Genomic DNA, 144,179 nt, shown 5'->3' with positions numbered 1-144,179 from the left:
GAGAGGAGAGAGGGAATGTAGGATAGAATGAGAGGAGAGAGGAAACGTGGCATAGAATGAGAGGAGAGAGAGAACTTGGGATAGAATGAGAGGAGAGAGGGAACGTGGGATAGAATGAGAGGAGAGAGGGAACGTGGGATAGAATGAGAGGAGAGAGGGAACGTGGGATAGAATGAGAGGAGAGAGAGAACGTGGGATAGAATGAGAGGAGAGACGGAACGTGGGATAGAATGAGAGGAGAGAGGGAACGTGGGATAGAATGAGAGGAGAGAGGGAACGTGGGATAGAATGAGAGGACAGAGGGAACGTGGGATAGAATGAGAGGAGAGAGGGAACGTGGGATAGAATGAGCGGAGAGAGGGATCGTGGGATAGAATTAGAGGAGAGAGGGAACTTGGGATAGAATGAGAGGAGAGAGGGACCGTGGGATAGAATGAGAGGAGAGGGGGAATGTGTGATAGAATGAGAGGAGAGAGGGAATGTGGGATAGAATGAGAGGAGAGCAGGAACATGGGAAAGAATGAGAGGAGAGAGGGAATGTGGGATAGAATTTGAGGAGAGAGGGAACGTGGGATAGAATGAGAGGAGTGAGGGAATGTGGAAACGAATGAGAGGGGAGAGGCAACGTAGATAGAATGAGAGCAGAGAGGGAATGTGGGAAAGAATGAAAGGAGAGGGAAACGTAGGATAGAATGAGAGGAGAGAGGGAACGTGGAATAGAATGACAGGAGAGAATGAACGTGGGATAGAATGAGAGGAGAGGATGAACGTGGGAAAGAATGAGAGGAGAGAGGGAACGTGGGATAGAATAAGAGGAGAGAGGGAACGTGGGATAGAATGAGAGGTGAGAGGGAAAGTGGGATAGAATGAGAGGAGAGAGCGAATGTGGGATAGAATGAGTGGAGAGAGGGAATGTGGAATAGAATGAGAGGAGAGAGTGAACGTGGGATAGAATGAGAGGAGAGGAGGAACGTGGGATAGAATGAGAGGAGAGGAGGAACGTGGGATAGAATGAGAGGAGAGAGGGAACGTGGGATAGAATGAGAGGAGAGAGTGAACGTGGGATAGAATGAGCGGAGAGAGGGAACGTGAGATAGAATGAGAGGAGAGAGGGAACGTGGGATAGAATGAGAGGAGAGAGGGAACGTGGGATAGAATGAGAAGAGAGATGGAACGTGGGATAGAATGAGAGGAGAGAGCGAACGTGGGATAGAATGAGTGGAGAGAGGGAACGTGGGATAGAATGAGAGGAGAGAGGGAACGTGGGATAGAATGAGAGGAGCAAGGGAACGTGGGATAGAATGAGAGGAGAGAGGGAACGTGGGATAGAATGAGAGGAGAGAGGGAACGTGGGATAGAATGAGAGGAGAGGGAACGTGGGATAGAATGAGAGGAGAGAGGGAACGTAGGATAGAATGAGAGGAGAGAGGGAACATGGGATAGAACGAGAGGAGAGAGGGAACGTGGGATAGAATGAGAGGAGAGAGGGGAATGTGGGATAGAATGAGTGGAGAGGGGGAATGTGGGATAGAATGAGAGGAGAGAGTGAACGTGGGATAGAATGAGAGGAGAGAGGGAACGTAGGATAGAATGAGAGGAGAGAGGGAACGTGGGATAGAATGGGAGGGGAGAGGAAACGTGGGATAGAATGAGAGGAGAGAGGGGACGTAGGATAGAATGAGGAGAGAGGGAACGTGGGATAGAATGAGAGGAGAGAGGGAACCTGGGATAGAATGAGAGGAGAGGAGGAACGTGGGATAGAATGAGAGGAGAGAGGGTACGTGGGATAGAATGAGAGGAGAGAGGGAACGTAGGATAGAACGAGGAGAGAGGGAACGTAGGATAGAATCAGAGGAGAGAGGGAACGTGGGATAGAATGAGATGAGAGAGTGAACGTGGGATAGAATGAGAGGAGTGAGGGAACGTTGGATAGAATGAGAGGAGAGAGGGAACGTGGGATAGAATGAGAGGAGAGAGGGAACGTGGGATAGAATGGGAGGAGAGAGTGAACGTGGGATAGATTGAGAGGAGAGCGGGAATGTGGGATAGAATGAGAGGAGCGAGGGAATGTGGGATAGAATGAGAGGAGAGAGGGAACGTGGGATAGAATGAGAGGAGAGAGGGAACGTGGGATACAATGAGGGGAGAGAGGGAATGTGGGGTAGAATGAGAGGAGAGAGGGGACGTGGGATCGAATGAGAGGAGAGAGGGAATGTAGGATAGAATGAGAGGAGAGAGGGAACGTGGGATAGAATGAGCGGAGAGAGGGATCGTGGGATAGAATTAGAGGAGAGAGGGAACTTGGGATAGAATGAGAGGAGAGAGGGACCGTGGGATAGAATGAGAGGAGAGAGGGAATGTGTGATAGAATGAGAGGAGAGAGGGAACGTGGGGTAGAATGAGAGGAGAGAGGGGACGTGGGATAGAATGAGAGGAGAGAGGGAACGTGGGATAGAATGAGCGGAGAGAGGGGACGTAGGATAGAATGAGGAGAGAGGGAACGTGGGATAGAATGAGAGGAGAGAGGGAACCTGGGATAGAATGAGAGGAGAGGAGGAACGTGGGATAGAATGAGAGGAGAGAGGGTACGTGGGATAGAATGAGAGGAGAGAGGGAACGTAGGATAGAACGAGGAGAGAGGGAACGTAGGATAGAATCAGAGGAGAGAGGGAACGTGGGATAGAATGAGATGAGAGAGTGAACGTGGGATAGAATGAGAGGAGTGAGGGAACGTTGGATAGAATGAGAGGAGAGAGGGAACGTGGGATAGAATGAGAGGAGAGAGGGAACGTGGGATAGAATGGGAGGAGAGAGTGAACGTGGGATAGATTGAGAGGAGAGCGGGAATGTGGGATAGAATGAGAGGAGCGAGGGAATGTGGGATAGAATGAGAGGAGAGAGGGAACGTGGGATAGAATGAGAGGAGAGAGGGAACGTGGGATACAATGAGGGGAGAGAGGGAATGTGGGGTAGAATGAGAGGAGAGAGGGGACGTGGGATCGAATGAGAGGAGAGAGGGAATGTAGGATAGAATGAGAGGAGAGAGGGAACGTGGGATAGAATGAGCGGAGAGAGGGATCGTGGGATAGAATTAGAGGAGAGAGGGAACTTGGGATAGAATGAGAGGAGAGAGGGACCGTGGGATAGAATGAGAGGGGAGAGGGAATGTGTGATAGAATGAGAGGAGAGAGGGAATGTGGGGTAGAATGAGAGGAGAGAGGGGACGTGGGATCGAATGAGAGGAGAGAGGGAATGTAGGATAGAATGAGAGGAGAGAGGGAACGTGGGATAGAATGAGCGGAGAGAGGGATCGTGGGATAGAATTAGAGGAGAGAGGGAACTTGGGATAGAATGAGAGGAGAGAGGGAACGTGGGATAGAATGAGAGGAGAGAGGGAACGTGGGATAGAATGAGATGAGTGAGGGAACGTGGGATAGAATGAGAGGAGAGGAGGAATGCGGGATGGAATTTGAGGAGAGAGGGAATGTGGGATAGAATGAGAGGAGAGAGGAAACGTGGGATAGAATGAGAGGAGAGAGGGAACGTGGGATAGAATGAGAGGATAGAGGGAATGTGGGATATAATGAGGTGAGAGAGGGAACGTGGGATAGAATGAGAGGAGAGAGGGAACGTGGGATAGAATGAGAGGAGAGAGGGAATGTGGGATAGAATGAGAGGAGAGAGAGGGAATATAGGATACAATGAGAGGAGAGCGAACGTAGGATAGAATGAGAGGAGAGAGGGAACGTGGGACAGAATGAGAGGAGAGAGGGAACGTGGGATAGAATGAGAGGAGCTGGAACGTGGGACAGAATGAGAGGAGAGAGGGAACGTGGGATAGAATGAGAGGAGAGAGGGAACGTGGGATAGAATGAGAGGAGAGAGGGAACGTGGGATAGAATGAGAGGAGAGAGGGAACGTGGGATAGAATGAGAGGAAAAAGGGAACGTGGGATAGAATGAGTGGAGAGAGGGAACGTGGGATAGAATGAGAGGCGAGAGGGAATGTGGGATAGAATGAGAGGAGAGAGGGAAAGTGGGATAGAATGAGAGGAGAGAGGGAATGTGGGATAGAATGAGTGGAGAGAGGGAACGTGGGATAGAATGAGAGGCGAGAGGGAACGTGGGATAGAATGAGAGGAGAGAGGGAAAGTGGGATAGAATGAGAGGAGAGAGGGAATGTGTGACAGAAGGAGAGGAGAGACTGAATGTGGGATAGAATGAGAGGAGAGAAGGAACGTGGGATAGAATTAGAGGAGAGAGGGAACGTGGGATAAAATGAGAGGAGGGGGGAACATAGGATAGAATGAGAGGAGAGAGGGAATGTAGGATAGAATGAGAGGAGAGAGGGAACGTGGGATAGAATGAGAGGAGAGAGGGAACGTGGGATAGAATGAGAGGAGAAAGGGAACGTGGGATAGAATGAGTGGAGAGAGGGAACGTGGGATAGAATGAGACGCGAGCGGGAACGTGAGATAGAATGAGAGGAGAGAGCGAAAGTGGGATTGAATGAGAGGAGAGAGGGAAAGTGGGATAGAATGAGAGGAGAGAGGGAATGTGTGACAGAAGGAGAGGAGAGAGGAAATGTGGGATAGAATGAGAGGAGAGAAGGAACATGGGATAGAATTAGAGGTGAGAGGGAATGTGTGATAGAATGAGAGGAGAGAGGGAACGTGGGATAAAATGAGAGGAGGGGGGAACATAGGATAGAATGAGAGGAGAGAGGGAACGTAGGATAGAATGAGAGGAGAGAGGGAACGTAGGATAGAATGAGAGGAGAGAGGGAACGTGGGATAGAATGAGAGGAGAGAGGGAACGTGGGATAGAATGTGAGGAGAGAGGGAACGTGGGATAGAATGAGAGGAGAGAGGGAACGTGGGATAGAATGAGAGGAGAAAGGGAACGTGGGGTAGAATGAGTGGAGAGAGGGAACGTGGGATAGAATGAGAGGTGAGAGGGAACGTGGGATAGAATGAGAGGAGAGAGGGAAAGTGGGATAGAATGAGAGGAGAGAGGGAAAGTGGGATAGAATGAGATGAGAGAGGGAATGTGTGACAGAAGGAGAGGAGAGAGGGAATGTGGGATAGAATGAGAGGAGAGAAGGAACGTGGGATAGAATTAGAGGAGAGAGAGAAAGTGGGATAGAATGAGAGGAGAGAGGGAATGTGTGATAGAATGAGAGGAGAGAGGGAACGTGGGATAAAATGAGAGGAGGGGGGAACATAGGATAGAATGAGAGGAGAGAGGGAACGTAGGATAGAATGAGAGGAGAGAGGGAACGTGGGATAGAATGAGAGGAGAGAGGGAACGTGGGATAGAATGAGAGGAGAGAGGGAACGTGGGATAGAATGTGACGAGAGAGGGAACGTGGGATAGAATGAGAGGAGAAAGGGAACGTGGGATAGAATGAGTGGAGACAGGGAACGTGGGATAGAATGAGAGGCGAGAGGGAACGTGGGATAGAATGAGAGGAGAGAGGGAAAGTGGGATAGAATGAGAGGAGAGAGGGAATGTGGGATAGAATGAGTGGAGAGAGGGAACGTGGGATAGAATGAGAGGCGAGCGGGAATGTGGGATAGAATGAGAGGAGAGAGGGAAAGTGGGATTGAATGAGAGGAGAGAGGGAAAGTGGGATAGAATGAGAGGAGAGAGGGAATGTGTGACAGAAGGAGAGGAGAGAGGGAAAGTGGGATAGAATGAGAGCAGAGAGGGAATGTGGGAAAGAATGAAAGGAGAGGGAAACGGAGGATAGAATGAGAGGAGAGAGGGAACGTGGAATAGAATGACAGGAGAGAATGAACGTGGGATAGAATGAGAGGAGAGGATGAACGTGGGAAAGAATGAGAGGAGAGAGGGAACGTGGGATAGAATAAGAGAGAGGGAACGTGGGATAGAATGAGAGGAGAGGAGGAATGCGGGATGGAATTTGCGGAGAGAGGGAATGTGGGATAGAATGAGAGGAGAGAGGAGACGTGGGATAGAATGAGAGGAGAGAGGGAACGTGGGATAGAATGAGAGGATAGAGGGAATGTGGGATATAATGAGGTGAGAGAGGGAACGTGGGATAGAATGAGAGGAGAGAGGGAACGTGGGATAGAATGAGAGGAGAGAGCGAATGTGGGATAGAATGAGAGGAGAGAGGGAATATAGGATAAAATGAGAGGAGAGAGCGAACGTAGGATAGAATGAGAGGAGGGAACGTGGGACAGAATGAGAGGAGAGAGGGAACGTGGGATAGAATGAGAGGAGCTGGAACGTGGGACAGAATGAGAGGAGAGAGGGAACGTGGGATAGAATGAGAGGAGAGAGGGAACGTGGGATAGAATGAGAGGAGAGAGGGAACGTGGGATAGAATGAGAGGAGAGAGGGAACGTGGGATAGAATGAGAGGAAAAAGGAAACGTGGGATAGAATGAGTGGAGAGAGGGAACGTGGGATAGAATGAGAGGCGAGAGGGAACGTGGGATAGAATGAGAGGAGAGAGGGAAAGTGGGATAGAATGAGAGGAGATCGGAACGTGGGATAGAATGAGAGGAGAGAGGGAACGTACGATAGAATGAGAGGAGAGAGGGAGCGTAGGATAAAATGAGAGGAGAGAGGGAACATGGGATAGAATGAGAGGAGAGAGGGGACGTGGGATAGAATGACAGGAGAGAGGGAAGGTAGGATAGAATGAGAGGAGAGAGGGAACGTGGGATAGAATGAGAGGAGAGTGGGAACGTGGGATAGAATGAGAGGAGATAGGGAAAGTGGGATAGAATGAGAGGAGAGAGGGAACGTAGGATAGAATGAGAGGAGAGAGGGAATGTGGGGTAGAATGAGAGGAGAGAGGGAACGTGGGATAGAATGATAGGAGGAAGGGAACGTGTGATAGAATGAGAGGAGAGGGAACGTGGGATAGAATGAGAGGAGAGAGGGAACGTAGGATAGAATGAGAGGAGAGAGGGAACATGGGATAGAATGAGAGGAGAGAGGGAACGTGGGATAGAATGAGAGGAGAAAGGGGAATGTGGGATAGAATGAGTGGAGAGAGGGAACGTGGGATAGAATGAGAGGAGAGGAGGAACGTGGGATAGAATGAGAGGAGAGAGGGAACGTGGGATAGAATGAGAGGAGAGAGGGAAAGTGGGATAGAATGAGAAGAGAGAGGGAACGTGGGATAGAATGAGAGGAGAGAGCGAACGTGGGATAGAATGAGTGGAGCGAGGGAACGTGGGATAGAATGAGAGGAGAGAGGGAACGTGGGATAGAATGAGAGGAGAGGAGGAATGCGGGATGGAATTTGCGGAGAGAGGGAATGTGGGATAGAATGAGAGGAGAGAGGAGACGTGGGATAGAATGAGAGGAGAGAGGGAACGTGGGATAGAATGAGAGGATAGAGGGAATGTGGGATATAATGAGGTGAGAGAGGGAACGTGGGATAGAATGAGAGGAGAGAGGGAACGTGGGATAGAATGAGAGGAGAGAGCGAATGTGGGATAGAATGAGAGGAGAGAGGGAATATAGGATAAAATGAGAGGAGAGAGCGAACGTAGGATAGAATGAGAGGAGAGAGGGAACGTGGGACAGAATGAGAGGAGAGAGGGAACGTGGGATAGAATGAGAGGAGCTGGAACGTGGGACAGAATGAGAGGAGAGAGGGAACGTGGGATAGAATGAGAGGAGAGAGGGAACGTGGGATAGATTGAGAGGAGAGAGGGAACATGGGATAGAATGAGAGGAGAGAGGGAACGTGGGATAGAATGAGAGGAGAGAGGGAACGTGGGATATAATGAGAGGAGCAAGGGAACGTGGGATAGAATGAGAGGAGAGAGGGAACGTGGGATAGAATGAGAGAAGAGAGGGAACGTGGGATAGAATGAGAGGAGCGGGAACGTGGGATAGAATGAGAGGAGAGAGGGAAGGTAGGATAGAATGAGAGGAGAGAGGGAACGTGGGATAGAATGAAAGGAGAGAGGGAACGTGGGATAGAATGAGAGGAGGGAAAGTGGGATAGAATGAGAGGAGAGAGGGAATGTGGGATAGAATGAGTGGAGAGAGGGAATGTGGAATAGAATGAGAGGAGAGAGTGAACGTGGGATAAAATGAGAGGAGAGAGGGAACGTAGGATAGAATGAGAGGAGAGAGGGAACGTGCGATAGAATGGGAGGAGTGAAGAAACGTGGGATAGAATGAGAGGAGCGAGGGGACGTAGGATAGAATGAGGAGAGAGGGAACGTGGGATAGAATGAGAGGAGAGAGGGAACGTGGGATAGAATGAGAGGAGAGGAGTAACATGGGATAGAATGAGAGGAGAGAGGGAACGTGGGATAGAATGAGAGGAGAGAGTGAACGTGGGATAGAATGAGCGGAGAGTGGGAACGTGGGATAGAATGAGAGGAGAGAGGGAACGTGGGATGGAATGAGAGGAGAGCGGGAATGTGGGATTGAATGAGAAGAGAGAGGGAACGTGGGATAGAATGAGAGGTGAGAGCGAACGTGGGATAGAATGAGTGGAGAGTGGGAACTTGGGATAGAATGAGAGGAGAGAGGGAACGTGGGATAGATTGAGAGGAGAGAGGGAACGTGGGATAGAATGAGAGGAGAGAGGGAACGTGGGATACAATGAGAGGAGAGAGGGAACGTACGATAGAATGAGAGGGGAGGGAACGTAGGATAGAATGAGAGGAGAGAGGGAACGTGGGATAGAATGAGAGGAGAGAGGGGACGTGGGATAGAATGAGAGGAGAGAGGGAATGTAGGATAGAATGAGAGGAGAGAGGGAACGTGGGATAGAATGAGAGGAGAGTGGGAACGTGGGATAGAATGAGAGGAGATAGGGAAAGTGGGATAGAATGAGAGGAGAGAGGGAACGTGGGATAGAATGAGGAGAGGAGGAACTTGGGATAGAATGAGAGGAGAAAGGGAACGTGGGGTAGGATGAGAGGTGAGGAGGAACATGGGAAAGAATGAGAGGAGAGAGGGAACGTGGGATAGAATGAGAGGAGAGAGGGAACGTGGGATCGAATGAGAGGAGAGAGGAAACGTAGGATAGAATGAGAGGAGAGAGGGAACGTGGGATAGAATGAGAGGAGAGAGGGAACGTGGGATAGAATGAGAGGCGAGAGGGAACGTGGGATAGAATGAGAGGAGAGTGGGAACGTAGGATAGAATGAGAGGAGAGAGGGAAAGTGGGATAGAATGAGAGTAGAGAGGGAACGTGGGATAGAATGAGAGGAGAGAGGGAACCTGGGATAGAATGAGAGGAGAGTGGGAACGTGGGATAGAATGAGAGGAGATAGGGAACGTGGGATAGAATGAGAGGAGAGAGGGAACGTAGGATAGAATGAGAGGAGAGAGGGAACGTGGGATAGAATGAGAGGAGAGAGGGAACGTGGGATAGAATGAGAGGAGCAAGGGAACTTGGGATAGAATGAGAGGAGAGAGGGAACGTGGGATAGAATGAGAGGAGAGAGGGAACGTGGGATAGAATGAGAGGAGAGGGAACGTGGGATAGAATAAGAGGAGAGAGGGAACGTGGGATAGAATGAGAGGAGAGAGGGAACGTAGGATAGAATGAGAGGAGAGAGGGAACGTGGGATAGAATGAGAGGAGAGAGGGAACGTGGGATAGAATGAGAGGTGAGAGGGAAAGTGGGATAGAATGAGAGGAGAGAGCGAATGTGGGATAGAATGAGTGGAGAGAGGGAATGTGGAATAGAATGAGAGGAGAGAGTGAACGTGGGATAGAATGAGAGGAGAGAGTGAACGTAGGATAGAATGAGAGGAGAGAGGGAACGTGGGATAGAATGGGAGGAGAGAGGAAACGCGGGATAGAATGAGAGGAGGGATGGGACGTAGGATAGAATGAGGAGAGAGGGAACGTGGATAGAATGAGAGGAGAGGAGGAACGTGGGATAGAATGAGAGGAGAGAGGGAACGTGGGATAGAATGAGAGGAGAGAGTGAACGTGGGATAGAATGAGCGGAGAGAGGGAACGTGAGATAGAATGAGAGGAGAGAGGGAACGTGGGATAGAATGAGAGGAGAGAGGGAACGTGGGGTAGAATGAGAAGAGAGATGGAACGTGGGATAGAATGAGAGGAGAGAGCGAACGTGGGATAGAATGAGTGGAGAGAGGGAACGTGGGATAGAATGAGAGGAGAGAGGGAATGTGGGATAGAATGAGAGGAGCAAGGGAACGTGGGATAGAATGAGAGGAGAGAGGGAACGTGGGATAGAATGAGAGGAGAGAGGGAACGTGGGATAGAATGAGAGGAGAGGGAACGTAGGATAGAATGAGAGGAGAGAGGGAACATGGGATAGAATGAGAGGAGAGAGGGAACGTGGGATAGAATGAGAGGAGAGAGGGGAATGTGGGATAGAATGAGTGGAGAGAGGGAATGTGGGATAGAATGAGAGGAGAGAGTGAACGTGGGATAGAATGAGAGGAGAGAGGGAACGTAGGATAGAATGAGAGGAGAGAGGGAACGTGGGATAGAATGGGAGGGGAGAGGAAACGTGGGATAGAATGAGAGGAGAGAGGGGACGTAGGATAGAATGAGGAGAGAGGGAACGTGGGATAGAATGAGAGGAGAGAGGGAACCTGGGATAGAATGAGAGGAGAGGAGGAACGTGGGATAGAATGAGAGGAGAGAGGGTACGTGGGATAGAATGAGAGGAGAGAGGGAACGTGGGATAGAATGAGAGGAGAGAGGGAACGTAGGATAGAACGAGAGGAGAGAGGGAACGTAGGATAGAATCAGAGGAGAGAGGGAACGTAGGATAGAATCAGAGGAGAGAGGGAACGTGGGATAGAATGAGATGAGAGAGGGAACGTGGGATAGAATGAGAGGAGTGAGGGAACGTTGGATAGAATGAGAGGAGGGAACGAGGGATAGAATGAGAGGAGAGAGGGAACGTGGGATAGAATGGGAGGAGAGAGTGAACGTGGGATAGATTGAGAGGAGAGCGGGAATGTGGGATAGAATGAGAGGAGCGAGGGAATGTGGGATAGAATGAGAGGAGAGAGGGAACGTGTGATAGAATGAGAGGAGAGAGGGAACGTGGGATAGAATGAGAGGAGAGAGGGAACGTGGGATACAATGAGGGGAGAAAGGGAATGTGGGGTAGAATGAGAGGAGAGAGGGGACGTGGGATAGAATGAGAGGAGAGAGGGAATGTAGGATAGAATGAGAGGAGAGAGGAAACGTGGCATAGAATGAGAGGAGAGAGGGAACTTGGGATAGAATGAGAGGAGAGAGGGAACGTGGGATAGAATGAGAGGAGAGAGGGAACGTGGGATAGAATGAGAGGAGAGAGGGAACGTGGGATAGAATGAGAGGAGAGAGAGAACGTGGGATAGAATGAGAGGAGAGACGGAACGTGGGATAGAATGAGAGGAGAGAGGGAACGTGGGATAGAATGAGAGGAGAGAGGGAACGTGGGATAGAATGAGAGGACAGAGGGAACGTGGGATAGAATGAGAGGAGAGAGGGAACGTGGGATAGAATGAGCGGAGAGAGGGATCGTGGGATAGAATTAGAGGAGAGAGGGAACTTGGGATAGAATGAGAGGAGAGAGGGACCGTGGGATAGAATGAGAGGAGGGACCGTGGGATAGAATGAGAGGAGAGAGGAAATGTGTGATAGAATGAGAGGAGTGAGGGAATGTGGAAACGAATGAGAGGGGAGAGGCAACGTAGATAGAATGAGAACAGAGAGGGAATGTGGGAAAGAATGAAAGGAGAGGGAAACGTAGGATAGAATGAGAGGAGAGAGGGAACGTGGAATAGAATGACAGGAGAGAATGAACGTGGGATAGAATGAGAGGAGAGGATGAACGTGGGAAAGAATGAGGAGAGAGGGAACGTGGGATAGAATAAGAGGAGAGAGGGAACGTGGGATAGAATGAGAGGAGAGGAGGAATGCGGGATGGAATTTGAGGAGAGGGGGAATGTGGGATAGAATGAGAGGAGAGAGGAAACGTGGGATAGAATGAGAGGAGAGAGGGAACGTGGGATAGAATGAGAGGATAGAGGGAATGTGGGATATAATGAGGTGAGAGAGGGAACGTGGGATAGAATGAGAGGAGAGAGGGAACGTGGGATAGAATGAGAGGAGAGAGGGAATGTGGGATAGAATGAGAGGAGAGAGGGAATATAGGATACAATGAGAGGAGAGAGCGAACGTAGGATAGAATGAGAGGAGAGAGGGAACGTGGGACAGAATGAGAGGAGAGAGGGAACGTGGGATAGAATGAGAGGAGCTGGAACGTGGGACAGAATGAGAGGAGAGAGGGAACGTGGGATAGAATGAGAGGAGAGAGGGAACGTGGGATAGAATGAGAGGAGAGAGGGAACGTGGGATAGAATGAGAGGAGAGAGGGAACGTGGGATAGAATGAGAGGAAAAAGGGAACGTGGGATAGAATGAGTGGAGAGAGGGAACGTGGGATAGAATGAGAGGCGAGAGGGAATGTGGGATAGAATGAGAGGAGAGAGGGAAAGTGGGATAGAATGAGAGGAGAGAGGGAATGTGGGATAGAATGAGTGGAGAGAGGGAACGTGGGATAGAATGAGAGGTGAGAGGGAACGTGGGATAGAATGAGAGGAGAAAGGGAACGTGGGGTAGAATGAGTGGAGAGAGGGAACGTGGGATAGAATGAGAGGTGAGAGGGAACGTGGGATAGAATGAGAGGAGAGAGGGAAAGTGGGATAGAATGAGAGGAGAGAGGGAAAGTGGGATAGAATGAGATGAGAGAGGGAATGTGTGACAGAAGGAGAGGAGAGGGGGAATGTGGGATAGAATGAGAGGAGAGAAGGAACGTGGGATAGAATTAGAGGAGAGAGAGAAAGTGGGATAGAATGAGAGGAGAGAGGGAATGTGTGATAGAATGAGAGGAGAGAGGGAACGTGGGATAAAATGAGAGGAGGGGGGAACATAGGATAGAATGAGAGGAGAGAGGGAACGTGGGATAGAATGAGAGGAGAGAGGGAACGTGGGATAGAATGTGACGAGAGAGGGAACGTGGGATAGAATGAGAGGAGAAAGGGAACGTGGGATAGAATGAGTGGAGACAGGGAACGTGGGATAGAATGAGAGGCGAGAGGGAACGTGGGATAGAATGAGAGGAGAGAGGGAAAGTGGGATAGAATGAGAGGAGAGAGGGAATGTGGGATAGAATGAGTGGAGAGAGGGAACGTGGGATAGAATGAGAGGCGAGAGGGAATGTGGGATAGAATGAGAGGAGAGAGGGAAAGTGGGATAGAATGAGAGGAGAGAGGGAATGTGTGACAGAAGGAGAGGAGAGACTGAATGTGGGATAGAATGAGAGGAGAGAAGGAACGTGGGATAGAATTAGAGGAGAGAGGGAAAGTGGGATAGAATGAGAGGAGAGAGGGAATGTGTGATAGAATGAGAGGAGAGAGGGAACGTGGGATAAAATGAGAGGAGAGGGGAACATAGGATAGAATGAGAGGAGAGAGGGAACGTGGGATAGAATGAGAGGAGAGAGGGAACGTGGGATAGAATGAGAGGAGAGAGGGAACGTGGGATAGAATGAGAGGAGAGAGGGAACGTGGGATAGAATGAGAGGAGAAAGGGAACGTGGGATAGAATGAGAGGAGAAAGGGAACGTGGGATAGAATGAGAGGCGAGCGGGAATGTGGGATAGAATGAGAGGAGAGAGGGAAAGTGGGATTGAATGAGAGGAGAGAGGGAAAGTGGGATAGAATGAGAGGAGAGAGGGAATGTGTGACAGAAGGAGAGGAGAGAGGGAATGTGGGATAGAATGAGAGGAGAGAAGGAACGTGGGATAGAATTAGAGGAGAGAGGGAAAGTGGGATAGAATGAGAGCAGAGAGGGAATGTGGGAAAGAATGAAAGGAGAGGGAAACGTAGGATAGAATGAGAGGAGAGAGGGAACGTGGAATAGAATGACAGGAGAGAATGAAGGTGGGATAGAATGAGAGGAGAAGATGAACGTGGGAAAGAATGAGAGGAGAGAGGGAACGTGGGATAGAATAAGAGGAGAGAGGGAACGTGGGATAGAATGAGAGGAGAGGAGGAATGCGGGATGGAATTTGAGGAGAGAGGGAATGTGGGATAGAATGAGGTGAGAGAGGGAACGTGGGATAGAATGAGAGGAGAGAGGGAACGTGGGATAGAATGAGAGGAGAGAGGGAACGTGGGATAGAATGAGAGGAGAGAGGGAATGTGGGATAGAATGAGAGGAGAGAGGGAATATAGGATAAAATGAGAGGAGAGAGCGAACGTAGGATAGAATGAGAGGAGAGAGGGAACGTGGGACAGAATGAGAGGAGAGAGGGAACGTGGGATAGAATGAGAGGAGCTGGAACGTGGGACAGAATGAGAGGAGAGAGGGAACGTGGGATAGAATGAGAGGAGAGAGGGAACGTGGGATAGAATGAGAGGAGAGAGGGAACGTGGGATAGAATGAGAGGAAAAAGGGAACGTGGGATAGAATGAGTGGAGAGAGGGAACGTGGGATAGAATGAGAGGCGAGAGGGAACGTGGGATAGAATGAGAGGAGAGAGGGAATGTGGGATAGAATGAGTGGAGAGAGGGAACGTGGGATAGAATGAGAGGAGAGAGGGAACGTGGGATAGAATGAGAGGAGAGAGGGAAAGTGGGATAGAATGAGAGGAGAGAGGGAATGTGTGACAGAAGGAGAGGAGAGACTGAATGTGGGATAGAATGAGAGGAGAGAAGGAACGTGGGATAGAATTAGAGGAGAGAGGGAAAGTGGGATAGAATGAGAGGAGAAAGGGAATGTGTGATAGAATGAGAGGAGAGAGGGAACGTGGGATAAAATGAGAGGAGGGGGGAACATAGGATAGAATGAGAGGAGAGAGGGAACGTAGGATAGAATGAGAGGAGAGACGGAACGTGGGATAGAATGAGAGGAGAGAGGGAAATTGGGATAGAATGAGAGGAGAGAGGGAACGTGGGATAGAATGAGAGGAGAGAGGGAATGTGGGATAGAATGAGAGGAGAAAGGGAACGTGGGATAGAATGAGTGGAGAGAGGGAACGTGGGATAGAATGAGACGCGAGCGGGAACGTGGGATAGAATGAGAGGAGAGAGCGGAAGTGGGATTGAATGAGAGGAGAAAGGGAACGTGGGATAGAATGTGAGGAGAGAGGGAACGTGGGATAGAATGAGAGGAGAAAGGGAACGTGGGATAGAATGTGAGGAGAGAGGGAACGTGGGATAGAATGAGAGGAGAGAGGGAACGTGGGATAGAATGAGAGGAGAGAGGGAACGTGGGATAGAATGAGAGGAGAAAGGGAACGTGGGATAGAATGTGAGGAGAGAGGGAACGTGGGATAGAATGAGAGGAGAGAGGGAACGTGGGATAGAATGAGAGGAGAAAGGGAACGTGGGGTAGAATGAGTGGAGAGAGGGAACGTGGGATAGAATGAGAGGTGAGAGGGAACGTGGGATAGAATGAGAGGAGAGAGGAAAAGTGGGATAGAATGAGAGGAGAGAGGGAAAGTGGGATAGAATGAGATGAGAGAGGGAATGTGTGACAGAAGGAGAGGAGAGAGGGAATGTGGGATAGAATGAGAGGAGAGAAGGAACGTGGGATAGAATTAGAGGAGAGAGAGAAAGTGGGATAGAATGAGAGGAGAGAGGGAATGTGTGATAGAATGAGAGGAGAGAGGGAACGTGGGATAAAATGAGAGGAGGGGGGAACATAGGATAGAATGAGAGGAGAGAGGGAACGTAGGATAGAATGAGAGGAGAGAGGGAACGTGGGATAGAATGAGAGGAGAGAGGGAACGTGGGATAGAATGAGAGGAGAGAGGGAACGTGGGATAGAATGTGACAAGAGAGGGAACGTGGGATAGAATGAGAGGAGAAAGGGAATGTGGGATAGAATGAGTGGAGAGAGGGAACGTGGGATAGAATGAGAGGCGAGAGGGAACGTGGGATAGAATGAGAGGAGAGAGGGAAAGTGGGATAGAATGAGGGAGGAGGGGTAGCATTGCTAGTAAAAGAGGGGATAAATGCAATTGAAAGGAAGGATATTAACTCAGTTAATACAGAATCTATATGGGTGGAGCTAAGAAATAGCGAGGGGCGAAAAACATTAATAGGAGTGGTATATAGGCCTCCAAATAGTAAAATAGAGGTTAGGGAGGGCATCACGAGGGAAATTAGAGAAGCGTGCAATAAGAGCACAGCTGTCATCATAGGTGACTTTAACTTACATATAGATTGGACTAGCCTAATCAGTAAAAATAATGAGGAGGAGGAATTCCTTGAGTGTTTAAGGGATGGTTATCTGGATCAATATGTCGAGGAACCAACTCGGGAACAGGCTATATTGGACTGGGTACTGTGCAATGAGAAGGGACTAATCAGTAATCTTGTTGTACGGGGACCCTTGGGTCAGAGCGATCATAACATGATCGATTTCTCACTCGAAATGGAGAGCGAAGAAATTGACTCAGAGACTAAGGTCCTGAATTTAAACAAGGGGAATTATGATGCCATGAGACGGGAACTGAGTAGGTCTGATTGGACAACGTTCCTGAGAGGACTGGAGGTAGATAAACAATGGCAAACATTTAAAGATAGAATGACAAAATTGCAAAAATTGTTTATACCAATCTGGCATAAAAGGAAATCTAAAAAGGTGACTCAACCGTGGATAACAGGGGAAATTAGAGACAGCATAAAATCCAAAGATAGGGCGTATAAAATAGCCAAAAAAAGCGCCAGAGCGGAAGATTGGGAACAGTTTAAGATAGAGCAAAGGAGGGCAAAGGGCATGATCAAGAGGGGCAAAATAGCTTACGAAAACAAGCTGGCGGAAAATATAAAAACTAACTCCAAAAGCTTTTATAAATATATCAAAAGGAAAAGACTGGTGAAAACCAAAGTTGGTCCATTGCAGTCAGATACGGGGGAATATATAATGGGAAATAAGGAAATGGCAGATCAACTAAATGCATACTTTGGGTCAGTCTTTACGAAGGAAGACACAAAAAACCTCCCTGGGATATCGGGAAAAATAGGGACATTGGCAAAGGAGGAACTGACGCAAATCAATATCTCTAAGGATATGGTGTTAAGGAAGCTAAAGGGATTTAAGGTGGACAAATCCCCAGGGCCTGATAACATGCATCCTAGGGTACTGAAGGAGGTGGCCCTAGAGATAGCGGATGCACTAAGGATGATTTTTCAGAATTCATTAGACTCGGGAACAGTGCCGATGGATTGGAGGGTAGCTAACGTTACCCCACTATTCAAAAAGGGGGGTAGGGAAAAAGCAGGTAATTACAGACCTGTAAGCCTTACATCAGTTGTGGGCAAAATGCTGGAGTCCATCATTAAGGATGAAATAGCGGAGCACTTAGCAAATGGGGACAGGATAGGACAGAGTCAACATGGATTTACAAAGGGTAAATCGTGCTTGACTAATCTATTGGAATTTTTTGAGGGAGTAACTGGTAGAATAGATGGGGGAGAGCCAGTAGATGTGGTGTACCTGGACTTCCAAAAGGCCTTCGATAAGGTCCCACATAAAAGATTAGCATGGAAAATTGAGGCTCATGGGATAAAGGGGAAAGTTTTGGCGTGGATAGGGAACTGGCTGTCAGATAGAAAACAGAGAGTTGGAATAAACGGCTCATTTTCTGAATGGCAGGCAGTAACAAGTGGGGTACCACAGGGATCTGTCCTGGGCCCCCAGCTGTTCACAATTTACATTAATGACCTGGATCAGGGAGTCGGATGCAGCATTTCCAAATTTGCAGACGACACTAAACTAGGAGGTGGGGTGGGCTCAGAGGAAGAGACCAGGAAGCTCCAGAGCGATTTGGACAGACTGGGCGATTGGGCGGATAAATGGCAGATGCACTATAATGTGGACAAGTGCGAAGTTATCCACCTTGGGTGCAGGAACGGGAGGGCAAATTATTATTTAAATGGCAATAGATTGGGAGAGGGGGAAGTACAGATAGACCTGGGTGTTCTTGTACACCAGTCACTGAAGGCGAGCATGCAGGTGCAACAGGCGGTCAAGAAGGCAAACGGTATGCTGGCCTTCATAGCAAAAGGGTTAGAATACAGGAACAGGGATACCTTGCTGCAGCTGTACAGGGCACTGGTGAGACCACACCTCGAGTACTGTGTACAGTTTTGGTCGCCTCATCTGAGGAAGGATGTTCTTGCCATGGAGGGGGTGCAGCGGCGATTCACCAGGCTGATACCAGGAATGGCGGGAATGACCTATGAGGAGAGACTATGTAGTTTAGGGATGTACACACTGGAGTTTAGAAGATTGAGAGGGGACCTCATAGAAGTGTATAAAATTCTGACAGGTCTAGACAGACTGGATGCAGAAGGAATGTTTCCCTTGGCGGGTGAGAACAGAACTAGAGGACATAATTTAAGGATAAGGGCTAAACCATTTAGGACAGAGATGAGGGGGAATTTCTTCACTCAGAGAGTGGTGAACCTGTGGAACTCATTGCCACAGAGGGCAGTGTACGCCAGCTCATTAAATATATTTAAGAGGGAATTAGATATATTTCTACGGGCAAAAGGGGTTAAGGGTTACGGAGAGAAGGCGGGGACGGGATACTGAATTAAAGGATCAGCCATGATCTCATTAAATGGCGGAGCAGGCACGAAGGGCCGAATGGCCTACTCCTGCTCCTATCTTCTATGTATCTATGTATGAGAGGAGAGAGGGAATGTGGGATAGAATGAGTGGAGAGAGGGAACGTGGGATAGAATGAGAGGCGAGAGGGAATGTGGGATAGAATGAGAGGAGAGAGGGAAAGTGGGATAGAATGAGAGGAGAGAGGGAATGTGTGACAGAAGGAGAGGAGAGACTGAATGTGGGATAGAATGAGAGGAGAGAAGGAATGTGGGATAGAATGAGAGGAGAGAGGGAACGTGGGATAGAATGAGAGGAGAAAGGGAACGTGGGATAGAATGAGTGAGAGAGAGGGAATGTGGGATAGAATGAGAGGAGAGAGGGAAAGTGGGATTGAATGAGAGGAGAGAGGGAAAGTGGGATAGAATGAGAGGAGAGAGGGAAAGTGGGATTGAATGAGAGGAGAGAGGGAAAGTGGGATAGAATGAGAGGTGAGAGGGAATGTGTGACAGAAGGAGAGGAGAGAGGGAAAGTGGGATAGAATGAGAGGAGAGAAGGAACGTGGGATAGATTTAGAGGAGAGAGGGAAAGTGGGATAGAAAGAGAGGAGAGAGGGAATGTGTGATAGAATGAGAGGAGAGAGGGAACGTGGGATAAAATGAGAGGAGGGGGGAACATAGGATAGAATGAGAGGAGAGAGGGAACGTAGGATAGAATGAGAGGAGAGAGGGAATGTGGGATACAATGAGAGGAGAGAGGGAACGTGGGATAGAATGTGAGGAGAGAGGGAACGTGGGATAGAATGAGAGGAGAGAGGGAACGTGGGATAGAATGAGAGGAGAAAGGGAACGTGGGGTAGAATGAGTGGAGAGAGGGAACGTGGGATAGAATGAGAGGAGAGAGGGAACGTGGGATAGAATGAGAGGAGAGAGGGAAAGTGGGATAGAATGAGAGGAGAGAGGGAAAGTGGGATAGAATGAGAGGAGAGAGGGAATGTGTGACAGAAGGAGAGGAGAGAGGGAATGTGGGATAGAATGAGAGGAGAGAAGGAACGTGGGATAGAATTAGAGGAGAGAGGGAAAGTGGGATAGAATGAGAGGAGAAAGGGAACGTGGGATAGAATGAGTGGAGAGAGGGAACGTGGGATAGAATGAGAGGCGAGCGGGAACGTGGGATAGAATGAGAGGAGAGAGGGAAAGTGGGATTGAATGAGAGGAGAGAGGGAAAGTGGGATAGAATGAGAGGAGAGAGGGAATGTGTGACAGAATGAGAGGAGAGAGGGAATGTGGGATGGAATGAGAGGAGAGAAGGAACGTGGGATAGAATTAGAGGAGAGAGGGAAAGTGGGATAGAATGAGAGGAGAGAGGGAATGTGTGATAGAATGAGGAGAGGGGGAACGTGGGATAAAATGAGGAGGGGGGAACGTAGGATAGAATGAGAGGAGAGAGGGAACGTGGGATAGAATGAGAGGAGAGAGGGAACGTGGGATAGAATGAGAGGAGAAAGGGAACGTGGGGTAGAATGAGTGGAGAGAGGGAACGTGGGATATAATGAGAGGTGAGAGGGAACGTGGGATAGAATGAGAGGAGAGAGGGAAAGTGGGATAGAATGAGAGGAGAGAGGGAAAGTGGGATAGAATGAGATGAGAGAGGGAATGTGTGACAGAAGGAGAGGAGAGAGGGAATGTGTGATAGAATGAGAGGAGAGAGGGAACGTGGGATAAAATGAGAGGAGGGGGGAACATAGGATAGAATGAGAGGAGAGAGGGAACGTGGGATAGAATGAGAGGAGAGAGGGAACGTGGGATAGAATGAGAGGAGAGAGGGAACGTGGGATAGAATGTGACGAGAGAGGGAACGTGGGATAGAATGAGAGGAGAAAGGGAACGTGGGATAGAATGAGTGGAGAGAGGGAACGTGGGATAGAATGAGAGGCGAGAGGGAACGTGGGATAGAATGAGAGGAGAGAGGGAAAGTGGGATAGAATGAGAGGAGAGAGGGAATGTGGGATAGAATGAGTGGAGAGAAGGAACGTGGGATAGAATGAGAGGCGAGAGGGAACGTGGGATAGAATGAGAGGAGAGAGGGAAAGTGGGATAGAATGAGAGGAGAGAGGGAATGTGTGACAGAAGGAGAGGAGAGACTGAACGTGGGATAGAATGAGAGGAGAGAAGGAACGTGGGATAGAATGAGAGGAGAGAGGGAACGTGGGATAGAATGAGAGGAGAAAGGGAACGTGGGATAGAATGAGTGGAGAGAGGGAACGTGGGATAGAATGAGAGGAGAGAGGGAAAGTGGGATTGAATGAGAGGAGAGAGGGAAAGTGGGATTGAATGAGAGGAGAGAGGGAAAGTGGGATAGAATGAGAGGAGAGAGGGAATGTGTGACAGAAGGAGAGGAGAGAGGGAAAGTGGGATAGAATGAGAGGGGAGAAGGAACGTGGGATAGATTTAGAGGAGAGAGGGAAAGTGGGATAGAATGAGAGGAGAGAGGGAACGTGTGATAGAATGAGAGGAGAGAGGGAACGTGGGATAAAATGAGAGGAGAGAGGGAACGTGGGATAGAATGAGAGGAGAAAGGGAACGTGGGGTAGAATGAGTGGAGAGAGGGAACGTGGGATAGAATGAGAGGTGAGAGGGAACGTGGGATAGAATGAGAGGAGAGAGGGAAAGTGGGATAGAATGAGAGGAGAGAGGGAAAGTGGGATAGAATGAGAGGAGAGAGGGAATGTGTGACAGAAGGAGAGGAGAGAGGGAATGTGGGATAGAATGAGAGGAGAGAAGGAACGTGGGATAGAATTAGAGGAGAGAGGGAAAGTGGGATAGAATGAGAGGAGAAAGGGAACGTGGGATAGAATGAGTGGAGAGAGGGAACGTGGGATAGAATGAGAGGCGAGCGGGAACGTGGGATAGAATGAGAGGAGAGAGGGAAAGTGGGATTGAATGAGAGGAGAGAGGGAAAGTGGGATAGAATGAGAGGAGAGAGGGAATGTGTGACAGAAGGAGAGGAGAGAGGGAATGTGGGATAGAATGAGAGGAGAGAAGGAACGTGGGATAGAATTAGAGGAGAGAGGGAAAGTGAGATAGAATGAGAGGAGAGAGGGAATGTGTGATAGAATGAGAGGAGAGAGGGAACGTGGGATAGAATGTGAGGAGAGAGGGAACGTGGGATAGAATGAGGGGAGAGAGGGAACGTGGGATAGAATGAGAGGAGAAAGGGAATGTGGGGTAGAATGAGTGGAGAGAGGGAATGTGGGATAGAATGAGAGGTGAGAGGGAACGTGGGATAGAATGAGAGGAGAGAGGGAATGTGGGATAGAATGAGAGGAGAGAGGGAAAGTGGGATAGAATGAGAGGAGAGAGGGAATGTGTGACAGAAGGAGAGGAGAGAGGGAATGTGGGATAGAATGAGAGGAGAGAAGGAACGTGGGATAGAATTAGAGGAGAGAGGGAAAGTGGGATAGAATGAGAGGAGAGAGGGAAAGTGGGATAGAATGAGAGGAGAGAGGGAACGCAGGATAGAATGAGAGGAGAGAGGGAACGTGGGATAGAATGTGAGGAGAGAGGGAACGTGGGATAGAATGAGAGGAGAAAGGGAACGTGGGATAGAATGAGTGGAGAGAGGGAACGTGGGATAGAATGAGAGGCGAGAGGGAACGTGGGATAGAATGAGAGGAGAGAGGGAAAGTGGGATAGAATGAGAGGAGAGAAGGAACGTGTGATACAATGAGAGGAGAGAGGGAACGTGGGATAGAATGAGAGGAGAGAGGGAATGTGGGATAGAATGAGGGGAGAGAGGGAATGTGGGATAGAATGAGAGGAGAGAGGGAATGTAGGATAGAATGAGAGGAGACAGGAAATGTGGCATAGAATGAGAGGAGAGAGAGAATGTGGGATAGAATGAGAGGAGAGAGGGAACGAGGGATAGAATGAGAGGAGAGATGGAATGTGGGATAGAATGAGAGGAGAGAGGGAACGTGGGATAGAATGAGAGGAGAGGGGGAACGTGGGATAGAATGAGAGGAGAGAGAGAACGTGGGATAGAATGAGAGGAGAGACGGAACGTGGGATAGAATGAGAGGAGACAGGGAACGTGGGATAGAATGAGAGGAGGGAAAGTGGGATATAATGAGAGGAGAGAGGGAACGTGGGATAGAATGAGAGGAGAGAAGGAACGTGGGATAGAATTAGAGGAGAGAGGGAAAGTGGGATAGAATGAGAGGAGAGAGGGAATGTGTGATAGAATGAGAGGAGAGAGGGAACGTGGGCTAGAATGAGAGGAGTGGGGAACATAGGATAGAATGAGAGGAGAGAGCGAACGTGTGATAGAATGAGAGGAGAGAGGGAACGTGGGATAGAATGAGAGGAGAGAGGGAACGTAGGATAGAATGAGAGGAGAGAGGGAACGTGGGATAGAATGAGAGGAGAAAGGGAACGTGGGATAGAATGAGTGGAGAGAGGCAATGTGTGATAGAATGAGAGGAGAGAGGGAATGTGGGATAGAATGAGAGGAGAGAAGGAATGTGGGATAGAATTAGAGGAGAGAGGGAACGTGGGATAGAATGAGAGGAGAGAGGGAACGTGGGATAGCATTTGTGGAGAGAGGGAACGTGGGATAGAATGAGAGGAGAGAGGGAACGTGGGATAGAATGAGAGGAGTGAGGGAATGTGGAAACGAATGAGAGGAGAGAGGCAACGTAGATAGAATGAGAGGAGAGAGGGAACGTGGAATAGAATGAGAGGAGAGAATGAACGTGGTATAGAATGAGAGGAGAGGATGAACGTGGGAAAAAATGAGAGGAGAGAGGGAACATGGGATAGAATGAGAGGAGAGAGGGAACGTGGGATAGAATGAGAGGAGAGGAGGAACGCGGGATAGAATGAGAGGAGAGAGGGAACGTGGGATAGAATGAGAGGAGAGAGAGAACGTGGGATAGAATAAGCGGAGAGAGGGAACGTGGGATAGAATGAGAGGAGAGCGGGAACGTGGGATAGAATGAGAAGAGAGAGGGAACGTGGGATTGAATCAGAGGAGAGAGGGAACGTGGGATAGAATGAGAGGATAGAGGGAATGTGGGATATAATGAGGTGAGAGAGGGAACATGGGATAGAATGAGAGGAGAGAGGGAACGTGGGATAGAATGAGAGGAGAGAGGGAATGTGGGATAGAATGAGAGGAGAGAGGGAACATAGGATACAATGAGAGGAGAGAGGGAACGTGGGATAGAATGAGAGGAGAGAGGGAACGTGGGATAGAATGAGAGGAGAGAGGGAACGTAGGATAGAATGAGAGGAGAGAGGGAACGTAGGATAGAATGAGAGGAGAGAGGGAATGTGGGATATAATGAGAGGAGAGTGGGAACGTGGGATAGAATGAGAGGAGAGAGGGAACGTAGGATAGAAGCAGAGGAGAGAGGGAACGTGGGATAGAATGAGAGGAGAGAGGGAACGTGGGATAGAATGAAAGGAGAGAGGGAACGTGGGATAGAATGAGAGGAGAGAGGGAAGGTGGGACAGAATGAGAGGAGAGAGGGAACGTTGCGTAGAATGAGAGAAGAGCGGGAACGTGGGATAGAATGAGAGGAGAGAGGGAACGTGGGATAGAATGAGAGGAGAGGGGGAATGTGGGATAGAATGAGAGGAGCGAGGGAACGTGGGATAGAATGAGAAGAGAGAGGGAACATGGGATAGAATGTGTGGAGAGAGGGAACGTGGGATAGAATGAGAGGAGAGAGGGAACGTGGGATGGAATGAGAGGAGAGAGGGAAGGTAGGATAGAATGAGAGGAGAGAGGGAACGTGGGATCGAATGAGAGGAGAGAGGGAACGTGGGATAGAATGAGAGGAGAGAGGGAACGTGGGATAGAATGAGAGGAGAGAGGGAACGTGGGATAGAATGAGAGGAGAGACGGAACGTGGTATAGAATGAGAGGAGAGAGGGAACGTGGGATAGAATGAGAGGAGAGAGGGAACGTGGGATAGAATGAGAGGAGAGAGGGAACGTGGAAAGAAATGAGAGGAGAGAGGGAACGTGGGAAAGAATGAGAGGAGAGTTGGAACGTGCAATAGAATGAGAGGAGAGAGGGTACGTGGGATAGAATGAGAGGAGAGAGGGAACGTAGGATAGAATGAGAGGAGAGAGGGAACGCGGGATAGAATGAGAGGAAAGAGGGAACGTGGGATAGAATGAGAGGAGCGAGAGAACGTGGGATAGAATGAGAGGAGAGAGGGAACGTGGGATAGAATGAGAGGAGAGAGGGAACGTGGGATAGAATGAGAGGAGAGAGGGAACGTGGAAAGAAATGAGAGGAGAGAGGGAACGTGGGAAAGAATGAGAGGAGTGGGGGAACGTGGGATAGAATGAGAGGAGGAACGTAGGATTGAAGGAGAGGAGAGAGGGAACGTGGGATAGAATGAGAGGAGAGAGGGAATGTGGGATAGAATGAGAGGAGAAAGGTAACGTGGGATAGGATGAGAGGTGAGGAGGAACATGGGAAAGAAAGAGGAGAGAGGGAACGTGGGATAGAATGAGAGGAGAGAGGGAACGTGGGATAGAATGAGAGGAGAGAGGGAACGTGGGACAGAATGAGAGGAGAGAGGGAACGTTGGGTAGAATGAGAGGAGAGAGGGAACGTGGGATAGAATGAGAGGAGAGAGGGAACGTGGGATAGAATGAGAGAGAGGGAACGTGGGATAGAATGAGAGAAGAGCGGGAACTTGGGATAGAATGAGAGGAGAGAGGGAATGTGCGATTGAATGAGAGGAGAGAGGGAACGTAGGATAGAATGAGAGGAGAGAGGGAACGTGGGTTAGAATGAGAGGAGAGAGGGAACGTGGGATATAATGAGAGGAGAGAGGGAACGTGACATATTCTGAGTGGAGAGAGGGAACGTGAGATAAAATGAGGAGAGGAGGAACTTGGGATAGAATGAGAGGAGAAAGGTAACGTGGAATAGGATGAGAGGTGAGGAGGAACATGGGAAAGAAAGAGGAGAGAGGGAACGTGGGATAGAATGGGAGGAGAGGGAACGTGGGATAGAATGAGAGGAGAGAGGGAACGTGGGACAGAATGAGAGGAGAGAGGGAACGTTGGGTAGAATGAGAGGAGAGAGGGAACGTGGGACAGAATGAGAGGAGAGAGGGAACGTGGGATAGAATGAGAGGAGAGAGGGAACGTGGGATAGAATGAGAGAAGAGCGGGAACGTGGGATAGAATGAGGAGAGAGGGAACGTGGGATAGAATGAGAGGAGAGAGGGAACGTAGGATAGAATGAGAGGAGAGAGGGAACGTGGGATAGAATGAGAGGAGAGAGGGAACGTGGGATAGAATGAGAGGAGAGAGGGAACGTGGGATAGAATGAGAGGAGAGAGGGAACGTGGGATAGAATGAGAGGAGAGAGGGCACGTGGGAAAGAATGAGAGGAGAGGGGAACGTAGGATAGAATGAGAGGAGAGATGGAACGTGGAAAGGAATGAGAGGAGAGAGGGAACGTGGAAAGGAATGAGAGGAGAGAGGGAACGTGGGATAGAATGAGAGGTTAGTTGGAACGTGGAATAGAATGAGAGGAGAGAGGGAACGTGGGATAGAATGAGAGGAGAGAGGGAACGTGGGATAGAATGAGAGGAGTGGGGGAACGTGGGATAGAATGAGAGGAGAGAGGAACGTAGGATTGAAGGAGAGGAGAGAGGGAATGTGGGATAGAATGAGAGGAGAGAGGGACGTGGGATAGGATGACAGGAGAGGAGGAACATGGGAAAGAATGAGAGGAGAGAGGGAACGTGGGATAGAATAAGAGGCGAGAGGGAAGTTTGGAAAGAATGAGAGCAGAGAGGGAACGTGGGATAGGATGAGAGGAGAGAGGGAACGAGGGATAGAATGAGAGGAGAGAGGGGAACGTAGAATAGAATGAGAGGAGAGAGGGAACGTGGGATAGAATGAGAGGAGAGAGGGAACGTGGGATAGAATGAGAGGAGAGAGGGAACGTGGGATAGAATGAGAGGAGAGAGGGAAATTTGGATAGAATGAGAGGAGATAGGGAATGTGGGATAGAATGAGAGGAGAGAGGGAACGTGGGATAGAATGAGAGGAGCGAGGGAATGTGGGATAGAATGAGAGGAGAGAGGGAACGTGGGAAAGAATGAGAGGAGAGGGGAACGTAGGATAGAATGAGAGGAGAGAGGGAACGTGGAAAGGAATGAGAGGAGAGGTGGAACGTGGAATAGAATGAGAGGAGAGAGGGTACGTGGGATAGAATGAGAGGAGAGAGGGAACGTGGGATAGAATGAGAGGAGTGGGGGAACGTGGGATAGAATGAGAGGAGAGAGGAACGTAGGATAGAAGGAGAGGAGAGAGGGAAAGTGGGATAAAATAAGAGGAGAGAGGGAAGGTTGGAAATAATGAGAGGAGAGAGGATACGTGGGATAGGATGAGAGGAGAGAGGGAATGTGGGATAGAATGAGATGAGAGAGGGAACTTGGGATAGAATGAGAGGAGAGAGGGAATGTGCGATTGAATGAGAGGAGAGAGGGAACGTAGGATAGAATGAGAGGAGAGAGGGAACGTGGGTTAGAATGAGAGGAGAGAGGGAACGTGGGATAGAATGAGAGGAGAGAGGGAACGTGGGATAGAATGAGAGGAGTGGGGAAACGTGGGATAGAATGAGAGGAGAGAGGAACGTAGGATAGAAGGAGAGGAGAGAGGGAACGTGGGATAGAATGAGAGGAGAGAGGGAATGTGGGATAGAATGAGAGGAGATAGGGACGTGGGATAGGATGAGAGGAGAGGAGGAACATGGGAAAGAATGAGAGGCGAGAGGGAACGTGGGATAGAATAAGAGGAGAGAGGGAAGGTTGGAAAGAATGAGAGGAGAGAGGATACGTGGGATAGCATGAGAGGAGAGAGGGAACGTGGGATAGAATGAGAGGAGAGAGGGAACGTAGAATAGAATGAGGGGAGAGAGGGAACATGGGATAGAATGAGAGGAGAGAGGGAACGTGGGATAGAATGAGAGGAGAGAGGGAACGTGGGATAGAATGAGAGGAGAGAGGGAACTTGGGATAGAATGAGAGGAGAGAGGGAACATGCGATAGAATGAGAGGAGAGAGGGAACGTAGGATAGAATGAGAGGAGAGAGGGAACGTGGGATAGAATGAGAGGAGTGGGGGAACGTGGGATAGAATCAGAGGAGAGAGGAACGTAGGGTTGAAGGAGAGGAGAGAGGGAACGTGGGATAGAATGAGAGGAGAGAGGGAATGTGGGATAGAATGAGAGGAGATAGGGACGTGGGATAGGATGAGAGGAGAGGAGGAACATGGGAAAGAATGAGAGGCGAGAGGGAACGTGGGATAGAATAAGAGGAGAGAGGGAAGGTTGGAAAGAATGAGAGGAGAGAGGATACGTGGGATAGCATGAGAGGAGAGAGGGAACGTGGGATAGAATGAGAGGAGAGAGGGAACGTAGAATAGAATGAGGGGAGAGAGGGAACATGGGATAGAATGAGAGGAGAGAGGGAACGTGGGATAGAATGAGAGGAGAGAGGGAACGTGGGATAGAATGAGAGGAGAGAGGGAACTTGGGATAGAATGGGAGGAGAGCGGGGACGTGGGATAGAATGAGAGGAGTGGGGAACATAGGATAGAATGAGAGGAGAGAGGGAATGTGGGATAGAATGAGAGGAGAGAGGGAACGTGGGATAGAATGAGAGGAGAGAGGGAACGTGGGATAGAATGAGAGGAGTGGGGAAACGTGGGATAGAATGAGAGGAGAGAGGAACGTAGGATAGAAGGAGAGGAGAGAGGGAACGTGGGATAGAATGAGAGGAGAGAGGGAATGTGGGATAGAATGAGAGGAGATAGGGACGTGGGATAGGATGAGAGGAGAGGAGGAACATGGGAAAGAATGAGAGGCGAGAGGGAACGTGGGATAGAATAAGAGGAGAGAGGGAAGGTTGGAAAGAATGAGAGGAGAGAGGATACGTGGGATAGCATGAGAGGAGAGAGGGAACGTGGGATAGAATGAGAGGAGAGAGGGAACGTAGAATAGAATGAGGGGAGAGATGGAACATGGGATAGAATGAGAGGAGAGAGGGAACGTGGGATAGAATGAGAGGAGAGAGGGAACGTGGGATAGAATGAGAGGAGAGAGGGAACTTGGGATAGAATGAGAGGAGAGAGGGAACATGCGATAGAATGAGAGGAGAGAGGGAACGTAGGATGGAATGAGAGGAGAGAGGGAACGTGGGATAGAATGAGAGGAGTGGGGGAACGTGGGATAGAATCAGAGGAGAGAGGAACGTAGGGTTGAAGGAGAGGAGAGAGGGAACGTGGGATAGAATGAGAGGAGAGAGGGAGTGTGGGATAGAATGAGAGGAGAGAGGGACGTGGGATAGAATGAGAGGAGAGAGGGACGTGGGATAGAATGAGAGGAGAGGAGGAACATGGGAAAGAATGAGAGGAGAGAGGGAACGTGGGATAGAATAAGAGGAGAGAGGGAAGGTTGGAAAGAATGAGATGAGAGAGGGAACGTGGGATAGAATGAGAGGAGAGGGAACGTGGGATAGAATGAGAGGAGAGAGGGAACGTGGGATAGAATGAGAGGAGAGAGGGAACTTTGGATAGAATGAGAGGAGATAGGGAACGTGGGATAGAATGAGAGGAGAGGGGGAATGTGGGATAGAATGAGAGGAGAGAGGGAACGTGGGAAGGAATGAGAGGAGAGGGGAATGTAGGATAGAATGAGAGGAGAGAGGGAACGTGGACTGGAATGAGAGGAGAGAGGGAACGTGGAAAGGAGTGAGAGGAGAGAGGGAACGTGGGATAGAATGAGAGGAGAGGAGGAACGCGGGATAGAATGAGAGGAGAGAGGGAACGTGGGATAGAATGAGAGGAGAGAGAGAACATGGGAGAGAATGAGCAGAGTGAGGGAACGTGGGATAGAATGAGAGGAGAGAGGGAACGTGGGATAGAATGAGAGGAGATAGGGAAAGTGGGACAGAATGAGAGGAGAGATGGAATGTGGGATAGAATGAGAGGAGAGAGGGAATGTGGGATAGAATGAGAGGAGAGAGGGAACGTGGGATAGAATGAGAGGAGAGAGGGAACGTGGGATAGAATGAGAGGAGTGGGGAAACGTGGGATAGAATGAGAGGAGAGAGGGAACGTAGAATAGAATGAGGGGAGAGAGGGAACGTGGGATAGAATGAGAGGAGAGAGGGAATGTGGGATAGAATGAGAGGAGAGAGGGAACGTGGGATAGAATGAGAGGAGAGAGGGAACTTGGGATAGAATGGGAGGAGAGCGGGGACGTGGGATAGAATGAGAGGAGTGGGGAACATAGGATAGAATGAGAGGAGAGAGGGAACGTGGGATAGAATGAGAGGAGAGAGGGAACGTGGGATAGAATGAGAGGAGAGAGGGAATGTGGGATAGAATGAGAGGAGATAGGGACGTGGGATAGGATGAGAGGAGAGAGGGAAGGTTGGAAAGAATGAGAGGAGAGAGGATACGTGGGATAGCATGAGAGGAGAGAGGGAACGTGGGATAGAATGAGAGGAGAGAGGGAACGTAGAATAGAATGAGGGGAGAGAGGGAACATGGGATAGAATGAGAGGAGAGAGGGAACGTGGGATAGAATGAGAGGAGAGAGGGAACGTGGGATAGAATGAGAGGAGAGAGGGAACTTGGGATAGAATGAGAGGAGAGAGGGAACATGCGATAGAATGAGAGGAGAGAGGGAACGTAGGATAGAATGAGAGGAGAGAGGGAACGTGGGATAGAATGAGAGGAGTGGGGGAACGTGGGATAGAATCAGAGGAGAGAGGAACGTAGGGTTGAAGGAGAGGAGAGAGGGAACGTGGGATAGAATGAGAGGAGAGAAGGAGTGTGGGATAGAATGAGAGGAGAGAGGGACGTGGGATAGGATGAGAGGAGAGGAGGAACATGGGAAAGAATGAGAGGAGAGAGGGAACGTGGGATAGAATAAGAGGAGAGAGGGAAGGTTGGAAAGAATGAGATGAGAGAGGGAACGTGGGATAGGATGAGAGGAGAGAGGGAATGTGGGATAGAATGAGAGGAGAGAGGGAACGTAGAATAGAATGAGAGGAGAGAGGGAACGTGGGATAGAATGAGAGGAGAGAGGGAACGTGGGATAGAATGAGAGGAGAGAGGGAACGTGGGATAGAATGAGAGGAGAGAGGGAACTTTGGATAGAATGAGAGGAGATAGGGAACGTGGGATAGAATGAGAGGAGAGAGGGAATGTGGGATAGAATGAGAGGAGAGAGGGAACGTGGGAAGGAATGAGAGGAGAGGGGAATGTAGGATAGAATGAGAGGAGAGAGGGAACGTGGACTGGAATGAGAGGAGAGAGGGAACGTGGACTGGAATGAGAGGAGAGAGGGAACGTGGAAAGGAATGAGAGGAGAGAGGGAACATGGGATAGAATGAGAGGAGAGGAGGAACGCGGGATAGAATGAGAGGAGAGAGGGAACGTGGGATAGAATGAGAGGAGAGAGAGAACATGGGAGAGAATGAGCAGAGTGAGGGAACGTGGGATAGAATGAGAGGAGAGCGGGAACGTGGGATAGAATGAGAAGAGAGAGGGAACGTGGGATAGAATGAGAGGAGAGAGGGAACGTGGGATAGAATGAGCGGAGAGAGGGAACGTGGGATAGAATGAGAGGAGGGAACGTGGGATAGAATGGGAGGATAGAGGGAATGTGGGCTATAATGAGGTGAGAGAGGGAACGTGGGATAGAATGAGAGGAGAGAGGGAACTTGGGATAGAATGAGAGGAGAGAGGGAACTTGGGATAGAATGAGAGGAGAGAGGGAACGTGGGATAGAATGAGAGGAGAGAGGGAACGTGGGATAGAATGGGAGGAGAGCGGGGACGTGGGATAGAATGAGAGGAGTGGGGAACATAGGATAGAATGAGAGGAGAGAGGGAATGTGGGATAGAATGAGAGGAGAGAGGGAACGTGGGATAGAATGAGAGGAGAGAGGGAACGTGGGATAGAATGAGAGGAGTGGGGAAACGTGGGATAGAATGAGAGGAGAGAGGAACGTAGGATAGAAGGAGAGGAGAGAGGGAACGTGGGATAGAATGAGAGGAGAGAGGGAATGTGGGATAGAATGAGAGGAGATAGGGACGTGGGATAGAATGAGAGGAGAGGAGGAACATGGGAAAGAATGAGAGGCGAGAGGGAACGTGGGATAGAATAAGAGGAGAGAGGGAAGGTTGGAAAGAATGAGAGGAGAGAGGATACGTGGGATAGCATGAGAGGAGAGAGGGAACGTGGGATAGAATGAGAGGAGAGAGGGAACGTAGAATAGAATGAGGGGAGAGAGGGAACATGGGATAGAATGAGAGGAGAGAGGGAACGTGGGATAGAATGAGAGGAGAGAGGGAACGTGGGATAGAATGAGAGGAGAGAGGGAACTTGGGATAGAATGAGAGGAGAGAGGGAACATGCGATAGAATGAGAGGAGAGAGGGAACGTAGGATAGAATGAGAGGAGAGAGGGAACGTGGGTTAGAATGAGGGGAGAGAGGGAACCTGGGATAGAATGAGAGGAGAGAGGGAATGTGACATATTCTGAGTGGTGGGAGGGGACGTGAGATAAAATGAGGAGAGGAGAAACTTGGGATAGTATGAGAGGAGAAAGGTAACGTGGGACAGGATGAGAGGTGAGGAGGAACATGGTAAAGAAAGAGGAGAGAGGGAACGTGGGATAGAATGAGAGGAGAGAGGGAATGTAGGATAGAATGAGAGGAGAGAGGGAATGTGGGATAGAATGAGAGGAGAGAGGGAACGTGGGATAGAATGAGAGGAGAGAGGGAATGTGTGATAGAATGAGAGGGGAGAGGGAATGTGGGATAGAATGAGAGGAGAGAAGGAACTTGGGAGAGAATTAGAGGAGAGAGGGAACGTGGGACAGAATGAGAGGAGAGAGGGAAAGTGGGATAGAATGAGAGGAGAGCAGGAACATGGGAAAGAATGAGAGGAGAGAGGGAATGTGGGATAGAATTTGAGGAGAGAGGGAACGTGGGATAGAATGAGAGGAGAGAGGGAACGTGGGATAGAATGAGAGGAGTGAGGGAATGTGGAAACGAATGAGAGTAGAGAGGCAACGTAGATAGAATGAGAGGAAAGAGGGAATGTGGGAAAGAATGAAAGGAGAGGGAAACGTTGGATAGAATGAGAGGAGAGAGGGAACGTGGAATAGAATGAGAGGAGAGAATGAACGTGGGATAGAATGAGAGGAGAGGATGAACGTGGGAAAGAATGAGAGGAGGGAGGGAACATGGAATAGAATGAGAGGAGAGAGGGAACTTGGGATAGAATGAGAGGAGAGAGGGAACGTGGGATAGAATGAGAGGAGGGAACGTGACATATTCTGAGTGGTGGGAGGGAACGTGAGATAAAATGAGGATGGAAGGAACTTGGGATAGTATGAGAGGAGAAAGATAACGTGGGATAGGATGAGAGGTGAGGAGGAACATGGTAAAGAAAGAGGAGAGAGGGAACGTGGGATAGAATGAGAGGAGAGAGGGAATGTGTGATAGAATGAGAGGAGAGAGGGAATGTGGGATAGAATGAGAGGAGAGAAGGAACGTGGGATTGAATGAGAGGAGAGAGGGAATGTGGGATAGCATGAGAGGGGAGGGAACGTGGGATAGAATGAGAGGAGAGGGGGAACGTGGGATAGAATGAGAGGAGAGAGGGAACATGGGATAGAATGAGAGGAGAGAGGGAACGTAGGATATAATGAGAGGAGAGAGGGAACGTGGCATAGAATGAGAGGAGAGAGGGAACGTGGGATAGAATGAGAGGAGATAGGGAAAGTGGGACAGAATGAGAGGAGAGATGGAATGTGGGATAGAATGAGAGGAGAGAGGGAATGTGGGATAGAATGAGAGGAGAGAGGGAACGTGGGATAGAATGAGAGGAGAGAGGGAACGTGGGATAGAATGAGAGGAGTGGGGAAACGTGGGATAGAATGAGAGGAGAGAGGAACGTAGGATAGAAGGAGAGGAGAGAGGGAACGTGGGATAGAATGAGAGGAGAGAGGGAATGTGGGATAGAATGAGAGGAGATAGGGACGTGGGATAGGATGAGAGGAGAGGAGGAACATGGGAAAGAATGAGAGGCGAGAGGGAACGTGGGATAGAATAAGAGGAGAGAGGGAAGGTTGGAAAGAATGAGAGGAGAGAGGAAACGTGGGATAGAATGAGAGGAGAGAGGGAACGTAGAATAGAATGAGGGGAGAGAGGGAACATGGGATAGAATGAGAGGAGAGAGGGAACGTGGGATAGAATGAGAGGAGAGAGGGAACGTGGGATAGAATGAGAGGAGAGAGGGAACTTGGGATAGAATGAGAGGAGAGAGGGAACATGCGATAGAATGAGAGGAGAGAGGGAACGTAGGATAGAATGAGAGGAGAGAGGGAACGTGGGATAGAATGAGAGGAGTGGGGGAACGTGGGATAGAATCAGAGGAGAGAGGAACGTAGGGTTGAAGGAGAGGAGAGAGGGAACGTGGGATAGAATGAGAGGAGAGAGGGAATGTGGGATAGAATGAGAGGAGATAGGGACGTGGGATAGGATGAGAGGAGAGGAGGAACATGGGAAAGAATGAGAGGCGAGAGGGAACGTGGGATAGAATAAGAGGAGAGAGGGAAGGTTGGAAAGAATGAGAGGAGAGAGGATACGTGGGATAGCATGAGAGGAGAGAGGGAACGTGGGATAGAATGAGAGGAGAGAGGGAACGTAGAATAGAATGAGAGGAGAGAGGGAACGTGGGATAGAATGAGAGGAGAGGGGGAACTTGGGATAGAATGGGAGGAGAGCGGGGACGTGGGATAGAATGAGAGGAGTGGGGAACATAGGATAGAATGAGAGGAGAGAGGGAATGTGGGATAGAATGAGAGGAGGGAGGGAACGTGGGATAGAATGAGAGGAGTGGGGAAACGTGGGATAGAATGAGAGGAGAGAGGAACGTAGGATAGAAGGAGAGGAGAGAGGGAACGTGGGATAGAATGAGAGGAGAGAGGGAATGTGGGATAGAATGAGAGGAGATAGGGACGTGGGATAGGATGAGAGGAGAGAGGGAAGGTTGGAAAGAATGAGAGGAGAGAGGATACGTGGGATAGCATGAGAGGAGAGAGGGAACGTGGGATAGAATGAGAGGAGAGAGGGAACGTGGGATAGAATGAGGGGAGAGAGGGAACATGGGATAGAATGAGAGGAGAGGGAACGTGGGATAGAATGAGAGGAGAGAGGGAACGTGGGATAGAATGAGAGGAGAGAGGGAACTTGGGATAGAATGAGAGGAGAGAGGGAACATGCGATAGAATGAGAGGAGAGAGGGAACGTAGGATAGAATGAGAGGAGAGAGGGAACGTGGGATAGAATGAGAGGAGTGGGGGAACGTGGGATAGAATCAGAGGAGAGAGGAACGTAGGGTTGAAGGAGAGGAGAGAGGGAACGTGGGATAGAATGAGAGGAGAGAGGGAGTGTGGGATAGAATGAGAGGAGAGAGGGACGTGGGATAGGATGAGAGGAGAGGAGGAACATGGGAAAGAATGAGAGGAGAGAGGGAACGTGGGATAGAATAAGAGGAGAGAGGGAAGGTTGGAAAGAATGAGATGAGAGAGGGAACGTGGGATAGGATGAGAGGAGAGAGGGAATGTGGGATAGAATGAGAGGAGAGAGGGAACGTAGAATAGAATGAGAGGAGAGAGGGAACGTGGGATAGAATGAGAGGAGAGAGGGAACGTGGGATAGAATGAGAGGAGAGAGGGAACGTGGGATAGAATGAGAGGAGAGAGGGAACTTTGGATAGAATGAGAGGAGATAGGGAACGTGGGATAGAATGAGAGGAGAGAGGGAATGTGGGATAGAATGAGAGGAGAGAGGGAACGTGGGAAGGAATGAGAGGAGAGGGGAATGTAGGATAGAATGAGAGGAGAGAGGGAACGTGGACTGGAATGAGAGGAGAGAGGGAACGTGGACTGGAATGAGAGGAGAGAGGGAACGTGGAAAGGAATGAGAGGAGAGAGGGAACATGGGATAGAATGAGAGGAGAGGAGGAACGCGGGATAGAATGAGAGGAGAGAGGGAACGTGGGATAGAATGAGAGGAGAGAGAGAACATGGGAGAGAATGAGCAGAGTGAGGGAACGTGGGATAGAATGAGAGGAGAGCGGGAACGTGGGATAGAATGAGAAGAGAGAGGGAACGTGGGATAGAATGAGAGGAGAGAGGGAACGTGGGATAGAATGAGCGGAGAGAGGGAACGTGGGATAGAATGAGAGGAGGGAACGTGGGATAGAATGGGAGGATAGAGGGAATGTGGGCTATAATGAGGTGAGAGAGGGAACTTGGGATAGAATGAGAGGAGAGAGGGAACTTGGGATAGAATGAGAGGAGAGAGGGAACGTGGGATAGAATGAGAGGAGATAGGGAAAGTGGGACAGAATGAGAGGAGAGATGGAATGTGGGATAGAATGAGAGGAGAGCGGGGACGTGGGATAGAATGAGAGGAGTGGGGAACATCGGATAGAATGAGAGGAGAGAGGGAATGTGGGATAGAATGAGAGGAGAGAGGGAACGTGGGATAGAATGAGAGGAGAGAGGGAACGTGGGATAGAATGAGAGGAGAGAGGGAACGTGGGATAGAATGAGAGGAGTGGGGAAACGTGGGATAGAATGAGAGGAGAGAGGAACGTAGGATAGAAGGAGAGGAGAGAGGGAACGTGGGATAGAATGAGAGGAGAGAGGGAATGTGGGATAGAATGAGAGGAGATAGGGACGTGGGATAGAATGAGAGGAGAGGAGGAACATGGGAAAGAATGAGAGGCGAGAGGGAACGTGGGATAGAATAAGAGGAGAGAGGGAAGGTTGGAAAGAATGAGAGGAGAGAGGATACGTGGGATAGCATGAGAGGAGAGAGGGAACGTGGGATAGAATGAGAGGAGAGAGGGAACGTAGAATAGAATGAGGGGAGAGAGGGAACATGGGATAGAATGAGAGGAGAGAGGGAACGTGGGATAGAATGAGAGGAGAGAGGGAACGTGGGATAGAATGAGAGGAGAGAGGGAACTTGGGATAGAATGAGAGGAGAGAGGGAACATGCGATAGAATGAGAGGAGAGAGGGAACGTAGGATAGAATGAGAGGAGAGAGGGAACGTGGGTTAGAATGAGGGGAGAGAGGGAACCTGGGATAGAATGAGAGGAGAGAGGGAATGTGACATATTCTGAGTGGTGGGAGGGGACGTGAGATAAAATGAGGAGAGGAGAAACTTGGGATAGTATGAGAGGAGAAAGGTAACGTGGGACAGGATGAGAGGTGAGGAGGAACATGGTAAAGAAAGAGGAGAGAGGGAACGTGGGATAGAATGAGAGGAGAGAGGGAATGTAGGATAGAATGAGAGGAGAGAGGGAATGTGGGATAGAATGAGAGGAGAGAGGGAACGTGGGATAGAATGAGAGGAGAGAGGGAATGTGTGATAGAATGAGAGGGGAGAGGGAATGTGGGATAGAATGAGAGGAGAGAAGGAACTTGGGAGAGAATTAGAGGAGAGAGGGAACGTGGGACAGAATGAGAGGAGAGAGGGAAAGTGGGATAGAATGAGAGGAGAGCAGGAACATGGGAAAGAATGAGAGGAGAGAGGGAATGTGGGATAGAATTTGAGGAGAGAGGGAACGTGGGATAGAATGAGAGGAGAGAGGGAACGTGGGATAGAATGAGAGGAGTGAGGGAATGTGGAAACGAATGAGAGTAGAGAGGCAACGTAGATAGAATGAGAGGAAAGAGGGAATGTGGGAAAGAATGAAAGGAGAGGGAAACGTTGGATAGAATGAGAGGAGAGAGGGAACGTGGAATAGAATGAGAGGAGAGAGGGAACTTGGGATAGAATGAGAGGAGAGAATGAACGTGGGATAGAATGAGAGGAGAGGATGAACGTGGGAAAGAATGAGAGGAGGGAGGGAACATGGAATAGAATGAGAGGAGAGAGGGAACTTGGGATAGAATGAGAGGAGAGAGGGAACGTGGGATAGAATGAGAGGAGGGAACGTGACATATTCTGAGTGGTGGGAGGGAACGTGAGATAAAATGAGGAGAGAAGGAACTTGGGATAGTATGAGAGGAGAAAGATAACGTGGGATAGGATGAGAGGTGAGGAGGAACATGGTAAAGAAAGAGGAGAGAGGGAACGTGGGATAGAATGAGAGGAGAGAGGGAATGTGTGATAGAATGAGAGGAGAGAGGGAATGTGGGATAGAATGAGAGGAGAGAAGGAACGTGGGATTGAATGAGAGGAGAGAGGGAATGTGGGATAGCATGAGAGGGGAGGGAACGTGGGATAGAATGAGAGGAGAGGGGGAACGTGGGATAGAATGAGAGGAGAGAGGGAACATGGGATAGAATGAGAGGAGAGAGGGAACGTAGGATATAATGAGAGGAGAGAGGGAACGTGGCATAGAATGAGAGGAGAGATGGAACGTGGTATAGAATGAGAGGAGAGAGGGAACATAGGATAGAATGAGAGGAGAGAGTGAACGTGGGATAGAATGAGAGGAAAGAGGGAACGTGGGATAGGATGAGAGGTGAGGAGGAACATGGTAAAGAATGAGAGGAGAGAGGGAACGTGGGATAGAATAAGAGGAGAGAGGGAAGGTTAGAAAGAATGAGATGAGAGAGGGAACGTGGGATAGGATGAGAGGAGAGAGGGAATGTGGGATAGAATGAGAGGAGAGAGGGAACATGGGATAGAATGAGAGGAGAGAGGGAACGTAGGATATAATGAGAGGAGAGAGGGAACGTGGCATAGAATGAGAGGAGAGATGGAACGTGGTATAGAATGAGAGGAGAGAGGGAACATAGGATAGAATGAGAGGAGAGAGTGAACGTGGGATAGAATGAGAGGAAAGAGGGAACGTGGGATAGAATGAGAGGAGCGAGGGAACGTGGGATAGAATGAGAGGAGAGAGGGAATGTGGGATAGAATGAGAGGAGAGAGGGAACGTGGGATAGAATGAGAGGAGAGGGGAACGTAGGATAGAATGAGAGGAGAGATGGAACGTGGAAAGGAATGAGAGGAGAGAGGGAACGTGGAAAGGAATGAGAGGAGAGAGGGAACGTGGGAAAGCATGAGAGGAGAGTTGTAACGTGGAATAGAATGAGAGGAGAGAGGGTACGTGGGATAGAATGAGAGGAGAGAGGGAACGTTGGATAGAATGAGAGAGAGGGAACGCGGGATAGAATGAGAGGAGTGGGGGAACGTGGGATAGAATGAGAGGAGAGAGGAACGTAGGGTTGAAGGAGAGGAGAGAGGGAACGTGGGATAGAATGAGAGGAGAGAGGGAATGTGGGATAGAATGAGAGGAGAGAGGGACGTGGGATAGGATGAGAGGAGAGGAGGAACATGGGAAAGAATGAGAGGAGAGAGGGAACGTGGGATAGAATGAGAGGAGAGAGGGAACGTGGGATAGAATGAGAGGAGAGAGGGAATGTGGGATAGAATGAGAGGAGAGAGGGAACGTGGGAAGGAATGAGAGGAGAGGGGAATGTAGGATAGAATGAGAGGAGAGAGGGAACGTGGAAAGGAATGAGAGGAGAGAGGGAACGTGGAAAGGAATGAGAGGAGAGAGGGAACGTGGGATAGAATGAGAGAGGAGGAACGCGGGATAGAATGAGAGGAGAGAGGGAACGTGGGATAGAATGAGAGGAGAGAGAGAACATGGGAGAGAATAAGCAGAGTGAGGGGACGTGGGATAGAATGAGAGGAGAGAGGAAACCTGGGGTAGAATGAGAGGAGAGAGGGAATGTGGGATAGAAATAGAGGAGAGAGGGAACGTGGGATAGAATGAGAGGAGAGAGGGAACGTGGGATTGAATGAGAGGAGAGAGGGAACGTGGGATAGAATTAGAGGAGAGAGGGAATGTGGGATAGAATGAGAGGAGAGAGGGAACGTGGGAAAGAATGAGAGGAGATAGGAAACGTGGGATAGAATGAGAGGAGAGAGTGAACGTGGGATTGAATGAGAGCAGAGAGGGAACGTGGGATAGAATGAGATGAGAGAGGAAACGTGGGATAGAATGAGAGGAGAGAGGGAACGTGGGATAGAATGAGAGGAGAGAGGGTACGTGGGATAGAATGAGAGGAGAGAGGGAACGTGGGATAGAATGAGAGGAGAGAGAATAACGTGGGATAGAATGAGAGGAGAGAGGGAACATAGGATAGAATGAGAGGAGAGAGGGACCGTGGGATAGAATGAGAGGAGAGGAGGAACGCGGGATAGAATGAGAGGAGAGAGGGAACGTGGAATAGAATGAGAGGAGAGAATGAACGTGGGATAGAATGAGAGGAGAGGATGAACGTGGGAAAGAATGAGAGGAGAGAGGAAACATGGGATAGAATGAGAGGAGAGAGGGAACGTGGGATAGAATGAGAGGAGAGGAGGAACGCAGGTTAGAATGAAAGGAGAGAGGAAACGTGGGATAGAATGAGAGGAGAGAGAGAACGTGGGATATAATAAGCGGAGAGAGGGAACGTGGGATAGAATGAGTGGAGAGCGGGAACGTGGGATAGAATGAGAAGAGAGAGAATGTGGGATAGAATGAGAGGAGAGAGGGAATGTGGGATATAATGAGTGGAGTGAGGGAACGTTAGATAGAATGAGAGGAGAGAGGGAAGGTGGGATAGAATGAGAGGAGAGAGGGAACGTAGAATAGAATGAGAGGAGAGAGTGAACGAGGGATAGAATGAGAGGAGAGAGGGAACGTGGGATAGAATGAGAGGAGAGAGGGAATGTGGGATAGATTGAGAGGAGAGAGAATAACGTGGGATAGAATCAGAGGAGAGAGGGAACGTGGGATAGAATGAGAGGAGAGAGGGAACGTGGGATAGAATGAGAGGAGAGAGGGAACGTGGGATAGAATGAGAGGAGAGAGGGAACGTGGGATAGAATGAGAGGAGAGAGGGAACGTGTTATAGAATGAGAGGAGAGAGGGAACGTGGGATAGAATGAGAGGAGAGAGGGAACATGGGATAGAATGAGAGGAGAGAGGAAACGTGGGATAGAATGAGAGGAGAGAGTGAACGCGGAATTGAATGAGAGGAGAGAGGGAACGTGGGATAGAATGAGAGGAGAGAGGAAACGTGGGATAGAATGAGAGGAGAGATTGAACGTGGGATTGAATGAGAGGAGAGAGGGAACGTGGGATAGAATGAGAGGAGAGAGGGAACATGGGATAGAATGAGAGGAGAGAGAATAACGTGGGATAGAATGAGAGGAGAGAGGGAATGTGGGATAGAATGAGAGGAGAGAGAGAACGTGGGATAGAATGAGAGGAGAGAGGGAACGTGGGATAGAATGAGAGGAGAGAGGGAACGTGGGATAGAATGAGAGGAGCGAGGGAACCTGGGATAGAATGAGAGGAGAGAGGGAATGTGGGATAGAATTAGAGGAGAGAGGGAACGTGGGATAGAATGAGAGGAGAGAGGGAACGTGGGATAGAATGAGAGGAGAGCAGGATCGTTTGAAAGAATGAGAGGAGAGAGGGAACGTGGGATAGAATTAGAGGAGAGGGAACGTGGGATAGAATGAGTGGAGAGAGGGAACGTGGGATAGAATGAGAGGAGAGAGTGAACGTAGAATAGAATGAGAGGAGAGAGTGAACGAGGGATAGAATGAGAGGAGAGAGGGAACGTGGGATAGAATGAGAGGAGAGAGGGAATGTGGGATAGATTGAGAGGAGAGAGAATAACGTGGGATAGAATCAGAGGAGAGAGGGAACGTGGGATAGAATGAGAGGAGAGAGGGAACGTGGGATAGAATGAGAGGAGAGAGGGAACGTGGGATAGAATGAGAGGAGAGAGGGAACGTGTTATAGAATGAGAGGAGAGAGGGAACGTGGGATAGAATGAGAGGAGAGAGGGAACGTGGGATAGAATGAGAGGAGAGAGGAAATGTGGGATAGAATGAGAGGAGAGAGTGAACGCGGGATTGAATGAGAGGAGAGAGGGAACGTGGGATAGAATGAGAGGAGAGAGGGAACATGGGATAGAATGAGAGGAGAGAGAATAACGTGGGATAGAATGAGAGGAGAGAGGGAATGTGGGATAGAATGAGAGGAGAGAGGGAACGTGGGATAGAATGAGAGGAGAGAGGGAACGTGGGATAGAATGAGAGGAGCGAGGGAACCTGGGATAGAATGAGAGGAGAGAGGGAATGTGGGATAGAATGAGAGGAGAGAGGGAAGGTGGGATAGAATGAGATGAGAGAGGTAACGTAGGATAGAATGAGAGGAGAGTGGGAACGTGGGATAGAATGAGAGGAGAGAGGGAACGTGAGATAGAATGAGAGGAGAGATGGAACGTGGGATAGAATGAGAGGAGAGAGGTAACGTGGGATAGAATGAGAGGAGAGAGGGAACGTGGGATAGAATGAGTGGAGAGAGGGAATGTGGGATAGAATGAGAGGAGAGAAGGAACGTGGGATAGAATTTGAGGAGAGAGGGAACATGGGATAGAATGAGAGGAGAGAGGGAACGTGGGATAGAATGAGAGGAGAGAATGAACGTGGGATAGAATGAGAGGAGAGGATGAACATGGGAAAGAATGAGAGGATAGAGGGAACATGGGATAGAATGAGAGGAGAGAGGGAACGTGGGATAGAATGAGAGGAGAGGAGGAACGCGGGATAGAATGAGAGGAGAGAGGGAACGTGGGATAGAATGAGAGGAGAGAGAGAACGTGGGATAGAATAAGCGGAGAGAGGGAACGTGGGATAGAATGAGAGGAGAGCGGGAACGTGGGATATAATGAGAAGAGAGAGAGAACGTGGGATAGAATGAGAGGAGAGAGGAAACGTGGGATAGAATGAGCGGAGAGAGGGAACGTGGGATAGAATGAGAGGATAGAGGGAAAGTGGGATATAATGAGGTGAGAGAGGGAACGTGGGATAGAATGAGAGGAGAGAGGGAACGTGGGATAGAATGAGAGGAGAGAGGGAATGTGGGATAGAACGAGAGGAGAGAGGGAACGTGTGATAGAATGAGAGGAGAGAGGGTACGTAGGATAAAATGAGAGGAGAGAGGGAACGTGGGATATAATGAGTGAAGTGAGGGAACGATAGATAGAATGAGAGGAGAGAGGAAACTTGGGATAGAATGAGAGGAGAGAGTGAACGTGGGATAGAATGAAAGGAGAGAGGGAACGTGGGATAGAATGAGAGGAGAGAGGGAACGTGGGATAGAATGAGAGGAGAGAGGGAACTTGGGATAGAATGAGAGGGGAGAGGAAACCTGGGATAGAATGAGAGGAGAGAGGGAATGTGGGATAGAGTTAGAGGAGAGAGGGAACGTGGGATAGAATGAGTGGAGAGAGGGAACGTGGGATAGAATGAGATGAGAGCAGGATCGTTTGAAAGAATGAGAGGAGAGAGGGAACGTGGGATAGAATGATTGGAGAGAGGGAACGTGGGATAGAATGAGAGGAGAGAGAGAACGTGGGATAGAATAAGCGGAGAGAGGGAACGTGGGATAGAATGAGAGGAGAGCGGGAACGTGGGATATAATGAGAAGAGAGAGAGAACGTGGGATAGAATGAGAGGAGAGAGGAAACGTGGGATAGAATGAGCGGAGAGAGTGAACGTAGGATAGAATGAGAGGAGAGAGGGAACGTGGGATAGAATGAGAGGAGAGAGGAAACGTGGGATAGAATGAGAGGAGAGAGTGAACGTGGGATAGAATGAAAGGAGAGAGGGAACGTGGGATAGAATGAGAGGAGAGAGGGAATGTGGGATAGAATGAGAGGAGAGAGAATAACGTGGGATAGAAAGAGAGGAGAGAGGGAACGTGGGATAGAATGAGAGGAGAGAGGGAACGTGGGATAGAATGAGAGGAGAGAGGGAACTTGGGATAGAATGAGAGGGGAGAGGAAACCTGGGATAGAATGAGAGGAGAGAGGGAATGTGGGATAGAGTTAAAGGAGAGAGGGAACGTGGGATAGAATGAGTGGAGAGAGGGAACGTGGGATAGAATGAGATGAGAGCAGGATCGTTTGAAAGAATGAGAGGAGAGAGGGAACGTGGGATAGAATGATTGGAGAGAGGGAACGTGGGATAGAATGAGAGGAGAGAGAGAACGTGGGATAGAATAAGCGGAGAGAGGGAACGTGGGATAGAATGAGAGGAGAGCGGGAACGTGGGATATAATGAGAAGAGAGAGAGAACGTGGGATAGAATGAGAGGAGAGAGGAAACGTGGGATAGAATGAGCGGAGAGAGTGAACGTGGGATAGAATGAGAGGAGAGAGGGAACGTGGGATAGAATGAGAGGATAGAGGGAAAGTGGGATATAATGAGGTGAGAGAGGGAACGTGGGATAGAATGAGAGGAGAGAGGGAACGTGGGATAGAATGAGAGGAGAGAGGGAATGTGGGATAGAGCGAGAGGAGAGAGGGAACGTGTGATAGAATGAGAGGAGAGAGGGTACGTAGGATAAAATGAGAGGAGAGAGGGAACGTGGGATATAATGAGTGGAGTGAGGGAACGTTAGATAGAATGAGAGGAGAGAGGGAAGGTGGGATAGAATGAGAGGAGAGAGGGAATGTAGGATAGAATGAGAGGAGAGAGGGAACGTGGGATAGAATGAGAGGAGAGAGGAAACGTGGGATAGAATGAGAGGAGAGTGTGAACGTGGGATAGAATGAAAGGAGAGAGGGAACGTGGGATAGAATGAGAGGAGAGAGGGAATGTGGGATAGAATGAGGAGAGAGAATAACGTGGGATAGAAAGAGAGGAGAGAGGGAACGTGGGATAGAATGAGAGGAGAGAGGGAACGTGGGATAGAATGAGAGGAGAGAGGGAACGTGGGATAGAATGAGAGGAGAGAGGGAACTTGGGATAGAATGAGAGGGGAGAGGAAACCTGGGATAGAATGAGAGGAGAGAGGGAATGTGGGATAGAGTTAGAGGAGAGAGGGAACGTGGGATAGAATGAGTGGAGGGAACGTGGGATAGAATGAGTGGAGGGAACGTGGGATAGAATGAGATGAGAGCAGGATCGTTTGAAAGAATGAGAGGAGAGAGGGAACGTGGGATAGAATGAGTGGAGAGAGGGAACGTGGGATAGAATGAGAGGAGAGAGGGAACGTGGGATAGAATGAGAGGAGAGAGGGAACGTGGGATAGAATGAGAGGAGAGGAGAAACATTGGAAATGTCAAATCGATTGACACCTACAGAATGTTGGAAAACTGTACCTTTTTGCTATGTAAGCTTTGGCAATATGGTTCTCTGTAAACTTTCATGCCAATAAAGCATTTTAATTGGAATAATTGGAATTGGAAAGAATGAGAGGAGAGAGGGAATGTTGGATAGAATGAGAGGAGAGAGGGAACTTGGGATAAAATGAGAGGAGATGGAATGTGGAATAGAATGAGAGGAGAGGAGGAACGTGGAATAGAATGAGAGGAGAGAAGGAACGTGGAATAGAATGAGAGGAGAGGAGGAACTTTGGATAGAATGAGAGGAGAGAGGGAACGTGGGATAGCATGAGAGGAGAGAGGGAATGTGTGATAGAATGAGAGGAGAGAGTGAATGTGGGAAAGAAAGAGAGCAGAGATGGAACCCGGGATAGAATGAGAGGAGAGGAGGAACATGGGATTGAATGAGAGGAGAGAGGGAACGTAGAATGGAATGAGAGGAGAGGGAATGTGAGACAGAATAAGAGGAGAGAGCGAATGTGGGAAAGGAAGAGAGGAGAGATGGATCGCGGGATAGAATGAGAGGAGAGGAGGAACGTGGGATTGAATGAGAGGAGATAGGGAACGTGGAATAGAATTAGAGGAGAGGAGGGACGTGGGATAGAATGAGAGGAGATAGGGAATGTGGGAAAGAATGAGAGGAGAGAGGGAACATTGGATAGAATGAGAGGAGAGGAGGAACGTGGGATAGAATGAGAGGAGAGAGGGAACGGTGGATAGAATGAGAGGAGGAATGTGGGATAGAATGAGAGGAGAGAGGGAACGTTGGGAAGAATGAGAGGGGAGAGGGAAGGTGGGATAGAATGAGAGGAGAGAGGGAACGGTGAATAGAATGAGAGGAGAGAGGGAACATTGGAAAGAATGAGAGGAGAGAGGGAACATGACATATAATGAGAGGAGAGAGAGAATGTGGGCTCAAATGAGAGGAGAGGAGGAATGTGGGATAGAATGAGAGGAGTGTGGGAACGTGGGATAGAATGAGAGGAGAGAGGGAACGTGGAATAGAATGAGAGGAGAGAGGGAACATGACATATAATGAGAGGAGAGAGGGAACGTGGCAAGAATGAGAGGAGAGATGGAACGTGAGAAAGAATGAGAGGAGAGGGAACGGAACGTGGGATAAAATGAGAGGAGAGAGGGAATGTGGGAAAAAATGAGAGGAGAGAGGGAATGTGGGAACGAATAAGAGGAGAGAGGGATCGTGGGATTGAAAGAGAGGAGATAGGGGAAGTGTGATAGAATGAGAGGAGAGAGGGAACGTGGGATTAATTGGGAGGAGAGGAGGAACGTGGGATAGAATGAGAGGAGAGAGGGAACGTTGGGAAGAATGAGAGGAGAGAGGGAACGTTGGGAAGAATGAGAGGAGAGAGGGAACGTGGGATAGAATGAGAGGAGAGAGGGAACGTTGAATAGAATAAGAGGAGAGGGGGAACATTGGAAAGAATGAGAGGAGAGATTGAACGTGGTATAGAATGAGAGGAGAGAGGGAATGTGGGCTCGAATGAGAGGAGAGGAGGAATGTGGGATAGAATGAGAGGAGAGAGAGAACGTGGGATAGAATGAGTGGAGAGAGGGAACGTGAGATAGAATGAGAGGAGAGAGGGAACGTGGAATAGAATGAGAGGAGAGGAGGAACCTGGGATTGAATGAGAGGAGAGTGCGAACGTGGTTTAGAATGAGAGGAGAGAGGGAACATGTAATAGAATGAGAGTAGAGGAGCAAGGTGGGATAGAATGAGAGGAGAGGAGGAATGTGGGAATGAATGAGAGGCGAGGAGGAACGTGGGATAGAATGAGAGGAGAGAGGAAATGTTCGGTCGAATGAGAGGAAAGAGGGAACGTGGTAAACAATGAGAGGAGAGGAGGTACTTGGGATATAATGAGGGGAAAGAGACATAGTCTGAGAGGAGAGAGGGAATGTGATATAGAATAAGGAGAGGATGAACGTGCAAAAGAATGGGAGGAGAGAGGAAATGTTGGGAAGAAGGAGTGGAGAGAGATGGAACGTGGCATAGAATCAGAGGAGAGAGGTTACGTGGAATCGAATGAGAGGAGAGGGAACATGGAATAGAATGCGAGCAGAGAGGGAACGTGGGATGGAATGAGTGGAGAGAGGGAACGTGAGACAGAATAAGAGGAGAAAGGGAACGTGGGATAGAATGAGAGGAGAGAGGGAATGTAGGATAGAATGAGAGGAGAGAGGGAACGTGGGATAAAATGAGAGGAGGGAACATGGGAAAGAATGAGAGGAGAGAGGGAACGTGGAATAGAATTAGAGGAGAGGCGGAACGTGGGATCGAATGAGAGGAGATAGGGAACGTGGGAAAGAATGAGAGGAGAGAGGAAACGTTGGATAGAATGAGAGGAGAGGAGGAACGTTGGATAGAATGAGAGGGGAGGAGGAACGTGGGATAGAATGAGAGGAGAGAGGGAACGTTGGGAAGAATGAGAGGAGAGAGGGAATGTGGTATAGAATGAGAGGAGAGGAGGAACTTGGGGAAGAATTAGAGGAGAGAGGGAACGTTGAATAGAATGAGAGGAGGGAGGGAAAGTTGAATCGAATGAGATGAGAGAGGGAACATTGGAAAGAATGAGAGGAGAGAGGGAATGTGGTATATAATGAGAGGAGAGGAGGAATGTGGGATAGAATGAGAGGAGAGTGGGAACGTGGGATTGAATAAGTGGAGAGAGGGAACGTGGTATAGAATGAGAGGATAGAGGGAACGTGGAATAGAATTAGTGTAGAGTAGAGGAAGAAGGCGGGATAGAATGAGAGGAGAGGAGGAACGTGAGATAGAATGAGAGGAGAGAGGGAACGTGGGAAAGAATGAGAGGAGAGAGGGATCGTGGGATAGAATGAGAGGAGAGAGGGAACATGAAATAGAATGAGAGGAGAGGGAACGTGGGATAAAATGAGAGGAGAGAGGGAACGTGGGAAAGAATGAGAGGAGACAGGGAACGTCGGAACGATTAAGAGGAGAGTGGGGATGTGAAGTAGAATTCAGAAGAGAGGGAACGTGGGAAAGAATCAGAGGAAAGGAGGATCGTGGGATTGAATGAGAGGAGAGAGGGGAAGTGGGATAGAATGAGAGGAGAGAGGGAACGTGGGATAGAATGAGAGGAGCGAGGGAATGTGGGATAGAATGAGAGGAGAGAGGGAATGTGAGATAGAATGAGAGGAGAGAGGGAACATGGGTTAGAATGAGAGGAGTGAGGGAATGTGGGATAGAATGGGAGGAGAGGAGGAATGTGGGATAGAATGAAGAGTGAGAGCCAAAGTGGGATAGAATGAGAGGAGAGATGGAACGTGAGATAGAATGAGCGGGGAGAGGGAACGTGAGATAGAATGAGAGAGGAGAGGGAACGTGGGTTAGAATGAGAGGAGTGAGGGAATGTGGGATAGAATGGGAGGAGAGGAGGAATGTGGGATAGAATGAAGAGAGAGAGCAAAAGTGGGATAGATTGAGAGGAGAGGAGGAACGTAGATAGAATGAGCGGAGAGAGGGAACATAGGAAAGAATGAGAGGAGAGATCGAACGTGGGTTAGAATGAGAGGAGAGAGGTAACATGTAATAGAATGAGAGTGGAGGAGGAAGGTGGGATAGAATGAGAGGAGAGGTGGAATGTGGGAAAGAATGAGGGGAGAGAGGGGACGTGAGATAGAAGACAGAAGAGAGGGAATGTGGGAAAGAATGAGAGGCGAGGAGGAACGTGGGATAGAATGAGAGGAGAGAGGGAACATGGAAAGGAATGAGGAGAGAGGGAACGTAGATAGAATGTGAGGAGAGAGGGAACGTAGGAAACAATGAGAGGAGAGAGCGATCGTGGGTTAGAATGAGAGGAGAGAGGGAATGTTAGATAGAATGAGAGGAGACAGGGAACGTGGGAAAGAATGAGAGGAGAGGAGGTACTTGGGATATAATGAGCGGAAAAAGACATAGTTTGAGAGGAGAGAGGGAACGTGATATAGAATGAGGGGAGCATGAACGTGGGAAAGAATGGGAGGAGAGAGGAAACGTTGGGAAGAATGAGAGGAGAGAGGGAACGTGGCATAAAATTAGAGGAGAGAGGGTACGTGGTATAGAATGAGAGGGGAGGAGGAACGTGGGATTGAATGAGAGGAGAAAGGGAACGTGGAATCGAATGAGAGGAGAGGGAACATGGAATAGAATGTGAGGAGAGAGGGAACGTGGGATGGGATGAGTGGAGAGAGGGAACGTGAGACAGAATAATAGGAGAAAGGGAACGTGGGGTAGAATGAGAGGAATGAGGGAATGTGAGATAGAATGAGTGGAGAGAGGGAATGTGAAATAGAATGAGAGGAGAGAGGAACGTGGGATAAATTGAGTGGAGAGAGGGGACACGAGAGAGAATGAGAGGAGAGAAGGAACATGGGATAGATTGAGTGGAGAGAGGGGACATGAGCGAGAATGAGAGGAGAGGAGGAACGTGGGAAAGAATGAGAGGAGAGAGGGAACGTGGAATAGAATGAGAGGAGATGAGGAACGTGGGATTTAATAAGAGAGGCGGAAAGTGGAATAGAATGAGAGGAGAGAGGGAACGTGGGATAGAATGAGAGGAGAGCAGGAACATGGGAAAGAATGAGAGTAGAGAAGGAACGTGCAAAAGAATGAGAGGAGGGGAGGAACGTGGGAAAGAATGAGGATAGGAAGAACGTGGGATAGAATGAGAGGAGAGACGTGAGATAGAATGAGAGGAGAGAGGGAACGTGGGAAAGAATGAGAGGAGAGAGGGATCGTGGGATAGAATGAGAGGAGAGAGGGAACATGAAATAGAATGAGAGGAGAGGGAACGTGGGATAAAATGAGAGGAGAGAGGGAACGTGGGAAAGAATGAGAGGAGACAGGGAACGTGGGAAAGAATGAGAGGAGACAGGGAACGTCGGAACGAATAAGAGGAGAGTGGGGATGTGAAGTAGAATTCAGAAGAGAGGGAACGTGGGAAAGAATCAGAGGAAAGGAGGATCGTGGGATTGAATGAGAGGAGAGAGGGGAAGTGGGATAGAATGAGAGGAGAGAGGGAACGTGGGATAGAATGAGAGGAGCGAGGGAATGTGGGATAGAATGAGAGGAGAGAGGGAATGTGAGATAGAATGAGAGGAGAGAGGGAACATGGGTTAGAATGAGAGGAGCGAGGGAATGTGGGATAGAATGGGAGGAGAGGAGGAATGTGGGATAGAATGAAGAGTGAGAGCGAAAGTGGGATAGAATGAGAGGAGAGATGGAACGTGAGATAGAATGAGAGGGGAGAGGGAACGTGAGATAGCATGAGGGGAAAGGGAACGTGGGTTAGAATGAGAGGAGTGAGGGAATGTGGGATAGAATGGGAGGAGAGGAGGAATGTGGGATAGAATGAAGAGAGAGAGCAAAAGTGGGATAGATTGAGAGGAGAGGAGGAACGTAGATAGAATGAGCGGAGAGAGGGAACATAGGAAAGAATGAGAGGAGAGAGCGAACGTGGGTTAGAATGAGAGGAGAGAGGGAACATGTAATAGAATGAGAGGAGAGGTGGAATGTGGGAAAGAATGAGGGGAGAGAGGGGACGTGAGATAGAAGACAGAAGAGAGGGAATGTGGGAAAGAATGAGAGGCGAGGAGGAACGTGGGATAGAATGAGAGGAGAGAGGGAACATGGAAAGGAATGTGGAGAGAGGAAACGTAGATAGAATGTGAGGAGAGAGGGAACGTAGGAAACAATGAGAGGAGAGAGCGATCGTGGGTTAGAATGAGAGGAGAGAGGGAATGTCAGATAGAATGAGAGGAGACAGGGAACGTGGGAAAGAATGAGAGGAGAGGAGGTACTTGGGATATAATGAGCGGAAAGAGACATAGTTTGAGAGGAGAGAGGGAACGTGATATAGAATGAGGGGAGCATGAACGTGGGAAAGAATGGGAGGAGAGAAGAAACGTTGGGAAGAATGAGAGGAGAGAGGGAACGTGGCATAAAATTAGAGGAGAGAGGGTACGTGGTATAGAATGAGAGGGGAGGAGGAACGTGGGATTGAATGAGAGGAGAAAGGGAACGTGGAATCGAATGAGAGGAGAGGGAACATGGAATAGATTGTGAGGAGAGAGGGAACGTGGGATGGAATGAGTGGAGAGAGGGAACGTGAGACAGAATAAGAGGAGAAAGGGAACGTGGGGTAGAATGAGAGGAGAGAGGGAATGTGAGATAGAATGAGTGGAGAGAGGGAATGTGAAATAGAATGAGAGGCGAGAGGAACGTGGGATAAATTGAGTGGAGAGAGGGGACATGAGCGAGAATGAGAGGAGAGGAGGAACATGGGAAAGAATGAGAGGAGAGAGGGACGTGGAATAGAATGAGAGGAGATGAGGAACATGAGATAGAATGAGTGGAGAGAGGGAATGTGGGAAAGAATGAGAGGATAGGAGGAACGTGGGATTTAATGAGAAGAGAGGCGGAAAGTGGAATAGAATGAGAGGAGAGAGGGAACGTGGGATAGAATGAGAGGAGAGCAGGAACATGGGAAAGAATGAGAGGAGAGAAGGAACGTGCAAAAGAATGAGAGGAGGGGAGGAACGTGGGAAAGAATGAGGATAGGAAGAACGTGGGATAGAATGAGAGGTGAGGAGGAACGTGGGATAGAATGAGAGGAGAGAGCATACGTGGGATAGAATGAGAGGAGAGCGGGAACGTGGGATAGAATGAGAGGAGAGCGGGAACGTGGGATAGAATGAGAGGTGAGGAGGAACGTGGGATAGAATGAGAGGAGAGCGGGAACGTGGGATAGAATGAGAGGAGAGCGGGAACGTGGGATAGAATGAGAGGAGAGCGGGAACGTGGGATAGAATGAGAGGAGAGCGGGAACGTGTGTATTGAATGTAATTCAACATTTTCTGCATTAATCAAAGGATGTTTTTTAATGGCAAATTTTTAATGATGCTAAAGTGGAATTAAAACAAATAATGGTGATTACAAAGTAAGCGTTTTAAACGCAAGGTGAACGATGTAGACAGCTTGTGCGAGTTTGCGGTTAGAGTGAGTGAGCAGAGTTTTATTTGAATGTTTACATGTTATTTCAGTCAGGACTGTAACACGAGCCTGGTGCGAGCCTGCTGGAATGAGCTGTTCACCCTGGCCCTGGCACAGTGTTCTCAGGTCATGAACCTCTCCACGATCCTCACTGCTATCGTAAACCACCTACAGAGCAGCCTGCAGCAAGGTGAGTGAGGGCTGTCAGACACCAGGAGTGTTTGCAGGTAGTGTCCTTTCCCATGCTACAGCAGCTGGGCAGCAATTCCCAAGAGCACTTTCCTGAGTTCAGTCTGTTAAATCAAGGCTTGTATTGATCATGCTGCATTCTGACCTGTTGCATTGTAGCTGAGAGTTGTGTTGAGCCCTGATTTGAAGCTCGGGTGGTGTGGCTTGCACACTATGCTGGCCTCACTCGGGGAAGATGGTGTGAAGTGGATCCAGGGCCAGGAGAAGCCCAGATACATGGAAACTTTTATTAAAGATGTCCTTCCAGAGCAGGAGTGCTCCTCTGGGCAGCGGGTTCCCTCTCCCGACCATGATCCACCCTGTCCCACCATCAACACTTCCCCGGCGATCGAGGACCATTCCCGCAGCTCCCTGGCCACAGCTTCCTGTTGCACCCACCCGACTCCCTCGGGCAGGTGTCTGGCCTGTTTTATGTTATTGGGGTCCAGGCCTCAGGTCCCAGACCTACCACTCACCCTGTTGCTCCCACACTCGCCTCTCATCCCAGCTTAAAATCAGGACTTTGATCTCCATAAAACAGTACATGTTCATTCACTTTAAAACCCTCTCTGCTTTTCCTCAGATGTCATTGGTGTATCTGGTGTTATTGTTGTTATCTGTTTAGACTCAGTAGCTGCACCACATCCTCTCGTCACCTTTTGTGCCAACTTTTCCCATGACAAATTCCTATCTGCACATTTTTACTGGAAAATACCTGTAATGTATGTACCTTTAAGGGGAGAACTACTTTTTACAGCTCCTGTATACTGTAGTACCGGCAGTGACCACACCTGTATATAAACACTGAGTAGGGATCTGAACGGTTAGTTTTGGAGTAACCCTCATCCAGTAAACACCTGTTGATTGTTCCCTGCAGTCTCTTGTCTAATTATTGAAGGACACACAACATCAAGATACACGGATCTAACATTGGCGACGAGAAGATTCAAACCTACCTGCAACTCTGCATCACCTCCCAGGGATTAGCTCATGGAGAACAGTGAAAGAAGAAGGCCAAGTCCAGAAGCACGGGCGTCGACCATCCAGCGGAGACTTGAGCATCGCAGGGGAGGCTGTTGAGAACTGGGCTTGGTTCTCCAGTCCCGGTGGTCCAGCGAAACGGGCTGGCAACAGGTACGGCGCAGACCCTTCCCGGACAGCGGCGGCTTGAGCCGACTGATGGCACAGTAAAAGGCCGAGCAGCGTCGATGGGAGAGGAGAGAGGGTAGAGCGCACAGGGCGCAGCCGGTGTTCAGGACCGAGCGGTGCCAACGAGAGAGAGCAGAGCGCAGCCGGTGTTCAAGGGCTGAGCAGCATCAATGATTGAGAGAGGCACGCAGGAAAACGCGCAGAGTGCAGCCGGTGTTCAAGGGCCGAGCAGCGTCAGCGGGGAAGAAAGGAAAGCGCGGGAGACGCCATTTTGAGCTGCAGCAGAGAAGAAGGGAGAGCGCGGGAGACGCCATTTTGAGCCAGTCTAACCACACCCAGGGATGCCGAAGAGTGGCAGTGTCACAGCGTTCGAAAATGAAGTCGAAGATTGGACGAAATATGTTGAATGCATAGAAGTGTACTGCAAGGCGAATGAAGTGCCAAATGACAGGAAAGCGCTGGTATTGTTGAATTCAATGGGTGCAAAAACGTATGGCTTACTGCAAAACCTAGTAACCCCAGAGAAGCCAGTGGAAAAGGATTTTGAAAACATAGTGTCAATCCTACAGGACCACTTAAACCCCACACCGCTGCTGATAGCAGAAAGATTTAAGTTTCACAAAAGGAACCAGCATAAAGATGAAAGTAATGCTGAGTATTTAACGGAACTGCGCAAGCTATCGAAACACTGCCAACTTGAAACGGGACTAGCAGATACTTTAAGGGACAAGCTTGTGTGTGGGCTTCAAAGTGAAGGAACCCAGAAACGGCTTCTATCAGAAAAGGATCTTACGCTGGACAAGGCTTTCAGCATGGCAGTATCACATGAAGCAGCAGCACGGGGCGTGGCAGAGATACAATGGAGACCGCAAGAATATGGCACAAATCAAATGTCATACGGAACAGTGAAGTGTTATCGCTGCCGCAGAACAGCACACGACCATAAGGATTGCTGGTTCAAGGACCAAGTGTGCAGACAGTGTGGAAAAGTAGGACACAAAGCAACAGTCTGCAGGTCGGAAAAGAAAACCAGCAGCAAGAAATCTCCACAGGAGAAGTACAAGAAGGTACATAAGGTGACGGAGATTAGTTCAGACGAACAGAAAAGTGATACAGACTCCGGAAGCAAGGAGCTGGGTTGTCTGAAGCTACATAATGTGATCAAAATGGAGGATCACCAAACTATCTGGGTCACGCTCAAGATAGCTGGAGTCCAAGTGAAAATGGAATTGGACACAGGATCAGCCTTAACAGTCATAAACCGAAGGGACTACAAGCGGCTATTCTCACATATACCCTTGAGAGATACAGTGATCGTCTTGAAGATGTACACGGGGCAAAAAGTCTACCCCAAAGGAAAAATAAGGGTGAACGTTATATATAACGGCAAGGAAACACCAAAAATGGACCTATATATATTGCCAGAGGGAGGACCACCACTACTAGGACGTGAATGGATCTGGAAGATACAGCTAGATTGGCATTGCATACAAGCACTGACTGTAGATGCCAAAAAGGATGACGACGTCACACCTGGACGACTGTCAAAAATGCCAACTGACGCACAAGAAGTGTTCCAGGAGGGACTCGGAACACTAAAAGGCATAACAGCGACGATCAAAATAGAGGAAAATGCAAGCCCAAAGTATTTTAAGGCCTTATGCGATCCGCCCAGCCGTCGAAGCAGAGCTGGAAGGTTTGGAACGTTCAGGAGTACTGTCCAAAGTGGACTGGAGTGAGTGGGCTACACCCATCGTTCCTGTAATGAAGAGGTCGTTGAGTAATACGCCTGGGGAACCAAAGAAGGTTCGCATCTGTGGGGCTTTTAAGGTGACAGTGAACCCAGTCCTTCACACGGTACAATATCCGCTTCCGCGGATTGAAGATATTTTCGCCTCGCTATCTGGAGGGAAATGCTTCACTAAGATTGAACTGGCCCAGGCGTACCTGCAAATGGAGGTAGAAGAAGCCTCAAAACAGTACCTCACGATCAACACTCATAAAGGTCTCTACCAATACAACCGGCTGGTGTTCGGGGTAGCATCAGCTCCGGCTATTTGGCAAAGGGCAATGGATCAAGTCCTGCAAGGGATTCCAACGACCCAGTGTTATTTGGACGACATCCTGGTCACGGGCGAAAATGACAGTGATCACCTCACCAACCTGGAGCAGGTGCTCACTAGATTGAAGGAATATGAGCTCCGAGCTAATTGCCACAAGTGCGAGTTTTTCCAGAAGTAGATCTCGTATTGTGGCCACGTTATTGATAAAGAGGGGTTACATAAGTCCCCTGAAAAGATTGAGGCAGTAGTCAAGGCTCCAGCACCGGAAAATGTGTCACAACTGAGGTCGTTCCTCGGGCTGGTGAACTACTAACATAAGTTCTTGCCGAATTTGTCTGCCGTACTACACCCACTGAACATTCTACTGCAAATGGGGGTACCATGGAAGTGGAATGATGAATGTAAACGAGCTTTCCAGAAGAGCAAAGAATTGATCACATCAAAAGAGGTGTTGGCTGATTTCAACCCAGCACTACCAATTCGGTTGGCGTGTGATGCATCACCCTATGGCATTGGAGCGGTGCTGTCGCACAAATTCTCGGATGGCTCAGAGAGGCCAATAGCCTTTGCGTCACGATCACTAGCCTCAGCCGAGCGTAACTACGCCCTGATTGACAGGGAGGCCCTCAGCCTAGTGTGGGGAGTGAAAAAGTTCAATCACTATCTGCACGGGCACAAGTTCACCTTGCTGACTGACCACCAACCACTTGTCTCCATTTTTAATCGAAAGAAGGGCGTTCTGGTGATGACTGCGCAACGGCTACAAAGATGGTCCCTTTTTCTAGGAGCGAACCAATATGAAATCGAGTATAAGGGCACGAAACAGCATGGAAACGCTGATGGGCTATCACGCCTGCCACTGCCTACTGTGGAGGAAACACCAGCAGTGGACCCTGTCGAAATATTTCATTTGACTATAATTGAACGCTTGCCAGTAACTAACGCTGATATAGAGAAGGAGACCCGAAATGACCCAACACTGTCTCGGGTACATGACTTGACGGTGAAGAGATGGCCAACACATGGTGACTCACTGTTGCCAGCATTCTCATCCAGAAGAGAACAGCTGTCAGTATGCCAGGGGACCTTGATGTGTGGACCCCGAGTGGTAATTCCACCCAAGTTAAGGGAGAGAGTGCTCAATGAGCTTCACGAAGGCCATCTGGGAGGGGTGAAAATGAAAAGCCTTGCTAGGGCTTATGTGTTCTGGCCGGGGATCAATCAGCTAATCTAGGACCTGACAAAGAGCTGCTCAGGATGCCAGAAGGTCCAAAATGCACCACCACATGCCCCTCTACACGCATGGGAGTGGCCCTCATCTCCATGGCAACGGGTGCATATTGATTTTGCTGCTCCATTCATGGACTCAATGTTCTTAATAGCCATGGATGCGCACTCGAAATGGCCTGAGGTGATCAAAATGTCCTCCACCACCACGGAGAAAACTATTGCAGTCCTACGGACCATATTTGCCAGGAACGGCTTGCCAGAGCAGATTTGCTCTGATAACGGACCACAGTTTGTGTCCGAAGAGTTTCGAAGATTTATGAAAAGGAATGGGGTAAAGCATTACACATCTGCCCCGTATCATCCAGCCACAAATGGATTGGCTGAGAGGTTCTTGGAAACCTTTAAAAAAGCAGTAAGGGCCATATGCGATGACGACGTTCCACTGCAGCATAAGGTGGACAATTTCCTGTTAGCCTACAGAAATGCGACACATGCAGTCACCAACCAGACCCCGGCCATGATGTTCTTAACCGAAGGTTGAGATCTCGTATGGATTTGCTCAGACCAAATGTACGAAGAGATGTTGAGAATAAGCAATTCCAGCACATCAATGAGAAGCCGACAAGGAGCTTCAATGTAGGGCAACCAGTCTTGGCCCGCGACTACCGAACAGAGAAATGGCAACCAGGAACGATATGCACACGGCAGGGGCCACTAATGTACGCAGTGGATGTTGGGGAGAACGTTGTGAGACGCCATGTTGACCAGATCCTAGAGTCACAGGAACGAGTCAACCCCATGTCTCGCCCATACGTACCTGGTGATGAACCCGACATACAGGTAGCATTTACCCCAGAAACAGTAGCATCGGAAGCTGATGAACCAACCGACGACAGGGGGCCAGAATCACCTCCGCACCAAGAGCAAGACACTCGGGAAAGGCGCTATCCAGAAAGGATCAGGAAGCCTCCCCAAAGACTGAATTTATAAACAGACTATTTTCAGTTAAGCTTGCATGTTAAAAGTGTTAATTGTAATTAGTTGATATTTAATTGTTAAATGAATGTTATGGTACTGTTAATCTAAAAGGGGAGGAATTGTAATTTATGTACCTTTAAGGGGAGAACTACTTTTTACAGCTCCTGTATACTGTAGTACTGGCAGTGACCACACCTGTATATAAACCCTGAGTAGGGATCTGTACAATTAGTTTTAGAGTAACCCTCATCCAGTAAACACCTGTTGATTGTTCCCTGCAGTCTCTTGTCTAATTATTGAAGGACACACAACATCAAGATACACGGATCTAACAATACCGAGGTAAACTGGTCAGTGATTGCACAGTCTAGCCACTGGATTTCTTCAGTTTTGTCAACTAGGGATTTATTGGGGTCATGAGGAGAGAGATAGAGAGACAGGAAGCAGAGAGAGAGAGATGGTTGGAATGAGATGGGTTGGGGAGGAGAGAGAGATAGGAGTTGGGGAGGAGAGATTAAGAGAGAGAGACGGTTGGAGAGTAGAGAGAGATAGGAGATGGGGAGGAGAGATGAAGAGAGAGAAACAGTTGGAGAGGAGAGAGAGATAGGAGTTGGGGAGGAGAGATGAAGAGAGAGAAATGGTTGGAGAGGAGAGAGAGATAGGAGTTGGGGAGGAGAGAGAGACAGGAGTTGGGGAGGAGAGATGAAGAGAGAGAGACAGTTGGAGAGGAGAGAGAGATAGGAGTTGGGAAGGAGAGATGAAGAGAGAGAGAGACAGTTGGAGAAGAGAGAGCGATAGGAGTTGGAGAGGAGAGAGAGATAGGAGTTGGGGAGGAAAGATGAAAGAAATGGTTGGAGAGGAGAGAGAGATAGGAGTTGGGGAGGAGAGATGAAGAGAGAGAGACAGTCGGAGAGGAGAGTGAGATAGGAGTTGGGGAAGAGAGAGAGATAGGAGTTGGGGAGGAGAGATGAAGAAAGAGAGAGACAGTTGGAGAAGAGAGAGAGATAGGAGTTGAGGAGGAAAGATGAAAGAAATGGTTGGAGAGGAGAGAGAGATAGGAGTTGGGGAGGAGAGAGAGATAGGAGTTGGGGAGGAGAGAGAGATAGGAGTTGGGGAGGAGAGATGAAGAGAGAGAGATGGTTGGAGAGGAGAGAGAGATAGGAGTTGGGGAGGAGAGAGAGATAGGAGTTGGGGAGGGGAGATGAAGAGAGAGAGAGACAGTTGGAGAAGAGAGAGAGATAGGAGTTGAGGAGGAGAGAGAGATAGGAGTTGGGGAGGAGAGATGAAGAGAGAGAGACAGTTGGAGAGGAGAGAGAGATAGGAGTTGGGGAGGAGAGATGAAGAGAGAGAGACAGTCGGAGAGGAGAGTGAGATAGGAGTTGGGGAGGAGAGAGAGATAGGAGTTGGGGAGGAGAGATGAAGAAAGAGAGAGACAGTTGGAGAAGAGAGAGAGATAGAAGTTGGGGAGGAGAGGTGAAGAGAGAGAGACAGTTGGAGAGGAGAGAGAGATAGGAGTTGGGGAGGAGAGATGAAGAGAGAGAGAAAGTTGGAGAGGAGAGAGAGATAGGAGTTGGGGAGGAGAGAGAGATAGGAGTTAGGGAGGAGAGATGAAAGAAATGGTTGGAGAGGAGAGAGAGATAGGAGTTGGGGAGGAGAGAGAGATAGGAGTTGGGGAGGAGAGATGAAGAGAGAGAGACGGTTGGAGAGGAGAGAGAGATAGGAGTTGGGGAGGAGAGAGAGATAGGAGTTGGGGAGGGGAGATGAAGAGAGAGAGAGACAGTTGGAGAAGAGAGAGATAGGAGTTGAGGAGGAGAGAGAGATAGGAGTTGGGGAGGAGAGATGAAGAGAGAGAGACAGTTGGAGAGGAGAGAGAGAGAGGAGTTGGGGAGGAGAGAGAGATAGGAGTTGGGGAGGAGAGATGAAGAGAGAGAGACGGTTGGAGCAGAGAGAGAGATAGGAGTTGAGGAGGAGAGAGTGATTGGAGTTGGGGAGGAGAGATGAAGAGAGAGAGACAGTTGGAGAGGAGAGAGAGATAGGAGTTGGGGAGGAGAGATGAAGAGAGAGAGACGGTTGGAGAGGAGAGAGAGATAGGAGTTGGGGAGGAGAGATGAAGAGAGAGAGACGGTTGGAGAGGAGAGAGAGATAGGAGTTGGGGAGGAGAGATGAAAAGAGAGAGATGGTTGGAGAGGAGAGAGAGATAGGAGTTGGGGAGGAGAGATGAAGAGAGAGAGACGGTTGGAGAGGAGAGATGGTTGGGGAGAGAGAGACTGCGGTTGTGGAGGAAAGAGAGAGAGAGAAGGTCATGGAGAAGGATTGGGTCATGGGAGGAGAGAGGGTGAGATGATGACCCGCAATTTGCCTTCGGTGGCGAAGCAAAGGTGTTCGCCGCTGGCTGCGAAGAAAGCTGCCCAGAAAGGTCTTGCAATCTCTGTGGCGAGAAGTTTGCCTTTCTCGATGCAGTCAGGTCAGTGTAGATTAGTGAGGAACTTTTAGTGCGAGCTGCTGTGACGCCAACATACTGTCTAAGCAGCCAATCATGAAGCAGAATTCTCACAGACAGGGAAGCAGGAAGTGAAGAAGTTGCTTTTATCCAGACTTTTAAAAAATGTTGCAGAGAGCATAACAAAGATTGGGACTCTGACATGGGGAAAGCATGAACAAACTTTAATGAAAATAATGGAGAAATTTGACACTCCACAAAATTAAAATTAGTTTTTCAGGGCCATAACGTTTGTTTAACAGTCAACATGCTGTTAAAACCCCAGTTACACCTGATCCAACAAGGCCTAACTTTTAATGGGCCCATGTTTTCATCAGTTTCCCTGATTGCCGGCTATGGGGGGGGAGGGGGGCCACATTGCAGTTAGTGTCAGAGTAGTGAATGACTGTCCGCAACTTCAGGATTTCTGCGTTAACATGCACATGCGCTACATCCCCAAGTTGCGGTCAGTTTCAAAGGGGTAATGACAGAAATTCCGGGCCGATATTTCCATGTGCAGATGCTGCAGAAGATCAACAAATAATTTACCAAATTCCATTGTCCACATTTAGTGTAAACTTGTAGAGCTCTAATTAACCTCCACCCAGTGGAGAAGCTGCAGCGTGACGTATTTACATAGCCATTTGCCATTATAAACGTGTAATTACAGCGTGATGCGTTTACATAGCCAATGACCATTATAAATCTGTAATTACAGTGTGATACGTTTACATAGCCATTGACCATTATAAATCTGTAATTACAGCATGACTTGTTTACATAGCCATTTACCATTATAAACGTGCACATACATTTTCATAAAGGAAATGTAGGACTTTAAAATGGGAGAAAAATTTGTATGCACCCCACTCGAACCTCAATTCACCTGCGGCTACACTTAGTCCAGATTTCCCACAAACATTACCACTAGAGATCAACTAATAAATCTACTAATTGTTTTACGGTATATATGCTTGCATAAATATATATTGCTGCCAGTCTGACACTGACCTCAAAACCTCCTGCCCAATGTGCCAATTCCATCGTATATTTCAGTCATATTTCCATTTTTGTCAGTTAGCTGATTCACTTTAATACAGTGCTGATTCAGGCCTCCTTGCATCACCTTCCAACTAGGGGCTGTGTCGCAGTTCTGTAAACTTTTGGCATGATGGGAGGTCAGACAAATGGCACAATCCCGGTGAGGAGATGGCCGCAGTTTGGGTTGAAACCAGATCTTCAAAGTTTATGCCCCTTACCAGCTGTTTACTGTGCTTTCTCTTCAGCCTGACCCAGACCTCTGGTACCTTCTGTCAGCATGGCACTCACTTGAGTTTTTATGAAAGAGAATCCACGTGGCAGTGGGTATGGCTCCTATTTAGCAGAGCCCCTCCCCTGCCTGCCATCGACTGGTCCCTCCCCGGTGACTCCGCCCCGATGGGTGGTCCCTCCCCGGTGACTCCGCCCCCGATGGGTGGTCCCTCCCCGGTGACTCCGCCCCGATGGGTGGTCCCTCCCCGGTGACTCCGCCCCCGATGGGTGGTCCCTCCCCGGTGACTCCGCCCCGACGGGTGGTCCCTCCCCGGTGACTCCGCCCCGACGGGTGGCCCCCAGTGACTCCGCCCCGACGGGTTGTCCCTCCCTGACGAGTGATACCTGCCCGTGGCTCGGCAGTGGGTCCGGTTCAGTGGTGTCTGTTTGAGGGAGGCAGTTTGGAGGAGCATTTCCCAGTGTCACGATAAGGTAGCATGAGCTGGGTCTGGGGGCAAGGAGTCGTGGGGAGCAACCAGTGAGGGCCAGCCCTCATAGTGCCTGTTCCGCCTGGTATTCAATGACGATCCTCCTGATCCTTTTCATAGCAGGGGATAGGGGTGGGTGGTGGGCTAAGGAAGACCCCACAGGTACTCAAGGCCCAAAGTCAGTGATAATCCCCAGACAAAAGACTTCCACCTCCATAATATCAACAACAACTTGCATTTATATAACACCGTTAATGTAGTATAGCACCCCAAGGCACTTCACAGGAGCGATTATCAAACAAAATTTGACACCAGACCACGTCTGGAGATATTAGGACGGGCGACCAAAAGCTTGGTCAAAGAGGTAGGTTTTCAGGGGTGTCTTAAAGGAGCAGAGAAGTAGAGGGGAGGAGAGGATTCGGGAGTGAATTCCAGAGCTTAGTGCCCAGGCGACTGAAGGCATGGCCACCAATGGTGGAGCGATTATAATCGGGGATGAGCAAGAGGCCAGAATTGGAGGAGTGCAGAAATCTCGGAGGACTTTGGGGCTGGAGGAGATTACAGAGATAGGGAGGGGGTGAGGCCATGGAGGGATTTGAAAACAAGGATGAGAATTTTAAAATTGAGGCGTTGCCGGATCGGGAGCCAATGTAGATCAACGAGCAGAGGGGTGATAGGTGAATGGTGTGAGATAGGATACGGGCAGCAGAGTTTCAGATGACCTCAAATTTACAGAAGGTGGAAGATGGGAGGCTGGCCAGGAGTGCGTTGGAGTAGTCAAGTCTGGAGATAAGAAAGGCATGGATGAGGGTTTCATCAGCAGATGAGCTGAGGCAGGGCAGAGACAGAGACGTCCTTCCCCTAGCCCCCTCCACCTCTCTTTCCTCTTTGAAGACGCGCCCGAAAACTTCTTTGACCAAGCCTTTGTCCTAATATCTCCTTCTTTAGCTCGTTGTCCATTTTTGTCTGATTGCGCACCTCTGTAGCGCGTTGGGGCATTTTACCCTGTTAAAGGTGCTGTACGATGCAATGATGTTGTTCAAAAAAAGTGCAGCTGCTCCTCTGCTCCTGATGCTCTCAGCACCGAGCACCTCAGCCCTCTTTGAAATGGGCTTTGTTATCCATCGGCAGGCCTCAGGCGATAAGGGGGAAATGGGATGGAGCAGCCCCATCTGCTGGCATTTCCATGGGGCAGTGCCAGTATTGCAGTCCTGTCCAAAGGGGGCAGAGGAAAATTGCACAGGTGGTTTCTGTGGGGCGGAAACGGCTTGTGCTGTTTCTGCCTGTGGGAAAATCTAGCCCGGTGCTCCTGATCTCCCAGCCTGTCCCGTAATCTGTGCTCCCGTCAACTTTAGCCATGTATTTGAAGCTGGTATCCTGTTGTTTCAGCTGACTGTGATTTTGTACTAACTGCAGGTTACCCAAGTGCACAGCCGAGTTCTCCAGATGGAGTTGTGGCCTCGTTGGAAGAGCCCAATGAGAGGAAGCAGCAGGAGGGACGGTCAGGGGCTGCTACAGGTACCTGACATTCAGTGAAGCCTCTCATACTCCACTCCCATTTACAGACATGGCAAGCTCAGTTCAATCTTCACCAATTTGTCTTTATTTTTTGATTTCACTCATTTATTAAAAGAGCTAATGTAGGGCCTGCTTGCTATGAGACACTGCTTGACGTAAGAAAACTACTAGGCACTTGGTCTAAGCATTAAACAAAGCTTTAATCAACTGTTTTACAATATGGAGGTCCAGTTGTGTCCTTCACTAGTTCCTGTTAAAAATGTGCTGCGCAAGCTGGGCCCGTGCCCGTACTCTCTCTGGACAGCGCCATCCATAGGCCGCTCATATTTCATAAGTCTTTCTTGCATGAATGACTGATTCATGTCAATCTTCCCGCCTGAAGGATTGGTAGTCCAGCGACTTCCTTCTATTGGATTAATCGGACTATGAATAGCTGCAGTCGTTTGGATCTCCGTTTGTGGCTGGAAGGCACGTCTCCTCGGACAGTGTCTGGGTCCCTGGGTTGCTTGGTTCGTACCAGCGGGCTGGCAGAGCCCGTGTCACCTTGATCGACCTGAGGGGGACTGGGGAGATCGTGACTCCAGGTGTGGGCCCCCACAGGCGCAGAGCTGGCTTCATCCTGCTCCGTAGTCGGTGATTGACCGACGTCCTGGCTTCGGGTGGTCATCCCGTGGGGAGCGCTCTGTTCCCCGGGTTGATCCAATGGAGTAGCTGGCAGATCCCTTGACGTCCCAGGTAGGGCATCATCCTTGGAGGAGCGCAGAGTATCGGCGTCGTTAATATGGATCCCTCTATTGATTGGGTCCGTGGGACCGGTTGGGCAGTGATCCAGATCCTGAAGTGAAACTGTAGACTCCCGGCCATCAGGGTACCATCGCACGTACGCATATGTAGGATTGACATCCGTTAGTTCCACTTTGTCGATGAGGGGATCACTCTTGAAGGATCGGACAAATCTTCGGAGCAGCATGGGGCCAGGAGCTGCCAACTATGATGGTAGAGACATCCCATGAGTGGAGTGACGCTGGAACCCGAAGAATCGTTCATGAGGAGTAACATTGGTGGATGTAGAAAGGAGAGACCTGATGGAATGCAACGCTTCAGGGAGCATAGTTTCCCACTGCTGGTCTGGTAGGTTGTGTGACCTTAGTGCAAGACGAACAGCATTCCAAATCACAGAATCACAGAATCACAGAAGCCCCACAGTGCAGATAGAGGCCATTTCGGCCCATCGAGCCTGCACCGACACATATCCCACCCTATCCCCGTAACCCCACGTATTTAATCCCCCTAACACTAAGGGTCAATTTATCATAGCCAATTAACCTAACCCGCACATCTTTGGACTGTGGGAGGAAACCGGAGCACCCGGAGGAAACCCACGCAAACACGGGGAGAATGTGCAAACTCCACACAGACAGTCACCCGAGGCCGGATTCGAACCCGGGTCCCTGGCGCTGTGAGGCAACAGTGCTAACCACTATGCCACCGTGCTGCTGTGTGTGTTGTGATAGTGTTGTGTTGTGATAGTGTTGTATCTCTCAACCTGTCTGTCGTGATCAATAACATGTCATTCTGTGGTGGACACTAGGTGGAGCAGTAGAGCTGTATATAGCCGTATGTATAAGACTACACTACCCAGCTATACATTATATTGAGACTACATTACCCATGAGGCTAGGCTACCCACAAGGCAGCAGTAAAGATGGAAGCCTCTACAAGATGCTGTACAAGTCCACATGTGCTCAATAAAAGTAACTAGCAAAAGCTAGCTGTGTTCATAATAAGAATGTCTAGTTATTAATGAACATAACATGGTACCAGGGTGGTGAAGATCTGCTGAAAATTGTGAAAAGCGACATGGAGAATTTGAAGCCACCAGAGCGTTTGAATCTCACAGAAAAAATCGACTACAATTGGCAGACTTTTAAACAGCAATTCAAACTCTACTTTGCAGCCATCGGATTCGGTACGAAGCCAGACGCAAGAAAAATAGCGTTGCTGCTTACGGTTGCAGGCCCACAGGTGATAGAGGTATTTAATACATTTGTATTTAATCCAGTGGAGAACAGAGAAAAATTAGAAGATGTGCTAAAAAAATTTGATGCACATTGCTCTCCCAAAAAGAATGAGACCTATGAAAGATACATCTTCTGTTCTCGGACACAGCAGCAAAATGAGACTTTTGATAGCTTTATAACTGATCTGAAACTGAAAGCACAGACATGTAATTTCTCTGAGCTCAAAGCATCCATGATTCGTGACCAGATTGTGTTTGGTATTCATGATAAAAAAGACAGGGAACGTCTGTTGAGAGAAACCGAACTAACATTGGAAAATGCTGTGACAATATGCAAAGCCAGCGAGCTAGCTCAACAGCATGCGAAGACTTTCAGTGAAATCAATAATGGTGCGATTGTAGTAAGTGCTGCTGTCGGTGCTGTGTCCTATAAGGGGAAGAAACATGGGCAGAACAGAAATGAAAAGCAATCGGAGGATGAAATTTTTAATTGTAAACGCTGTGGTTACAAACACCAGTTAAGACAATGCCCAGCGTTTGGAAAAATGTGCACAAAGTGTAATGGAAAGAATCACTTTGCCAAACAATGCTTTTCAAAAGTAAAAACGACGAAAGGGCAACGAGTTAATGTGATTGAGGACACTGATTTAAGTGAGACATTTTTTGTAGGAATGGTGTCATGTGACGATATCAAAAAAGATACAGAAAATGTGCAGCCCTCAGAAATAGACAATGCTGAACATAAAGTCAATGCAGTAAAAGTGGACAAATGGATGATCCCACTGCAGATAAATGGAGCATTAGTTACATTGAAACTGGACACTGGGGCAAAAGCAAACTTAATCAGTATGAGTGACATAAAAAATATGAAAGAAAAGCCCAAAATATAGAAAAAGTCAGTACTACTGAAGGACTATAATGGACATAAAATAGATAGCTTAGGTGTATGCAGACTTAAAGTGACAGTCAAAGACAAAGTGCATCATCTCATGTTTTCTGTTGTGGCTGAAAGACTTGATTCGATACTAGGTGACAAAGCTTGTGAAGACTTAGAACTGGTCAAGAGAGTCTACCGTATAAACTGTGCCATAAGCAGACCAGATGACTCAGGTGATGAAGCAGAGAGCCCATCAAGGATGAAAAGGCCAAAGGGTATCCATGTCTGCAAAAAGCCTAGTTTCTCCAAGAAGAAAGAAAAAGACTTTAAGGTCAAAGAGAAGCCAAAGGAAGAAAAGCACAAAGAGGAAAAACACAAGGAGAAAAAGGCCAAAGATATAACCGCAGCAGATGTTGTTAAGCAGTGGAAAGAGAAAAAGAAAAAGAAGAAGCCTGCACCAGAGCAGGAAGCAGTTCCGGTGGATACTCCTTCTTCCCTCAGGCCAATCTTTGGTGTTCAATTAGCCGAGGCTGCTGAGAGGACTATGCTGTATGATGGGATCTAGCTGCCAGCAGTTTTTCGAGAGTGCATTGACTACATTGAGAGTTATGGCATGAAGAGTGAAGGAAACACGGAAACCCTCTCCAAGCAAAGATCACAAGGAGACCTCGATCTATACAAGAGCAGATTGATGACAATGCCGCAATGGCATCTTGTCATTCACCGCCAGAACAATCTCATGAAGACACATCAGACTTACCCGTGTTGAGAAGATCCACACGTGAAGTAAAAGAGCCTGATAGACTTAATCTTTGAGTACAATGTAAAGCTAGCTATGTTCATAATAAGAATGTCTAGTTATTAATGAACATAACACTGTCCATTTCCAGTAGGATGATACGGTGTCATTTTACTTGTGGCGATTCCCCGTTGGGAAAGATAACTTTTGAGTTCGCTTGACATGAAGGAGGGATCCCGATCAGAGTAGATGAAATTGGCCATACCGCAAAGGGAAAAGACCTGATCGAGGCATTTGATCACTGCGGAAGTAAGCATATTGGGACAGGGGAAAGCAAAGGGAAAGCGTGAATATTCATCCACCATAGTAAGCAAGTAGGTGTTTCACGTTGAAGAAGGCAGTGGCCCTTTAAAGTCAATGCTGAGTCGCTGCATAGACTGTGTAGCGTGTATGAGCGAACCATCCGACAGATGGAAGAATTGCTTCTTGAATGCTATGAGGGTTCCTGCCTCTACCACCCTTTCAGGCAGTGAGTTCCAGATTCCAACCACCCTCTGGGTGAAAAAGTTCCTCCTCAAATCCCCTCCAAACCTCCTGCCCCTTACCCTGAATCTATGCCCCCTTGTTATTGACCCCCCTACTAAGGGGAAAAGTTCCTCTTTGTCAACCCTATCTATGCCCCTCATCATTTTGTACACCTCAATCAGGTCCCCCCTCAGCCTTCTTTGCTCCAAGGAAAACAACCCCAGCCTGTTTAGTCTTTCTTCATAGCTGAGGCGCTCCATCCCAGGTAATATCCTGGTGAATCTTCTCTGCACCCTCTCCAAAGCAATCACATCCTTCCTATAGTGAGGCGACCAGAACTGCACACAGTACTCCAGCTGTGGCCTCAGCAGCGTTTTGTACAGCTCCATCATAACCTCCCTGCTCTTATATTCTATGCCTTGGCTAATGAAGGCAAGTATCCCATATGCCTTTTTAACCACCTTATCTACCTGTTCCGCTGCCTTCAGGGATCTATGTACATGTACACCAAGGTCCCTCTGACCCTCTGTACATCCTAGGGTCCTACCACTCATTGTGTATTCCCTTGCCTTATTTTCCCATCCAAAATGCATCACCTCGCACTTTTCAGGGTTAAATTCCATTTGCCACTTTTCCGCCCATCTGACCAACCCATTTATATCGTCCTGTAGCCTGAGGCTTTCCTCCTCACAATTTACCACCCCACCAATTTTTGTGTCTTCTGCAAACTTACTGATCATACCTTTTACATTCTCATCCAAATCATTTATGTAGATCACAAACAGCAAGGGTCCCAGCACCGATCCCTGAGGTACCCCACTGGACACAGGCTTCCAGTCACAAAAGCAACCTTCGACCATCACCCTCTGCCTCCTGCCGCTCAGCCAGTTTAGGATCCAACGTGCCAAGGCACCCTGGATCCCATGGGCTCTTACCTTCTTGACCAGTCTCCTATGCGGGACTTTGTCAAAAGCTTTACTGAAATCCATGTAAACCACATCCACAGCATCTACCTCATCCACACACCTAGTCACCCCCTCGAAAAATTCAATCAGATTGGTCAGACATGATTTACCCTTGACAAAGCCATGCTGACTATCCCCGATTAATCCTTGCCTCTCCAAGTGGAGACTAATTTTGTCCCTCAGAATTTTTTCCAATAATTTCCCTACCACAGATGTTAGGCTCACTGGCCTGTAATTCCCTGGTTTATACTTGCTACCCTTCTTGTATAATGGTAATACGTTAGCTGTTCTCCAGTCCTCTGGTACATCCCCTGTGGCCAGAGAGGTTCTGAAAATTTGTGTCAGAGCCCCTGCAATCTCCTCCTTTGCCTCACACAACAGCCTGGGATACATCTCATCCGGGCCTGGGGATTTATTCACTTTTTGGCCTGCTAAAACTGCTAGTACCTCCTCCCTCTCGATGCTAATATGTTCAAGTATGTCACAGTCCCCTTGCCCGATTTTTATGTCTACATCGTCTTTCTCCATAGTGAACACCGATGCAAAAAATTCATTTAAAACCCCGCCTACATCATCTGGCTCTACACACAGATTGCCACTTTGGTCCCTAATGGACCCTACCCTTTCCCTGGTTATCCTCTTGCCCTTAATATACTTATAAAACATCTTAGGATTTTCCTTTATTTTGCTCGCCAGTGTTATTTCATGGCCCCTTCTCGCCCTCTTAATTTCTTTTTTAAGTATGCCCCTGCACATTTTATACTCCTCTAGGGCTTCCTCCGTCTTTAGTCTTTTGTAACTGCCAAAAGCCCCCCTTTTTCTCCTAATGCATTTTTGTATATCCCTTGTCATCCAAGGTTCTCTTTGCTTGTTGGTACCACCCTTGACCTTTACAGGAACATGTTGGCGTTGTACTCTCTCTATTTCCCTTCTGAAAGTCTCCCACTGCTTTGATGTGGATTTTCCTATAAGTAGCTGCTCCCAGTCCACTTTGGCCAGATCCTGCCTTATCATATTAAAATCGGCCTTTCCCCAATTTAGAACCCTTATTTCCGGGCCGTCTTTGTCTTTTTCCATGACCACCTTAAATCTCACCGAATTATGGTCACTGTCGCCAAAATGCTCTCCTACTGACACTTCCACCACTTGCCCGGCTACATTCCCTAGAATTAGGTCCAGTACCACTCCCTCTCTTGTAGGACTTTCTACATGTTGGCTCAAAAAGCTCTCCTGGATGCACTTTAAGAATTCTGCACCCTCTAAGCCTTTCACACTCTGACTATCCGAATTAATATTGGGGAAGTTGAAATCCCCCACTATTATTACCCTATTATTTTCGCACTTCTCTGAGATTTGCCTACATATCTGTTCCTCTATCTCCCCCTGACTGTTCGGGGGCCTATAGTACACTCCCAGCAAAGTGCTTACCCCCTTTTTGTTTTTAAGTTCTACCCATATGGCCTCATTAGAGGAACCCGCTAATATATCATCCCTCCTTACAGCAGTAATTGATTCCTTAATTAATATTGCAACACCCTCTCCCCTTTTACACCCCCCTCTGTCTTGCCTGAAGATGCTATACCCCGGAATATTGAGCTGCCAGTCCTGACCCTCCCTCAACCATGTCTCCGTGATAGCAACAATATTGTACTCCCATGTGTTCAGCAACAACTTCAGTTCATCCACCTTATTTGCAAGACTCCTTGCATTAAAATAAATGCCTTCCAGCCTTGCCATATTCCCTTTTGCCTCCACATATTTGCTCTGCCTTCCCAGCTGACTTGTTTTTTCCTCCGTATTTGGCTGTAAATCACCCCCTACTATAGTTCCACTCTGTATCCCATCCCCCTGCCAAGTTCGTTTAAACCCCCCCCCAGCAGTGCTAGCAAACCTCCCCGCAAGGATATTGGTCCCCCTTTGGTTCAGGTGTAAACCGTCCGACTTGTACAAGTCCCACCTTTCCCAGAAGCAGACCCAGTGATCCAGGAAACTAAAGCCCTCCCTCCTGCACCATCCCTTTAGCCACGCATTCATCTGTTCTATCTTCCTATTCCTATACTCACTAGCACGTGGCACCGGGAGTAATCCAGAGATTACAACCTTTGAGGTCCTGCTCTTTAATCTTCCACCTAGCTCCTTAAATTCTTGCTGCAGGACCTCATCCCTCTTTTTACCTATGTCATTGGTACCAATGTGGACCACGACCTCTGGCTGTTCACCCTCCCCCTCCAGAATGCCCTGCAGCCGCTCAGTGACATCCTTGACCCTGGCACCAGGGAGGCAACAAACCATCCTGGATTCATGTCTACGGCCACAGAAACGCCTATCTGTTCCCCTTACTATAGAATCCCCTACCACTATTGCTCTCCCACTCTTTTTCCTCCCTTCCTGGGCAGCAGGAGCACCCCCAGTGCCAGGAAGTTGGCTGCTGCTGCCTTCCCCTGGTGAGTCATCCCCCTCAACAGTATCCAAAGCGGTATACCTGTTTGAGAGGGGAATGGTCACAGGGGTCTCCTGCACTACCTGCCTGCTTCTATTGCTCCGCCTGGTGGTCACCCATTTCCAATCTTCCTCATTTAAGGTTAAGTTGCGGAGAACGTCAAGAAATTTCTGGAGGTTATCATCGTGCTCCTTCTAGTCATGACCAGCCATGGTGATATTATCCAGATATGGAAAAGTGTCCATTAAGTTCTCCTGTTTGACTAGGCTATCCATTGCCCATTAAAAGATGGCCACCCCATTGGTGACCCCAAATGGAAGGCGACAAAACTGGTAAAGCTGACCGTTGGCCTCAAAGGCCATATACTTCTTGTCAGTGTCCTTTAACGGTACTTGATGATATGCGCTCTTTAAGTCAGAAGTTGAAAATACCCTGTAGTTGGCAAGATTATTGACCATGTCATCGATGCGTGGTAGTGGGTAGGCATCCAGGTCAGTATACTGGTTAATAGTTTGTGAGTAATCGATGCAAAGATGTTTCTTCTGTTGCTTCAGAGGATTTTTAACAACGACGACTTGAGCCAGCCAGGAAGATGAACATGGCTCAATGATACCGTCTGCTGGAAGGCGAGAGATTTCTGCCTTGATAAGGGATAGATCATCTTGACTGAAATGCCGTGATTTAGTGACTATGGGCTTACATCAGGGGGAAAGATTGGCGAACAAGGAGGGCTTGTCAAGCAAAGCCGCCGAAAGCGCACAAAACGGTACTTTGGAAATAGTAAGTTCCGGCTTTGACCCTCCAAACCCGAAAGTGAGTCTTTTGTGTTGCTTCTGGAAATCCTGTCCCAGGAGCACATCACTGCATAGGTTTTTGAGCACCCCAAGCCGGGTGGAAAAATAAGTGCGGCCATTGAGAATAAGGTCGACAAGACAAAAGCCGGAAGAGTTGGTGGTCAGTGTCGTCAGAACCATTGCAATTTCCCTGTCCAAGGGGTAAATACGCAGTTTTAACTTACTGACAGCCTGCTCACTGATGAAGCTGTCAGAGCTACATGAGTCAATTAGTGCACTCAAAATGTGTCCATTTACCGAAACCTTCGTGGCTGCATGGGACAGGCTCTGGGGAAAAACAGCTGTGATGGGAGGAGGGGCAGTTTTATACTTGACAGCTGTAACATTAGTAGTGGCTCTTGGGGGAGGAGCAGTTTTATAGATGACAGCTGTAACATTAGTAGTGGCTCTTGTGGCAGGAGCAGTTTTATAGATAGCAGCTGTAACCCTTGACTGACATACTTTAGAAAAGTGACCTTTCTTACTGCAATGATTGCAGGTGGCATTATGAGCAGGACAACATTTCCTATAGTGAAATGTACCTCCACAGAAGAAACACTTCCTTTTAGATTGCCAAGATGCCGCTAGGGTAGGGTCGTCATCAGCTAGGATAGAGTCGTCATCAGTGAGAGCTTCCGCCTGAGGCTTATTGGAGGAGTCGCTAAAAGTGATAGCAGCAGTCCATGCACGTGGCAATAGATAGGCATTTGCATTTTTTTTTGCTAAGTCCAGAGAATATGCCTGGTCATAGGCAGCTTGTAACTCAAGGGTTTTATTCTCCAACAGATGCTGGCGTATGAAGGGAGACGCAATTTCATTAATAAAAGACTCTCGAATTAATTCTTCCTGGTACTGCTCAGCTGAGACAGCTTTGAGATTACAGTCTTTGCTGAGCCTGCGAAGCTTTTGAAGGAATTCGTCAAGTGATACCCCGGGTTGTTGTTGAGTTGTGGCCAGTAAGTGACGAGCAAAAATTTTGTTTGGGGCCTTAACATATAGTTGCTGCAGTATTTGGATAGCGGAGTCATAGTCTACACAGTCTTCAATATAGTCAAACGTATGAGGAAATACATAATTGGCAAGCATTTGTAACTCATCAGGAACATTCTCACCACAAGCCCCGAGGAAGTTGCTGAAGGTACGATACCAGTGTTACCTTAGCAGTTGTAGGTGAATTCGGGTCCAGGTCAAGATGGGCAGATCTGAGTAGTTTCTCCATGATGGATTGCTTACTACATCTGGTTCCCTTCTACCGTTTGAGTCATAGCCGTCTGTTCCCAAAATCACTCAGAGCGTGGAGCAAGTTTCAGCTGATTAAATTGAGTAGGAAAACTACTAGGCACTTGGTCTAAGCGTTAAACAAAGCTTTAATCAACTGTTTTACAACATGGAGGTCTAGTTGTGTCCTTCACTAGTTCCTGTTAAGAATGTCCTGCGCAAGCTGGGCCCATGCCCGATTATTTATACTCTCCCTGGACAGCACCACCCATAGGCCACTCTATTACTTCATAAGTCTTTCTTTCATGAATGACTGATTCATGTAACTTCTCATTCACTTCAGGAAACCCTGCAGACACAGAACAGGAGCGGAGTAAAAACAGAATGCCGAGATAAAACCTAAATTTTCATTATCTGTGTTAACAGCCTTATCAACCTGAGGTGCTGCCTATAATGACCTGTGACCCTATCCCCCCAAATTCCTCTGCTCTTCCCCAGCCCCGAGCCCAGTCCCTTTCACAGTAACCTGTCTCCTCAAATCCCTCTGCTCTTCCCCAGCCCTGAGCCCAGTCCCGTTCAGAGTAACCTGTCTCCTCAAATCCCTCTGCTCTTCCCCAGCCCCGAGCCCAGTCCCGTTCACAGTAACCTGTCTCCTCAAATCCCTCTGCTCTTCCCCAGCCCTGAGCCCAGTCCCGTTCACAGTAACCTGTCTCCTCAAATCCCTCTGCTCTTCCCCAGCCCCGAGCCCAGTCCCATTCACAGTACCCTGTCTCCTCAAATCCCTCTGCTCTTCCCCAGCCCCGAGCCCAGTCCCGTTCACACTAACCTGTCTCCCCAAATCTCTCTGCTCTTCCCCAGCCCCGAGCCCAGTCCCAGTCACAGTATAATTACTACTGTTATTTTTAACAAAATATATCACCTCACACTTACTGGCATTGAATTTCACCTGTCCCGTTTTAGCCCATTCCACCAGTTTAGCAATATCCCTTTGCAGATTCCTTTGCTCTTCCAAAGAATTAACTATTTCTTGTACTTTGGTATCGCCTGCAAATTTCTAACTCTTTTCTCTTTATCTCGATACATGGTCATTTCATCCTTAATCAAAGACTCTAAAACTTTCCCTCCCACAGATGTTGAGCTAACTGGCCTGGAATGAGCTTAGTCTCCATATTTATAAACAGGTCTTACATAGGCCCCTCTCAGTCCTCTGACACATCCACTCTCGATGGAGCCCTGAGACATCTGTGGCCACGGTTAGCTCCTTCCTCCCCTCGCCTCCCTCCTTTGCAGCTTCTTTTGCTCTTCTAAAGAATTAACTATTTCTCATACTTGGTATCGCCTGCAAATTTCAGCACTGACCCTCTAACCCTATATCCAAATTATGTGAACCTAGGCATGGCTTCCTTTCTGTACTGCTTGAACAAAGGAAAAATTATATTTATCCACTATTCTCTTTATCAAACTGGAAGTAGCCTTGCTTTATTTGGTAGTCTCTGGTCAAAAGCACCATCCTTCAGCCGATGCACACAAGTCTGCATTTCTCATACATCAACATTCTGTAGTTTACATTCAATGTACCGTCCTTCAACAGACTTGTACTTCAGCATCCTCTTGCAAAGATTGCAATGGTGTGTGGTGGGATGTTTACAGTCTGGCAATACTATAAACATCCCAAGGCCCTACTTCAATCGTGAACACTGGCTGTTGCTGAGTAAAATCTGTGTCTCTCTCTCTCTCTCTCTCTAATGATGCCAACCACCTTTTTTCCCATATTGAATGAACTAAACATGAACACCTTTTGGAAGCTGAATTAACCGAGTTCCATATGCCCACACCATGCTGGCTTCCGTTCTTTGCTAGGAAGGGGAGTGCCAATACCAGTGGAATAGTGTTTATGCCCTCAAACCCTATTCCGTGAGGCCAACAAGGCCATCCCTGTTTGGCATACTGTATCATAATCAATACTTTCATTCTCATCAAACCATTTTCTTACTTGCTGCTCTTGGATAAAGTTGGGGATGTGGTGATCCTCGCTATCATCCAGTCGTTTTTGGATTATATTCATTATGAATGCTGTGGACAAGCTGCACGTGATGCCTCTAGTAAGATTTTGGCTCTGGTTGGCTTCATTGAACATAAGAAATAGCAGCAGGAGTAGGCCATACGGCCCCTCGAGCCTGCTCCGCCATTCAATAAGATCATGGCTGATCTTCAACCTCAACTCCACTTTCCCGCCCAATCTCCATATCCCTTGATTCCCCTAGAGTCCAAAAATCTATCGATCTCAGCCTTGAATATACTCAAAGACTGAGCATTCACAACCCTCTGAATGAAGAAATTCCCCCTCATCTCGGTCTTAAATGGCCTACCCCTTATCCTGAGACTATACCCCCTAGTTCTAGACACTCCAACCAGGGGAAACAACCTCTCAGCATCTACCCTGTCAATCCCCTTCAGAATCTTGTATGTTTCAACGAGATCAGCTCTCATTCTTCTAAACTCCAGAGAGTATCGGCTCATTCTACACAATCTCTCATCATAAGACAGCTTTCTCATCCCAGGAATCTAGTGAACCTTCGTTGCACTGCCTCCAAGGCAAGTATATCCTTCCTTAGATAAGGAAACCAAAACTGTGCACAGTACTCCAGGTGTGGTCTCACCAAGGCCCTGTACAATTGTAGCAAGACTCCCTTACTCTTATACTCCAACCCCCTTGCAATAAAGGCCAACATGCCATTTGCCTTCCTTATTGCTTGCTGTACCTGCATGCTAGCTTTCTGTGTTTCTTGCATGAGGACACCCAACTCTCTCTGAACACCAACATTTCATATAGTTTCTCACCATTTAAAAAAGTATTCCATTTTTCTATTCTTCCTATCAAAGTGAATAACCTCACATTTCCCTACATTATACTCCATTTGCCACCTTTGCAGACTCTTTGTGTTCTCCTCAGAGCTTACTGTCCCACCTAGCTTTGTATCATCAGCAAACTTGGATACATTACACTCGGTCCCTTCATCTAGGTTATTAATTTAGATTGTAAATACCTCAGGCCCCAACACTGATCCTTGCGGCACCCCACTAGTTACAGCCTGCCAACCTGAAAAAGATCCATTTATCCCTACTCTCTATTTTCTGTCCGTTAACCAATCCTCTATCCATGCTACTATATTACCCCCAACCCCATGAGCCCTAATCTTGTGTAATAACCTTTTATGTGGCACCTTATCAAATGCCTTTTGGAAATCCAAATATACTCCATCCACTGGTTCCCCTTTATCTAACCTGCTAGTTACATCCTCAAAAAACTCTATTAAATTTGTCAAACTATCAAATTGTTCAGCCCTATTACTTCATTTATCGTATCTTGAACACTCCCAAGATTTTTTACTAATTCCTCAGGGAACAATACCGTGTTTTGATGCTCCCTCAAGTTGTCACCCTCTTGATGGTTCATTTGTCCCAATAATCCTTTTAATTGCCACCTCATTACTTCCTTGTGCTCCCACATGCTTTCTATATCCATCCTGTTTATTCCTACCATCCCTGCCGTAACTCCTATTCCTAACCATTCTCTCAACCCTCACTTTCTTCGTGATTTAAATTGATTTTCTTTCCATTCCCCATTCTCCTCAGCCCTTGATTCCTGTTTTCTACTCTTTACCAACAATTCCTTTACTAATTCTCCTACCATTCTATCTAGTAATTGTGAATAATTCCCTTTGCATAATTCAGTTGACAAATTCAAGCTCATGTTTAACACAACTGGTACAATTTCAAAATGCACATCATTATATAATACATTTCCCGATTCAATTACTTCTAATCCATTAACATTTGTTTTTTTTTTGTTGAGTTGGACAGGTAAAGTTTATTCCTTGGTTTAATGATTAATTTTATTCGGCAGGCAAGATCATGCCATCAGTCCCTCCCCCATCATCACAATGTATGTTCCCCCTTCCCCTTTATATATGTCTCTGCCATATCCGTCGCCAATTGAGTGTTTGGGTCAGAGTATGTCCTATCCCTTCTGGTCCAGAGGAGTCTTCCTGATCTCCCACATACGGGACTCCCAAGTCTCCCAGGGAGCCTCTCCCAACGCCATCTCAGTGTCTGATTTGTCTGAGTAACATTTGTACAAACACATTTCAACTGTATCCCAAACCCTTCCCCACCTCCACTACATCATTCTTTTCCTGCCCAATGTGGCATTCGCCTTTCTTTCATTCTCTAGTTTTACACCAAATATTCTTCCAATAACCTCCTGCAGGCAAAAATTTAGAGCAACAAATTTATTTCCACTTTGATATGATTCTTTATCGATGCCTTCCTTCATCAACACATATTCAATTGTCACACCTATCTTCCCATCTGGTACTTCCCAGAATCCGACTCTAGTGTCGGGGCAAGTGCATTTGAGGCACACCCTCTGTTCCTGTCCAACTAGGTGGGTGTGTCGCATTACCCGTGTGCATTGATATTGTGGTAATAAGCCCAAAATGCCATTGGTCATCCAATTATACAGGCCGTCGATTTCGATCAACCCATCTACAATAATGGTACAACCATCCCGGGGTATTCCTTTAATCTTCATTCCATATGGCCAATTTAATGTTGTTTTCTCCCAATTTGTCCATGATTTCATACGAGCCTTCCCAGTTAACCTCCCAAGCCCCACCCTCACCCTTAAAAGTGTTAGCATTGTTTGATTACCAACTGAATAGATGATCGGACAAGTAGATTGGTCATCTTTGGTGGTGCTACTGCGCTCGCTGACCTATGTTGGCTCCTGGTTAAGCAACGCCTCGATTTAAAAATTCTCATCCCTGTTTTCAAATCCCTCCATGGCCTCGCCCCTCCTTATCTCTGTAATCTCCTTCAGCCCCACAACCCCCCTTCCCCCGAGATATCTGCGGTCCTCTAATTCTGCCCTCTGCGAGAGGGGAAATCTTCATGGTGAGTGATGGAACAGGAAGCCCCCGTGTCCACTGGACAATTGCCTCAGTGGCCTCTTACCAGGACTGGAACACGAGGTCTACCCTTTCCACCATGGTCGAACTGACTCATCACAGCTATTGAGGCCTGTTCCAGTCAATCCTTCTTAAAAGGATTTGAGGGTTCATGGTTGTACCGATTGCTATTTTCTATCATTTCTTGTAGGGCCCGCAGAGTTTCTAATTGCAAGTTCTGTTCATCCCGAAGAGACAGAAACGAAACTCCCTGTGCTGGTTTCTGTTTCGGTCCCTGCCCATACGCTCCTATTCATCCAGCATTGTCCTTTAGTCTGCCCTGGCTTGCTACAGTTATCACAGGCTTTCCACACACAGCAATCCTTGGCAAAATGTCCGTTTCCCACAGCTGTCGCAAGGTTCCCCTCCTTCTGCTCCCTCAGTAGTCGCGACTGCTGCTGCCCGTGTCATTTTTTGGATTGCTGGGGTTTTCTGGTCACGTTGGGATTCATACCAGACTTGGAGGGCCGTTTGTATGTCCCTCCTTATTGATGTCCTCGGATCAGTTGCTGTTAATTGCATAGCAGGACTTACAAGGGTCTTGTACTTAGTAATCGCCAACCCCCAAAATGTGGGATCATTCCCCATCAATTGCAGCCAATCTGCATTCCGTCTATTTGCGTTGTATGTATCCACAAAGGTTCGAAGGAACTGACTAGGGTGTTTGGTTCCAGGCTTATGGTCCATTATCTTGCCCATGTCTGCTACTATCTTACACCCACAGCCTTAGATACCAGATCAACTCGGTCCTCATGGTTTGGGTAAGAAGCGTTATCAGACTCCCGTGATGGAAAACATTGGGGAGATTTATCTTTCTTCTTTTATTCGTTTATGGGATGTGGGCATCGCTGGCAAGGCCAGCCTTTATTGCCCATTCCTAATTGCCCTTGAGAAGGTGGTGGTGAGCCACCTTGTTGAACCGCTGCAGTCCATGTGTTGATGGTACTCTCACAGTGCAGTTAGGGAGGGAGTTCCAGGATTTTGACCCCGTGACGACGAAGGATCGGCGATATATTTCTAAGTCACGATGGTGTGTGACTTGGAAGGGAACTTGGAGGTTGTGGTATTCCCATGTGCCTGCTACCCTTGTCCTTCTAGGTAGTAGAGGTCGCGGGTTTGGGAGGTGCTGCCGAAGAAGCCTTGGCGAGTTGCTGCAGTGCATCTTGTAGATGGTACACACTGCAGCCACGGTATGCTGGTGGTAGAGGGAGTGAATGTTTAAGGTGGTGGATGGGGTGCCAATCAAACAGGCTGCTTTGTCCTGGATAGTGTCGAGCTTCTTGAGTGTTGTTGGAGCTGCACTCATCCAGGCAAGTGGAGAGTATTCCATCACACTCCTTACTTGTGCCTTGTAAATGGTGGAAAGGCTTTGGGGAGTCAGGAGGTGAAACACTCGCCACAGAATACCTAGCCTCTGATCTGCTCTTGTCCAGTTAAGTTTCTGGTCAATGGTGACCCCCAGGATGTTGATGGTGGGGTATTTGGTGATGGTAATTCCATTGAGGTGGTTAGACTCTCGCTTGTTGGTGATAGTCATTGCCTGGAACTTCTGTGGCATGAATGTTACCTGCCACTTATCAGCCCAAGCCTGAACGTCATCTAGGTCTTGTTGCGTGTGGGAATGGACTGCTTCATTATCTGAGGAGTTGTGAATGGCGTTGAACACTGTGCAGTCATCAGCGAACATCCCCATTTCTGACCTTATGTTGGAGGGAAGGATATTGATGTAGCAGCTGAAGATGGTTGGGCCTAGGACACTGCCCTGAGGAACTCCTGCAGCGATGGCCTGGGGCTGTGATGATTAACATTCAATCACCACAACCATCTTCCTTTGTGCTAGGTATGACTCCAGCTGGTGGAGCATTTTCCCCCCGATTCCCATTGACTTCAGTTTTACGAGGGCTCCTTGATACCAGACTCGGTCAAATGCTGCCTTGATGTCAAGGGCAGTCGCTCTCATCTCACCTCTGGAATTCAGCTCCTTTGTCCATGTTTGGACAATGAGGTCGGGAGCTGAGTGGTCCTAGCAGAACCCAGACTGGGCACCAGTGAGCAGGTTATCGGTGAGTAAGTGCTGCTTGATAGCACTGTCGATGACACCTTCCATCACTTTGCTGATGATTGAGAGTAGACTGATGGGGCTGTAATTGGCCGGGTTGGATTTGTCCTGCTTTTTGTGGACAGGACATACCTGGGCAGTTTTCCACATTGTCGGATAGATGCCAATGTTGTAGCTGTACTGGAACAGCTTGGCTAGAGGCACGGCTAGTTCTGGAGCACAAGTCTTCAGCACGATAGCCGGGATGTTGTCGCGGCCCATAGCCTTTGCTGTATCCAGTGCGCTGAGCCGTTTCTTGATATCACGTGGAATGAATCGAATTGGCTGAAGACTGGCTTCTGTGCTGGTGGGGACCTCAGGAGTAGGCTGATATGGGTCATCTACTCGGCACTTCTGGCTGAAGATGGTTGCAAACGCTTCAGCCTTGTCTTTTTCACTCACATGCTGTGTTCCACCATCATTGAGGATGGGGATATTCATGGAGCCACCTCCGCCTCCCGTTAGTAGTTTACTGGTCCACCACCATTCATGACTGGATGTGGTAGGACTGCAGAGCTTTGATCTGATCTGTTGATTGTGAGATTGCTTAGCCCTGTCTATAGCATACTGCTTCCGCTTTTTAGCATGCATGTAGTCCTGTGTTGCAGCTTCCCCAGTTGGCACCTCATTTTTAGGTACGCCTGGTGCTGCTCCTGGCATGCTTTTCTGCACTCCTTGTTGAACCAGGGTTGGTCCCCTGGCTTGATGGTAATGGTAGAGTGAGGGATATGGCGGGCCACGAAGTTACTAGATCATGGTGGAATACAATTCTGCTGCTGCTGATGGCTCACAGCACCTCATGGATGCCCAGTTTTGAGCTGCTAGACCTGTTCTGAATCTATCCCATTTAGCATGATGGTTGTGCCACACAACACGTTGGCGGGTGTCCTCAGTGTAAAGACGGGACTTCGTCTCCGCAATGGCTGTGCGGTGGTCACTGCTACCAATACTGTCATGGACAGATGCATCTGCGACAGGTAGATTGGTGAGGACGAGGCCAAGTAGATTTTTCCCTCGCGTTGGTTCTCTCACCACCTGTCGCAGGCCCAGACTGGCAGTTATGTCCTTCAGGACCCGGCCAGCAGTGGTGCTAGCGAGCCACTCTTGGTGATGGACATTGAAGTCCCCAACCCAATATATATTCTGTGCCCTTGCTACTCTCAAGTGGTGTTCAACATGGAGGAGTACTGATTCATCAGCTGAGGGAGGGTGGTAGTTGGTAATCAGCAGGAGATTTCCTTGCCCCTGCTTGAACTGAAGCCATGAGATGTCATGGGGGCGAGATTCCAGGTTGAGGACTCCCAGGGCCACTCCTTCCCGACTGTACTGCCACCCCTGGTGGGACAGGACATACACAGGGATGGTGATGGAGGAGTTTGGTACATTGCCTTAAAGGTATGATTCCGTGAGTATGGCCAATTTTGGTACAAGTCCCCAGATGTTGATGAGGAGGACTTTGCAGGGTCGACTGGGCTGAGTGTGCCATCTCCGTGTCCATAGCCAGTGTCGAGGTCGACTTCATTCTTTTTATTGTGTCTCACAGCAGTTTGTTACAACTGAGTGACTTGCTAGGCCATTTCAAAGGGCAGTTAGGAGTCCAACGACTTTGCTGTGGGTCTGGACTCACATATAGGCCAGACCGCGTAAGGACGGCAGATTTCCTTCCCCAAAGGATATTAGTGAACCAGATGGGTTTTTACAACAATCCAATAGGTTTCATGGTTACCATGACTGATTCTAGCTTTTTATTCCAGATTTATTTAATTAACTGAATTTAAATTCCCAACTGCCGTGATGGGATTTGAATTCATGTCTCTGGATCATTAGTCCCAGACTCTGGATTACTAGTCCAGCGACATAACCACTACACTACCGTTCCCTATCTGATGTGTCAACCCACCTTGTATTAACCTGCACGCATCTTTATCAGTCAGACCATACTATAAGTCAACTGCAACTCAAGGTGGGGTCTCCCACACCCTCATACTTTGGTAATTGCCCACTAATTGGCACAACTCATTAAGAGTTAAATCCCTATTGAGCTGCTGATCCCCATCAGTGTAAGTTGTCTTTCCCAACATGTCTTGCTGGCCAGAGGTTTTTACCCTTTTAGTTACGATGGGGGCAGGGCTTTGTGTAATGTATATACCTTTAAGGGGGGGAACTATGTTTTACAGCTCATGTATACTGCAGTACCGGCAGTGACCACACCTGTATATAACACTGAGTAGTAATCTGTACAGTTCAGTTGCAGTGTGAGCCACGTTGAGTAAACACCTGTTGTACCGTTCTCCGCAGTCTGTGTCTTATTATACACGAATGCAACATTGGCGACGGGGCAGGTTCGAACCTACCTGCAACTCTGCATCACCTCCCGGGGATTCGTTCCTGGAGATCAGTGGATTGGTGGTCAAGGCCAGAGACTCAGGCGTCGACCCGGCAGAGACTCGAGAATTGCGGGGGAGGCTGTCGAGAGCCAGGCTTGGCTTTCCAGTCGAGGTGGTCCAGCGAAATGGGCTGGCAACAGGTAGTGCGCAGACCCTTCCCGGACAGTGGCGGGCTAGAGCCCGACTGAGCGGCACAGCAAAGGGCCGAGCAGCATCGACGGGGGAGAGAGAGAGAGGGCAGAGCACACAGGGTGCAGCCAATGTTCAGGGGCCGAGCAGCATTGGAGAGAGGGAGAGAGAGATGCGCAGAAACACACGAGCTGCCGCCATTGCCATGAGGACCACTGAGTGCGGCGTTGGCAGCAGTGCAGGAGAAGCGTGCGAAACCTGCAGGGCGCTGCCATTGCCACGAGAACCACTGGGAGCGGCATCGGCAGCAGCGGGGGAGGAAGGAAAGCGCGGGAGATGCCATTTTAAGCCATTGGGAGACGCCATTTTAAACCACGCCCAAAATGCCAAAGGCTGGCAGTATCACCGCATTTGACAATGAAGTCGAAGATTGGATTACATATGTCAAACAAATAGAGGTGTACTGCAAGGCAAATGGGGTGTCAGATGACAAGAAAGCATTGGTGTTGTTAAATTTAATGGGTGCAAAGACGTATGGTTTATTACAAAATCTAGTAACCCCAACGAAGCCAATGGAAAAGAGTTTTGAGGACGTAGTAACGATACTAAAGGAACATTTAAACCCCACACCGCTGCTGATAGCAGAAAGATTCAAGTTTCACAAACGGAACCAGCATAAGGATGAAAGCAATGCTGATTATTTAACAGAACTGCGCAAACTATCGAAACACTGCCAGTTTGGAGCGGGACTGGCAGATACCTTAAGGGACAGGTTTGTGTGTGGGCTTCAAAGTGAAGGAACCCAGAAACGGCTTTTATCTGAAAAGGACCTTATGCTGGAAATGGCTTTCAGAATTGCGGTATCATATGAAGCAGCAGCACGGGGCGCTGCAGAGATACAACAGAGACCGCAAGAATATGGCACAAACAAAATGTCATATGGAACAGAGAAGTGCTATCGCTGCGGCAGAACAACACATGACCAGAATGATTGCTGGTTCAAAGACAAAGTGTGCAGACAGTGTGGAAAAGTAGGACACATAGCACAAGTCTGCAGGTCGGGAAAGAAAACCAGCAATAAGAAACCTACCAAAGGAAAGTAGAAGAAGATACATAAGATGATGGAGAATAGTTCAGGTGAACAAAAGAGTGATAACGACTCCGAAAGCAGGGAACTGAGTTCTCTGAAACTACATAATGTGATCAGAACGGAGGATCACCGAACCATTTGGGTCACTCTCAAGTTAGCAGGAGTCCAGGTAAAGATGGAATTGGACACAGGATCAGCCCTAACAGTCATAAATCGACGGGACTACGAGTGGCTATTCTCACACATACACTTGAGAGACACAAAAATTATTTTGAAGATGTACACGGGGCAAAAGGTCTACCCCAAAGGAAAAATAAGGGTGACCGTTATATATAACGGTAAGGAAACACCAAAACTAGACCTGTATGTATTGCAAGATGGAGGACCACCATTACTGGGACGTGAATGGATCCGGAAAATACAACTGGATTGGCATTCCATACAGGCACTGACTGTGGCTGACAAAAACGATGACGATGTCACACCTGTGCGACTGTCAACGATCCTAACTGACGTGAAAGAAGTGTTCCAGCAAGGACTTGGAACACTAAAAGGCATGACAGCGACGATTAAAATTGAAGAAAACGCAAGCCCAAAGTTTTTTAAGGCCAGACCGGTACCTTATGCAATCCGCCCAGCCGTCGAAGCAGAGCTGGAGAGTCTGGAACGTTCAGGTATACTGTCCAAGGTAGACTGGAGCGAGTGGGCTACACCCATTGTCCCTGTGATGAAAAAGTCGTTGAGCAGCAAGCCTGGGGAACCAAGGAAGGTTCGCATCTGTGGGGACTTTAAGGTAACAGTGAACCCGGTCCTTCACACCGTACAATATCCACTTCCACGGATTGAAGATATTTTCGCCTCGCTAGCTGGAGGGAAACGCTTCACTAAGATTGATCTGGCCCAGGCGTATCTGCAAATGGAGGTAGAAGAAGCATCAAAAAAATACCTCACAATCAACACCCATAAAGGTCTCTACCAATACAACCGGCTGGTATTCAGGGTAGCATCAGCTCCGGCTATTTGGCAGAGGGCAATGGAACAAGTCCTGCAAGGGATCCCAGGGACCCAGTGTTATTTGGACGACATCCTGGTCACGGGCGAAAATGACAATGATCACCTTGCCAACCTGGAGAGGTGCTCACTAGATTGCAGGAATATGGGCTCCGAGCTAACCACCCCAAATGCGAGTTTTTTAGAAAACTGATCTCATATTGTGGCCACGTTATCGATAAAGAGGGGTTACATAAGTCCCCAGAGAAGATTGAGGCAGTAGTCAAGGCTCCAGCACCGGAGGTCGTTCCTCGGGCTGGTAAACTACTACCATAAGTTCTTGCCAAATTTGTCTACAATACTACACCCACTGAACACCCTACTGCAAACTGGGGTGCCATGGAAGTGGAGTGACGAATGTAGACGAGCTTTCCAGAAGAGCAAAACACTAATCACATTGAAAGAGGTATTGGCCCATTACAACCCAGCATTACCAATTCGGTTGGCATGTGATGCGTCACCCTACGGCATTGGAGCGGTGCTGTCGCACAAATTCTCAGGCTGCTCAGAGAGGCCAATAGCCTTCGCGTCACGATCACTAACCTCAGCCGAGCGTAACTACGCCCAGATTGACAAGGAGGCCCTCAGCCTAGTGTGGGGAGTGAAAAAGTTCAATCACTACCTGCACGGGCAGAAATTCACCTTGCTGACTGATCACCAGCCTCTTGTCTCCACTTTTAATCCAAAGAAGGGCATTCCGGTGATGACTGCGCAATGACTACAAAGATGGTCACTTTTTCTAGGGACGCACCACTATGAGATTGAATATAATGGCACGAAACAGCATGGAAATGCTGATGGGCTATCACGCCTGCCACTGCCTACTGCGGAGGAAGCACCAGCAGTGGATCCTGTCGAAATATTCCATTCGACTATAGTTGAATACCTACCGGTAACTAACGCTTGTATCGAACAGGAAACCCGAAATGACCCGACACTGTCTCGGGTATATGATTTGACGGTGAAGGGATGGCCAGCACATGGCGACTCACTGTTGCCAGCATTCTCGACAAGGAGAGAACCGCTGTCAGTGTGCCAGGGGACCTTGATGTGTGGATCCCGAGTGGTAATTCCACCCAAGTTAAGGGATAGAGTGCTCAATGAGCTTCATGAGGGTCATCTGGGAGGGGTAAAAATGAAAAGCCTAGCCAGGGCTTATGTGTGATGGCCAGGAATCGATAAACAAATCGAGGGCCTGACCAAGAGCTGCTCAGGATGCCAGAATGTCCAAAATGCACCACCACAGGCCCCTCTACACCCATGGGAGTGGCCCTCATCTCCATGGCAACAGGTGCATATTGATTTTGCTGGTCCATTCATGGACTCAATGTTTTTAATAGCCATGGATGCGCACTCGAAATGGCCTGAGGTCATCAAAATGTCCTCCACCACCACGGAGAAAACTATTGCAGTCCTACGGACCATTTTTGCCAGGAATGGCTTGCCAGAACAGATTTGCTCCGACAACGGACCACAATTTGCGTGGTATCTTGAGGTGGCCATAGATGGAGATGGACACCGGTTAACTCCTTAACATGGTTTAATCAACACTTGCACATAAAAGCTTCTGCCATGAGGCAGCAAAAACATAGAGTACAGCCAGTACAGATCAGACTTAACTCAGGAGAGCAATTACCACAGCACCACCTGGTGGATCAGGTTACTCATAACCTCCCAGGTTACTACACTCCTCCCCCCTTAAGATTGCCGTATGCAATTCTTAAACAATAACCCTTACTAGGTACTACATTTTAATTAACCAGTATGCTCTAACCATGGTTAACCCCTGACTAATTTAACAGGTTTGTATAAGTCTTTCTGGTTGCTTGCGAATCCTTTGTGAACGTCTTAATTCCACTTGTGGTGGATTCTCAGATTCATTCGCACTTGAGATTGGAGTAGTCTCTGATGTTGGTTTTACTCTGTCCCGCTGTGGCCTGGCAGTACCAGTGTCCACTGGCACATTATAAGCCGTGCTGGGTCCTGGAACAGCCTCCTCTACTGCCCTTTGTTCCATCTGAGGCAGTTCCCCCTGCTGCCGGCTGAAAAGCTGATCCACATGCCGACAAACCCCTCGACCATCCCCTAGTAACACGGAGTACGACACAGGTCCTGTAATGTCCTGGATTAGTCCTGGTATCCATTTCGGTCCATAACCGAAGTTCTGGGTGTACACAGAGTCCCCTATGGCGAAATGACGAGCTTTAGTATGTTTGTCATGGTACGCTTTTTGGTTTGTTTGTTTTGTCTCAACCTTGCTTTTGAGATCTGGGTGTATCAGGTCTAACGTGCACCGCAACTTTCTCCCCATCATCAACTCAGCTGGAGAAAGCCCCGTGGTAGCTTGGGGTGTTATACAATAACTAAACAAGGCTCTATTGAGCTTGGTCTCCAGGGTGTCACCTGAGCTTTTCCTCATGAGCTCCTTAAAAGTCTGCATGGCTCGCTCGGCTAACCCATTTGAGGCTGGGTGATATGGAGCCGAGGTGACATGTGTGATTCCATTCCTTACCATGAATTCTTTGCACCCTTCACTAACAAAACACTGCATTGTCGGAAACAATCATTTCTGGAATACCATGCGTGCTGAAGCTGTTCCTGAGACAATTCAGTGCGGCACCAGTCGTTGCAGAGCTCATTGGATAAACGTCGATCCACTTTGAGTGAGCATCAACCAGCACCAAAAACATTTTGCCCATAAAAGGTCCCGCATAGTCTATGTGAATTCTCCTCCAGGGTTTGCTGGGCCACTCCCAGGGATGGAGTGGTGCCCCGGCAGGTGCTTTCCTCTGTTCCTGACATATAGTGCATGACTTCGCCTTTGACTCAACTTCAGCATCCAAGTTAGGCCACCGCAGGTATCTCCTAGCCAGTCCTTTCATTCTAGTCATTCCTGGGTGCGATTGATGCAACTGTTCCATCAAAGTAGAGCGTCCCCGCTCTGGGACTTTAATGCGTGCTCCCCATAGCACACATCCATCTTGGACACTGAGCTCGTGCTATCTCTGTCTGTATGGCGCGAACTCCGGTCCCTCACGGTGATCTGGCCAGCCTTTCAACACATACTCATGGATCCTTGACAGAACAGGGTCCTTGGCTGTCCAGCCCTGGGTTTGCGCTGAAGTCATCAGGGGACTGATCTCCTGATCCAGCATCAGGGCGTGCTCATCAGGGGAAGTACTGTGAGGAGATTTTGAGAGGGGCAGGTGGCTGAGAGCATCCGCGTTCCTGTTTTCCTTGCCAGCTCTGTACGTGATCACATATTCATAGGCTCTTAGTATTACTGCCCATCTCATTATTCTCTGTGATGCCATTTGAGGCACCGCTTTCATCTCATTCAGTAAGCTAATAAGAGGCTTGTGGTCAGTACTGATTACAAACTTTCTCCCATATATGTACTTATGGAATTTCTTTACTCCAAATATAATGGCCAACCCCTCTTTATCAAGCTGTGAATAGTTCTTTTCCACAGCTGTGAGCGTGCGTGAAACAAACTCGATGGGCCTTTCCGCTCCATCTGGCATGCGGTGGGCCAACACTGCCCCCACTCCATAGGGTGATGCATCGCAGGACATTATCAGCTCCTTCTTCTCGTCATAATGCACTAACACCCTGCTGGACTGAAGTAGCTCCTTTGACTGCTGAAACACTTTTGCTTGCTCTGGCCCCCAACGCCATGGCTCCTCCTTTCTCAGCAGTTTGTGCAGGGGTGCCAGCAGCATCGATAAGTTTGGAAGAAACCGGTTATAATAATTCAGGAGCCCTAGATAGGCTTTCAGTTCAGTCACTGAGGTGGGTGCCGGTGCATCCTGCACTGCCCGCACTTTCCCTGGTAATGGATGGAGGCCTGTGGCATCCACCCGATGTCCCAGGAATGTAACTTCCTTCTCCATGAAACTACACTTACTCTGTTTCAGGTGTAGCCCCGCCACTTCCAGCCGCTGTAGCACTTTGTCCAGTGTTTTTAAGTGATCCTGATCATCACTTCCTGTTAGCAGAATATCATCTAAGTACACGGCCACCTTTGGAATGCCCTGCAGAATGCCCTCCATAGTCCGTTGGAATATTGCTGGGCTAGAACTGACACCAAATGGTAACCTGGCATACGTGAACAGCCCCATGTGCATGTTCACCGTGACAAACTTTTTTGATTCTTCATCTAGCAATATCGGCTGATACGCATGACTCATGTCCAGTTTGCTGAATCTTTCTCCCCCAGCGAGTGATGTTAACATGTCCTCCATTCTCGGAATGGGGTACTGTTCCAGTGATGATACTCTGTTCACTGTTAACTTATAGTCACCACACACCCTTATGTTACCGCCGGGCTTCAATACCGGAACTATTGGTGCCGCCCATTCTGAAAATTTCACTGGTTCTATTACTTTGTCCCTTAGCAGGCGATCTAGTTCCGCCTCAACCTTGGTTTTCATTGCAAAAGGTACCGACCTTGGTTTAAAGAAACGAGGCGTGGCATCACTGGCTACATGAATCTTGGCTGTGGCTCCCAGTTCGTCCTTGAACACTAACTCATGCTTCATCAGCACTTCTTGCAGTGCCTCTGTACTGTCCTCCATTTTATTCATTGCCTGCCAGTACACACTCAACTCACTGATCCACCCTCGCCCTAACAGGTTTGGCCCTGACCCTGCTACCACTACCACCGTAAGCTCTTTGGTGACTCCTTTATGTTCCACTTGTACTTCGGCCGCCCCCAGAATGTCCACCTTCTGTCCTGTGTAGGTTTTGAGACTAATGGGGCATGTACCTAGCTCTGGTACTTTTGCTTCCCCCAATAGCTTGGTGTACTCAGTCTGCGACATTATGGTTACACTACATCCGGTGTCAATCTCAAACTTTACTTGACCTCCGTTCACTATCAAATACTGAGTGAGAGGGGGTACGTTGGGCCTTGAAGTGTCTATACTGTATACAGTGAAAACCTCCTCACTAGACTCTTCCTCCTCTTGTATGTAATTTGCCCGCTTTGTGTACTTCTCCCTCCCCCCTTTTGCATGCTTTGCTCCTTTAGCACTGCTTCTCTCACTCACTGCCCTTTTACAGACTTTCTTTAAGTGCCCTATTTTTCCACAATTGTGGCACTTTTTCTTTGCAAACCTGCAGTCCTTTGCATAATGGCTCATCCCCAACCCCGACTGGTGGACTTTTCGCGCCAGCTTCCACCTTGAAAACAGCTCCTCCCACTGGTTTACTCCATTTCTCCTTGCTCATACTGTTTAAGTCCTTAATGTCCTTGTTAGCCGTCTCCATGGCTTGTGCTTTTTTAAGTGCCGTCTCAAACGTTAATCCTTCTGACAGCAACCTTTGCTGTATACTGTCGTCGTTAACTCCGCATACTAGTCTGTCCCTTAACATGACTGTGAGCGCATTTCCAAAATTACAGTCCTGTGCGAGCTTCCGAAGCTCCTCCACATACTCAGTAACGCTTTCTTCCGGCCTCCTAATCCTCGAATTGAATTTCCATCTCTGTACTATTTCACTAGGTTTTGGATTGAAATGATTCTTTAGCAGACTCACCAACTCGTCAAAAGATTTTTCTCCTGGCCGCTCCAGGCTCAGCAGATTCCTCATCCGTGTATAGGTTTGCGCTCCCACACAACTCAGTAAAATGGCCCTTTTCTTTTCAGCACTGTCCACCTCGTTTGTCATAAAGAAATGGCTCAGTATTTCAATATACTCCTCCCAAGACTGCGACTTGCTGTCAAAAGGTGCCACGGAGCCTACCGTTTCAGCCGAAAAATCAAACTCCGTTTTGACTCCCGCGGCCTAGCCTCATGCTTTTCCGACTAGTTTGCGAACCAACCCGAGCACCTCTTCCGAATACTCCAAAACTCTTCCGTCCTTTATTCTCGTCGCCATATGTGGTATCTTGAGGTGGCCATAGATGGAGATGGACACCGGTTAACTCCTTAACATGGTTTAATCAACACTTGCACATAAAAGCTTCTGCCATGAGGCAGCAAAAACAAAGAGTACAACCAGTACAGATCAGACTTAACTCAGGAGAGCAATTGCCACAGCACCACCTGGTGGATCAGGTTACTCATAACCTCCCAGGTTACTACAGTTTGTGTCCAAAGAGTTCCGGAGGTTCTTGAAAAAGAATGGGGTAAGGCATTACACATCCGCCCCGTATCATCCAGCCACAAATGGATTGGCTGAGAGGTTCGTACAAACCTTTAAGAAGGCAATAAAGGCTATGTACAATGACAACATTCCGCTGCAGCACAAGGTGGACAATTTTCTGTTCGCCTACATGCAGTCACCAACCAGGCCCCAGCCATGATGTTCTTTAACCGAAGGTTAAGATCTCGCCTGGATTTGCTCAGACCAAACATACGAAGAGATGTTGAGAGTAAGCAATTCCAGCACATCCATGAGAAGCCAACAAGGAGCTTCAATGTAGGGCAACCAGTCTTGGCCCGCGGCTACCGAACAGAAAAATGGCAGCCAGGAACGATATGCACATGGCAGGGGCCACTAATGTACACAGTGGACGTTGGGGAGAGCATCGTGAGACGCCATGCTGACCAGATCCTAGAGTCACAGGAACAAGTCAACCCCATGCCTCGCCCATACGTACCTGGTGATGAACCCGATGTGCAGGTTGCATCTACCCCAGAAACAGTAGCATCAGAAGCTGATGAACCAACCGACGACAGGGGGCCAGAATCGCCTCCGCACCAAGAGCAAGACACTCGGGAAAGGCGCTATCCAGAAAGGATCAGGAAGCCTCCCCAAAGACTGAATATATAAATAGACTATTTTCAGCTAATGTTGCATGTTAAAAGTGTTAATTGTAATTAGTTTGATATTTAATTGTTAAATGAGTGTTATGTAACTTTTAATCTAAAAGGGGAGGAATTGTAATGTATATACCTTTAAGGGGGGGAACTATGTTTTACAGCTCATGTATACTGCAGTACCGGCAGTGACCACACCTGTATATAACACTGAGTAGTAATCTGTACAGTTCAGTTGCAGTGTGAGCCACGTTGAGTAAACACCTGTTGTACCGTTCTCCGCAGTCTGTGTCTTATTATACACGGACGCAACACTTTGTATTATTGTTTTAGACCTAGTACCGTCCGAGACACAGCACTCTTTGCTGGAGATTGCCAAGGGGCTTCTGGCATTATGGGATGTTCCCCCCACCCCCTGTGGATTTCCTCACCACCGTATTCTTGAGAGAACTGTGGGGTTTCCTCAGGGGCCGATGGGATGACGGGGCCCAAAGTTTGCACTAATGCGGTCCACATCCTCATCCTCATCATCATCACTACTGGACTCCTCTTTTTTTCACAACTGCCCAAGGAAAGGGCTCCACCTGCACCTTTTAATTCCTTACATTTTTTTCTTGTCCTCCTCCCTTCCTCGCCTCTCCTCTCTCCATCTCCTCACTATCTCTCTGTCTTTATTCACATGTGATAAATCCATAATTCTCGATAAGCCACTTTAGTATCTTTCAACTTTCCCTGCGTCTTAATTGCTGTGTCTGCGCAACTGAGTTATTTCTTGGCGCATGTCCAACTGTTGGGAGGCGGCTAACTTATGCTCTGCCTGTCTGGCTCCCAGTTCATTTTTCAAGCTCTCTCTCTATTTCTACTTGAAGAGCCTGAATCTGGCTATTTCTCTTTTGACAGACAAGCTTTCCGCAGACAGAGTGAAACTGGTGATGGAACACATCTGGAAGCTGCAGGAGTTCTGTAACAGCATGGGCAGGCTGGGCACCGACGGGTTCGAGTACGCTTACCTCAAGGCTATTGTTCTCTTCAGTCCTGGTAAGATTTCCGACTTCTTAGACCTTCAAACCGAGTGATGCACAGTAATGACTCTGGTCAGTGTGAGAACTGAACTGGCCACCGACCTCACCCCCGAACTTGCCCTAAACTCGTCCACGATCTCCCCTGAATTCACCCCTGACCTCCCCTGAACTCGCCCCCAACTTATCCCCCCACCTTACCCCTGAACTCACCACCAAACTCCTTAGGTATTGTCCCCCCTCTCCTTCAAATATGCCATCATCACCCCTCCTTAAAAACAGCCCTTGACCTCTCCGTCCTTGCAAACTACTGCCCCATCTACAATGTCCCTTTCCTTTCCAAAGTACTTGATCGTGTTGTCACCTCCCAAATCCGTGCCCATCTTTCAGGTAACTCTATGTTTGATTCCCTCCAATCAGTTTTCCAGCCCCACCACAGCACTGAAACGGCTCTTATCAAAGTCACAAATGACATACTATGTGACTGTGACCATGGTAAAACTATCCCTCCTCATCATTTTCGACCTGTCTGCAGCCTTTGACATGGCTGACCACTCCATCCTCCTCCAATGCCTCTCCACCATCGTCCAGCTGGGTGGGACTGCCCTCGCCTGGTTCCATTCTTAAATATCCAGTCGTAACCAGAGAATCATCGGCAACGGTTTCTCTTCCCACTCCTGCACCGTTACCTCTAGTGTCCCCCAGGGATCTATCCTTGGCCCCTTCCTATTTCTCATCTACATGCTGCCCCTCGGCGGCATCGTCTGAAAACACAGCGTCAGTTTCCACATATACGCTGTCAACACCCAGCTCGACCTCACCACCACTTCTCTCAACCCCTCCACTGTCTCTAAATTGACACACTGCTTGTCCAACATCCAGTACTGGATGAGCAGAAATTTCCTACAACTAAATATTGAGAAGCCCAAAGCCATTGTCTTCGGTCCCCACAACAAAGTTCATTCCCTAGCCACCCTCTCACTGGCCAGCATCTGAGGCTGAACCAGACTGCTCGCAACCTTGGTGTCATATTTGACCCCAAGATGAGCTTCTGACCACATATCCACACCATCACTAAGACCGCCTGTTTGCACCTCCGGTTGTTATCTCTAGACCCGATGGAGAGGCTGGCTGGTTGGCTGAGGGTGGGTAGGCCTGCGGCACTAGGCCGCAGAGAAGAGGGAGGAAGGGAGGGATTGGGTGGGGGCCGGGGTCGGGGGCCGGTGGCAGAGCATATCGGGGGCTGGGGTGATTGAGGGGGGGAGGGAGAGAACGGGACTGGCCTGGGGAACGATCGGGGGAGGGGGGGAGGAGAGAACGGGGCCGGTCTGCGGAACGATTGGGGGGAGGGGGAGAATGAGGCTGGCCTGGGGAATGATTGGGGGGAGGGGGAGAACAGGGCCAGCCTGGGGAACGATCGGGGGGAGGGGGAGAACGGGGCCGGCCTGGGGAACGATCAGGGGAGGAGAGAACGGGGCTGGCCTGGGGAACGATTGGGGGGAGGGGGAGAATGGGGCCGGCCTGGGGAATGAATGGGGGGAGGGCGAGAACAGGGCCGGCCTGGGGAACGTTCGGGGGAGGGAGAGAATGGGGCCGGCCTGGGGAACGATCGGGGGAGGAGAGAACGGGGCTGGCCTGGGGAACGATTGGGGGGAGGGGGAGAATGGGGCTGGCCTGGGGAACGATCGGGGGAGGAGAGAACGGGGATGGCCTGGGGAACGATCGGCGGGAGGAGAGAACGGGGCCGGCCTGAGGAACGATCGGGGGAGGGGGAGAACGGGGTCAGCCTGAGGAACGATCGGGGGAGGGGGAGAACGGGGCCGGCCTGGGGAATGATCAGGGGGAGGGGGAGAACGGGGCCGGCCTGGGGAACGATCGGGGGAGGGGGAGAACGGGGCCGGCCTGGGGAACGATCGGGGGAGGGGGAGAACGGGGCCGGCCTGGGGAACGATCGGGGGAGGGGGAGAACGGGGCCGGCCTGGGGAACGATCGGGGGAGGGGTGGAGGAGAGAACGGGGCCGGCCTGGGGAACGATCGGCGGGAGGAGAGAACGGGGCCGGCCTGGGGGATGATCGGGGGAGTGGGAGAACAGGGCCGGCCTGGGGAACGATCGGGGGAGGGGGAGAACGGGGCCGGCCTGGGGAACGATCGGGGGAGGGGGAGAACGGGGCCGGCCTGGGGAACGATCGGGGGAGGGGTGGAGGAGAGAACGGGGCCGGCCTGGGGAACGATCGGCGGGAGGAGAGAACGGGGCCGGCCTGGGGGATGATCGGGGGAGTGGGAGAACAGGGCCGGCCTGGGGAACGATCGGGGGAGGGGGAGAACGGGGCCGGCCTGGGGAACGATCGGGGGAGGGGGAGAACGGGGCCGGCCTGGGGAACGATCGGGGGAGGGGTGGAGGAGAGAATGGGGCCGGCCTGGGGAACGATCGGCGGGAGGAGAGAACGGGGCCGGCCTGGGGAACGATCGGGGGAGGGGGAGAACGGGGCCAGCCTGGGGTACGATCGGGGGAGGGGGAGAACGGTGCCAGCCTGGGGGAACGATCGGGGGAAGGGGGAGAATGGGGCCGGCCTGGGGAACGATCGGGGGAGGGGGAGAACGGGGCCGGCCTGCGGAACGACCGGGGGGAGGGGGAGAACAGGGCCGGCCTGGGGAACGATTGTGGGGAGGGGGCGAGGGAGAGAACGGGGCCGGCCTGGGGAACGATCTTGCAAGACAGACATCTGACCTTCCACTGCAGCACTCTGACGTTGGGCGGCTTCTGCTTGTGCTGCAATGGAAGCTGAGACATCGGCCATCAGATGCTGCATCATGGTTGGGTCTGGAAGTGCGCTGATTGAGTGGCCATCACTTCCCTGCTGGAAAGGATGGGCTCCAAGCTCTGCGCAAAGCCCTGTGCAAGGTTGGTGCCTGACTCCTCCAGCTCCTTGACATTGCACGCAGGCTTTCTGGCAGGCCAAGTGTTTTATTGTGCATAGCTATCAGCCTTCTTCTGTAGCCCACCCCATCGAAGTGCTCATCTGAGTCCTCTGCAGCAGAACTCGTGTGCAACCTCGCCCCCTGGGGACCTGTGCTACCCTTTCCCCCTGCCCTGGCTGCAGCCCACTCAGGCCTGGTGACTCACCACATGCAGATCCCGCCTCTAAGCTACCCTCTAAACTCCGCGCAGTGCCAGTATCTGAGCTGGTGGCTGCGAGTGTCAGATCGAGTGGCGGTGTGTTTTCTTCATCACTGTCTTCCTGCTCTTCCACCTCTTGCTCTTCCACCACTGCCTGGCCAGGCTGCACTTCTTGGATCTCTGAAAGGAGAAAGGCACAAGGATAGGTTTGTAGTTGGGGAGGGGTGGGGGAAAGCAACAGGTGCATGCTTACACCATTCGCAGCTTGTAAAGCAGAAGAGATTGTGGGATGAGGGGGAAGTGGGATGCGAGTAGGAGGATTAGGTTTGAGGACACCGGCATCTTGTGTTCTTTTAGTCCTGCTGCTGGCCACAGCCTCAGCAATGACCGCTTCAATGATACCAAGCACTGTCTCCTCCATGGGGGTAAGGATATGCAGCCACACCTGTCCCCTGCCGGTTAGGTCCTGCTGCCTCCGGTTGTACAAGAGAAGGGGAAGACTGTCACTGTGTGTGGTGCAATGTGTTTGGGTGGCTGTCGTGGTTGAATAGCTGGCAGTGTGTGCAAGCTGTGAGATGTGGGGGTGAGGCTTGCAGCAGTGCTAAGTGTCAGGGTGAGTTGAAGCTATGAATGTTAGGTATGAGTCCTGATTGATAGAGATTGTTGGTAGGTGAGTGATGGGGGTGTGGTGGATTGAGCAGTGCTGAGGCTAGTGGTGTAGTTGGTGGGAGACGGTTTTTGAAGATACGTTCACTGACCTTGACCACTCATGTCAGGTCATTGAACTTCTTGTCACGTTGCATCCAGGCCCTCGGGGCTTGACTCCTGGCATTGACCGCCACGGCTATCGGTTCCCTCTGCCTTCGCAGAGTTTGTCTGGAGGGCCTCCTGGCCCCCTTTGGATAGAGCACATCGCTCCTTCTCTCCACCTCCTCCGCCAAGACCTCCAGTGCAGTGACAGAAAATCTTGGAGCCCGCTCTCCCGTTATGCCATTAATCACTCTTTCCCAGGTCAGAATCTCTTCCACCATGACTTCCAAGCACCTGCTTCAACCACATTGCACCTCCCTTTTAAGAGGTACAGGCTAGCTTTAACTGGTGCTTGCCTCTCACAATATTTGCTCCCTGCTGAGGCGCGCAGCCATTCCACAGCGTGGTTAGCGCTGGCTGCATGCTCAAATCATTTCAATTAGCAGGCAGCACCAAGTTGGCACGCTGCCTGCATCAGAAGCAACAGGCACGGGCTAATCGCACATCGTGATCCCCGCAACCGCTTTTGGGGGCTATCGAATTTAACCCCCATGGTTTGCAACACAATAAATAAAAAAGACAAATTCTACAGGACAACCTTTAAACTTACCTTTACAGTACATTTTATGTATTTGAGATGCCTGTAGGCATAAACTTAGCTTTTATTCCCTTGAGTTTAGAAGGTTGAGGGGTGATCTAATTGAGGTCTTCAAAATGATAAAGGCTTTCAGTCGGGTAGTTACAGAGAAACGATTTCCTCTGGTGGGGAAACCAGAACAAGGGGGCACAATCAAATTCGAGCTAAACCATTTAGGATTAAAATCAGGACACAATTTTTCACACAAAGGGTAGTGGAAATCTGGAACTCTCTTCCCCAAAAGGCTGTGGATGCTGGGGGTCAATTGAACATTTCAAGACTTGAAATTAATGGCTCAGAACTTGGTGTCGGGGGCTTGCCGCGCGTGCAAGCCCCCGATCTGCACTCACCCTGCGCGCTGACATCTGAAGCCTGGGCCTGCTTGCATTTCCTGTCACAGGCCCGGTTCAGATGTCAGCACACAGTGCTTACCAGATCCAGCGGCGTAGTTAGAGCGATGTGCCGGCTGGGATCAGGTGAGTACTGTACAACCAATCAGGGGAGGGGAAGGTTCATTCATGAGTTTGAGAGTAAGAACTGTCAAACTCATGAAAACTACGGGGGCCCAAAGCACTATTTAAACTTTAAATAAAAATTTAAAAAACATCCCAATCATTAAATTAAGTATAAATAAGTTTAAAAAAATAATTTAAACAATAATTTTTTTTTTGAAAAAAATAAATTTTTAATAAAAAGGCTCTAAAACTAAACTTACCTTATTGTAGATTCTTTAAAATAATAAACCTGTGGGAAAAAAAATTCTAAATTACACTAAAACACCACTTACCTGTAAAAATAAATACTTACGTGTGCTTTTTACAAGCGTAAAGACCGGAGGCCTTTACACATGCGCAAATCCCCCAAAACAGAGGAAATCCAAGATGCACGCGTTGCCCCCTACAGCGCACGTGCTAGCCTCTTCAACTCTTGGGTTAGAGGAGAGGAAATGCCGGTTTTCAGTGCATGCGCTGTGCATGCTGAAAACCGGCATTTCCTCCGGCCAGACGCGTGAGTACCCCTTCCGTACTCATGTGTTTGGGGAGGAATATCTGCCCCATTATATTTTTTTGGTTATGGAGCTAAGTTGTATAAATGGAGTTGTGCTACAGATCAGCCATGATCTCACTGAATGGTGGATCAGGCTCGAGGGGCTTAATGGCCTCCTCCTGTTCCTATGTTCCCAACTTTGTTTTTATTGGTTGGGCTGGAGATTTTTTTATCTGTTGGCTGTTGAACTCTGTGGTGTTTAGCATGTAAGTATTGTAACTTGCCTGGGTTGGTACTCCATTCTAAGCTATGCCTGGTGCTATTTCTGTCACACCCCTTATTTGTTTGCCATCAAGCCAGGAAGGTGATTGAAATTGTCACATTTCAGGATTTTTGACAATTTTTTTCACAGATAAGATTTGGAAAAGAGTTGCATTTAAGTGTTGAGTTTATACAGTGTCAGCTGTGGCTCAGTGGGCAGCACTCTCGCCTCTGCATCAGAAGGTTGTGGGTTCAAATCCCACTCCAGAGACCTGAGCAAAAAAATCGAGGCTGACACTCCAGTGCAGTGCTGAGAGAGTGCTGCACTATTGGATCTTTCGGATGAGATGTTAAACCAAGGCCCTGTCTGCTCTCTCGGGTGGACGTAAAAGATCCCATGGCACTGTTTCAAAGAAGTGCAGGGGAGTTATCCCTGAGTGTCCTGGTCAATATTTATCTCTCAATCAACAGAATAATAAAACAGATTATCTGGTCATTATCACATTGCTGTTTGTGGGAGCTTGCTGTGCACAAATTGGCTGCTGTGTTTCCTACATTACAACAGTGACTACAATTCAAAAGTGCTTGGGGATGTCATGAAAGGCGCTATAGAAATGCAACGCTTTCTTTCTTTAAAGCAAAGTGTATTCGCACAAGTTTCAAAATAAAAGGGGACTGTGATGATAGGTGTTAAAATGGCATTGATAGTTGTTTCCCTGAAGTCCTTAGTTAAATGGCCTTTCTCAGTAACCCAGACCATTAGAGTCATAGGGCTAAAAATTCAGTGGCCTGCGCCACCAGTTTGCGCCCAAAGAGGGCTTTTGCGCCACTGTGCAAACCTACCGCCATATTTAGCGGGGCGCTAATGGCGGCGTTAGCCATTAGCGCTGCGCCGCCACCGATGACGTCATCGGTGTGCGCAGCGCCCCGCTATCGCCCCGCTGGCCATATTTGGTTGCTGCCGCCTCCCCCGCGCCGGCCGCAAACAGCGACCGGTGCACGGGGCCTGCCTGTGCCGGTAGTGGGGCGAGTTAAGGTGGAGGTGCGGCCGGCCGCTTTTTCGGTGGCCGCCTGCCCGCACCTCCTTCCCCGGCCTCCTACACCTCCCCCCCCGCGGCATTGCCGGCTGTTTCCAGAGAGCCCGGCACTTCTCCTTGGTGCCGGGCTCATTTGCCGGCACTCGCGAGCGGGGATCGTGCTGTTGCAGGCACCTCCCCCTTAAGAATGAGAGGAAGGCCTGCAGTACCGCAGGCTGCCGTGCCGCAGCGGGTGGAGCTGCGGCACTTTACACGCCGATATTCAGTTTCAGCGCCCCAAGCGGGGCGCCGAAACCCTTGTTTAGCGGCCGGCTTCCACTTGGGGCGCTGAAACTGAATTTCCCGCTGGCGCAAGTGGCTCCGTGCGCAGCGGTAATTCCGGCGCCCAGGCGAGCTGGGCGCCCCTAACTGAATTTCTAGGCCATAGAGTTATACAGCACAGAAAGAGGCCCTTCGGCCCATCGTGTCTGCGCCGTCCATCAAGCCCTGTCCAATCAAATCCCATTTTCCAGCATTTGGTCCATAGCCTTGTATGTAATGGCACTTCAAGTGCTCATCCAAATGCTTCTTGAATGTTGTGAGGGTTCCTGCCTCTACCATCCTTTCAGGCAGTGAGTTCCAGACTCCAACCACCCTCTGGGTGAAAAAGTTCCTCCTCAAATCCCCTCTAAACCTCCTGCCCCTTACCTTGAATCTATGCCCCCTTGTTATTGACCCCCCTACTAAGGGGAAAAGTTCCTCTTTATCTACCCTATCTATGCCCCTCATCATTTTGTACACCTCAATCAGGTCCCCCCTCAGCCTTCTTTGCTCCAAGGAAAACAACCCCAGCCTGTTTAGTCTTTCTTCATAGCTGAGGCGCTCCATCCCAGGTAACATCCTGGTGAATCTTCTCTGCACCCTCTCCAAAGCAATCACATCCTTCCTATAATGAGGCGACCAGAACTGCACACAGTACTCCAGCTGTGGCCTCACCAGCGTTTTGTACAGCTCCATCATAACCTCCCTGCTCTTATATTCTATGCCTCAGCTAATGAAGGCAAGTATCCCATATGCCTTTTTAACCACCCTATCTACCTGTTCCGCTGCCTTCAGGGATCTATGTACATGTACACCAAGGTCCCTCTGACCCTCTGTACTTCCTAGGGTCCTACCACTCATTGTGTATTCCCTTGCCTTATTTTTCCATCCAAAATGCATCACCTCGCACTTTTCAGGGATAAATTCCATTTGCCACTTTTCCGCCCATCTGACCAACCCGTTTATATCGTCCTGTAGCCTGAGGCTTTCCTCCTCACAATTTACCACCCCAACAATTTTCGTGTCATCTGCGAACTTACTGATCATACCTTTTACATTCTCATCCAAATCATTTATGTAGATCACAAACAGCAAGGCACCCAGCACCGATCCCTGAGGTGCCCCACTGGACGCAGGCTTCCAGTCACAAAAGCAACCTTCGACCATCACCCTCTGCCTCCTGCCACTCAGCCAGTTTAGGATCCAACGTGCCAAGGCACCCTGGATCCCATGGGCTCTTACATTCTTGACCAGTCTCCTATGCGGGACTTTGTCAAAAGCCTTACTGAAGTCCATGTATACAACATCCACAGCATTTCCCTCATCCACACACCTAGTCACCCCCTCGAAAAATTCAATCAGATTGGTCAGACATGATTTACCCTTGACAAAGCCATGCTGACTATCCCCGATTAATCCTTGCCTCTCCAAGTGGAGACTAATTTTGACCCTCAGAATTTTTTCCAATAATTTCCCTACCACAGATGTTAGGCTCACTGGTCTGTAATTCCCTGGTTTATCCCTGCTACCCTTCTTGAATATTGGTACTACATTAGCTGTTCTTCAGTCCTCTGGTACATCCCCTGTGGCCAGAGAGGTTCTGAAAATTTGTGTCAGAGCCCCTGCAATCTCCTCCTTTGCCTCACACAGCAGCCTGGGATACATCTCGTCCGGGCCTGGGGATTTATCCACTTTTTGGCCTGCTAAAACCGCTAGTACCTCCTCCCTCTCAATGCTAATATGTTCAAGTATATCACGGTCCCTTTGCCCGATTTCAATGTCTACATCGTCTTTCTCCATAGTGAACACAGATGCAAAAAATTCATTTAAAACCCTGCCTACATCATCTGGCTCTACACACAGATTGCCACCTTGGTCCCTAATGGGCCCTACCCTTTCCCTGGTTATCCTCATGCCCTTAATATAATTATAAAACATCTTAGGATTTTCCTTTATTTTGCTCGCCAGTGTTATTTCATGGCACCTCCTCGCTCTCCTAATTTCTTTTTTAAGTATGCCCCTGCACTTTTTATACTCCACTAGGGCTTCATCCGTCTTTAGTCTTTTGTAACTGCCAAAAGCCCCCCTTTTTTTTCCTAATGCATTTTTGTATATTCCTTGTCATCCAAGGTTCCCTTTGCTTGTTGGTCCCCCCCTTGACCTTTACGGGAACATGTTGGCGTTGTACTCTCTCTATTTCCCTTCTGAAAGTCTCCCACTGCTTTGATGTGGATTTTCCTATAAGTAGCTGCTCCCAGTCCACTTTGGCCAGATCCTGCCTTATCATATTAAAATTGGCCTTCCCCCAATTTAGAACCCTTATTTCCGGGCCGTCTTTGTCTTTTTCCATGACCACCTTAAATCTCACCGAATTATGGTCACTGTCGCCAAAATGCTCTCCTACTGACACTTACCACCACTTGCCCGGCTACATTCCCTAAAATTAGGTCCAGTACCACCCCCTCTCTTGTAGGACTTTCTACATGTTGGCTCAAAAAGCTCTCCTGGATGCACTTTAAGAATTTTGCACCCTCTAAGCCTTTCACACTCTGACTATCCCAATTAATATTGGGGAAGTTGAAATCCCCCACTATTATTACCCTATTATTTTCGCACTTCTCTGAGATTTGCCTACATATCTGTTCCTCTATCTCCCCCTGACTGTTTGGGGGCCTATAGTACACTCCCAGCAAAGTGCTTGCCCCTTTTTGTTTTTAAGTTCTACCCATATGGCCTCATTAGAGGAACCCGCTAATATATCATCCCTCCTTACAGCAGTAATTGACTCCTTAATTAATATTGCAACACCCCCTCCCCTTTTACACCCCCCTCTGTCTCGCCTGAAGATTCGATACCCCGGAATATTGAGCTGCCAGTCCTGACCCTCCCTCAACCATGTCTCCGTGATAGCAACAATATCGTACTCCCATGTGTTCAACAACAACTTCAGTTCATCCACCTTATTTGCAAGACTCCTTGCATTAAAATAAATGCCTTCCAGCCTTGCCATAATCCCTTTTGCCTTCACATATTTGCTCTGCCTTCCCAGCTGACTTGTTTTTTCCTCCGTATTTGGCAGTAAATCACCCCCTACTATAGCTCCACTCTGTATCCCATCCCCCTGCCAAGTTAGTTTAAACCCCCCCCAACAGTGCTAGCAAACCTCCCAGCAAGGATATTGGTCCCCCTCTGGTTCAGGTGTAAACCGTCCGACTTGTACAAGTCCCACCTTTCCCAGAAGCAGACCCAGTGATCCAGGAAACTAAAGCCCTCCCTCCTGCACCATCCCTTTAGCCACAAGTTCATCTGTTCTATCTTCCTGTTCCTATACTCACTAACACGTGGCACCGGGAGTAATCCAGAGATTACAACCTTTGAGGTCCTGCTCTTTAATCTTCTACCTAGCTCCCTAAATTCTTGCTGCAGGACCTCATCCCTCTTTTTACCTATGTCGTTGGTACCAATGTGGACCACGACCTCTGGCTGTTCGCCCTCCCCCTCCAGAATGTCCTGCAGCCGCTCAGTGACATCCTTGACCCTGGCACCAGGGAGGCAACAAACCATCCTGGATTCACGTCTACGGCCACAGAAACGCCTATCTGTTCCCCTTACTATAGAATCCCCTACCACTATTGCTCTCCCACTCTTTTTCCTCCCTTCCTGGGCAGCAGGAGCACCCCCAGTGCCAGGAAGTTGGCTGCTGCTGCCTTCCCCTGATAAGTCATCCCCCCCAACAGTATCCAAAGCGGTATACCTGGTTGAAAGGGGGATGGCCACAGGGGTCCCCTGCACTACCTGCCTGCTTCTATTGTTCCGCCTGGTGGTCACCCATTTCCCTTCTGCCTGTGCAGCCCTACCCTGCGGTGTGACCAACTCACTGTATGAGTAATTCGCGACCCTCTCAGCATCGTGAGAGCAACATTGTGTGTTGTTGGAGCTGCACTCCACCTTTATGGATTTGTGTATAATAACACCAAGGTCTCTCTGCTCATCGACATTTTTCAAAATCATGCCATTTGTCTTGTCTTGTGTTGCTGTTAATATTCTTTTCATCGGGCAAGTATCCTACTTCAGGAGTAAAGCAAAGAACCTTTGCTCGAGGTTAGAAGTGTTTCTTCCATATTTATTGACTTAACCTGTACCATTTTCCTTCAGATCACCCGGGGCTCAATAATACGAGTCAGATTGCAAAGTTTCAAGAAAAAGCACAGATGGAGTTACAGGATTATGTGCAAAAAACATATCCTGAGGATAGCTACAGGTAGGCCACAGCTACAATCACATCATCGCACACTTTCACATCTTCTCACACCAAGCAGCATCAATTTTAATCTTAGACCACAGGCCTCACCTCAACGCACAATCTATCAGGAATAGTTCTTATTTACAGCTCCAGCTGCAACATAATTCGAGAATTGCTTCCATCTGTCATTACATCTACAGTTGGTGTCGAAGTGGTTCATAATCTATTATTTATGGGATCTGTGAGAGGGATTTACAGGAGAAATCAAATGGATTGTAGCGGGTGATGTGTTCAAGCAAAGAGATGGGACCAGACGAGGATCAGCTGCGGTGAAATTTCACTGAGTGCAGTACCACAGGGACCTGATCCTAAGCAGGGAAGGAGTCACCTATGGACAGGCAGATTATTCAGCATGAGATTACACATAGGAAGGGCCTTGATTATCAAGTGAGCAAACATTTTTTGGGGTATTGCTGGTAGCGGAGGGTGTGGGAGTGGGAGTGGGAGTGCGGTGTAAATATGTAACATTAAGGGCTTGTTGCTGAAATAGGCACCAATCTATTTGGGATGGGATTAAACTCCACCCGTCGATGAGCCATGAAGGAATCTGCCTCTTCATTCACTGCAAGACCTGCACAGTGACACTTCCCCATTACTCTCACATTAACATCCGCAGGAGAGGCATGTGGGAAAGCAACTTAGTTTTAACAAAATGTGATTCATTTAACTTCACAGACTGGCCCGAATCCTTCTGCGACTCCCAGCTCTTCGATTGATGAATTCCAGTATCACCGAGGAGCTCTTCTTCACCGGCCTCATTGGAAATGTTCAGATTGACAGTATAATCCCTTACATCCTGCGAATGGAAACTGCAGAATACAACAGCCAGATCATTGGTACATCCACATGATGCCTCCACAACTCAGGTTCCAGACCCCGTTGAAAAGGTTCTGACTGCTCAACTTGACAATCAGGCTGTCCAGGGCAGATGCAAGAGAGAAGATTTCCCATCATAACAACAACGACATTGGTGAACTACACATGCTGCTCACACACACTGCTCACCACACACTGCTCACCACACACTGCTCACACTAACTGCTCACGACACACACTGCTCACCACACACACTGCTCACCACACTCTGCTCACCACCCACGCTGCTCACCACACACGCTGCTCACCACAAACTCTGCTCACCACACGCTGCTCACCAGACACGTTGCTCATCACACACAAGCTGCTCACCACACGCGTTGCTCACCACACACTCTGCTCACCACATGCTACCCACCAGACACGCTGCTCACCACACACAAGCTGCTCACCACACACAAGCCGCTCAACACACACGCTGCTCACCACACTCGCTGCTCACCACACACGCTGCTCACCACACACGCTGCTCACCACACACAAGCTGCTCACCACACACGAGCTGCTCGCCACACACGAGCTGCTCACCACACACGAGCTGCTCACCACACACGCTGCTCACCACACACGAGCTGCTCACAAAACACGCTGCTCACCACACACGCTGCTCACCCGACACACTGCTCACCACACATGCTTGCTCACCACACACGAGCTGCTCAGCACACATGAGCTGCTCACCACACACAAGCTGCTCACCACAGACGCTGCTCACCACACACCCTGCTCACCACACACGATGCTCACCACACACACTGATCACCACACACGCTGCTCACCACACGCTGCTCACCACACGTTGCTCACCACACACACTACTCACCACATATGCTGCTCATCACACACGCTGCTCACCACACATGTTGCTCACCACAGATGCTGCTCACCACACGCGTTGCTCACCACACACTCTGCTCACCACACGCTACCCACCAGACAAGCTGCTCACCACACGCGCTGCTCACCACACGCTGCTCACCACAGATGCTGCTCACCACAGACGCTGCTCAGCACACACCCTGCTCACCACACACGATGCTCACCACACCCACTTATCACCACACGCGTTGCTCACCACACACGCTGCACACCACACACACTGCTCACCACACACGTTGCTCACCACAGATGCTGCTCACCACACACACTGCTCATCACACGCTGCTTACCACACACAGTCACCTCATGCTGCTCACCACAGACGCTGCTCATGACACACGCTGCTCACCACACACGCTGCTCACCACAGGCGCTGCTCACCACACACGCTGCTCACCACAAGCGCTGCTGTCCACACGCTGCTCACCCGACACGATACTCACCACACACGCTGCTCACCGCCCACGCTGCTCACCACACACGCTGCTCAGCACACACACTGCTCACCACACACACTGCTCACCACACACGTTGCTCACCACAGACGCTGCTCACCACACACACTGCTCACCACACACTCTGCTCACCACACACATTGCTCACCACAGACGCTGCTCAGCACACGTGCTGCTCACCACAGACGCTGCTCACCACAAACGCTGCTCGCCACACATGATGCTCACCACACTCGCTGCTCAGCACACACGCTGCTCACCACCCACGTTGCTCACCACACGCTGCTCACCACACACACTGCTCACCACATACATTGCTCACCACAGATGCTGCTCACCACACGTGCTGCTCACCACATATGCTGCTCACCTCACGCTGCTCACCTCACTCATTGATCACTACACACGCTGCTCACCACATCAAGCTGCTTACCACACACACGCTGCTCACCACACATTCTTCTCACAACACACGCTGCTCACCACATACGCTGCTCACCACAAGTGCTGCTCACCACACACACTGCTCATCACACACGTTGTTCACCACACCCGCTGCTCACCACACACGTTGCTCACCACAGACACTGCTCACCGCACGTGATGCTCACCACACTCGCTGCTCACCACTTGCTGCTCACCAGAGATGCTGCTCACCACCCACGTTGCTCACCACAGACGCTGCTCACCACACTCGCTGCTCAACACAGATGCTGCTCACCACCCACGTTGCTCACCACACACGCTGCTCACCGCACACGCCGCTCACCACAGACGCCGCTCACCCCACATGTTGCTCACCACACACACTGCTCACCACCCACATTGCTCACCACATGCTGCTCACCACACACGTTGCTCACCAAAGACGCTGCTCACCACACACACTGCTTACCACAGACGCTGCTCACCACACGTGCTGCTCAATACTTACGCTGCCCACCACACGCTGCCCACCACACACGTGCACGACACACGCTGCTCACCACAAATGCTGCTCACCACACATGCTGCTCAGCAGAGACGCTGCTCACCACACATGATGCTCACCACACTCGCTGTTCACCACACACACTGCTGACCAAACACATTGCTCACCACAGGTGCTGCTCACCACACACGCTGCTCTCCACACGCTGCTCATCACACACGCTGCTCAGCACACACGCAGCTCACCACACACGCAGCTCATCACACACCCTGTTCACCACACGTGCTGCTCACTACACGCTGCTCACCACACACCCTCCTCTCCACACGCAGCTCAACACACACGTTGCTCACCACACATGTTGCTCGCCGCACGCTGCTTACCACACGCGCTGCTCACTGTACATGCTGCTCACCACACACGTTGCTCACCACAGGTTCTGCTCACCATACACGTTGCTCACCACATGCGCTGTTCACCACACACGTTGCTCTCCACAGACACTGCTCACCACACACATTGCTCACCTCAGACATTGCTCACTACACACACTGCTGACCACACACGATGCTCACCACGCACTGCTCACCACAGTTGCTGCTCAACACAAACGTTGCTCACTACACATGTTGCTCACCACAGACGCTGCTCACCACACACACTGCTCACCATCCATGTTGCTCACCAGACGCTGCTCACCATACACGTTGTTCACCACACACCCTGTTCACCACACGTGCTGCTCATTACACGCTGCTCACCACTCACCCTCCTCACTGCAGATGCAGCTCAACACACACGTTGCTCAGCACATGCTGCTCACCACACACGCTGCTCACCACACATGATGCTCACCACAGATGCTGCTCACCACACGCATTGCTCACCACACACTCTGCTCGCCACACGCTACCCACCAGACACGCTGCTCACCACACACAAGCTTCTCACCACACACAAGCCGCTGAACACACACGCTGCTCACCACACGAGCTGCTCACCGCACACGTTGCTCACCGCACACGCTGCTCACCACACTCACTGCTCAACACACTCGCTGCTCACCACACACGCTGCTCACCACACACGAGTTGCTCACCACACACGAGCTGCTCACCACACACAAGCTGCTCACCACAGACGCTGCGCACCACACACGCTGCTCACCACACACGCTGCTCACCACACACGCTGCTCACCACACACGCTGCTCACCACACATGAGCTGCTCACCACACACGAGCTGCTCACCACACTCAAGCTGCTCACCACAGACACTGCTCACCACACACCCTGCTCACCACACATGATGCTCACCACATGCATTTATCACCACACTCGTTGCTCACCACACACGCTGCTCACCACACACACTGCTCACCACACACGTTGCTCACCACAGACGCTGCTCACCATGCACACTGCTCACCACACACACTGCTCACCACACATGATGCTCACCACAGATGCTGCTCACCACACGCATTGCTCACCACACACTCTGCTCGCCACACGCTACCCACCAGACACGCTGCTCACCACACACAAGCTGCTCACCACACACAAGCCGCTGAACACACACGCTGCTCACCACACGAGCTGCTCACCGCACACGTTGCTCACCGCACACGCTGCTCACCACACTCACTGCTCAACACACTCGCTGCTCACCACACACGCTGCTCACCACACACGAGTTGCTCACCACACACGAGCTGCTCACCACACACAAGCTGCTCACCACAGACGCTGCTCACCACACACGCTGCTCACCACACACGCTGCTCACCACACACGCTGCTCACCACACACGCTGCTCACCACACATGAGCTGCTCACCACACACGAGCTGCTCACCACACTCAAGCTGCTCACCACAGACACTGCTCACCACACACCCTGCTCACCACACATGATGCTCACCACATGCATTTATCACCACACACGTTGCTCACCACACACGCTGCTCACCACACACACTGCTCACCACACACGTTGCTCACCACAGACGCTGCTCACCATGCACACTGCTCACCACACACACTGCTCACCACACACATTGCTCACCACAGACGCTGCTCAGCACAAGTGCTGCTCACCACAGACGCTGCTCACCACACATGATGCTCACCGCACTCGCTGCTCACCACACAATCTGCTCACTACCCACCTTGCTCACCACACGCTGCTCACCACACACACTGCTCACCACACACATTGCTCACCACAGATGCTGCTCACCACACACGTTGCTCAGCACAGGCACTGCTCACCACACGTGCTGCTCACCACATATGCTGCTCAGCACACGCTGCTCACCTCACTCATTGATCAACACACACGCTGCTCACCACACACAAGCTGCTTACCACACACATGCTGCTCACCACACATTCTGCTCACAACACACGCTGCTCACCACATACGCTGCTCACCACAAGTGCTGCTCACCACACACACTGCTCATCACACACGTTGTTCTCCACACCCGCTGCTCACCACACACGCTGCTCACCACAGACGCTGCTCACCACACGTGATGCTCAGCACACTCGCTGCTCACCACTCGCTGCTCACCACACACGCTGCTCACCACCCACGTTGCTCACCACACACGCTGTTCACCACAGACGCTGCTCACCACACGTGATGCTCACCACACTCGCTGCTCACCACAGATGCTGCTCACCAACCACGTTGCTCACCACACACGCTGCTCACCACCCACATGGCTCACCACATGCTGCTCACCACACAAGTTGCTCACCACAGACGCTGCTCACCACACACACTGCTTACCACAGATGCTGCTCACCACACGTGCTGCTCACTACGCTGCTCACCACACGCTGCCCACCACACACGTGCACCACACACACTTCTCACCACAAATGCTGCTCACCACACATGCTGCTCAGCATAGACGCTGCTCACCACACATGATGCTCACCATACTCATTGCTCACCACACACACTGCTGACCAAACACATTGCTCACCACAGATGCTGCTCACCACACGCGGTGCTCACCACACACGTTGCTCACCACACACGCTGCTGACCACACGCTTCTCATCACACACGCTGCTCACCACTCATGCGGCTCACCACACACGCAGCTCACCACACACCCTGTTCACCACACGTGCTGCTCACTACACGCTGCTCACCACACACCCTCCTCACCACACACATTGCATTGCACAGACGCTGCTCACCATACACGTTGCTCACAACATACGCTGCTCACCACACATGCTGCTCACCACACACACTGTTCACCACACACGTTGCTCACCAGACGCTGCTCACCACACACATTGCTCACCAGATGCTGCTCACCACACACGTTGCTCACCAGATGCTGCTCACCACACACGTTGTTCACCACACACCCTGTTCACCACAAGCGCTGCTCATGACACTCTGGTCACCAGACACGATAGCTCACCACACACACTGCTCACCACACATGTTGCTCACCACCTGCTGCTTACCACACACACTGCTCACCACACATAAGCTGCTTACCTCACACACTGCTCACACACATTCTGCTCACAACACATGCTGCTGATCACACACACTGCTCACCACAGGCGCTGCTCGCCACACATGCTGCTCACCAAATGCTGCTCACCACAGACGCTGCTCACCACACACGCTGCTCACCTCACGCGCTGCTCACCACATGTTGCTCACCACACACCCTGCTCACTACACATGATGCTCACCACACACGCTGATCACCACACATGCTGCTCACCACACACACTGCTCACCACACACGTTGCTCACCACAGCTGCTGCTCACCACACACACTGCTCACCACACATTTTGCTCACCAGACGCTGCTCTCCACACACGTTGCTCACCACGCACCCTGTTCACCACAAACGCTGCTCATGACACTCTGGTCCACCAGACACGTTGCTCACCACACACGCTGCTCACTACACACGTTGCTCACCACACACGTTGCTCACCACAGACGCTGCTCACCACAGACGCTGCTCATCACCCATGTTGCTGAACTGACGCTGCTCACCACACACGTTGCTCAACACACACCCTGCTCGCCACACGTGCTGCTCACTACACGCGGTGCTCACCACACACGTTGCTCACAACACACGCTGCTCACCACACACTGCTCACCACACGCTGCTCATCACACACTCTGCTCACCACACACATTGCTCTCAACAGACGCTGCTCACCACACACGTTGCTCACAACATACGCTGCTCACCACACATGCTGCTCACCACAGATGCTGCTCACCACAGATGCTGCTCACCACACATGATGCTCATCACACTCGCTGCTCACCACACACGCTGCTCAAGTTGCTCACCACATGCGCTGTTCATCACACGCGGTGCTCACCAAACACGTTGCTCACCACACACGCTGTTCACCACACACTGCTCACCACACATGCTGCTCACCACACACATTGCGTTCCACAGACGCTGCTCACCATACACGTTGCTCACAACATACGCTGCTCACCACACATGCTGCTCACCACACACACTGTTCACTACACACCTTGCTCACCAGACGCTGCTCACCACACACATTGCTCACCAGATGCAGCTCACCACACACGTTGCTCACCAGATGCTGCTCACCACACACTTTGCTCACCACACACACTGTTCACCACATGCGCTGCTCATGACACTCTGGTCACCAGGCACGTTGCTCACCACACACGCTGCTCACCACACATGTTGCTCACCACCTGCTGCTTACCACACACACTGCTCACCAATCACAAGCTGCTTACCTCACACACTGCTCACACACATTCTGCTCACAACACATGCTGCTGATCACACACACTGCTCACCACAGGCGCTGCTCACCACACATGCTGCTCACCACACGCTGCTCACCACAAACGCTGCTCACCACACACGCTGCTCACCTCACGCGCTGCTCACCACACGTTGCTCACCACACACGCTGCTCACTACACATGATGCTCACCACACACGCTGATCACCACACACGCTGCTCACCACACACACTGCTCACCACACACATTGCGCTCCACAGACGCTGCTCTCCGTACACGTTGCTCACAACATACGCTGCTCACCACACATGCTGCTCACCACACACACTGCTCACCACACACGTTGCTCACCAGACGCTGCCCACCACACACGTTGAACACCACACACCCTGTTCACCACACGTGCTGCTCATGACATTCTGGTCACCAGACACGTTGCTCACCACACACGCTGCTCACCACACATGTTGCTCACCACCTGCTGCTTACCACATACACTGCTCACCACACACAAGCTGCTTACCTCACATACTGCTCACACACATTCTGCTCACAACACATGCTGCTGAGTACACACACTGCTCACCACAGGCACTGCTCACCACACACGCTGCTCACCACATGCTCCTCACCACAGATGCTGCTCACCACACATGCTGCTCACCTCACGCGCTGCTCACCACATGTTGCTCACTACACATGATGCTCACCACACACGCTGATCACCACACATGCTGCTCACCACACACACTGCTCACCACACACGTTGCTCACCACAGCTGCTGCTCACCACAAACACTGCTCACCACACACGTTTCTCACCAGACGCTGCTCACCGCACACATTGCTCACCACGCACCCTGTTCACCACACATGCTGCTCATGACACTCTGGCCCACCAGACACGTTTCTCACCACACACGCTGCTCACCACACATGTTGCTCACCACCTGCTGCTTACCACACACACTGCTCAACACACGCTGCTCACCACAGTCGCTGCTCACCACACATGCTGCTCACCGCACATGCTGCTCACCACACAAGTTGCTCTCCACAGGCGCTGCTCACCACACGCGCTGCTCACCACATGCTGCAAACCAGGCACGCTGCTCACCACACACATTGCTCACCACAGACGCTGCTCACCACACACACTGCTCACCACACACGTTGCTCACCACAGACTTTGTTCATCACATGTGCTGCTCACCACACATGATGCTCACCACACTCGCTGCTCACCACACATGCTGCTCACCACAGATGCTGCTCACCACACACACTGCTCACTACACACACTGCTGACCACACACATTGCTCATCACAGATGCGGCTCACCATACACATTGCTCACCACACGCGCTGCTCACCACATGCGCGCTTCACCACATGCGCTGCTCACAAGGCGCGCTTCACCACAGATGCTGATCACCACACACGTTCCTCACCACAGATGCTGCTCACCACACACGTTGCTTACCACATGTGGTGTTCACCACACACGTTGTTCACCACACATGCTGTTCACCACACCCTGCTCAGCACTCGCTGCTCATCACACATGCTGCTCACCACACACATTGTTCACCACTGAGGCTGCGTACCATACACATTGCTCATGACATATTCTGCTCACCACTCACTGCTCACCACACACACTGCTGACCACACACGTTGCTCACCACAGATGCTGCTCAGCACACATGTTGCTCACCCCACACACTGCTCACCAGACGCTGCTCACCGCACACATTGCTCACCACAGATGCTGCTCACCATACACGTTGCTCATGACACACGCTGCTCACCACAGAAGCTGCTCACCACACGCATGCTGCTCACCACACGCACGCTGCTCACCACACGCACGCTGCTCACCACACGCACACTGCTCACCACTCACCTCTCACGCTGGTCACCACGCACGCTACTCACCACACACACTGCTCACCACACACGTTGCTCACCACTTACTCCGCTCACCACCCATGTTGCTCACCACACACGCTGCTCACCACAGACGCTGCTCACCACACATGATGCTCACCACACTCGCTGCTCACCACAGATGCTGCTCACCACCCACGTTGCTCAGCACACACGCTGCTCACCACACACGCCGCTCACCACAGACGCCGCTCACCACACACGTTGCTCACCACACACGTTGCTCACCACACACACTGCTCACCACGCACGTTGCTCACCACATGCTGCTCACCACACACGTTGCTCACCACAGACGCTGCTCACCACACACACTGCTTACCACAGACGCTGCTCACCACACGTGCTGCTCACTACTTACGCTGCTCACCACACGCTGCCCACCACACACGTGCACCACACACGCTGCTCACCACAAATGCTGCTCACCACACATGCTGCTCAGCATAGGCGCTGCTCACCACACATGTTGCTCACCACACTCACTGCTCACCACACACACTGCTGATCAAACACATTGCTCACCACAGATGCTGCTCACCACACGTGGTGCTCACCACACACGTTGCTCACAACACACACTGCTCACCACGCACTTCTCATCACACACGCTGCTCACCACACACGCAGCTCATCACACACGCAGCTCACCACACACCCTGTTCACCACACGTGCTGCTCACTACACGCTGCTCACCACACACCCTCCTCACCACACGCAGCTCAACACACACGGTGCTCACCACACATGTTGCTCACCACACGCTGCTTACCACACGCGCTGCTCACCGCACACGCTGCTCACCACACACGTTGCTCACCACAGATGCTGCTCACCACAGACGCTGCTCACCACAAACCCTGCTCACCACACACGCTGCTCACCACAGATGCTGCTCACCTCACATGTTGCTCACAACACGCTGCTCACCACACATGCTACTCAACACACACATTGCTCACCACCCACGTTGCTCACCACACACGCTGCTCACCACACACGTTGCTCACCACAGATGCTGATCACCACACACACTGCTCACCACACGTTGCTCACCACAGACGCTGCACACCACACACACTGCTCACCACAAGCGCTGCTCACCACACGCTGCTCACCACAGATGCTGCTCAACACACACGTTGTTCACCACACATGTTGCTCACCAAATGCGCTGCTCAGCACACAGACTGCTCACCACACATGTTGCTCACCACACACGTTGCTCACCACAGACGCTGCTCACCACAGACGCTGCTCACCACCCATGTTGCTGAACTGACGCTGCTCACCACACACGTTGCTCAACACACACCCTGCTCGCCACACATGCTGCTCACTACTCGCAGTGCTCACCACACACGCTGATCACCACACACGCTGCTCACCACACACACTGCTCACCGCACACGTTGCTCACCACAGCTGCTGCTCACCACACACACTGCTCACCACACACTTTGCTCACCAGACGCTGCTCACCACACACGTTGCTCACCATGCACCCTGTTCACCACAAACGCCGCTCATGACACTCTGGTCCACCAGACACGTTGCTCATCACACACGCTGCTCACTACACACGTTGCTCACCACACACTTTGCTCACCACAGACGCTGCTCAGCACAGACGCTGCTCACCACCCATGTTGCTGAACTGACGCTGCTCACCACACATGTTGCTCAACACACACCCTGCTCGCCACACATGCTGCTCACTACACGCGATGCTCACCACACACTTTGCTCACCACACATGCTGCTCACCACACAATGCTCACCACACGCTGCTCATCACACACTCTGCTCACCACACACATTGCTCTCCACAGACGCTGCTCACCATACACGTTGCTCACAACATACGTTGCTCACCACACATGCTGCTCCCCACAGATGCTGCTCACCACACATGATGCTCATCACACTCGCTGCTCACCACACACGCTGCTCACGTTGCTCACCACATGCGCTGTTCATCACACGCGGTGCTCACCACACACGTTGCTCACCACACACGCTGTTCACCACACACTGCTCACCACACACGCTGCTCAACTCACACATTGCGTTCCACAGACGCTGCTCACCATACACGTTGCTCACAACATACGCTGCTCACCACACATGCTGCTCACCACACACACTGTTCACCACACACGTTGCTCACCAGACGCTGCTCACCACACACATTGCTCACCAGATGCTGCTCACCACACACGTTGCTCACCAGATGCTTCTCACCACACACGTTGCTCACCACACACCCTGTTCACCACACGCGCTGCTCATGACTCTCTGGTCACCAGACACGTTGCTCACCACACACGCTGCTCACCACACATGTTGCTCACCACCTGCTGCTTACCACACACACTGCTCACCACACACAAGCTGCTTACCTCACACACTGCTCACACACATTCTGCTCACAGCACATGCTGCTGATCACACACGCTGCTCACCACAGGCGCTGCTCACCACACACGCTGCTCACCACATGCTGCTCACCACAGACGCTGCTCACCACACACGCTGCTCACCTCACGCGCTGCTCACCACACGTTGCTCACCACACAACCTGCTCACTACACATGATGCTCACCACACACGCTGATCACCACACACGCTGCTCACCACGCACACTGCTCACCACACACGTTGCTCACCACAGCTGCTGCTCACCACACACACTGCTCACCACACACGTTGCTCACCAGACGCTTCTCACCACACACGTTGCTCACCACGCACCCTGTTCACCACAAACGCTGCTCATGACACTCTGGTCCACCAGACACGTTGCTCACCACACACGCTGCTCACCACACATGTTGCTCACCACCTGCTGCTTACCACACACACTGCTCAACACACGCTGCTCACCACAGTCGTTGCTCACCACACATGCTGCTCACCGCACATTCTGCTCACCACTCACGTTGCTCACCACAGGTGCTGCTCACTACACGCGCTGCTCACCACATGCTGCAAACCAGACACGCTGCTCACCACACACATTGCTCACCACAGACGCTGCTCACCACAGACACTGCTCACCACACTCGTTGCTCACCACAGACTTTGCTCATCACATGTGCTGCTCACCACAGATGCCGCTCACCACACATGGTGCTCACGACACTCGCTGCTCACCGCACACGCTGCTCACCACAGGTGCTACTGACCACACACACTGCTCACTACACGCACTGCTGACCACACACATTGCTCACCACAGATGCTGCTCACCGCACACGTTGCTCACCACAGATGCTGCTCACCACACACGTTGCTCACCACACACGTTGCTTACCACATGCGGTGTTCACCACACACGTTGTTCACCACACACGCTGTTCACCACACCCTGCTCAGCACACGCTGCTCATCACACATTCTGCTCACCACACACATTGCTCACCACTGAGGCTGCGTACCATACACATTGCTCATGACATATGCTGCTCACCACTCGCTGCTCACCACACACACTGCTGACCACGCACATTGCTCACCACAGACGCTGCTCACCACACATGTTGCTCACCACACGCGCTGCTCACCACACGCGCTGCTCACCACACACACTGCTCACCACACGCTGCTCACCACACACATTGCTCACCACAGATGCTGCTCACCATACACGTTGCTCATGACACACGCTGCTCACCACAGACGCTGCTCTCCGCACACACTGCTCACAACACGCACGCTGCTCCCCACACGCACGCTGCTCACCACACGCACACTGCTCACCACTCACCTCTCACGCTGCTCACCACGCACGCTGCTCACCACACACGCTGCTCACCACACACGTTGCTCACCACTTACTCTGCTCACCACCCACGTTGCTCACCACACGCTGCTCTCCCCACACACTGCTCACCACACTCGTTGCTCACTACAGACGCTGCTCACCACACACACTGCTCACCACACAGGTTGCTCACCACACGCTGCTTACCACACACGCTGCTCACCGCAGACACTGCTCACCACACATGCTGCTCACCACACACGCTGCTCACCACCCACGTTGCTCACCACCCACGTTGCTCACCCCACACACGGCTGACCACACACATTGCTCACCACAGATGCTGCTCACCACACACGTTTCTCACCACACGCACTGCTAACCACACGCGCTGCTCACCACTCGTGTTGCTCACCACATGCTGCTTACCACACACACTGCTCACCACACGCTGCTCACCACAGTCGCTGCTCACCACACACGCTGCTCACCACACACGCTGCTCACCACACACGTTGCTCACCACAGGCGCTGCTAATCACACATGCTGCTCACCACCCACGTTGCTCAACACGCACTGCTCACCTCACACACTGCTCACCACACACATTGCTCACCACAGACTTTGTTCATCACATGTGTTGCTCACCACAGATGCTGCTCACCACACATGATGCTTACCACACTCGCTGCTCACCACACACGCTGCTCACCACACACGCTGCTCACCACTCACGCTGCTCACCACACACACTGCTCAATACACACACTGCTGACCACACACATTGCTCACCACAAATGCGGCTCACCATACACCTTGCTCACCACATGCGCTGCTGACCACATGCGCGCTTCACCACAGACGCTGCTCACCACACCGCTGCTCACCACACACGTTGCTCACCACATGCGGTGTTCACCACACACGTTGCTCCCCACACACGCTGTTCACCACACACTGCTCACCACACGCTGCTCATCACACATGCTGCTCACCACACACATTGCTCATCACACATGCTGCTCACCACACACATTGCTCACCATTGTGGCTGCGTGCCATACACATTGCTCACAACATATGCTGCTCACCACACATGCTGCTAACCACACACGCTGCTCAACACACATGATGCTCACCACACTCGCTGCTCACCATAGACGCTGCTCACCACAGACGCTGCTGAACACACACGTTGCTCACCACAGACGGTGCTCACCACACGCGCTGCTCACCACATGTGCTGCTCACCACATGCTCCTCATCACACACACTGCTCATCACACACGCAGCTCACCACACACACAGCTCACCACACACCCTGTTCACCACACGTGCTGCTCACTACACGCTGCTCACCACACACCCTCCTCACCACACGCAGCTCAACACACACATTGCTCACCACACATGTTGCTCACCACACGCTCCTTACCACATGCGCTGCTACCGCACACGCTGCTCACCACACACATTGCTCACCACAGATGCTGCTCACCACACACGTTGCTCACCAGACGCGCTGTTCATCACACGCGTTGCTCACCACAGACACTGCTCACCACACACATTGCTCACCTCAGACACTGTTCACTACACACACTGCTGACCACACACGATGCTCACCACACGCTGCTCACCACAGATGCTGCTCAACACACACGTTGCTCACCACACACGTTGCTCACCACACATGTTGCTCACCAGAAGTGCTGCTCACCATACACACTGCTCACCACACACGTTGCTCACCACAGACGCTGCTCACCACACACACTGCTCACCACACACGTTGCTTACCACATGCGGTGTTCACCACACACGTTGTTCACCACACACGCTGTTCACCACACCCTGCTCAGCACACGCTGCTCATCACACATTCTGCTCACCACACACATTGCTCACCACTGAGGCTGCGTACCATACACATTGCTCATGACATATGCTGCTCACCAGTCGCTGCTCACCACACACACTGCTGACCACGCACATTGCTCACCACAGACGCTGCTCACCACACATGTTGCTCACCACACGCGCTGCTCACCACACGCGCTGCTCACCACACGCGCTGCTCACCACACGCGCTGCTCACCACACACACTGCTCACCACACGCTGCTCACCACACACATTGCTCACCACACACATTGCTCACCACAGATGCTGCTCACCATACACGTTGCTCATGACACACGCTGCTCACCACAGACGCTGCTCTCCGCACACACTGCTCACAACACGCACGCTGCTCACCACACGCACGCTGCTCACCACACGCACACTGCTCACCACTCACCTCTCACGCTGCTCACCACGCACGCTGCTCACCACACACGCTGCTCACCACACACGTTGCTCACCACTTACTCTGCTCACCACCCACGTTGCTCACCACACGCTGCTCTCCCCACACACTGCTCACCACACTCGTTGCTCACTACAGACGCTGCTCACCACACACACTGCTCACCACACAGGTTGCTCACCACACGCTGCTTACCACACACGCTGCTCACCGCAGACACTGCTCACCACACATGCTGCTCACCACACACGCTGCTCACCACCCACGTTGCTCACCACCCACGTTGCTCACCCCACACACGGCTGACCACACACATTGCTCACCACACATGTTGCTCAACACACGCTCCTTACCACATGCGCTGCTACCGCACACGCTGCTCACCACACACATTGCTCACCACAGATGCTGCTCACCACACACGTTGCTCACCACATGCGCTGTTCATCACACGCGTTGCTCACCACAGACACTGCTCACCACACACATTGCTCACCTCAGACACTGCTCACTACAAACACTGCTGACCACACACGATGCTCACCACACGCTGCTCACCACAGATGCTGCTCAACACACACGTTGCTCACCACACACGTTGCTCACCACACATGTTGCTCACCAGACGTGTTGCTCACCATACACACTGCTCACCACACACGTTGCTCACCACAGACGCTGCTCACCACACACACTGCTCACCACACACGTTGCTTACCACATGCGGTGTTCACCACACACGTTGTTCACCACACACGCTGTTCACCACACCCTGCTCAGCACACGCTGCTCATCACACATTCTGCTCACCACACACATTGCTCACCACTGAGGCTGCATACCATACACATTGCTCATGACATATGCTGCTCACCACTCGCTGCTCACCACACACACTGCTGACCACGCACATTGCTCACCACAGACGCTGCTCACCACACATGTTGCTCACCACACGCGCTGCTCACCACACGCGCTGCTCACCACACACACTGCTCACCACACACTCTGCTCACCACACGCTGCTCACCACATACGCTGCTCACCACACACGCTGCTCACCATCCACGTTGCTCACCCCACACACTGCTCACCACACACGTTGCTCATTACAGACGCTGCTCACCACACACATGGCTGACCACACACATTTCTCTACACTGCTCACCACATGCTGCTCACCACAGTCGCTGCTGAACACACACGCTGCTCACCACACAGTTTGCTCTCAACATGCTGCTTACCACACACACTGCTCACCGCAGACACTGCTCACCACACACTCTGCTCACCACACGCTGCTCACCACATACGCTGCTCACCACACACGCTGCTCACCACCCACGTTGCTCACCCCACACACTGCTCACCACACACGTTGCTCATTGCAGACGCTGCTCACCACACACATTGCTGACCACACACATTTCTCTACACTGCTCACCACACGCTGCTCACCACAGTCGCTGCTCAACACACACGCTGCTCACCACACACGCATCTCACCACACACGTTGCTCACCACAGGCGCTGCTCACCACACATGCTGCTCACCACCCACGTTGCTCACCACACGCTGCTCATCCCATACACTGCTCACCACACACATTGCTCACCACAGACGCTGCTCACCACACACACTGCTCACCACAAATGTTGCTCACCACAGACTTTGCTCAAAACATGTGCTGATCACCACAGATGCTGCTCACCACACATGATGCTCACCACACTCGCTGCTCACCACACACGCTGCTCACCACACACTCTGCTCACCACACATGCTGCTCACCACACACACTGCTCACTACACACACTGCTGACCACACACATTGCTCACCACAGATGCGGCTCACCATACACGTTGCTCGGCACTTGCGCTGCTGACCACACGCGCGCTTCACCACTGACGCTGCTCACCATACCGCTGCTCACCACACACGTTGCTCACCACAGATGCTGCTCACCACACACGTTGCTCACCACACACGTTTCTTACCACACGTGGTGTTCACCACACGCTTTGCTCACCACGCACGCTGTTCACCACACACTGCTCACCACACGCTGCTCATCACACATGCTGCTCACCACACACATTGCTCATCACACATGCTGCTCACCACACACATTGCTCACCATTGAGGCTGCGTACCATACACATTGCTCATGACATATGCTGCTCATCACACACGCTGCTAGCCACACACGCTGCTCAGTACACATGATGCTCACCACACTCGCTGCTCACCACAGACGCTGCTGACCACACACGTTGCTCACCACAGACGCTGCTCACCACATGCACTGCTCACCACATGCTGCTCATCACACACATTGCTCTCCACAGATGCTGCTCACCACACACATTGCTCACCAAAAACTCTGCTCAGCACATGCTTGCTGCTCACTACACACGCTGCTCACCACACATGCTGCTCACCACACATTCTGCTCACCACGCACGTTGCTCATCAGTCGCTGCTCACCCCACACACTGCTCACCACACATGTTGCTCACCACAGACGCTGCTCACCACACTCACTGCTCACCACACGCACTGCTCACAACACAGGTTGCTCACCACACGCTGCTTACCACACACACTGCTCACCACAGACGTTGCTCACCACACGCGCTGCTCACCACACGCTTCTCACCACACACGCTGCTCACCACACATGCTGCTCACCACACATGCTGCTCACCACACACGCTGCTCACCACCCACGTTGCTCACCACATGCTGTTCACCCCACACACTGCTCACCACACACGTTTCTCACCGCAGATGCAGCTCACCACACACACTGCTGACCACACACATGGCTCACCACAGATGCTGCTCACCACATGCGCTGCTCACCGCACACATTGCTCACCACAGATGCTGCTCACCACACACGTTGCTCAGCACACGTGCTGTTAACCACACGTGCTGTTCACCACACGCGGTGCTCACCACACACGTTGCTCACCACACACGCTGTTCACCACGCGCTGCTCAACACACGCTGCTCACCACACACACTGCTCACCACACGCATGCTGCTCACCACACACACTGCTCACCACACACGTTGCTCACCACACATTATGCTCACCACAGGCGCTGCTCACCACAGACGCTGCTCACCACATGTGCTGCTCAACACATGTGCTGCTCACCACACATGATGCTCACCACTCTCGCTGCTCACCACAGACGCTGCTCACTACACACACTGCTGACCACACACATTGCTGACCACAGATGCTGCTCACCACTCACGCTGCTCACCTCTCAAGCTGCTCACCACACACGCTGCACACCACACACGCTGCTCACCACACACGTTGCTCAACAGGCACGCTGCTCAACACACACGCTGCTCAACACACATGCTGCTCACCACACACATTGCTCACCATTCACGCTGCTCACCACACACACTGCTCACCACACACTCTGCTCACCACACATGTTGCTCTACACACATGCTGCTCACCACACACACTGCTCACCACACACGTTGCTCACCACAGACGCTGCTCACCACACAGACTGCTCACCACTCATGTTGCTCACCAGACGCTGCTCACCACACACGTTGCTCACCACACACCCTGTTCACCACACGTGCTGCTCACCAGACGCTGCTCACCACACACCCTCCTCACTACACACGCAGCTCAACACAGACGTTGCTCACCACACGCTGCTCACCACACACGCTACTCACCACACACGTTGCTCACCACAGATACTGCTCACCACACATGTTGCTCACCACATGCGCTGTTCATCACACATGGTGCACGCCACACACGTTGTTCACCACAGACGGTGCTCACCACACACATTGCTCACTTCAGACACTGCTCACTACACACACTGCTGACCACACACGATGCTCACCACACTCGCTGCTCACCACACTCGCTGCTCACCACACTTGCTGCTCACTACACACGCTGCTCACCACAGACGCTGCTCACCACAGACGCTGCTCACCACACACCCTGCTGACCACACACACTGCTCACCACAGGTGCTGCTCACCACACACGTCGCTCATCACAGATGCTGCTCACCACAGATGCTGCTGATCACACATGATGCTCATCACACTCGCTGCTCACCACACACGCTGCTCTCGTTGCTCACCACATGCGCTGTTCACCACACGCGGTGCTCACCACACACGTTGCTCACCACACACGCTGTTCACCACACACTACTCACCACATGCTACTCATCACGCACGCTGCTCATCACACACATTGCTCTCCACAGACGCTGCTCACCATACACGTTGCTCACAACATAGGCTGCTCACCACACATGCTGCTCACCACACACACTGCTCACCACACACGTTGCTCACCAGACGCTGCTCACCACACACATTGCTCACCACACACCCTGTTCACCACACGCACTGCTCATGTCACTCTGGTCACCAGACACGTTGCTCACCACACACGCTGCTCACCACCCACGTTGCTCACCACATGCTGTTCACCCCACACACTGCTCACCACACACGTTTCTCACCGCAGATGCAGCTCACCACACACACTGCTGACCACACACATGGCTCACCACAGATGCTGCTCACCACATGCGCTGCTCACCGCACACATTGCTCACCACAGATGCTGCTCACCACACACGTTGCTCAGCACACGTGCTGTTAACCACACGTGCTGTTCACCACACGCGGTGCTCACCACACACGTTGCTCACCACACACGCTGTTAACCACGCGCTGCTCAACACACGCTGTCACCACACACACTGCTCACCACACGCATGCTGCTCACCACACACACTGCTCACCACACACGTTGCTCACCACACATTATGCTCACCACAGGCGCTGCTCACCACAGACGCTGCTCACCACATGTGCTGCTCAACACATGTGCTGCTCACCACACATGATGCTCACCACTCTCGCTGCTCACCACAGACGCTGCTCACTACACACACTGCTGACCACACACATTGCTGACCACAGATGCTGCTCACCACTCACGCTGCTCACCTCTCAAGCTGCTCACCACACACGCTGCACACCACACACGCTGTTCACCACACACGTTGCTCAACAGGCACGCTGCTCAACACACACGCTGCTCAACACACATGCTGCTCACCACACACATTGCTCACCATTCACGCTGCTCACCACACACACTGCTCACCACACACTCTGCTCACCACACATGTTGCTCTACACACATGCTGCTCACCACACACACTGCTCACCACACACGTTGCTCACCACAGACGCTGCTCACCAGACGCTGCTCACCACACACATTGCTCACCACACACCCTGTTCACCACACGCACTGCTCATGTCACTCTGGTCACCAGACACGTTGCTCACCACACACGCTGCTCACCACACATGTTGCTCACCACCTGCTGCTTACCACACACACTCCTCACCACACACAAGCTGCTTACCACACACACTGCTCACACACATTCTGCTCACAACACCTGCTGCTCACCACACACACTGCTCACCACAGGCGCTGCTCTCCACACATGCTGCTCACCACATGCTGCTCACCACAGATGCTGCTCACCACACATGATGCTCACCACATGCGCTGCTCACCTCACGCGCTGCTCACCACACGTTTTCACCACAAACCCTATTCACCACACATGATGCTCACCACACACGTTGATCACCACACACGCTGCTCACCGCACACACTGCTCACCACACACGTTGCTCACCACAGCTGCTGCTAACCACACACACTGCTCACCACACACGTTGCTCACCAGATGCTGCTCACCACACACTTTGCTCACCACGCACCCTGTTCACCACACACGCTGCTCATGACACTCTGGTCCACCACACACGTTGCTCACCACACACGCTGCTCACCACACATGTTGCTCACCACCTGCTGCTTACCACACACACTGCTCACCACACACTGGTCACCACAGTCGCTGCTCACCACACACGCTGCTCACCGCACATGCTGCTCACCACACACATTGCTCACCACAGGCGCTGCTCACCACACGCGCTGCTCACCACATGCTGCTAACCACACACGCTGCTCACCACACACATTGCACACCACAGACGCTGCACACCACACACACTGCTCACCACACACCTTGCTCACCACAGACTTTGCACATCACCTGTGCTGCTCACCACACATGATGCTCACCACACTCGCTGCTCACCACACACGCTGCTCACCACACACGCTGCTCACCACAGATGCTGCTCACCACACACATTGCTCACACAGATGCGGCTCACCATACACGTTGCTCACCACACGCGCTGCTCTCCACACGCTCACTTCACCAAATGCGCTGCTCACAACAGGCGCGCTTCACCACAGACGCTGCTCACCACACACGTTGCTCACCACACATGTTGCTCACCACAGATGCTGCTCACCACACACGTTGCTCACCACACACTTTGCTTACCACACGCGGTGTTCACCACACACTTTGCTCACCACACACGCTGTTCACCTCACACTGCTCTCCACACGCTGCTCATCACACATGCTGCTCACCACACAAATTGCTCACCACAGATGCTGCTCACCACACACATTGCTCACACAGATGCGGCTCACCATACACATTGCTCACCACACGCGCTGCTCACCACACGCGCACTTCACCACACGCGCTGCTCATAACACGCGCGCTTCACCACAGATGCTGCTCACCACACATGTTGCTCACCACACATGTTGCTCACCACAGATGCTGCTCACCACACACATTGCTCACCACACACTTTGCTCACCACACACGCTGTTCACCACACACTGCTCACCACATGCTACACAACACACACGCTGCTCACCACACACATTGCTCTCCACAGACGCTGCTCACCATACACGTTGCTCACAACATACGCTGCTCACTGCACATGCTGCTCACCACACACACTGCTCACCACACACGTTGCTCAACAGACGCTGCTAACCACACACGATGCTCACCACACACCCTGTTCCCCACACGCGCTGCTCATGACACTCTGGTCACCAGACACGTTGCTCACCACACATGTTGCTCACCACGTGCTGCTTACCACACATACTGCTCACCACACACAATCTGCTTACCACACACACTACTCAAACACATTCTGCTCACAACACATGCTGCTCACCACACACACTGCTCACCACAGGCGCTGCTCACCACACACGCTGCTCACCACATGCTGCTCACCACAAATGCTGCTCACCACACATGATGCTCACCACACGAGCTGCTCAACTCATGCGCTGCTCACCACACGTTGCTCACCACACACCCTGCTCACCACACATGATGCTCACCACACACGTTGATCACCACACACGCTGCTCACCACACACACTGCTCACCACACACGTTGCTCGCCACAGCTGCTGCTCACCACACACACTGCTCACCACACACCCTGTTCACCACACACGTTGCTCACCACACTCGCTGCTCACCACACACGCTGCTCACCACAGATGCTGCTCACTACACACATTGCTCACACAGATGCGGCTCACCATACACGTTGCTCACCACACGCGCTGCTCACCACACGCGCACTTCACCACACGCGCTGCTCACAACACGCGCGCTTCACCACAGACGCTGCTCACCACACACATTGCTCACCACACATGTTGCTCACCACAGATGCTGCTCACCAGACACGTTGCTCACCACACACTTTGCTTACCGCATGCGGTGTTCACCACACACGTTGCTCACCACATACGCTGTTCACCACACACTGCTCACCACACGCTGCTCATCACACATGGTGCTCACCACACAAATTGCTCACCACAGATGCTGCTCACCACACACATTGCTCACACAGATGCGGCTCACCATACACATTGCTCACCAAACGCGCTGCTCACCACACGCGCTGCTGACAATATGCGCGCTTCACCACAGACGCTGCTCACCACACACATTGCTCACCACACATGTTGCTCACCACAGATGCTGCTCACCACACACGTTGCTCACCATACACTTTGCTTACCACACGCGGTGTTCACCACACACGTTGCTCACCACACACGCTGTTCACCACACACTGCTCACCACACGCTGCTCATCACACATGCTGCTCAGCACACAAATTGCTCACCACAGAGGCTGCGTACCATACACATTGCTCATGACGTATGCTATTCACCACTCGCTGCTTATCACACACACTGCTGACCACACACGTTGCTCACCACAGATGCTGCTCACCACACATGTTGCTCACCACACGCGCTGCTCACCACATGCTGCTCATCACACACGCTGCTCACCACACACACTGCTCACCGCACACATTGCTCACCACACGCTCACTGCTCACCACACGCACACTGCTCACCACTCACGCTGCTCACCTCTCACACCGCTCACCACACATGCTGCTCAACAGACATGCTGCTCACCACACACGTTGCTCACCACACACTCTGCTCACCACCCACTTTGCTCACCACACGCTGCTCTCCCCACACACTGCTCACCACACTCGTTGCTCACCACAGACGCTGCTCACCACACACACTGCTCACCACCCAGGTTGCTCACCACACGCTGCTTACCACACACACTGCTCACTGCAGACACTGCTCACCACACACGCTGCTCATCACACGCGCTGCTCAGCACACGCGCTGCTCACCACATGCTGCTGACCACACACGCTGCTCACCACACACGCTGCTCACCACCCACGTTGCTCACCACCCACGTTGCTCACCCCACACACTGCTCACCACAGACGCTGCTCACCACACACATGGGTGATCACACATTGCTCACCACAGATGATGCTCACCACACACGTTTCCCACCACACGCGCTGCTCACCACACGCGCTGCTCACCACACACGTTGCTCTCCACATGCTGCTTACCACACACACTGCTCACCACACACGTTGCTCACTACAGACTTTGCTCATCACCTGTGCTGCTCTCCACACATGATGCTCACCACACTCGCTGCTCACCACACACGCTGCTCACCACACACGCTGCTCACCACAGATGCTGCTCACCACACACATTGCTCACGACAGATGCGGCTCACCAAACACGTTGCGCACCACAGGCGCTGCTCACCACATGCGCACTTCACCACACGCGCTGCTCACAACACGCGTGCTTCACCACAGACGCTGCTCACCACACACGTTGCTCACCACACATGTTGCTCACCACAGATGCTGCTCACCACACTCACTGCTCAGCACACACGTTGCTTACCACACGCGGTGTTCACCACACACGTTGCTCACCACACACGCTGTTCACCACACACTGCTCACCACACGCTGCTCATCACACATGCTGCTCACCACACACATTGCTCACCACAGAGGCTGCGTACCATACGCATTGCTCATGACATATGCTACTCACCACTCGCTGCTCATCACACACACTGCTGACCACACACGTTGCTCACCACACACACACTGCTCACCACACGCACACCGCTCACCACTCACGCTGCTCACCTCTCATGCTGCTCACCACACATGCTGCTCACCAGACACGCTGCTCAACACACACGTTGCTCACCACACACACTGCTCACCACACACGTTGCTCTCCCCACACACTGCTCTCTACACTCGTTGCTCACCACAGGCGCTGCTCACCACACACACTGCTCACCACACACGCTGCTCATCACATGCGCTGCTTAGCACATGCACTGCTCACCACATGCTGCTCACCACACATGCTAGTCACCACACACGCTGCTCACCACCCACATTGCTCACCACCCACGTTGCTCACCCCACACACTGCTCACCACAGACGCTGCTCACCACACACACGGCTGACCACACACATTGCTTAGCAGTGATGCTGCTCACCACACACGTTTCTCACCACACGCGCTGCTCACCACACGTGCTGCTCACCACACACGTTGCTCACCACATGCTGCTTACCACACACACTGCTCACCACACGCTGATCACCACAGTCGCTGCTCACCACACACGCTGCTCACCGCACACGCTGCTCACCACACACATTGCTCACCACAGACGCTGCTCACCACACGCACTGCTCACCACACACGTTGCTCACCACAGACTTTGTTCATCACATGTGCTGCTCACCACAGATGCTGCTCACCACACTCGCTGCTCACCACACTCGCTGCTCACCACACATGCTGCTCACCACACACGCTGCTCACCACACACACTGCTCACTACACACACTGCTGACCACACACATTGCTCACCACAGATGCAGCTCACCATACACGTTGCTCACCACACGCGCTGCTGTACACACGCGTGCTTCACCACAGACGCTGCTCACCACACCACTGCTCACCACACACATTGCTCACCACAGATGCTGCTCACCACACACGTTGCTCACCACACACTTTGCATACCACACGCGGTGTTCACCACACATGTTGCTCACCACACACGCTGTTCACCACACACTGCTCACGACACGCTGCTCATCACACATGCTGCTCACCACACACATTGCTCATCACACATGCTGCTCACCTCATACATTGCTCACCACTGAGGCTGCGTACCATACACATTGCTCACGACATATGCTGCTCACCACACATGCTGCTAACCACACACGCTGCTCAGCAAACATGATGCTCACCACACTCGCTGCTCACCACAGACGCTGCTCACCACAGACACTGCCCACCCCACAATTTGCTCACCACACATGTTGCTCACCACACGCTGCTCTCCCCACACAGTGCTCACCACACACGTTGCTCACCACCCACATTGCTCACCACCCACGTTGCTCACCCCACACACTGCTCACCATAGACGCTGCTCACCACACAAACGGCTGACCACACACATCGCTCACCAGAGATGCTGCTCACCACACACGTTTCTCACCACACGCGCTGCTCACCACACGCGCTGCTCACCACACACATTGCTCACCACATGCTGCTTACCACACACACTGCTCACCACACGCTTCTCACCACATGCGCTGCTCACCACACGCTGCTCATCACACACATTGCTCACTACAGATGCTGCTCACCACACACATTGCTCACCAAACGCTCTGCTCCCCAAACACTCTGCTCATCAGATGCACGCTACTCACCACACACGCTGCTCACCACACACATTGCTCACCACACACTCTGCTCACCACCCACATTGCTCACCACTCATGTTGCTCACCACACATGTTGCTCACCACAGACGCTGCTCACCACACACACTGCTCACCACACGCTGCTTACTACACACACTGCTCACCACACGCTGCTCAACACAGACACTGCCACCACACGCGCTGCTCACCACACGCGCTGCTCACCACACGCGCTGCTCACCACACGCTGCTCACCACACACACTGCTCACCACACATGCTGCTCACCACCCACGTTGCTCACCAGATGCTGTTCACCCCACACACTGCTCACCACACACGTTTCTCACCACAGACGCTTCTTACCACAGACACTGCTGACCACAAACATTGCTCACCACAGATGCTGCTCACCACATGCGCTGCTCACCGCACGCGCTACTCACCACATGCGCTGCTCACCGCACACTTTGCTCACCAGAGATGCTGCTCACCACACAGGTTGCTCACCACACACGCTGTTAACCACACGTGCTGTTCACCACACGCGGTGCTCACCACACATGTTGCTCACCACACACTCTGTTCACCACGCACTGCTCACCACCCGCTGCTCATCACACACACTGCTCACCACACACATTGCTCACCACAGACACTGCTCACCATACACGTTGCTCACAACATACACTGCTCACCACAGACGCTGCTCACCATACGTGCTGCTCACCACAGATGCTGCTCACCACATATGATGCTCATCACACTCGCAGCTCACCACACACGCTGCTCACCACACACTGCTCACTACACACACTGCTGACCACACACTGCTCATCACACACGCTGCTCACCATACGCTGCTCACCACACACATTGCTCACCACAGATGCTGCTCACCACACACATTGCTCACGACAGATGCGGCTCACCAAACACGTTGCGCACCACAGGCGCTGCTCACCACATGCGCACTTCACCACACGCGCTGCTCACAACACGCGTGCTTCACCACAGACGCTGCTCACCACACACGTTGCTCACCACACATGTTGCTCACCACAGATGCTGCTCACCACACTCACTGCTCACCACACACGTTGCTTACCACACGCGGTGTTCACCACACACGTTGCTCACCACACACGCTGTTCACCACACACTGCTCACCACACGCTGCTCATCACACATGCTGCTCACCACACACATTGCTCACCACAGAGGCTGCGTACCATACGCATTGCTCATGACATATGCTACTCACCACTCGCTGCTCATCACACACACTGCTGACCACACACGTTGCTCACCACACACACACTGCTCACCACACGCACACCGCTCACCACTCACGCTGCTCACCTCTCATGCTGCTCACCACACATGCTGCTCACCAGACACGCTGCTCAACACACACGTTGCTCACCACACACACTGCTCACCACACACGTTGCTCTCCCCACACACTGCTCTCTACACTCGTTGCTCACCACAGGCGCTGCTCACCACACACACTGCTCACCACACACGCTGCTCATCACATGCGCTGCTTAGCACATGCACTGCTCACCACATGCTGCTCACCACACATGCTAGTCACCACACACGCTGCTCACCACCCACATTGCTCACCACCCACGTTGCTCACCCCACACACTGCTCACCACAGACGCTGCTCACCACACACACGGCTGACCACACACATTGCTTAGCAGTGATGCTGCTCACCACACACGTTTCTCACCACACGCGCTGCTCACCACACGTGCTGCTCACCACACACGTTGCTCACCACATGCTGCTTACCACACACACTGCTCACCACACGCTGATCACCACAGTCGCTGCTCACCACACACGCTGCTCACTGCACACGCTGCTCACCACACACATTGCTCACCACACACATTGCTCACCACAGACGCTGCTCACCACACGCACTGCTCACCACACACGTTGCTCACCACAGACTTTGTTCATCACATGTGCTGCTCACCACAGATGCTGCTCACCACACTCGCTGCTCACCACACTCGCTGCTCACCACACATGCTGCTCACCACACACGCTGCTCACCACACACACTGCTCACCACACACACTGCTCACTACACACACTGCTGACCACACACATTGCTCACCACAGATGCAGCTCACCATACACGTTGCTCACCACACGCGCTGCTGTACACACGCGTGCTTCACCACAGACGCTGCTCACCACACCGCTGCTCACCACACACATTGCTCACCACAGATGCTGCTCACCACACACGTTGCTCACCACACACTTTGCATACCACACGCGGTGTTCACCACACATGTTGCTCACCACACACGCTGTTCACCACACACTGCTCACGACACGCTGCTCATCACACATGCTGCTCACCACACACATTGCTCATCACACATGCTGCTCACCTCATACATTGCTCACCACTGAGGCTGCGTACCATACACATTGCTCACGACATATGCTGCTCACCACACATGCTGCTAACCACACACGCTGCTCAGCAAACATGATGCTCACCACACTCGCTGCTCACCACAGACGCTGCTCACCACAGACACTGCCCACCCCACAATTTGCTCACCACACATGTTGCTCACCACACGCTGCTCTCCCCACACAGTGCTCACCACACACGTTGCTCACCACCCACATTGCTCACCACCCACGTTGCTCACCCCACACACTGCTCACCATAGACGCTGCTCACCACACAAACGGCTGACCACACACATCGCTCACCAGAGATGCTGCTCACCACACACGTTTCTCACCACACGCGCTGCTCACCACACGCGCTGCTCACCACACACATTGCTCACCACATGCTGCTTACCACACACACTGCTCACCACACGCTTCTCACCACATGCGCTGCTCACCACACGCTGCTCATCACACACATTGCTCACTACAGATGCTGCTCACCACACACATTGCTCACCAAACGCTCTGCTCCCCAAACACTCTGCTCATCAGATGCACGCTACTCACTACACACGCTGCTCACCACACACATTGCTCACCACACACTCTGCTCACCACCCACATTGCTCACCACTCATGTTGCTCACCACACATGTTGCTCACCACAGACGCTGCTCACCACACACACTGCTCACCACACGCTGCTTACTACACACACTGCTCACCACACGCTGCTCAACACAGACACTGCCACCACACGCGCTGCTCACCACACGCGCTGCTCACCACACGCGCTGCTCACCACACGCTGCTCACCACACACACTGCTCACCACACATGCTGCTCACCACCCACGTTGCTCACCAGATGCTGTTCACCCCACACACTGCTCACCACACACGTTTCTCACCACAGACGCTTCTTACCACAGACACTGCTGACCACAAACATTGCTCACCACAGATGCTGCTCACCACATGCGCTGCTCACCGCACGCGCTACTCACCACATGCGCTGCTCACCGCACACTTTGCTCACCAGAGATGCTGCTCACCACACAGGTTGCTCACCACACATGCTGTTAACCACACGTGCTGTTCACCACACGCGGTGCTCACCACACATGTTGCTCACCACACACTCTGTTCACCACGCACTGCTCACCACCCGCTGCTCATCACACACACTGCTCACCACACACATTGCTCACCACAGACACTGCTCACCATACACGTTGCTCACAACATACACTGCTCACCACAGACGCTGCTCACCATACGTGCTGCTCACCACAGATGCTGCTCACCACATATGATGCTCATCACACTCGCAGCTCACCACACACGCTGCTCACCACACACTGCTCACTACACACACTGCTGACCACACACTGCTCATCACACACGCTGCTCACCATACGCTGCTCACCACACACATTGCTCACCACAGATGCTGCTCACCATACACGTTGCTCATGACATACGCAGCTCACCACACACGCTGCTCACCACACACACTGCTGACCACACACACTGCTCACCACACACGTTGCTCACCACACACGTAGCTCAACACATGTGCTGCTCACCACATGTTTAGCTCACCACATGTGCTGCTCACCACATGTGCTGCTCACCACACATGATGCTCACCACAATCCCTGCTCACCACACAACCTGCTCACTACACACTCTGCTGACCACACACATTGCTCACCACAGATGGTACTCACCACTCACGCTGCTCACCTCTCACGCTGCTCACCTCTCACGCTGCTCTCCACACATGCTGCTCACCACACATGTTGCTGAACACACACGCTGCTCAACACACACGCTGCTCAACATTCACGCTGCTCACCTCTCACGCTGCTCACCACACATGCTGCTCACCACACACGTTGCTCAACACACATGCTGCTCACCACACACACTGCTCACCAAACTCTCTGCTGACCACACGCATGCTGCTCACAACACGTACTCTGCTCACCACACACACTGCTCACCACCCACGTTGCTCACCACTCGCTGCTCACCCCACACACTGCTCACCACACACGTTGCTCACCACAGACGCTGCTCACTACACACACTGCTCACCACACACGTTGCTCACCACAGACGCTGCTCACCACATGTGCTGCTCACCACACATGATGCTCACCACACTCGCTGCTCACCACACATGCTGCTCACCACACACACTGCTGACCACACACATTGCTCACCACAGATGCTGCTCACCACTCACGCTGCTCATCTATCACGCTGCTCACCACACACGCTGCTCACCACACACGCTGCTCACCACACACGCTGCTCACCACACATGCTGCTCAACACACACACTGCTCAACACACACGCTGCTCACCACACACGTTGCTCACCACACGCTGCTATCCCCACACAGTGCTCACCACACACGTTGCTCACCACACACGTTGCTCACCACACGCTGCTCTCTGCACACAGTGCTCACCACACATGTTGCTCACCACAGGCACTGCTCACCACACACGCTGCTCACCACAGACACTGCTCACCACAGATGCTGCTCACCACATGCTGCTTATCACACACGCTGCTCACCACACACGCTGCTCACCACACACGCCGCTCGCAACACACGCTGCTCACCACAGATGCTGCTGACCACACATGTTGTGCACCACACTCGGTGCTCACCACACTCGCTGCTCACCACAGACGCTGCTCACCACAGACACTGCTCACCCCACACGTTGCTCACCACACATGTTGCTCACCACACGCTGCTCTCCCCACACAGTGCTCACCACACACGTTGCTCTCCACCCACATTGCTCACCAACCACGTTGCTCACCCCACACACTGCTCACCACAGACGCTGCTCACCACACACATGGCTGACCACACACATCGCTCACCAGAGATGCTGCTCACCACACACGTTTCTCACCACACGCGCTGCTCACCACACGCGCTGCTCACCACACACGTTGCTCACCACATGCTGCTTACCCCACACACTGCTCACCACACGCTGATCACCACAGTCACTGCTCACCATACACGCTGCTCACCACTCACGCTGCTCACCACACACACTGCTCAGCACACACGTTGCTCACCACAGGCGCTGCTCACCACACATGATGCTCACCACCCACGTTGCTCACCACACGCTGCTCACCCCACACACTGCTCACCATACACATTGCTCACCACAGACGCCGCTCACCACACGCACTGCTCACCACACACGTTGCTCACCACAGACGTTGCTCATCACATGTGCTGCTCACCACAGATGCTGCTCACCACACTCACTGCTCACCACACTCGCTGCTCACCACACATGCTGCTCACCACACACGCTGCTCACCACACACACTGCTCACTACACACACTGCTCACCACACACATTGCTCACCACAGATGCAGCTCACCATACACGTTGCTCACCACACGCGCTGCTGTACACACGCGCGCTTCACCACAGACGCTGCTGACCACACCGCTGCTCACCACACACGTTGCTCACCACAGATGCTGCTCACCACACACGTTGCTCACCACACACTTTGCTTACCACACGCGGTGTTCACCACACATGTTGCTCACCACACACGCTGTTCACCACACACTGCTCACGACACGCTGCTCATCACACATGCTGCTCACCACACACATTGCTCATCACAGATGCTGCTCACCTCACACATTGCTCACCACTGAGGCTGCGTACCATACACATTGCTCACGACATATGCTGCTCACCACACATGCTGCTAACCACACACGCTGCTCAGCACACATGATGCTCACCACACTCGCTGCTCACCACAGACACTGCTGACCACACACGTTGCTCACCACAGACGCTGCTCACCACATGCTGCTCATCACACACATTGCTCACTACAGATGCTGCTAACCACACACATTGCTAATCAAACACTCTGCTCACCAAACACTCTGCTCACCACATGCACGCTACTCACCACACACGCTGCTCACCACACACATTGCTCACCACACACTCTGCTCACCACCCACATTGCTCACCACACATGTTGCTCACCACACATGTTGCTCACCACAAACGCTGCTCACCACAGACGCTGCTCACCACACGCTGCTTACTACACACACTGCTCACCACACGCTGCTCACCACAGACATTGCCACCACACGCACTGCTCACCTCACGTGCTGCTCACCAGACGCGCTGCTCACCACACGCGCTGCTCACCACGCGCTGCTCACCACACACGCTGCACACCACACATGCTGCTCACCACCCACGTTGCTCACCACATGCTGTTCACCCCACACACTGCTCACCACACATTTCTCACCACAGACGCTTCTTACCACACACACTGCTGACCACAAACATTGCTCACCACAGATGCTGCTCACCACATGCGCTGCTCACCACACGCGCTACTCACCACATGCGCTGCTCACCGCACACTTTGCTCACCAGAGATGCTGCTCACCGCACACGTTGCTCACCACACACGCTGTTAACCACACGTGCTGTTCACCACACGCGGTGCTCACCACACATGTTGCTCACCACACACGCTGTTCACCATGCACTGCTCACCACCCGCAGCTCATCACACACACTGCTCACCACACACATTGCTCACCACAGACACTGCTCACCATACACGTTGCTCACAACATACGCTGCTCACCACACACACTGCTCACCATACGTGCTGCTCACCACAGACACTGCTCACCACACATGATGCTCATCACACTCGCAGCTCACCACACACGCTGCTCACCACACACTGCTCACTACACACACTGCTGACCACACACTGCTCATCACACACGCTGCTCACCACACGCTGCTCACCACACACATTGCTCACCACAGATGCTGCTCACCATACACGTTGCTCATGACATATGCAGCTCACCGCAAACGCTGCTCACCACACACACTGCTCACCACATACACTGCTCACCACACACGTTGCTCACCACACACGTAGATCACCACATGTGCTTCTCACCACATGTTTAGCTCACCACATGTGCTGCTCACCAGATGTGCTGCTCACCACACATGATGCTCACCACACTCGCTGCTCACCACACAAGCTGCTCACTACACCCACTGCTGACCACACACATTCCTCACCACAGATGGTACTCACCACTCACGCTGCTCACCTCTCACGCTGCACACTACACACGCTGCTCACCATACATGTTGCTGAACACACACGCTGCTCAACACACACGCTGCTCCCCATTCACGCTGCTCACCTCTCACGCTGCTCACCACACACGCTGCTCACCACACACGTTGCTCAACACACATGCTGCTCACCACACAGACTGCTCACCAAACTCTCTGCTCACCACACGCATGCTGCTCACCACACGTACTCTGCTCACCACACACACTGCTCAACACCCACGATGCTCACCACACGCTGCTCACCCCACACACTGCTCACCACACACGTTGCTCACCACAGACGCTGCTCACTACAGACACTGCTCACCACACACGTTGCTCACCACAGACGCTGCTCACCACATGTGCTGCTCACCACACACACTGCTGACCAAACACATTGCTCACCACAGATGCTGCTCACCACTCACGCTGCTCATCTATCATGCTGCTCACCACACACGCTGCTCACCACACACGCTGCTCAACACACACGCTGCTCAACACACACGCTGCTCACCACACACGTTGCTCACCACACGCTGCTCTCCCCACACAGTGCTCACCACACACGTTGCTCACCACAGACACTGCTCACCACACACGCTGCTCACCACAGACACTGCTCACCACAGATGCTACTCACCACATGCTGCTCATCACACACGCTGCTCACCACACATGCTGCTCACCACACACTTTGCTCACCACACACGCTGCTCACCACAGACGCTGCTGACCACACACGTTGCGCACCACACTCGCTGCTCACCACAATCGCTGCTCACCACAGACGCTGCTCACCCCACACGTTGCTCACCACACACGTTGCTCACCACATGCTGCTCTCCCCACACAGTGCTCACCACACACGTTGCTCACCACAGATGCTGCTCACCACACACGCTGCTCACCACACGCTGCTCACCACAGACGCTGCTCACGACAGACGCTGCTCACCACATGCTGCTCATCACACACGCTGCTCACCACACACGCTGCTCACCACACACGCTGCACACCACACACATTGCTCACCACAGATCCTGCTGACCACACACGTAGCTCACCACAGACGCTGCTCACCACAGACGCTGCTCACCCCACACGCTGCTCACCACAGACGCTGCTCACCCCACACGCTGCTCACCCCACACATTGCTCACCACAGACGCTGCACACCACAGACGCTGCTCACCACACACTTTGCTCACCACACACATTGCTCACCACACAAGCTAGTCACCACACACATTGCTCACCACACACGCTGCTCACCAAACACGCTGCTCACCACACACATTGCTCACCACAGACGCTGCTCACCACAGACGCTGCTATCCACACACACTGCTCACCACATACATTGCTCACCAGACGTGCTGCTCACCACACACACTGCTCACCACTGACATTGCTCACCATATATGCTGCTCACCACACACAAGCTGCTTACCACACACATTGCTCACACACATTCTGCTCACAACACACTGCTCACCACACACACTGCTCACCACTCACGCTGTTCACCACATGCTGCTCACCACAGATGCTGCTCACCACACAGCCTGCTCACCACACCCGCTGCTCACCACACACGCTGCTCACAACATGCTGCTCACCACACACTTTGCTCACCAGAGACGCTGCTCACCACACACTTTGCTCACCACCCATGTTGCTCACCAGACGCTGCTCACCACATACTTTTTCACCACACACCCTGCTCAACACACATGCTGCTCACTACACGCTGCTCATCACACACCCCCCTCACCACACACGCAGCTCAACACACACGCTGATCACCACACGCACTGCTCACCACACGCTGCTCACCACACGCTGCTCACCACAAATGCTGCTCACCACACACCCTGCTCACCACACACGATTCTCACCACACACACTGATCACCACACACGCTGCTCACCACACACGCTGCTCACCACACACGCTGCTCACCACACACGCTGCTCACCACAGCCGCTGCTCACCACACACACTGCTCACCAGACACTGCTCACCACACACGTTGCTCACCACACACCCTGCTCACCACACACGCTGATCATCACACACGTTGCTCACCACAGGCGCTGCTCACCACACACGCTGCTCATCATACGCTGTTCACCACACCTGCTGCTCACCACATGCTCTGCTCACCACACGCTGCTCACTACACACGCTGCTCACCACACACACTGCTCACCACCCACGTTGCTCACCACACGCTGCTCACCACACACACTGCTCACCACAGATGCTGCTCACCACAAGCACTGCTCACCACACGCTGCTCACCACACGGTGCTCACCACAGATGCCGCTCACCACAGACCTTGCTCGCCACAGACCCTGCTCACTACATACGCTGCTCACAACTCGCTGCTCACTACACACACTGCTCACCACCCACGTTGCTCACCACACGCTGCTCACCACACGCGTTGCTCACCACACGCGCTGCTCACCACACACGCTGCTCACCACACACACTGCTCACCACCCACCCTCCTCACCACACGCACTGCTCACCACTGATGCTGCTCACCACACACGCTGCACACCACACACGCTGCTCACCACACACGTTGCTCACTACACGCTGCTCACCGCACACCCTCACCACACATGCAGCTCAACACATGCTGCTTACCACACACACTGCTCACCACACACTGCTCACCACACACTGCTCACCACAGACGCTGCTCGCCACACACGTTGCTCACCACAGGCACTGCTCACCACACGCGCTAATCACCACAGACGCTGCTCACCACACACCCTGCTCACCACAGACGATGTTTACCACTCACACTGCTCACCACACACGTTGTTCACCAGACGATGCTCACCACACACGATGCTCACCACACACGTTGCTCACCACACACACTGATCACCACACAAGCTGCGCACCACACACGCTGCACACAACATGCTGCTCACAACACGCTACTCACGACATGCTGCTCACCACACACGCTGCTCACCACACACGCAGCTCACCACACATGCAGCTCACCACACACGCAGCTCACCACACACACAGCTCACCACACACACAGCTCGCCACACACGCTGCTCACCTCATGCTGCTTGCCACACACACTGCTCACCACATGCTGCTCACGACACGCTGCTCACCACACACATTGCTCAACACACACTCTGCTCACCACCTACGTTGCTCACCACACGCTGCTCACCCCACACTCTGCTCTCCACACACGTTGCTCACCACAGACGCTGCTCACCACACACACTGCTGACCACACACATTGCTCACCACAGATGCTGATCAGCACACACGTTTCTCACCACATGCGCTGCTCAACACACGCGCTGCTCACCGCACACGCTGCTCACCACATGCCTTGCTCACCACACGCGCTGTTCACCACCCACATTGCTCACCACAGACGCTGCTCACCATACATGTTGCTCACAACATACGCTACTCACCACCCACGCTGCTCACCACACATGATGCTGATCACACTCGCTGCTTACCACAGATGCTGCTCACCACACACACTGCTCACTACACACACTGCTGACCACACATGTTGCTCACCACACTCGTTTCTCACCACACGCGTTGCTCACCACGCGCGCTGCTCACCACACGCGCTGCTCACCACACGCGCTGCTCACCACACATGTTGCTCACCAAAGATGCTGCTCACCACACACTTTGCTAACCACACGCGTTGCTCACCACACGCACTGTTCACCACATGCGGTGTTCACCACACACATTGCTCACCACAGATGCTGCTCACCATACACATTGCTCACAACATATGCTGCTCACCTCACATGCTGCTCACCACACACGCTGCTCACCACACGTGCTGCTCACCACACGTGCTGCTCACCACATGTGCTGCTCACCACAGATGCTGCTCACCACAGATGCTGCTCACCACATATGATGCTCATCAAAATCGCTGCTCACCATACACGCTGCTCACCACAGACGCTGCTCACCACACACACTGCTCACTGCACATTCTGCTGATCGCACATGTTTCTCACCACACTCACTGCTCACCGCACTCGCTGCCCACCATACGCGCTGCTCACCACAGTCGCTGCTCAGCACACGCTGCTCACCACAGACGCTGCTCACCACAGATGCTGCTCACCACAGACCATGCTCACCACAGACCCTGCTCACCACACCCGCTGCTCACCACACACGCTGCTCACAACACATTGCTCACCACACACACTGCTCACCACCCACGTTGCTCACCACATGCTGCTCACCACACACGTTGCTCACCACACACGCTGCTCACCACACACACTGCTCACCACACACCCTCCTCGCCACATGCGCTGCTCACCACGGATGCTGCTCACCACACACGCTGCACACCACACACGTTGCTCACCACAGACCCTGCTGACCACACACATTGCTCACTACACACCCTGCTCACTACATGCTGCTCACCACACACCCTCACCACACATGCAGCTCAACACACATGCTGCTCACCACACACGCTGCTCACCACACATGTTGCTCACCACACGCTGCTTACCACACACACTGCTCACCACACGCTGCTCACCACAGGCGCTGCTCGCCACACAAGCTGCTCACCACTCACGCTGCTCGCCACACACGCTGCTCACCACACACGTTGCTCACCACAGGCGCTGCTCACCACAAGCCCTGCTCACCACACACGATGCTTACCACACACGTTGCTCACCAGACACACTGATCACCACACACGCTGCGCACCACACACGCTGCGCACCACACACGCTGCTCACCACACACGCTGCTCACCTCATGCTGCTTGCCACACACACTGCTCACCACATGCTGCCCACGACACGCTGCTCACCACACACGTTGCTCAACACACACTCTGCTCACCACCCACGTTGCTCACCACACGCTGCTCACCCCACACACTGCTCACCACAGACGCTGCTCACCACATACACTGTTGACCACACACATTGCTCACCACAGATGCTGATCACCACACACGTTTCTCACCACATGCGCTGCTAACCGCACACGCTGCTCACCACACACGTTGCTCACCACAGATGCTGCTCACCACACACGTTGCTCACCACACGCGCTGTTCACCAGATGCGGTTTTCACCACACACATTACTCACCACAGATGCTGCTCACCATACACGTTGCTCACAACATACGCTGCTCACCACACATGCTGCTCTCCACACACGCTGCTCACCACAGGTACTGCTCACCAGAGACACTGCTCCCCACACATGATGCTCATCACACTCACTGCTCACCACAGATGCTGCTCACCACACACACTGCTCACTACACACACTGCTGACCACACAAGTTGCTCACCACACTCACTGCTCACCATATGCGCTGCTCACCACACACGTTGCTAACCACATGCACTGCTCACCACACGCTGTTCACCACACACGCTACTCACCACACACGCTACTCACCACACCCACTGCTCACCACACACACTGCTCACCACACACACTGCTCACCACACACACTGCTCACCACACGCTGCTCACCACACACACTGCTCACCACAGACGCTGTTCCCCACAAGC

The 144,179-nt window shown here is 51.1% G+C and overlaps 1 protein-coding gene across 1 annotated transcript; it reads left to right on the top strand.

The window, feature by feature from the left end:
* Window positions 1-51,821: 51,821 nt before the first annotated feature.
* Window positions 51,822-104,678, top strand: LOC147110817 (nuclear receptor subfamily 2 group C member 2-like). Its single transcript, XM_085999966.1, has 6 exons — window positions 51,822-51,835; window positions 51,939-52,078; window positions 63,171-63,272; window positions 92,317-92,454; window positions 103,681-103,786; window positions 104,504-104,678. The coding sequence occupies exons 1-6, from the start codon at window positions 51,822-51,824 to the stop codon at window positions 104,676-104,678; spliced, it is 675 nt and encodes a 224-aa protein (XP_085856092.1).
* Window positions 104,679-144,179: the final 39,501 nt, after the last annotated feature.

Source organism: Somniosus microcephalus, chromosome 11, assembly GCF_052327205.1.
Source record: "Somniosus microcephalus isolate GS21.2 chromosome 11, FLI_Smic_1.0, whole genome shotgun sequence".
Taxonomy (NCBI): Eukaryota; Metazoa; Chordata; class Chondrichthyes; order Squaliformes; family Somniosidae; genus Somniosus; species Somniosus microcephalus.
This window is presented reverse-complemented; position numbering and strand designations above follow the sequence as displayed.

Coding starts and splice junctions, on each gene's coding strand:
- LOC147110817 (XM_085999966.1), top strand. Junction 52,079..63,170: donor ACAGAGCAGCCTGCAGCAAG/GTGAGTGAGGGC, acceptor TACTAACTGCAG/GTTACCCAAGTGCACAGCCG. Junction 103,787..104,503: donor TATCCTGAGGATAGCTACAG/GTAGGCCACAGC, acceptor TTAACTTCACAG/ACTGGCCCGAATCCTTCTGC.